The following is a 111,637-nucleotide window of genomic DNA, read 5'->3' as shown; positions in this document are numbered from 1 at the left end:
GGACTCGAATCGTAAATAAACACTGGTTACGAATTGTAAAAGCAAACTCTCATGTTTATGGATATACAAAAGAAATTATTATTCAATGTAATCACGGATGCTCAGTGGGGGTGGGGGGGAGCTTTGGGGTGGGTGGCAGTTGGTGCGGGGAGGTGAAGGATAACTGTGCATTCAAATATATGGCTATGTGTAACTGTCTAATACAGGCATACCATCTGCTCACTAAAAGGACGTCTTCATCGGTCCGCATACAATAGGGTATCTCTTTAAGTGTTTCCCAAATTTACATCCCATGTCGGGTCGGGGGTTAATGGACACCAGCGAGAAAAGTCTCAAAGGTATTTGAGAGGTGTATAAATTCATTTAAAAATCTTGCACAGCGTAATTACAATTAATATGGTTATAAAATCCTGTCTGTCTGGTTTTTTTCGGACTTTACTAAAGATTGGATGTATTTTATGTTTTTAATATTTTCGGTAACTAAATAAAAATTAAAAAAAAAAGCAAAAACAATTTGGTTTTCACGTGTTATGGCGACATAAACAATGGCCGCCATAAATTCTATTGTACACATTGTAAGCTAAAAATAGAAAAAATAGGTCATGGTGTTTAAATTTGCATAGTTATTTAAAAACTTGATCTGCAAAGTTTTGTAAACAAAATAACTATGAAGTGGGGCTGTCAGAAATCGATCACGGAGTTCCTTTACAGCCAATCAATGTTTGTCTTACGAAAGTGAAACATCGGGTTATAACTTAGGCTTGATGAAAATAAATAGAAATGTAGCCTTAAACTCAACAAATTATTTTCAAGTTCTCTGGATCTGCAACTTGTATTGCATTGATTCTAAAAATATTAAATTTCTGAATTAATTTTAGGCTTAAGTTTTTAATAAAATTTTATCATTTATTATTTTTATGGTCCTAGATCTAAAACAGCACATTTTTATTCCATGTCAACAACATTACGGAAGGAATCTCGTCAACTCGCTGGTGTCCATTGGCATCCAACTATCTCCCGTCACCTCAGGTCAATGCGAGGCTGTTGTACCCAGCGAACAACAAGTTTGACACTGTTTGTGTATCGACACTTGAAATTTTCGGGGGGGGGGGGGGTAATTTTATTTTGCTATAAGAAAAAACCCACATCAATAAACACCCAAAATTTTACAATTCTCAACAATAAAAATCAGAATATTTAATTTATTTATTACAATTTTTTCGAAGTGACTATCTAGTATCTATTGAATCTATACTATTCTATGCATCTCGAGCCACCTAGGGTAAAGATTTTGCGAACCGCGCAAAATGCGGCCAAAACATATTCAGGTAATCTATCGTTTTGGGTACGTAAAATCGCCTGCGGCTATTAATGTACGAAAACGTTACCTCATTGTCAAGGCTGTAAAAGAAGTATATTGTGATATGTTTGTGTCAAATATTATAGATAAATGAATAATAAACCTAAATCAATGGCTAAATATATCAATATAGGCCAGAAATTAACTTTAAACAGCAGTTTCTGCAAGCAAGATTTGCTATATAAACAGCAGCCATTTGTAAAATAGAGTGACTTTCGCCTGAATCTCGCGCTATCAGTCTATAAAAATAAAACTTTAACAAGATAGCTGCTATAGTAAATGAGCATGGTTGCATCTGTTGGAAACATCGCTGGTGTTCATTTATTACTGAAAAGTTTTAATTCACTTGTTTAAAAACAGGTACATAAATGAAACAAGGAAACATTTTTGTATTTTTCAAAACATAAATCCTCCTCAAAATGTGAAATAATTATTAAAATGTAAGGAGTCACCTGTTTTTCACATTACTAGTCGCGGGCGATTTTACGTACCCAAAACGATAGGGTAAAATCTTAGTTTAGCGTCGTAAATTCGGCCAAAACTAGTAATGTGGGAGAGAGTGAATTAATGAATATGTCATTAAATATGAGTATATTTTCGTATATTTTGATAAAATATTATAGATAATTGAATAATAGATCACCATTTATGACTAAATCAATTTAAATATCCTAAAATTAATTTGTATCAACCCTGTTCGAGATAGTAAATTTGCTATTAAAAACAGCAGTCATCTTAAGAAAATGTTATTTAGAGTAGCTTCCCTTTCATTTCTATTCGTATGAAAATGTATTTAAATATAATTGTCTTGTTGTATAGTTGTCTTGTTGTATACTCCGTATTACAAAGCAATTTTTTTTTTAATTCTGCCCTTTAAAAACTGAATTTCCTAACAAACAACTTTATTAATTCTAGAAGCATTGTGAGATGCAACTTGTATCCATGTATTAAATCACGTTTTTTTTTTTACTAATGTTTATTTGATCTTACTATTACTATATAGTTTGAGTTTTTTCTTATTGTTTGAATGTTCACTATTTTCATTTCAGGTTTTTCTTTTCATCAATTAGTTATTCTATCGTAACTTATGACATTTTTTTTACTTCTCTTTACCTTAATTAAACCCCAACCTCCGTCATATTTTTGTTGTCAATGTCACAACAAGTCATAATGTAAAAAATTACGCTTCACTCTGCCTTATCTAAGATCTCTAACCATAATTTTGACAACATTAAATGTTTGTCATAATTTATATATACAGAGAGACAAAATGTATTTTCCACCAGCTTCCCTCGTAAAACATCATCTAAAACAATGAGCCAGTCCACCCCTTAAGTGCGTGTTGTCATTATGGTCGATCGCAAGTCTCCACCTGTCAAACACATTTTGGTTATCCTTTGTTGTCAAATTGTCAATATCAAGTACCCAAGTGAGTGATATGGGGTTGTCCATAAATGATGTCACATATGATTTGCTACGGGAGTGAGTGGAGATTTGTGACGTCAATTCAGGCGGCTCTGCAAATTATGACGTGTCGGTATCATGAAAATTTAGTAATGTTCCATCGTTTGAGGAAATTTATTTTCTTGGACTTAAATTGAAATATCATGTTGACTGTCTGGCTCTTAATTTCCGAATATCACTTTTAATGCATCAAGATTCAGAGACGTAGCGAACCTTCTCGGCGCCGGGGACAAACTTTCGATTTGCACCCCCCTCAACCTTTTGATTTGCACCCCCCTTCAAACTTTCGATTTGCACCCCCCCCCCCCTCAAACTTTCGATTACTTTTTCCAACCCATTTTGGGTGCCCCCTAAGGTCGGCGCCCGGGGACATATGTCCCTCCCCCCATCGCTACGCCTCTGCGTCACACCTCAGCCTACAACCCCCCCTCATCACACAACGTCACAAAATTACGGACCCCCCTCCGCCCTACGAGTGTGACGTCATTTATGGACGACCCCCAGGCATATATTAAATCAATACAAAACAATCATATTAAACCACAAAATCAACACAAAAGACATGCGAATAGACAATTTATGGTTTTTGAAACGTGGCCGCTGCTTGTATTTACTCATTGTTGTCTCGAACGGGGTAGTTTAAAGTTTATTCCAGGATATTTATGACTCGTTTGGTCTTGGATTGTGATTTGTTATTCAATTATCTGTTATATTATGTAAAATATGACATAAATATGGCCACATGAAAGAAATATTCATTAGTTACCTTCATCGCACATTACTAGCTACGTTGGAATTTACGACGCTAAACTAAGATTTTACCAACGATAGATTACCCATATTATTCAATTAGTGTCAATTACGATTATGACTTGTTTTGTGACTTTATTTCTGTGAATTTTTTTCCGATTAAAATTTTCATTTGTGACTTTTTTTTGTGACTTTTTCTCCTAGCAAAAACTGCCTTTTTTCTGTGGTTTTTTTTTTTTTTTGTGACTTTTTCCGTTCGCCGACTAGCCTTGTCCTTAGCCATACAAAATACAAAGCTTATTTATTTGTATAATGTTTGGTTGTAGCCTAAAAGCACGCAGTTTAAAACTTATTTATTTTCAAATAGGCCTAGTAGGCCTACTGTAGAATTTGATAAAACAGATTTAAAAAAAAAAAAAAAGCAGCAGTTGAATGTAAAAGTTGTTTTTAAAGACGGCCTAAATTTTTAAAAAATCTGAATGAATGCTTTAGCACGTGTTAAAATGGTTTGTTCATTGTTGAGTCATAATTATAAATCTTAATCAGATTTGTGAGTTTTTTTCCTGTAGCTTTATCAGATTCTGAGCTTATCAGTCTCATCAGTGAATTTAAAATTCTAGAATTAGATCTAGATCTAAATCTAGATCTAGATCTAGATCTAGATCTATCTATTTTATCTGGGTGTGGGGAAATTGCGAGACGCGAAAAGCGAAATGGCGAGGCGGGAAAATGCGAGAAGGGCGCGAAAACGGTCGGTCACGTGACTTTTTTGTCTCGCATTTTACCACAAGCCGATACTTACGCTGGGTGGTGTTGAAATGCAAAGATTTCTGCGAAAAATTTACCGCACCCGATTTTCAGTGGTATTTGGTCAAGACTTCAAAGACGTTTCGTTTACATTGTTAAAACTTCCGATTTTTCCGTCGCTAGGCATACTGATGATTTGTCAACTCCCCCCATCTTTTGTGTCGACTTAGAATACCACCTTGTTCGAAACCGACGGAAATACCGCCGACGATAGATCAACTTCTGTCTTTTGTGTGGAACGCCGAGGCCGCCTGATTTACCGTCTTTGAAGATCGCCGTGCCTGGATCCGCTGCCGCCGCAAACATATTTTCTATTGTTGCATAGAAATTTTGTGTTATAGCTGCCGCCTACGATTTTTTCTAGCTTATTTTACCATATAAATCTAAGCACAAGGAAATGCCTACATCATTTGGATACAACAAAATAAAGTGACGTCACCGATATTATCAGTTGCTCGTGCTATATAGTAAGCTATGGGCCTACTTCAAATATTTTTAAAACCAAGTTGAACTTATCTGAATTTTTTGGTTTTGGTGGTGGTGTTATTTGGGGTCTTCCATAAATGACGTCACACTCGTAGGGGGGGGGGGGCTGTAATTTTATGACGATGTGTGATGAGGGAGAGGAGGGGGGGGGGGTAGATGTGAAGTCACACTATAAAAAAGCAATGTTAGAAAAAGAATTTTAGACGTTTTTTCGCGTTTTAGAAAACTGTTTTAATACATTGTAATAGGAATTGATTAAAATACTCTATTTTTACCGAAATTAGACAAGATTTTGGGAAATTATAAAAAACGGAAAACAGATGTTGAGCGTGCGGATGATGATGATGAGAACATGGGTGTCAGTGTTGTGTGTGGGATGAACGAGGAGGTCAACTGTGATGAGAATGTGAAATGCTGTGAATGTGGATTGGAAGAAGTAGCACAAGAAAAATGTATAAATGGGAGTCTAATGAACTGGGTTGGGTGTACTATGTGTGAAAGATGGTGTCACGAGGTGTGTTTGAGGACTGTTTCAGAAGATTTTGTTTGTAAATTTTGTTTGTAATTAAAATTACTTAATAAAAAATAAATTGCACTTTTTAGAATTGTTTATACTTTTACACTTTTTGCAAGTACAAAAATCCATAAATAGATGTTGCAAAATATCTCTCCTGCTGACAAGACTATACCAATTCACAATGACACAGCTCACGTTTGTATAAACATGAGCGGGCTAGATTTTTAAATTAATGCCGACTGAGACGGGATTTTCCTCTCGCTAACAAGAGCGGGCGATGACAGTAGCACAGCAACGATGTTAGGATTTTTAAATAGATAGATCTAGATATAGATCTATCTTCTTAGTATCTAGATAAAAAATAACAACATACAACACTCGTGTTAAAGGGTATGGCTAAATGCTTGTTTATTTTAAAACAAAAAAAAATAATTTAAATAAATAAAGATGGAAAAAAAAAGGAAAAAACTTTTTTCGCAAAAAGTGTCTCGCTGTTTACCCTTAATTCCGCAGGTATGTCTCGCATTACCTTCTCGCATTTTCCCGCCTCGCCATTTCGCTTTTCGCATCTCGCAATTTCCCCACACCCATTTTATCTAGAGTCTAGTCTAGATCGTACAATCGCCCTGTGAGTGAAACTGAGTCAGTGAGTGTGAAGCGCATTTATTTTTTAATTGTAAGTAGATCTAGATCTAATAAGTATTAGATCTAGATCTAGTAATCCATCGTTTTAACTTATCTTTAGCCTTTAGGGCACTTTAGGCGTGCGTAAAATCGACAGAGGCTAGACTCTTCATCAAGATCTAGATGTCTAGATCAGTAGATCTGGTAGTAGATCTATCTAGATCTAACTCTCTCTAGTAGGCATTCCATTAAAAAAATTAAAATTGGCTAATTAAATGTATGAGCATTGCAAAAATATTGTGCTTGATGTAACTAGAATAACACTGAAAAAATTTTCTTTCTAGCTTCAGTAGTTTTTTTTTAATGAATTTTTTACGTAATGGGTGAATGTCCACTATATTTCTTTGTAAGTCATGAAAATCACTGTCCCCTAACTTTGAAATAGCACTGCTCAGTTATTTTTAAAGATACAATGTTAAAACTTTGCAGGATCTTACTTCAGCATGCTTGAATTACATATATTAATTGAAATCATTAAGTCATTCACTGGGAGCAGAATAATTAGCATTCCTTTAAGGGATACATTACGGCTATTATGGGCCCTAATTTCTAAGTTGCACTGCTCAGTTGTTTTTAAAACTACAATGTTTAAACTTTGCAGGATCTTACTTCAGCATGCTTGAATTACATATATTAATTGAAATCATTAATTCATTCACTGGGAGCAGAATAATTAGCATTCCTTTAAGGGATACATTTTGACTATTATGGGCCCTAATTTCTAAGTTGCACTGCTCAGTTGTTTTTATAGGTACAATGTTAAAACTCTGCATGATCTTACTTCAGCATGTTTGAATTACATTTATTAATTTAATTATTAATAGACTTGACAGTAGCAGAACTAATTGAATAAAAAGGTAGTAGGCACTAATTTTTTTTTAATAAATTAAACCGAACAATTTATCTTAGGCACACTGGCAAGCCAGTAGTTTTATTTACTGAATGGTTGTCTTTAAAAACTATTATTATTAGCAACACAACAAGTAGAATAACTTAAATAACATTTCAGGAAGCCTACACCAAATTAATAACATTGCAAGTAAAAAAAACAACTCATCTCTGACTATTATCTTATCAGGATAAATGTTTTATATTAAATGATTCTCAATAAATAATTAAATTTACACAATTAAACAAAAAGCAAAGTTAATATATACATCAAAACAATAAACTTTTAAGGTAGACATAGCTTACATCAATACAATAACAGGTGAGACTTATACCAAGTTAAGCTTTGTACAACATGGACTACAACTGTCATCCTAGCTCCTAAACACAAGGTCACCTGTCAGTAAATCAGTGACTAGAGATGTCATTGTCATGTCATAGTCAACACTGTCAGTTTCCAATTCATCAGGTCCCCAGTAAGTAATTGTACATTTCATTGTCTTAGTCTTCTGTTGCTTAAAATTTACCACTCTGCCAGAATACATTTTATCAACTCCTTCCTCTGTCCATAAATGCTTAAGTAGATGTCCTGTATAGGTTTCAGTCAGTTCAGACATAGGATTTTCTGAAGTAATATACATTGCAATGAGGCCCATAACTTCAGATGACGCAGATGAAAACACACTAGCATTCAGATCTTTAGCACTCAAAGCCATAGCAACCTCTTTTTCTAGAGCCTTACGGTTGGATTGTTCATGTTTCTGACCAGCTTCTAGCATTCGACGCATCATCACTGCTTCCATCATCTTCTTCCTTTGTGCTGCAAGTTCCCTTGCTCTGTACCCCTCTTTCATTGCAAAATAAACTAATCTATGTTGGGTCATTTTGTCCTGTTGCAGAAGCCATCCTACAGTATCATTTGTCCGTCCTCTCACCTTTCCGTCTACAAAACCAGCTGTCGCATTAGGGGCACGACGCCATAAATAGTCAGTCATTCCTAATATTCTCTCAGCTGCCATGTTGTGTGAAGGAGCAGTTGAAGCTTGTGTCAACTGCTCAACTGTAGGGCTAGAAAGGTCGCCACTGGTATATCGAACAAACTGGCGGTCAAAGACCTTAACAATTTCATGTAATATTTGCTTCAAAGTTTGCTTTACTTTATCCCTGTGGGATTCAATATTGTTGATGATTGCTGTCAGCACCATGTCTGAAGCTGCATCAATGGGTTCATTAAAAACATTCATAGTGGGACATAACAACTCTTCTGGCTCAGCAGCAAACCTGTCCAAAACATTTTTAGAGCTTTGTATCACAGGGACCATGTCTAAATTCATTGAATTTGCATAGAATTTAGTCACCCATGGCCCTGTGACTGTTTTCCCGATTAACCCGAGTGCAATTAATTGAGCAACAACCCTAGGGTCATCCAGCTCTTCCTTAATGCTTTTTTTAAGGTTGGTGCCTCAACAAATTTCTTCAGCTCTTTTAGATATAAAATTATAATTCCAGCTGAATGGAATAAAATGTGCAACCGGTTACCGACGTACCGAAGGAAAACTCCCACTGGAATATTTTTTTCTCTAAAATAGGTCTTGAACCCGCTAGGGTCTCCACTGGATTGCTTGTATCTGAGCTTGGAAATACTCAAAATACAGTGCAATGTCTTGTTGCCTATCTCAGTATCATTTTCCAATGCCCTTCTGGCACCAGCAGCAAAACTATCTAGCGGATGAACATTGCAATTCAATTCCAGCAGGTGTGTCTGTAACAAAGTATTCAGCTGGTTTACAACACTATGATTCACAGCTGCCCTATCTGTCACAGTGGATTTAATGGTGGACATAAGAGTTTTGTACAGCTGCTCTAAATTTGGATGATTTATGTATTTACAATATATGTTTACAATATCTTTTAACTTAACACTAATATGTTCTATGTAATCTACAGCTTTACCACCAGGTAAAGGTTTTACATCAACAGCAAGAGTTTTACCTGCAGCAGAAATATGGATTTCATTTACATGACTACCATCAATGGTGGTTGCATCCCATGACAGTGTAGCACCATCAAGGGATGCAAGTGCCTCGCCAACCTGCAGATCAGCTAAAATGCCTATTTCATAAGCCATTTGAGCCACTGTAGATTTGCGAGGCACGCAGTCAAGTTTCTTTCCAGCTTCCTGCTCCAGGAAAAACTGTAATAGCTGTCCAGCAGCTAACACAGAAACATTTTTCAACAAAGATTGGTACATACAAATTCTCATAGAAGTACCATAATGCTTTCCTTCTTTGGTTACAATAGTTTGTCCCTCTTCTTGGGGTTCTTGCATGTTGATGGCATTATCATACATTAATTCTAAATCATTGACCATTGATTTTAAATTTTTGATGGTTTTGTTTTTGATCTTGACCACATTTTCTAGTGCTTCAATTTTTCTTTCTCTTCTTGATAATTTTTTCTTTAAACTGGCAAGTTGATTCAGTTTCATTTTGTATTGGATGGAATCTGCAAACGGATTGCAGTTAAGTTTTTTTTTAATCTCTACTTTCTCTGCTTCCAACTGCCTATTCTTTTTCTCTTGTTTGAGGAGTCTGTCAGTGAGTCGTTTAATTTTTTTATTTAGATCTTTAATTTGAAAAACTTTATTTGATTGAAGTTCATTTTGATAGAATTTTAAACTAGTTTTCAATTTTTTATTTGATTTCAATAACTGTTCTGTAGACTTTCTTTTGTATGCACAACCTACACAGTCTTGTTTAAGTTTTAAAGGTGAGGCTTGTTTTGGGGGGATTAGTGTTGTTATTAATTCAGGTGCTAACTTAGAGACAATCCCCTTTTCTTTAGGTACAGGCTCTTGAAATGGCATTTCCATAAAATTTATAATTTTATCCCATTGTGCTTGTGGCTTAAGAGATCTAAATTTAACACATAATCTGTTGATTTTATTATAAAGTTGATGACTGTTACTTGACGCTGGTATTATTTCTTCCAAAACTTGCACTGCCTTTTTAATTTGTTTTTTATTTTCATACCATACATGAATTATATGGCCTTGCTTTATGCCAGCTGCTGTCCGAAAGTCAGAATACTGATTAATCAGAATTGGTAAATCTTTGGCAGAATGCTTATCAGGGCTCCCAGAGCCTGTAGATTTACCACCTGCTGAAGTATTCATTTCCTCATCCATACTCTTGATCATATATCTAGAGGAAAAGAAATCAACATTAATACTACTGTAAAAGTAGAATTTATTGTTTTAATACAGGCAAGTGTGTAGCATAATAAAGTAAGGGATAAGGAAATATATGCTTAAAATAATTTCTTTTCTTGAGTGGTAATTTATTATTGGTTATTAGCTTGATGTGCAAAAAAAACCCCACTGGCTTTCTTCAACAGCCTTTGACATATTTATACATCTTTTATTTTTAAAAGGCAATCATTCATTTGCAATAAACTCTACGATTAAGGAACAAGTGAACATTTATAAAGGCGACGCCGGCCCCCACGCCCCTATAGGTTTTCCGGTCTCGCCATATTTTTTTATTATAAAATGGCGTTATTGTGGTGAATCAAACACCCTTTTTTCGGTCAAAATACCACTAGAAAACGTGCCTCAAATTAGATGAAATCATTATTAACTTATAATATACATAATGTAATTTTTGAGAATACAAAGAGATAGCTTGATAAACTCACCTTTCTATCAAAAGTTGTCGTTGAAACACGCACAAAATTAGACCACGTTTCGCAATATTATAACTTGGAGAAGGAAGAGAGAAAAGTAATGCAGTTAGCAGTTTAAAATCACACATTATTTCATTAAATTGGTGAAAAGTTGGCCCGACTACGAAATTGAATCGATTACTTTAAAATCCCTATATTTTCTCACTATGTATTTCAATAAGGAAGATAATCGACGAAATTTTACAATAGCGAAATTCCCCGGTTGCCGTTCTTAAAGCAAGGTGGCGGCGATGCCGACATCGCTACTCTCTAGCTCAGGGAATGTGTGAAAAAGTTGCCTCATTGTGTTAAGGCTTATTTTATATTTTAATAGAACTAGATTAGGCCTAGACAGTGTTTCTTCCAGACTTTTTTCTCCGGGGGGGGCACTTGAAATCTTCGTGGGGGGCGGTAAACTTTCTTCGGGGGGGCGGACACTGTTAAAAGTATATATTTTCTATATAAATTATATAAATTTCATTTCGTTCGGGGGGGCGGTAAAAATTTTTGGGGGGGCAAAGCCCCCCCGAAGAGATGCCTGGAAGAAACTCTGGGCCTAGATCTATTGAATTGTTGGTAATCTATCGTTTTAGGTACGTAAAATCGCCCGCGATTAGTAATGTGAAAAACAGGCGACTCCTTAAATTTTAATAATTATTTCGCATTTTTAGGAGGATTTATGTTTTGAAAAATACAAAAATGTTTAGGCCCCTACCTACTTGTTTCATTTATGTACCTGTTTTTAAACAATTGATTAAAACTTTTCAGTAATAAATGAAGACTAGCGATGTTTCCAACAGATGCAACCATGCTCATTTATTATAACAGCCATCTTGTTTTTTTTTTGTTTTTTTTATTGTAAACTTATAGCGCAAGATTCAGGGGGAGCCACTCTAACTTACAGATGGCAGATTTTTGTATAGTAAATCATGCTCGCAAACACTGCTGTTTAAAGTTAATTTCTTACCTATATTGATATATTTAGCCACTGATTTAGGTTTATTATTCATTTATCTATACTATTTGACACAAATATAAATATATCACAATATACAATATACTTCTATTAAAGCCTTGACAATGAGGTAACATTTTCGTACAATACTAGCCGCGGCGATTTTACCTATCTAAAACGATAGATTACCGAATTGTTTTAGCCTAATCAGTAGTAAATCAGTAGTAATTTTAGGTAATTTAAAATTTGGCCGATGCTAGCCGGAAAAAGATTTGCATGCGCAATGGAGAGAATCTACGACTTGCCATCGCGGAGATGTTTTTGATGGTACTGCACATGCGTGTGTTTACAAACGCAGAACCCTAACACCAACCCTAATTCTAACCCTATCCCTAATCCTTACCCTAGCCAAAGGTCATGCGCAGAGCTATCTTTTGCCGATAAGTGGAGACGTTGAAAACATCACTAATCTTTATTTATTAGGCCTACTGAGAATAGTGAGAAGTTTTAATACAATTGCTTTAAAACAGGTTCATGAATGAAGGGTTGAAACATTTCTGTAACTTTTAGCACATAAATCTTTCTAAAAATGTGAAATAATTACAAAAATTTGATGAGTCACCCTTTTTTCACATTACTAGCCTCGGCCGATTTTACGCACCTAAAACGATAGATTACATAATTGTGATATATTTGTGTTAAATATTTTAGATAACTGAATAATTCAATAATAAACCAAATAAATGGCTAATACTACTGAATAGTAAATTTATCAATATTTTACTAGCCTCTGCCGATTTTACTTACCTATGGCTAAAACGATAGATTACCGCCCAGTAGCCTATACAGTAATCTATCATTTTTGGTTCGTAAATTTAAAACCGGCCGAGGCTAGTAATGTGAGATAAAATTGCTTAATTGTTTAGGCTTCGATAGAAGTATATAACTATATTACGATATATTAGTATCAAATATTAGCCTATTGATAATTAAATAATAAACCCAAATCAATGGCTAAATATATCAATATAAGCTAGAAGTTAACTTTAAACAGCAGTGTTTGTGAACAATATTCAATATTTGCTATATAGGCCTAAACAGCAGTCTTTTGTAAAATAGACTGGCTTTTTTTAATCTTCCGCTAAATCTGTAAGTTTACCAAAAATAAACTTAATTAAACAAGAAGGCTGCTGAAGTAAACGAGCTTTGTTGCATCTGATGAAATCATCACTAGTCTTTATTTATTACTAAAAAGTTCTAATCCAATTATTTAAATAAGGTACATGAATGAAACTTTAAAACATTTTTAGTAACTTTCAAAACTTAAATCTTCCTTAAAATGTTAAATAATTATTAATATTTAGGCCTAATAAAACTAATAAGTAATAAGAAATATTCTTTTTACATTACTTGCTTCGGCCGATTTTATGTACTTAAAACGATAGATTACCGCCTATAACTACTTTATTTACTTTTACCACTAATTTTAGTAATTTAGTCAATTTACTGCGATAAAGACTATTTGAGTCAATTTAAATTCTAGTGCTCATGCAGACCCAGAATTTATTTTAGAATCTAGACAATTTTAGTAATTTTAGAGAAAGCAGAAATACTTGAATGAAATAGATCTAGTGAAATACTTAGAAATATGCATTTGAAATTTGACACTCCATTATAAAAATCTGTATTTAGGCCTTTTTACTTTCTCATACGTAAAGTATAGAGGAACTAATGTAATTGTGCACAAATATCACATGGAATTTTGATAGTTTTCATCGTCTTACACCTCAGTACTTTATCATATTAGTCATATACGGAGTATAAGGGACTTATTTTAATCGGGCAAAAAAAATATGTAGACTTGAAATTTTTGGGGTTGTGGACTACAATTTTCGGGTGGCGGACACTGTTAAAAGTATATATTTTCTATATAAATTCCATTTCCATTGGGGGGGGGGGGGGTAAACATTCTTCGGGTGATAGACAATATTTTTTTTTAAAATTGGTCACATGTTGACACTTATTATTATTTACTAGGGTATCCATCATACAACCTAGTCCTGCACACCAGAGTGAACAAACATTTTAAAAGGGTTTCATCAACACATTGCCAATCATGTATTCTCAGATGTGTAACATTTTTTTTCTAGAATTGTGTTATTTAAGTGTAGTCAGCATGGCGTTATATTGCATCCTAGTTGTTGGGGCACGGGCTAGTCCAGATGCCGCTAGTGTAAACTAACCACCCTCTATAATTGTAAAGTAGAACATAACAAGCCAGGTGTCTGGCATTGACTGGTGTTCTCTGTAGCCACCAATTACCCCACAGCAACAATGCTGGGTGAGTCCTCTAGTTTAATTTAGTCATTGAATGTAGTGTCCTACTGTATCCCTAGTGTAGGGTGTTCTTTAAAACCAATTTACTACATTTAATGTAGGTTCCATAGTGCTCACAGTGGAGCCCTGGGTCACCAGATTGCCGGTGAGCCAGTTGACACATAGGGTTTTTATTAAGTCGTTCATTATAATAAGAGGGAGACCAGGGCACAAAATTGCACTCTGTCAGCACGCAGGAGGACACGCGTTATTCAATTTAGTTGCTAAGCCAATGCAAAAATTTAATTTTAGTTCAGCAATATTATAGCTAAAAATTTAGATAGAGGCTGTCAATCTGATTATAGATCAGTTTGAATTTTTTAAAAGCTGACCATAAATAAAAAAAGTTATGAATTTTTTAGTCATTAAAAAATAGCAGTTTTTTTTCAGACAACTGGGATAGACCCTGAAAGAGGAAAAATACTGGGTGTATGGACCAAAATTTTAAGTTTTTCACTAAAAGTAGTATCAAAGCAAGAAGACTTTATCAATTGATGTAATTTTAAGATATTTTATAGACTTGTATGCTGAATCCAATGATGCTATTTTAAAAGGTGTCCTTTAATTATACAACCGGCTAATCTCATAGATTATGTAATACCCTCCTTCAATTTTTTTTAAAACTTCTAATAATCCATGTGATAAGAAGTGATTTCTTTGAAATTTAAAACAATTTTAATGTATAATCTGACATTAACATAATATGCTGAAGCTAATGGTGGTATTAAAATGGATCACTATTGTTACATATCTATCAAATGTCAGGTTATGTAATCCGACCCTTTGCTCAAAATAGTGAACGATTTTAGTAGCCTATCGCATTCATAATGTGTCACATTCTTTGAAACCATTTACAGCTGTTTTGATTTTTATAGGCCTATTAAAATTAGCTCATTCATCGTAGCTTTCAAATGTTGTTTGTATGCTAAGTAAGTGATAGTGTTACTATTTTTTTTCAGTGAAATGCCACCTTCAAAAGCAAAAGCCCATTTAGCCAGAGCAAGAGCTGCCAAGCTTACAAAGAAACTCCAGAAACAGCATGATGGACCAGAATTTCCATCAACTGAAAATCCAGGAACTGACTGCCAGAACGCTGCATTACCAGTGGTTCCAGTTATAAGAGAATCTTCACCTGAGGGGAAGCAAAACCTTGCTGCCTCTTCAACACAGGAAACGCCTGATGTTGATGTGCCTGCAGATGAGGCAGTGTCATCATATGCACTGATTGACCTCAGCAGCTTAGACAAGATTGTCAGTGAGTTAAAATGTAACGCATGCTGTGAAAAGCTTGCATTGTCATGTGAGAGGAGAGCAGGTGCTGTGTTGATGTTGCAGGTTACTTGCAGTAAATGTAATTTGATACTCTCCAGCACCGCAACATCCAAAACTCTTAAAGACAGCAATCACTATGATGTTAATCGACGGCTGGTGACGGCTTTTGAGTACATAGGTCAAGGGCATGACGAGATGGAAGTTTTCTGTGAAGTGATGGGGATAGAGCCTATGCAAAACAAAACTTACGAATCCCACTTGAATGCTATTCGTAGAAAAAAGAAAAAAAGATGCTTCTACAAATAAATACTATTAAAACAACAAAAATTTGTATTAATTAATTTTCAGCATTGTATACATTATTAGCCAAATTTCTTATTACATACCTACATTTAAAAAAAAAAATTCCCTATTTTGTTCAACAAAAGGGAATTGCCATTATTTTATTTTTTAATATTTGTAGTAAATTTTAATTTTAAAAAATAATGAATGTAAAGAAGTAAATGTGTTCTTTAACTTTATTATAAAGTCATTTAGTCTATTAATTTCTATTTATGACTATTTAATTAATATTTCAAAAAACATTGTAAACTGCAATTGGAAATTGTCATTATAAATATTTCTGTTGAGACTTTTGTTTTTATATAGCAAAATATACCTTTAGATAATTGAGATAAAACAAACCCAAGATGTTTATGGTACCTGATAAATCTTAGTACTGTTACTATTACTCTCTATGACATGATTTCACATTACTTCTTTCTATAAATATTAGGAAAGGTGTTTTAGGTAGTCCAAATTAATTATGCATTTCACTAGAGCTTTTTTTTATTCCAAGATCTATGGTACCAATTTTGTCAAAATATCTTAACAAATAACAAACCAACATATACATATTCTCATGCATCTTCAAAAAGTGCCATTTTAAAGAACCAATTTTCATTTTTTACTGAAATTATTAACAGCATAGATGTCCAGGAATTTGTGTTTTCTCCAAAGTATGTAGTAGCTATGTCAAACTTTTTGTGGCATCCGATAAAAAAAAATAAATTAACGTGCACAAAGCAAATATTATTGGTCATTTATATTTTCAGCCCATAAATAGCATAGAATTACAAAAAATTTAAACATTAATAACAAATTTTGGCCTTGATAAACAATACAAAATATTACAATAACAGATATTACTTAAAGATAAATATAAGAACATGCTCTTGGTTAATTTGTCTTTATTGTACCTAGAAAAATTAGGAGATTACACAGGCACAAAAATGCCCATCATACAATATTTTTACAAAATAGGTTAAAAATTCATAATGAAGAGATAAATATTGCCACATAACTATTTTAAAAAAGTAAACCAATTTAGTCCTGTCAAAATATACACAAACAAAAATATCAAAATGAATTCTCAAGGTCTATACAACTAATTGGCAACTTTTCACAGAAGGGTGTACATTTTCACTATTAAAAAGGGTAAATATGACAAAAATTAAATAGACACTCATTTAATTATTATACATCAATACAAAGCAAAGTAATATAATAATAGAAACCTAAAGTAGATCCAATCAAAGGTCATTTTCTGATAAAATAACTTCTTTTAATATCATTGGGATCTATGTTCTATAATAGTGAAGTGGGAAATGAATGTACTGCAATTTAATATGCTATTGCAGCTGCACTTTTTAAACTGTTTGTAGATTGTTTTCAATTTCCAAAATGGTTTCCTTTTATAAATATTATTTTTCTAATGTAATGTGTTATCATATTGTCATCAAGTTTGTGTCTTATTTTGTTGAACAGCGTAACATGTAAAAAATGTACAGAGATGTTCTAAACCCATCACAATCTTAAGTTACAGATGACCTAAAAGGTTTTGATTTTAAAATGTAATTTATTGCTTTAAATTAAGGTAAATATAAAGTTCTTAAAAGGTTGTCAGTAATATAAAAACATTGTATGTAAACATAATTGATGACATGTTAACCATGGAATATAACAAAAATGAGCAGAAACCTTGCTTTTGGAGTTTGTTGTTAAAAAGGTCAATAAATGTGTTTTGTTAATAAAATATTTCATATTTTTGTATAATGTTTTTTTCAAACCTAACAGTTAAATTTCTCTATTGTTGATATTCATATAATAAGTAATGAATGTTTTAGTATTTTTACATTTTTTAGGAATAAAATTATATGAATATAAGTAAACAAAAATGTAAATTTTTTGTTTAACAATAACGAATCGATAAATAAAGTTATTTGTCATGTTATTTAAAGATTATTCTTTTAAAATCCATCACCTCATTTTTATAGAGTTAAAGGTATTTCAGGGTTAAATGTTGAAAGTAAAATTTAAATGATGGAAGATCACTGTAATTAATTATCAGATAATAGACATCCACATGTGACTAGATAGGGTTATGGGTAAAAAAAAAATAATCATTGTAATTAAAATACATTTTTAATTTATTTTAAATCAGTACGCTTGATTTGTAATAAATATGCATCATTTAACAATGTAAACATTATTTATAGACCTGCCTTAATTTTGACACTGCTTGTTGAACAAAACATCTAAAGCCACTTGGGTTGTATTTTTTTTAATAAACTGAACACTTGATGTGTCCCCCTCTATAATGAACGACTAGCAAGAACTTAAAAGCAGTGAATAAAATTTAAAAACAAAGATAGAAATTTTATACAATATGCCACAGTAAAAGTGTACATCGTGTAAGTATGTATTACATTATGGGTAGTACAAAATAGCATATAGAAGTAGTAATTATAAAACATTCAACTAGCATATAATACATTTTTTCTGTAAATAAATATGGTATTTTTTAATATAAAATACCTGCTACTTTAATAAATGACTAACTTTCTTATACCCCATAATTTTAGAGTACAGATAAGCTCAAATTATTGTATTATTTTTATGCACTTAAAATTGACAGTTTAAGTAAATGAAACTGACACTTTCAAATATAATAGAATCTGCTGGCAAAGAAAACTTTAAAAACAGTATTACAATAATTTATTTCTAGAGTAAATATAATCAAATAAATATAAAATGTATTGTACATAAAAATAGGCATGTTTATGTAAATAGTGGAATACTTAAGACAAAAATTTCAGGCATAATAGGCTAACATTGCACTTTTATACCTATCTACCATTAGATAGCTGGTTTTAAATTGTATTAAGAACACAGTAACAAGTATAAACAAGGCAAGCATTGGACTGCAACCCCCAGAGGAAAAGAAAAGTAGGCTGGCCCAAACAAACCTGTAGAAAAGGACTGTGAAAGAAGAAGCAACAGCTGCTGGGCTCATGAAGAGAGCTGCCCAATGAAGATGTGTAGATTCAGCCCTTTCTACCTCAATGGCTCAATTAAGTAACAAGTTTAAGCACCATAATTTGTAATTGTGTTAATTAATTACCCTTATGTTTTTTGACAACCAAAAAGTTAGTAGTGATGGTTAATGGTTATAGTTTTTTTTAAAGATAGCTTTTAGAGATAAACAGCCAAACTTCTAATTATTATATATATATATATCATATTATATATATATATGTAACTAGGGTAGTTACCATACTATGGTTAACAACGTATTACAGTCTGACGTAACAGTGCAGATGGTTTATTAATCGGATTGTATGACAGAAGCTGCGCAATTAATATTCTGATGCAACGATTAGAGTACGAATACGAGTATGAATATGAGTACGAATACGATTACGAATACGAAGGGATATATAGGAGGAACGAGGAAAATTATTCATACATACACGGTAGGAAAGGTCTTTTTTTTTTTACTCAAGCAATAAAAATTAGAATGTCTACTCTGGACGAGAAGCAGACCCATATTGTGGTCCTACCCAGAGAGTCCCACATTAACAAATTTTACGGGGACGGTGATCCAACTTTAACCAACAGGTTCAGTGAAGAGGTCAAAGCGGCCTGGGCCTCGAGATACATGTCACCAGAGGAAAGATTAAGACTGCTGATGGGCAGTATAGGAGAGACGGTTAGGGCAGAGGTCAAATGCCACGATAAAACCATCCAATCAGATCCAGATAAGGTGCTGGATCTAATTATGGAGACCTTTGGGGAGAGACGGTCGGGATCGCAACTGCTATCGGGGTTCGTAGGCTTAAAGCAGAGAATGGCGGATAGTGTGATGGAGTATTCACACCGAATGAACAGGGCCTTTGATTTGGTAAAGGGCAAAACACCTGACATTGATGTGCGCCTACTGAGGGACCATTTCATCGAGGGGCTAGCAACCCCGATCTTAAGGAGAGAGTTGAAAGAAGAGGTCTACAAAGACCCACAGTTGACCTTCCTTCAGGTCAGGAACTCAGCGATCCGCAGGTCCGAGGATGAGGACCAATCGAACTGTTCGGTAGACAAAGTCTCTGTGCCGGAACAGAAACAATCCCCACCCACAGGGACCGGCACGATGGAAACCATGATGGCTCAACTGTTGGCCCACCTGGATAAGGTTGACCAACGATTGGAGAGGTTAGAAAGCAGGTCAACAGCAGAGAATCAGGGCAAAAACGGGACAAAACATAGACAGGTTGGACAGCCGCGACCTGCTGGTCCATCACTCCGGTGGACAGCTGACGGTCGACCAATCTGCCTGTCCTGCTCACAACCCGGACATATGGCACGGTACTGTCCGGTGAAACGATCGCCCTCTGTAAGGCAGGTCAAGGCTACAGAGCGGCGAGGTTATGGCTTAAGAAACAAAATGGGACAAACAATGAAAGAGTCTCAAACAAGACTCGAAGAGAAATTATCAGATATTGAAAAAATGAACTGTGAAATGAACTTGGATGTTAAAAAGTTTCAAGTGAACAATTTGTTGGCTAAGAAAAATGATGATAAGGAAGAAATTGGTAGACTTAATAATGGGATCTCAAGGTTAACCATGAAACTGGATAGGGAAAGTTCATGCAAATTAAAAGCACAGGAGAAATGTTCATCTTTAGAGTGTCTGTTATCTGAAGAAGAAAATAGAAAATTTGTACCTGGTTTTGCAAAAATTGCCGCACCGTTGCATGACTTGGTAAACAAAATGACAAAGAAACACAGTAAGGAGAAAAAGAAAGGTAAAACACAACTGATAGGTGAATTATGGACTGAGGAATGCCTGAACTCGTTTAAGCTACTGAAAAAGGCTTTGACAGAGGCGCCGATATTAGGATACGCAGACTTTGACAAACCATTTCGGCTAGAAATTGACGCCAGCTCTAAAGGTCTGGGAGCTGTGCTATCACAACAACAGGAGCAAGGTTTCAGGGTTATTGCGTATGCCAGTCGAGCTCTGAAGGAATCAGAGAAGAACATGACAAATTACAGCGCCATGAAACTAGAACTTTTGACATTAAAATGGGCTGTGACTGAAAAATTCAGGGACTATCTATTAGGTGCTAAATGTGTGGTATACACTGACAATAACCCCCTGAGTCACCTACAGACAGCACAGTTGGGATCCATCGAACAGCGATGGGCAGCAGAATTGGCACTCTTTGACCTAGAAATAAAATATCGCCCGGGGCGGTCCAATGGCAATGCGGACGCTTTATCAAGGAATCCTTACGAGAGACCGGGTGATGAGGAAGAAACGCTGACAGGAATATGTGAGGTCAACAGAGCGTCAACAGATATCCCTCACGGGGTGCAAGTGAAGCAAAACGGGCAGACTGTGGTGGAGCACACATCCACAGAGCCCCGACATATGGACATCAGTGATTTTAATTGCCTTAATAATAAAGAGATAAGAGATGCCCAGAGAACGGATAGTGGCTTACAGCCGCTGTTGAAATACGTCCAGGAACAAAAATTCCCAGGAAAAAGGGAAAGAGAACAGTTTGGTCGGGAAACAAAGAAACTACTGAGTCAGTGGGACCGTCTCAGCATAAAGATGGTGTTCTCATGCGGAGAATTCATGACCAAATAGACGGGACAATACACCAGGTGGTGGTGCCTGGACAGTTACGAGAAGAAGTGCTAAGGTTGGCACATGACAGGGCAGGACACCAGGGTCAGGACAGGACGCACAAAATATTACGACGGCGGTGTTACTGGCCCAATATGGAGATGGAGGTCAAACGCCATTGTGAGGCTTGTGTGAGGTGTCAGCATGCGAAAATGCCAGTTGTTAAAATAAGACAGCCACCAGGACACTTACTGGCGACAAAACCACTAGAGATTGTGGCTATGGACTTTACGTCGTTGGAGCAATCATCGGATGGGACGGAACATGTGTTGGTAATGACTGATGTATTCACCAAATGGACTGTTGCGGTGCCCACACGAGATCAGACGGCCAAAACAGTGGCAAAGGTCTTAATAGAACATTGGTTCATCAAATATGGCATACCAAGACAATTACACTCTGACCAGGGAAGGGCCTTCGAGTCAGAAGTAATTAACCAACTGTGCAGCCACTACGGGATCAACAAATCTAGAACAACCACATATAATCCTAAAGGAAACGGACAGTGCGAGCGGTTCAACCGCAGCATGCATGATTTGCTGCGTACTCTAGAACCTGAACAGAAAAAACGTTGGCCTGATTTTCTCCCAGAGTTGGTATATCTTAACAACTGCACCCCCCATGCCACAACCGGCCTTTCGCCACACATGTTACTGTTCGGACGGGAGGCTCGACTCCCTCTTGACTTGTTCCTAGGACAAAAGGAAAGTATGACTGGCTCATACACCGCACTAGAATATGTGAATGAACATATGAGACGAATTAGAGAAATGTACAGGGTGGTACAGGAAAGACTAGAACATGAAGCACGGCGAAGGGAACCGCCGGTACAGACAAAGGACCCGCCACTCAAACTGAACGACAGGGTATTACTGCGTAGCCACCCGTTAGGCAGAAACAAAATCCACGACCTCTGGGGACAGGAGATACGGCAAGTCGTGGAGATGCCTAAAGTAGCAGGTGGCCCCTTTAAGATAAGACCCACCAATCACATCAAACCGGATCGGTGGGCGAATATTGCTCAATTAAAGAAATATTGGCATAGTCAAGAAGAGCATTTACATACAAAGAAACCTAAGACAATTAGTGAACCGGAAACTACAACGGAAATTCTCATACCCATCCCGGAAATATGTCACCATCAACAGCACAACAGCGATACACAAGTGGACAATAACTGCAACAATGAGGATCCCGGTCCTCCCAGAAGCAGAGACACAGTAGAACAGCAGATAAGTGGTCCGCGGAGAAGTTTGAGAAACAGAAAGAATACGAAATTTTTCGTCAGCAACCATCAATTCTTTCATGGTCGCGCTGGTATGAGAACAGACTGTTCAAAAAGTTATAAAAGTGAACTGGTGAAGGCACCAAACGAAAAAAGGTGGATGTGAATTCTAGAACTGCGTTGTGTCTGAGGAATATGATGAAGACACATTTGACATGTTGAAATAGGGATAACTGTCAATCTTATACGAATGTGACGACATTGACAATGAGTTGAACAGTTAAATTTTTTTTACGGTGTTGCGTTTGACATTGAAGGAGTGCACCTGCCAAGCGTTGTTTGTGGTTGAAAACACACAAAAAAAGGCGGGGGTGGATGTAACTAGGGTAGTTACCATACTATTGTAAGAACGCATTACAGTCTGATGCAACGATGTGGATTGATGGCGATCGCAAAGCCGCGGCGCAGTATGACAGGCTGATGCAACTAGTGGAAACTATTGCATATACGAGGGGATATAATGAGACGGTGAACTGTAGATACGGACAGTTGAGAAGGGAAAGCCGAACTGTAGAGACGTGTTGAGTAGGAGTGGCAGTATCAAGTTGGTTACTGAACGTTGTAGACGTATTGTGTTAATAGGGACGATAGACATGTGCATTCGGTTATGTGAAGACTAGTGAGGACGGTTGGGGGTCAGTTGATTCATTCTATTATTGTGAAGCATTTCTTTTGATTCATGTAATAAAAGGATCAATGGTAAACCTGCATCTTCGAGTATCTATATTGTGGTCGATGTTGTGTAGAATGAGTAAATACACTCGTTAACATTTGGCACTACAAGCAAATAGACTCGTTACATTTATATATATATATATATTATATATATATATATCATATTATATATATATATTTATATCATATATATATTTATATCATATTATATATACATATATATGTATATATATATACATAAAGATAAATGTATACATATACATGTGTGTGTGCGTGCATGCATGTGTGCACACATGCATGCGTGTAAAACTATTGCCTCTGTTTGATTTAACCTTTGTACCCATCACCCTGCCTGTGACTTAAGCTACTGATAAGAGCTTTCATATTATCTCTATTTTAGGCTAATCTCTCTGTCTGCAGATGTATCCTATTTTTCTAATGTTGTCTTCTTTCAGAGCAATTTGGTATGAGAGTTAGTTTAATGTTAAGTTTGTTTCTAACGTGGTAGACATCAGTAAAAATATACAAAGAGAGACTTCTAAGGTTTTAGTTTGAAAAACACAGAACATTATATTTTACAATAGATTTGATTGATTAAAATAAAAAAAAAACTCACACTAGTTTTATAAATAATATAGTAACAAATAATATATAAAATATTGTGTCTGATATGTAATTGAAATGTTCAAAATGTAATGTTTGAGTGTAAGGACAACACATGTTTCTGATTTATTTCAGTAGACTTCATACTTAATAGTCACAATAGTAAAAAGGAGAATTACACTTAATTAACAAAACACTAAATTTTAATAGCTGCAATAGTAATCTGAAATATGATACATGCATGTTATATTATTAATACTATTGCTGGGAATGTTAAGTAGAGTTCACATAATGAGATGCTCGGACTGTTTGTTAAAATTCATTTCAAAACATGTCTATAGAAATCTTCATTTTAATACTAATATATAACAGTTATTTTAAAATGCTTTAGGAATAAAAGTACATAAATAGATACTTTTCAAAATATGTATGTGAAAATATGATTAAATAAAATGGTGCCCTTTCTCATGCTTTACACAAATCTCTTTAAAGAATATGCCCTGTTATAATCTCTTTTATTTATGTGTAAATGTAACAAGGTTAATTCTTGAAAGTAAAATATATTCAAGGGAAAATTACTGACTGCATTAATGAGTAGAAAAAAAGCCATTTTCTTATGGTATTTTACTAGATGGGGATACATGTAAAAAAAATAGAATCTATAGCTTTTTAAAGAATTATATTTTTTAATTAAAACATGTTTAGCCCATTTTATTATCTTTGTTGTGACATGCCAGGCACTTGAGCTAACCCCCTCCACAGAGGCATAGCGAGGGGGGGGGGCGGGGACATAAGTCTCCGGGCTCCGATCATAGGGGCGCTAAAATGGGTTGGAAAAATAAATTGAAAGGTTAAGGGGGTGGGGGGTGCATATCAACAGTTTGAGGGGTGCAAATCGAAATCTTGAGGGGTGGGGGGTGCAAATCGAAAGTTTGTCTCTGGGCGCCGGGAAGGGTCGCTACGCCTCTGCCCCTCCACTCACCCCCCAGGACAGAGGTCCCCAAAAGACACCTGGAGGTTGAGTCTTCTTAAAGAACTGTAAACTGTATGCATGAGTTGCTAGACTGCTATATCAACAGCAGGGGACCAGACACATTGTACTGCCATGGTTGAGTCTCTAAGCTCCACAAGGAGTAAAGAGGATTTAGCCAAGCAAGCAAATTATATTTGTAATTTATCATCATCATCTTTTCACTTTTGTGTCGAGGACATCCTGGGCCACCACAGAAAGCTCTTATAATTTTAATTAACATGCATTACTCAACCTTTTGAACGTGATTTTAAGAATGGCAATTATTTTTAAAAGTGCCTTTTGAACCTAAGCCACGATGGCTAAAATTAAATTAAATTCTTTTTTTTTTAAATGAACTCTTAAATAACGGAGAGTCATTATTTAAAATACATGACTGAAGCAGTAAATAAAATAAAAACAACAATACAATTAAGTAATACAATAATTTAAATAATACAATATGCAACAATCAAACATTTTGTTTTTGAAGAATCACAAAATAACATCAGGTAAGTTTTAAGTATATGGAGCATACAACATGAAAGCAAATGTAATTGTTCTGTAAAGGAATAAGTCATCCTCAATCTTTTTAGAGTTCAAATTTTAAATATAGGTTCGTTTTAAGTACTTGTAATGGAATAATCAAGTAATTTAAAAAAAAACACACATTAGCTCAAGAAAATGCTTGCAAAAAAGACTTGTTTAGATTTATTTCTACTGTTTCTAGATTAAATGTAACATAATTAATATAAAATGTGCACAAATAATGCAATATTAAAGTGAATAGAAGAACAGTAAATCACAAAAGTTATTTTAAATTAACTAATTATCTTCTTTATTAGCACTACACACTTAGAACAATGATAATTAGTAATAAGGGTATTCATTAGATATAGCTTTTGGGAGTATAAAGTCACACTTTGACAAATACTAAAACGGCTGGTAGCAAAATAATATTGATAGTATTTACACATGATAAATCATAATTCTATCTAAAGTTAACTTTAAACAGACCACAGGAATTAGATCAAATAGGCCTACATCAATTGTGGGCTACAAGAAAAAAATCTGATGAAACACAAAATATAAGGCAATAATAAATTTTACTTGCTACAGGTCCTACTTAAAATGCTGGTAGCAAAATATGTTGTTGATAATATTGATAGTATTTATACGTAATAAATCATAATTCTATCTAAAGCTAGCTTTAAACAGTTAACGGTAATTAGATAAAGTACATGAATTGTAGGCTACATGAAAAAAATCAGATGAAACACGATATATAGGGGAATAATAAATGTTACTTGTTATGGGCTGTACTTGATAACTTCATCTAATACAGAGAAAAAAAAATACAGTTTCTGATAATGCAGATGTTTAATTTGCTGTAAAAAAAATCTCATTTGTTGTAATTAAAATTTCATGTAGGTTTATCAACTAGAGATAGTTGGGTCCAAAATACATTTTACTCTCTTAAATAATTAAAAGAGTTGATGTGGTCAAATGTCAGAGCACTAGACTGCTATCCTGAAAGTCTCAGGCTGGGAACTCAGACTCGAGTCTGTAAAACACACACTGATAGGCTCCTGCCTCTTATTTTGGAAGTAAAGGTGGCTGGACACAGTGCTGACCACACTATTCTTACATGTACTGAGGTCATAGAAAAAGGTGAACTACATCATTTTCCCCATTGACCACCCAGTTCAAACTTTGATTTACACTATCTCCGTGTCATTGAAACAGGCAAACTCTATTTCATCTCCCCTGTGTGTCTTAAACAAAAATGGGAAAGGATGATGATAATAATTAAACTATATAGAATTTAAGGCAGCTATTAAATTTTAAATTATTTTTTTACCAAAATTGTTAAAAGTCAATTTCAAGCCGTCTTCCACACTAGAGCCCACATGACCATTGCCAGGTACAAGACACAATAAGAAGACATCAGCTTGCAGACATTGTTGGTGGAATCTACAAGAGGCATTCAAGAAATTTTTGTTTTAATAAATACCAAGATACTACAGTGGGTTAATTTTCATTTGAGTGTACTATTTATTATATAAGCTGGGAAATCCAAACCCGTTACCTCACAATGCTAGTAACATTATATTCTATAATAAACATACTTTATTTTTATGCAATATAAACTTATTATTCCTATAATCTGATCATAAAAGGCTGTAAAAAATAAATAGTAAGTGATTATTAATAGAAGTCCAACACATTTCAACAATTTTGTGATAGTGTCTATTAACCGTTGAGTATTCATGTTAAAACAGATTACAGCTATCAAGTTGTGAACTAAGCAATTAGTTTAGCAACTTTTTATCTAAAGTAATTTAATCCCTCCAAGAAATAATATAATAATAATAATAATAATAATTATAATAATAATCATAATAATCGTAATAATCATAATAATCATAATAATCATAGTAATCATAATAATCATAATAACCATAATGTGCAATTAATTTTATTACCAGCAGTTTGATACACCAGTTAAAAAAACCTACTTGTATTAAATTTTTTATAAGTTTTACGCAACATAACTCAAGATATAAAACATTACATACTTGCCAAAAGAGGGGAATATGGTATAAATTTTTTTACTTCATAATAAGTCTCCGGTCCACAAAAAAATACTTTATGTTTTTCTGTAGAGTGAAAAATATAAAGTTCTATAATATGTTAAAATATAAATATTTTTATTTGATAAGGCTTAATTATACCCTCGTCGAGTTTATGTAATAATTAGAATATAATTAGATTACAAAAAGCACAACATTGAAATGAGTAAATAAAAAGTGCATCTTACAACTGTAATTTTTTAAATGCAGAAAAGTGTATTGATGGAATTCGGATCTTGTAATTGCTTTTTTAAAATGATACGTTTTACTATACCAAGAATAAAAAGAACAATGTCAAGAGTAAAGATGTTTCATCATACTCTGTATAGAGATGTGTAAGAATGTATTGACTTAAGCAAACTTTTTTTTTTGTCTAGAAGACTGCTACAGCACTCTCAAAAATACATCTGAGAAGACACTCAGGTCATATTAGATTGTAATACATCTATTCATTTTTAACGGCTATACAATATTTTCAACTAGTCTAGTTCAACTAACCAACATCTTTGTATGAAACAACCAGCCTGCTATCTTGTGTTCCAGGAACAGCTTTTGTCAAATTTGTGATGACTTCCTTAAGTCCATTGAAGTACCAGTTAGCATAGCCTCCGATTCCATAAAATTGGCAGGTACAGGTCCTAGTTTCTCCAGGATACATGGGTTCAGAGCTCTGAGATTCACAGGTCGGGTCCAATTCTGTGTGGTCAATTACTGGAAGAAAAAGATAAATTCAATAATGTTCGTGTTGTATCCATATCTGTCTTTGTCGTGGAGAAGGACGAATTAGATACAGTAAATGCATTCAAGCATACGCTAAACGAAAGGGACATTATGGTCGGATGTTAGAGCAATCCAATGTCACGAGTTCAGATCGCTGGCACCATTCTGTTACATCCCTGAGCCATACAGGCTGTGATGGGTACCTAGCTCACGTAAAGTTAATAATGGCAACCGACAGAAGTGCTGACCATACTATCCGTTCCCATGTCAAGATCACAGAAACATTACTTTATGCATTTAACAAGGGCATGCTTTATAAATGTAAAATACCAGATACAAAGTGACAGTCTATTAATTATAAGGAATTGTGAATTTTAAAGGGGTAGGCTCCAGAAAAAAAAACAACTTAATTTATGTAATCCCTGCTAGGGGGGGGGGGGGGGGTTACACTATCTACCTTCCCTAGGCTTATCTAACTAATCTGTCCGGCCAGTGCAACCGTGGTAGAACCCACGGTGGTTAAACCCTAACTTTAATCTAGATGAACACACACAACTTTAAAAATTTAATAAAATTTAATACATTTAAAAATGGAACCAGCAATAAAAACGTAAAAAAAAGAATACATGAAAATAACTACATATACAAAACAAAAATTAACAAAACACAACTAATTTAAACAGATTTTAACGTAACAAAACACTCAAATTCGGACTACCGTCAAGAATTTGATTCACTTATTTAAACATTTAGATTAAGTTTCTTTGACTTATGACGTATCGGATGGTCCAGGATCTGACTCACAGACTTCCACCCTTCATCACGACATCCAAAAGCAGACACTTAGACACCCCTGCCGGAAACTGACTTTCACGCACCTAGCACACTACACGTAAACAAATAGTCCCTAATTCACAGATAACAAACAACACGCCACGAAATACGACAGAATTATAGAAAAAGACACTTAAAATAAGCATTGACAACAATCTATATACATAATTCACTTCAGGGAGACGCTAGAAAACAAGCTGTAAATGCGCTCCCTACCATCCCCACCCCAACATGGTCTTAGTGAGCTGTGGTTCACGCTATGTTTACCTTCGTGGAGTCGGGTTTAGTGACGGCCATTAGGGGCAGATAATTTAGTTTGAAACGATTTTAAACGTTGGGGGAGGGGGGGGGGGGAAAGGGGGGGGGGGGTTATGTTCCTTAATGAGCTACTTATAGTGTTTTAAAGAAATATTTTCAGTGTCAGCGTTGGTACTGTCGAATTCACAAATTATGAATTACTGAAAAGTAGAAAAAACAATAACTAAATAGCTGCGTTTGTTATCCCGCGGGCCGGCTCGTAAAAACAAAATAGCTGTAAACAGGGACATAAACAGTTACACAACATGAAACGAAACGATACATTCGCCTTTTAAGTTACATATAAATAATAATGACAACACTCTAGCCGCTCACATTCACTTAATTGTGTATATGTAATTTAGGGCACTAAAAGGAACATATTTGCAAGAATCAGAGACTCTTTTGAAAATATGGTTGCCTTGGCAACGGCAATCATTTTGAAAAAAAATCTTTTAACGAGTTCTAAAATTTCATAAATTAATATATTTATCGGCCTTATGATCATTGATTCTTCTTTTACTAACGCTAATACAATTGGAAAACACTCTAGAAATTTTTTTTTGCAATTTTCAAAATTCGTTATGGTGAAAAAAATCTTTAAAATCAATACAAAATTAAATAGTAGAATAAGTTCCACTTCCGTTTACCGGAAATGGCTGAAAAGTTCATACAGAACTACAAAATTAATGTTATACTTATAACGGTATATACTGTAACGGTACTCAAGTTATCTTGTTCACAGACATACACATACACAGACCTACTGACAAAATTGCAAAACTATGTTTTTCCGACTCAGGAGGTGTAAAACGTCGAGACGTGAAAATCTCGATTTCGATTTTTTGCACGATTATAATACTTCCTCTATACTTCGTATTCGAGAAAGGCTTACTATTTAAAACGATTTTTTCCCGTTTTTTCCGGAGCCTACGCCCTAAAATTTTACTTTTAAACCTATTTAGTAAAATATTAATGCACACTCAATCGACTGCTGTGTGTGGAGTGAGAGATATGATTTATATGTATGCTTACTTGTTATGTGGACAAAAATATCAATCTGTACCTGCTATCTACTCTTCTGCAACTTGATATTTATCCAATAGAACTCAACTATCTCTATACTTAATATTCTCCAACACTGCTTTACTAACAACTATTCAGCTATATGAACAGCAACTAACACGATATGCTGACCAACTTTCAACCCCTAAACTAAATTTCTGATGCTATCTATCGCCAGCCAAACAGCCTGTGGCTGATGAACTCCCTTCACCCATTGAACGTGCTATAGGCCTTTCTATTGGCTCCTAGCTACTGAACACTGGCTTCTAATGCCGATTCTAAAATAACTACGATAATTGATCCATTTCTAATTTTTGCTTAAACTTTCATCACCACATTGTGCATATCGAAATGATCCAGCATAAATAATTAGCTTGGAATATTTTTGATATCTAACACAAACGCTCATAAAATTAAGTAAACACCTACCATATTGAGATAAACCAGACGAGCTTCTTTTAACTTGAATAACCTGAGAGCCGTTCATGAGAGACATGTTTACAGAGTAGTAGTGGAGTTCTAAATAAATAATTTCCATTGGAACAGTCAACATGCACCAGTCCTTGCATAACCCACTGTCGTATTCAGTCGTGTGATTGTTGTAGGACACATTTCCTATGGGATATTCCGGTGCACCCTGCAAAAATTTTTGGGTGCCATTACATTTTAATAATAGCTACAGAAAGAAAAAAAATTACGTCCTTGAGTCCACCTAGCTGATGGGTACTTGACTCACGTGAGGAAAGTGAAAGTGATGGGACACTGTGCTGACCACAGTATCCCTTTCTATACCGAGGTCATTGAAACAGATGAACTCTTATTCACCTTCCTTTTGGCCCATTAAGTTTGGAAAGGTAACTTCACAACAATAAATATTTTAAAATCATAAACTAAAAAGGCGAGGGAGACAAATAAAATAAAATGCATGGAAGAAATGAAGGAATGAGCAGCATTTTGTGTGTTAAAGCATTACGAAAAGGTCAACACTGGTGCCCCAATCAGTAGCGGAGCAAGGTCGGGTGTCACCCTGTGTGGCACCCGTTTCACTTGCAAAAAACTTTTCATTTTGTCGTAAATTACAAACTTATGTTTCCCCTCGACTCAGAAGTGGATTTACAATAAGTTATTACACTTTTCAACAAAATATTTTTCCTCAGGCAAATTTTGCAACATTTACTTGATGTAACTCTCCCCTCCTCCATTCCCCACCCTCACGCTAATACCTTTAAAATGTGCTCAGATAATACTCAAGTTTGTATCTAAAGTCTGTTATTAATAATACAGTTGGATGTAGCAGCCCCTACCCTTGATGTAACTCCCCCCCCCCCTCTCCCCACCCCCAGGCCCCAATGACCTATAACGGTTAATAAGCGCTAGGTAAAAGAAAAAAAATAACATACCGACATATAGAGCTTAAAATCACAGCTGATATTATATATCATCAATTCAGTGCAGCATTTAACTGTCTCGACTTTGCGATCCTCACTTGATGAATAACAATAAATATAATCTAGTGAAGCTGGATACAAAACAAAAAATCTATTATGCATTTTTATGAATCACTGAATTGGTATTTTAAAAAATCAAAATCACAGAATAACTTATTAGAGCTCATTATTCCCAAACTAAGTACCCCACAGTTTGATTCAAAATTAAAACAAACTACACATTTGATCCATATTCTGCAGATTATCGAAATAAAATAATGCACAATTACTTTTAAAATTGCGTTTAATGTAGAAATTGTATTTAGTAAAATATTAAAAGAAAATATATTGCTTGAACAAAGACTACATTACACACCATTATGTCTCAAAATTTAACTTTAAACTACAGACTGTGAATCTCAAAACAGTTGCAATTAAAACTGTGTTCTGCTGATTAAGAATTCCTTACAGGGTGAGTTACAGTTTATAAATAGTCATAGTTATTATTTTAGAAGGATAATAGTGCACTACATGGTGAAGAGATTAAAAGAACAAATTTCATAGAGTAAACATTTGATAGACGGAAACATTTGCGAATACAATTCATGTCAGATTTCCTAACAGAAATAATTGTGTTCAAAAGCAGAAGTTTTTTTAGTATAGGAAAATGTGGAGATGTTTGATGCTGACATATTTTTTTTTTCTGATAGTTATATTTGAGTTTTTGCTGAAAACAACAATGAAGCAAACACCTTGTGTAAGGTCTTTCTCTTATTGTATGTGTCCACTCACATTTTATTTCTATCGTAACTAAACCACTGATGTTCATTTTTCCTCCATCTTCTGTACCCAGGGTCATTATGGCTGAAATTTTGTGGTCACCAGGGCCTAGTGTCAAAAGTGGAATTTGAAGGCTACAGTTGTTCTGGAACGATCCATTCACAAGTGTCGAGTGGATTTCAGTAGCATTCTCAATAGCAGTAAGGTTATATAAGAAGGTATCATTTGATGACTGTATAGATAAATAGATCAGTTCAACGTTCTAACAAAAAGTTCATCGCTATTTTAAAATTACATAAATACCCTAGGCGAATGCAATACCAAGCTTAACTACAAATAAATTATTTTTAAATGATGAAAACTTTTTTTTTAAAACTTATCCATTTTGACAACTTACAAAATATCCATTTTCAATATAAAATTCGCAGTCCTCCATTTTGTACACAGACTCTGATGAACAATTTATGAAGGCTATTTTGTTGTAGATGTCATATTTACAGTCGAGACGCATCACTGCAGCTGAAAGATAAGTTTGTTAAATATTTGTTTTCATTTAAACTGTAGATTGAGTGAAGGTAAAATAAAAGGGTATTCGTAAGTGAAAAATAGTGTTGCCACACTTTCTAATATTACTGGGCTAACGCCTCTTCTCCTCACACAAGTCCTACCATCAACCTTTGATTGTGATGGTTTTTATGGAAGACCTCCATTTTTATTTTAAAATATATTGATACATTTGTTAATATTAAATGTATGCGAGCCTGATAATAATACTGAAAAACTATTGTAATCCTTCAATATCAACTTAGTAGAATTTAGATAGATGTACATGTAGACCTTCAGGCTAGTCTTAGTCTCTGGAACTTACCTGCAGTGTTAATGAATAGGCACATACAAGTCAGAAATGCTGTAATTTTGTTTAGACTTGGCATTGTTGAACTTGTAAGTCTTGAAATTTTAAAACAGATCAATAGTATAGATTAGTCTAAATGTTAGTATTTATTAAAACTTTTAATAAAAGTATTTGATCTAATCTACACCTAATCCTATAAAATTAATATTTGATAAAACATAGTAGAACAATGAACTCACGAGCTAGATGTACTTCTTACTAGATTTAGATGTAGTGAAAAGCTAAATAGCTAATAACATATATTTAATAAAACATAGTTTTTTGTACGCTATTTATCATGAATAAACCAAACGCCAAAATATGGGTTCATATTTGAAGGCCTCAGATATCTGTTATCTTTTAAAATTAAGTGATAAGCTCGTACGTCATAGTACATTGTGTAATGTGTCAGACATAAAATCTAGTCCAAAGTTTAAATCGATGTAGTCTAATGAAATTTTAATTGTAGAGATTAACAACAACACGGGAGCATTATCAGATATGTATTCATTATGGGAGAGCTGTAAGGTGTTACTGCAGATTAATGCTACGCAAAAGTAAAAGTAAACATTGGGACGGGGGGGGGGGGATTTTTTTTCTGCAGTTACCAATACTTGTTGCAGACCAGGCTATGATCTTGCAGTCTTGTTGCCTAGTCGCCGGCCGAATACGTGGCTGACACTGGCTCGGGCACTAGCCAATAAGGCCGTCGTTGTCTAGGGGTATTTAATTATTCCACCCGAGTCAGCTACAGTAAAGTAATCAACGGAACAGGAGACCTTAGTTTGTGCTGTTTATTAATTCGCTGAATCATTGTTCCGCTGAGCGAGGCTTCCCCTAACCGTTAAAGTCTGGAAGGCTTGTTCGAGAAAGAAAGAGAGAGACTAACTAACCTGCCTGTATTTATAACCCTGTCTTAATCCCCTAGCTGTTCCCACGGGACAATGCGCTCAAAACTTGTGAACCAACACATTATCCCCCCTGGTGCTAACAACCCTGGCTACTGGTCAGTATAAATACTACTATTGTCCTGCCAGAGCGGTCAATCTCTTTGAACGTGTCACCTACTGTCCATCCCTACTGTGTACCCTGTAATCTTGTGAATAGATGCTTGTGGAATTATGACCCAACAATAGTGTTATAGTATACAACTACATTTAGTTAATGAATTACAAGAGTAAAATTGTTTGAGTGAGGACTAAGGAATTTAGTTCCACATAAGCTTCAACTACTAAATGTATTATAAAGAATGCATCTGCCAAACTTTGTCAAGTAATATACAAAGACAGGCAGTAAACCTATATTCTTTTGTGGTGATGTTAAATTGTCAACACAGGATATAATTTTGCGATCAGTTTTTTCCTAATGACTCAAGTTATTAAAATGTTTCCATGGGTATAAATAAAATGCCTAGGATACGGAAACAATTGAACTATACTTCAATTGTTCCATAGACTGTCAGGTTTGAATGGGAACTTTACTTCACTATGGGAATATAAAATTATGGGTATATAAATATATGGGTATATATATACACTCACACACTCACACACACACACACACACATATATATATATATATATATATATATATATATATATATATATATATATATATATATATATATATATATATATATATATATATATATATGTAGCCTATACTATATGTAGAAAATAGGGCCTATATAAAATCATATATATATATATATATATATATATATATATATATATATATATATATATATATATATATATATATATCCCTAGCACTAACCATAAACCAAGTCCAACCATAAAACCCTAAAATGAAATTCTGACTGACCATAACACTATATCTGTGTAGGCATATGGCAATTACAGGCCGTGAATACACTGAAAATGTTAAAGCGAGCCTTAAACTTCCAATTGCAAGTTGACACACGTACATTCCAACCCCCATCTTGTCTCAAAGTTAGAATTTGAAAGCATTGCTCATTGCATGACAGTATAGACTTACTTATTACTTTGATCAAATACTTAACGAATTGAGTTGTGAATTGAAGCTACTAAAAAATGCTGTTCTACAGAAACATTAAAGCAAGTCGAATACGACTTTACCACCGACTTTTCAAAGTTGATTTTGAAGCTTTGGAATTTAGGTGAGTAAAACATATTTTATGAAAATTTTGTTTCTATTTTTGTCTAGTGTAAATCTCTAGTAAAGGACTACACACCAGTAACATTGCTTTCCATCAGCTACTTTTTAATACAAAATTATGAAAAAAATCTGGGGCAAGTTGATACACTGGGTTAGCTTACAAATTACATTGGTTTGCTAGGCAACATAACATGTTTTCTTTTTTCTATGTTTTAATTATTTGAAATGTTGTAATTAAACAATTAGTCTTATCTGTACCATAATGACCATAATCTGCTGAGTTTAAAAAAAATGATTGTTTGCTCAATTCATGAGAAATCATATTTGTACTAATGGCCTCATTAGATCGGTTGTCACCAATGTGGAGCTTTAAAGTGTATTTCTCTATAACTTGTTACTACTATTACAAATGTGAAGAGCTTTATTTTCTATATATATATTTTCAAAAGGGTGTCTCCACGTACGTTTCTCTTTCTCTCCCACCCACCCCCCCCCCCCCCACTGGACAAAATTACTCGTGCATCAAACTCATGGAATCTTATCAAGAAAAATGTGTAAATACGGGTTGATAAACTAAGGCAACACGATTATTAAGTTTAGTTTAATTAAAGTTTTGTGACTTGATCATGCTGTCGTATCTTTGTGACTTTTTACTTGGTGCCAACTTGCCACAGCAGGGGGGGGGGCACGAAGCATTAAACTTGACCGTAGCACATTTTTCAATAAGTAATATAGGCCTACATTTTAAAAAGAAGATTGAATTCATCATACTTAGTTTTTTTACTTCGTCAATTTGTTGTTTAAATGTAGGCTTGTAAGTCTAATCCTGTTCATTATTATTTTTATTAAATCTAAAAAGGTCACATATAAAAATTAGACGAAATTGTAACATTTAACCCCACCATGCCCTTTTAACAATCTAACATGTTTATTTTCGTGAGTCTATTATCAGACATTATTACTATAATATAGATCCCATAAATGGGAAAGAGATAACTAGATTTAGGTCAAGATCTACAGCTTCTAGTCTGTAACGTTATGAGGAATTGCATTCTATTACAACGTAGTTTACTGATGTCATAGGTTTTATCAGTTTGCGTACAAAATCTAAATTTAGTAACAGATTATCAACAAATAAAAAGGGATAGCCTAATATATTTCTTTATCTGAATTCAGATATGGAATGTTGGTACGCTCTAAAATATTTGGAAACGTGAAGTTATCAACTGGTCTATTTGAGAACTTTAGTAGATTATATTATAGCGCTGACAATATATATATATATATATATATATATATATATATATATATATATATATATATATATATATATATATATATATATATATATATATATATATATATAAGAATTGTAAGAACCTAATTCAGTTATGAGATATATAAAAGAAATGTCTATTAATTTTGCAAGGGTGTCGCCTAGGGGGGTGCGATTTTTCTCTATTTACGGTATACAAAAAATAAATAAAAGTGGATTGCGGTTGACACTGTTTATCTGGTCGCCAAGAAAATTTGGGAAATTGTTGAGAATACTCCTGGAGAGGTTTCTGCGCAATAAAATTTTGAAATTTGCAGGGGTGGCGCTCCTGCAGGGCGCGATTTGTTTTTTCTCAATGTACGATATAAAAAAATAAATGTCGATTGCGGTTTGACACTCTTAATCCGATCGCCATCAAACTATGGGGAGTTGATTAGAACACGCCAGGGGAAGTTTCTGTAAAAAGTATTTTTTTTAAATTACGCAAAGGCGACGCCCTTGGATGGTACGATACTTCTCTATATACAATATATTTAAAACAATTGAAAGTCGGATTCGTTTCGACACCGTTTATCCGAGTGCTATAAAACTTTGGGGAGTTGATGAGAATACTCCCGAAAAGGTGTCTGATGGGGGGGGGGGGGAGTGGAATTTAATTTCGCACGGGCAGCTTCAGACAGGATGCGATTTTGCGCTCCGGTCTTTACCGTGAGCACTATGGCGCTTACGTTCGTTTTAAACAGTGAGACAGACTATAGATAAGATGAAGCGTTATAGTCATTCACTAAACATAATCAGGCGCGTCCATTGGCGTCCTTGTAGCGGTATGACGCATACGTTTGCTTTAAGGATTGTGATAGAATATGGATAAGAAGTAGTCTTAAAGACGTTCACTAAACTGAATCAGACGCGCTTGATAGTGCCCCATGAGGGTACGATTAGCCCGGCTGTCCTGGGACTTTTTAATCCCGCGGCAACGCACGGGGACGGTCGCGCTTGATTAAAATATATACGTGTTTCGTAACATTATTAAAATAATTCTATTGCTTCCCTTCACACTTATCTGATTTTAATTAAAAAAGTAATAATTTTTAAAAATAATATTAGTTTAATCATACTATCTACTTCTAAGTTTACTAGAAAAAAAAGAATTCAACTGCAAACATTTCGGCGTCTGATTTCAAGACTTTCAATTCGACAGTCATGTACTCTACCATCCAACTAAGCTCCATATAAAAATATATACTTGCTAGAGATAAAATGCAATTTAATACTTAATTGCATGTTTTATTTAACGTATGTTTACATAGTTCTAGCTTCAACATTCTTTACCTTATATAATATCACCTTTTACATGAATAATTGACCTTTTACATTATTAATATCACCTTTTTAATGTGTCATGTTTGGGTTAGGTTAGCCCGTCATCCTTCCTGTAACATAGGCCACGATAAGAGCTTTCGTCATCTATATTCTGGGTTAGTGTTTTCTCTCCAGCTGTACACTGGTGTATCAAATCTTCTTGGTGTTTTCCTGAAGGTCAATGTGGCATACAGGTCAGCATATCGTTATCAAGTTGTGTCGGTTTTGATGGACACCAGTACTAATGTACATTGAAAGACGTTTTAAAGCCTGACACAGTATAGGTTTTAATGTAAAGAACACTGCACTTTATATTTTCAAATATATTTTTATTGCTTAGGGTATATAAAAGATTATCAGCAGGTTTATATTTATAAATAATATTTAAAAAATTAAATGTGATAATGTAAGCAACACATTTTGTATAATATATTATTCATATTTTATCAGTGGAATGTTTGAATAAAATGAAGAAAACATATATTTCAGATTTATTTTGGTATTATAACATATTAGGCTATGTAATTTATACACACATTAAATTATTAGACAAAATAACCCTTTTGTGTGTAGAATTACATTTAACATATTACTATATTTTAATAGCTGCAATAATAATCTAGAATTATTTCTAAGTGAACAGAAATAGAACACGCTGTGACCAGGTTGATAAATAATATAATCTTTTAGGGCAAGTTAAGTAGAGTTGACATATTCTGATGGTTTTAGCAAAGAAAAACACTTTTTGTTAAAATATTTTTTTTTCAAATTATATCTATCTTTAGTTTAAAATGATTAAATATTGTAACTTTAAAATATTTTTTTAAAAATATATAAAAGGTACACATTTTAAAATATGAATATTAAAAAATTATTTTATAAGCAGTTGTCTGTTGTCATGGTTTACACTATTCATAATGAAACCAATACCCTGTTACAATTGTATTGCTATAGACATTTAGATTTGTCTTAAGTAAAGCTTCACATTAAAATATTTACAATAGAATAGTATTGACAACAAAAAGTAAAATTAAAGAATAGAAAAAAGTCACAGACTTTTGCTATGTGACTAGGTAGGCTACAGGTACATATTTAAAAAATCTATTCCTTTTTTCAGAATAAAAAAAAATTATATTTATTATTAAAATGCATTTTAAAAATGTCTTTGCCTGATATTTATATTTTCAGTTAACATGTATTAATCAAAATGTTAAGCATGAATTTTTGACTGGCCATCAATTTTTACAATTTGTTATAACTGTTTAACTAAAGAAAGGCTGGCTAAAACAACATTTTTATTGCATTATTTTATAAAATGAACACTTGATGTTAAAGAAGGTACTGCTGTATTGCACATTAGGATAGGCATCATAACAACATATTTTTAAAGTCAATGTAATATAAATTATGACTTATACTGTTTAGCAAAGTATGCTGTAAACAAATATTGATATTTAAAAATAACAAATCATAACTTTATTTCATGCATAAATACAAATAAACAATAAAGGTTGACAGCAAGCAATGTATAAGGAACTGTATGTTTGTTCAAGAACAAACTATTGATTTTGCAATTATGTGTAATAATTTCAAAGATATAATTCTGTATAAAAAAAACTACTTTGTATAAAAAATGTTTTTATAAAACACAAAAGTCTTTTAGTTAATTCAACCACATTAAATTCAGTATTACACAGAGCTTTCAAATAATTTTGTTGAAATTGAAATTGTTTATAGATTTAGCCTTTCAAAAATTGTTGTAAGAAAATGATAACTTAAGATTTATTTGTAAAGTAGTTATCTGCTAGCTTAAAAATATATGTCATTAATTGTATGAAGTACATATTTGTAGGTTACATTTTTTTTTCAAAATACCAAACAAAAAAACAAGATGAGGAATAATCACTGTGGCTTGCTTCATATCTTTCTTGACAATTACATCTTCTAAAGAGAGAAAAAAATCCAGAAGTTGAAAGTGCTGTGAAAATAGATGAATTTATTGTGATAAAATGTCTTGGACATTAGTCATCTAGAGCGAATTGGTTTAAAAACACGTTATGTTTTCTATAATAAGTAAAGACTGATTAAATTAGCAAGAAATTATGGCTTTTATAAAAAATTTAAATATTTTTTTTACCAAAATAGATAAAAGTCAATTTCAATCCAACTTCCACAGCAGAGCCCACATGACCATTGCCAGGTACAAGACACCATAAGAAGACATCAGCTTGCAGACATTGTTGGTGGACTTCGGCTTCGGCGGAACTAGAAAAAGGGCCACCCCGCAAAAAAACAAACAACCATCAAGTAAAATTGAAAGAACTTATATTTTTTTAAATATAAAAAAAGTTGATTATGGTCTACTGGGGCCGCTAAATGGACTGCCCTTCCCCCCCCCCCCCCGTCCCAATTGCGGGGTCTGGCGGCACTGTAGTTCCGCCCCTGGTAGAAACTACTAGATGAATTCATACACAATTTTGTTTTAATAAATATTGAGAGCCTACAGAGTGTTTATTTCTAATTAGAGCGCACTAGCAAATATATAAGGTGATATCCACAACCGCACTCCCTTCCCCCCCCCCCCCCCCCGCAAAAAATATTTAGTCTACGTTTAAAAGTTTAATGCTATCTCCTGACCAATCTGCCTGTGAATGTTGAACTCACTTCGGCCATTGATCGTGCTATATGCATTTCTATTGGCTCCTACTGCAAAATGACTTCTAATGCCAATTCTAAACTGACAATTTTCATTGATCTATTTTCTAAAGTTGCATCACCACATTGTGTGTATCCAAATGCACTAAAATAATGTAACAGTGTGGAATACTTTGATATCTAAAACAAATGGATATATTATGTCAGAGTACTTAAAATAACTAAATACTTACCATAATATCCAACACCTTGAGATACGCTGCTTTTAACCTCAATAATTTCAGAGCCGTTCATGAGCGACATGTTAAAACGGTAGGCGTGTAGTTCTGCCTTTACGATTTCAAATGGAACAGTATATGTACACTTCTCCTTGCATGTCCAACTGCCGAATGCGTCCGCGTAATTGATGTAGGAAATATTTCCTGCGGCAAATTTCGGTCCATCCTAAAGAATTTTGCGGTTGACTTTAATATTTAATAATATCTAAAGAAAAAAACAACATATTTGTACGTCAATGAGTCCACATACCTCTGATGGGTACTTGACTCAAGTTAGGAAAGTTAAGGAGACTGAGCATTGTGCTGACCACACTATCCCTTCACATACCAAGGTTATAGAAACAGATGCACTCTAATTCATCTTCCCTGTGGCCCGTTAGATTTGGAAGAGTAACTTTACAGAACAATATTTTTAAAAGCATGAACTAAAAAGGCTTTGAAGAAATGAAGGAATGAGCTGCATTCTTTAGTAGTCGACTTATTTTAAAATAAGCAGATGATGGGGAAACTTGCTAAAGCATTATGAAAAGGTAAACATTTGTGCCCCAATCAGTGGCGTAGCAAGGTCGGGTGTTACCTGGTGCGGCATTTAATAATGTCCCCCTACTCGCCCACGAGAAAAAAAATATACACACACACACACACACACACATATATATATATATATATATATATATATATATATATATATATATATATATATATATATATATATATATATATATATATATATATATATATATATATACATATGTTTGTTTGTTTGTTTGTTTATTTGTTAGTTATTTATGCCATGAAATTTTGTGAAGTTGTTGAGAATACTCCAGTTTTATGGCATAGATTCATGTCTCATATATACGTATATAGAGAAAAAAAATCGCTCCCCTCCCTCTTTTGCAGAAACCTCCACCTCCACCCTCAAAGGTGTAACCCTGTGCATTCCGCACCACCGCATCTCCCCCAACGTAACGCCTTTGGCCCCCAATGACCCTTCAGGTTTACGCGATATGTAAAAGAAGAAAATGACATACCCTAAATAAGAGAGTAAAATCACAGCTGAAATTCAAATACATCAATGCAGCGCAGCATGTAACTGTCTCGAATTGTTCATCATGAGTTATATAATGACAATGAACTTCTTCTAGTGAAGCTGGACGCAAAACAAAACAAAATTATCATGCATTTTGTAATGATTGAATTGGTAACAAAATTTAAAAAAAAAACAGAATATCATGCTAGAGCCCATTATTCCCAAAGTAAGTACCTACAGATTGATTCAATATTAAAATAAACAACCATATTCAGTAGATTATTTATAATAATCGAAGCATGTACAATTAATTTTAACATTGGGTTTAATGTAAAAATTGTATTTAGTAAAAGATAAAAAGAAAATATGTTGCCTGAAAAAAGAGTATATAATACACCATTATGTCCCAATGTGAATCTTAAAATAGTTGCCATTAAAACTGTGTTCTGCTGATTAAGCAATCCTTACAGGGTGGGTTACAGTTTATAAATAGTGATACTTATTATTTTTGCACAAAAATAGTTCTCTACATGAAGAGATTGAAAAAAACAAATTTCATGGAGTAAATATTTCATAGAGGGAAACGTTTCCGAATACAATTCATTATCTGAGATTTAAACAGAAATAACAGTAGAGAATGTTACTACAGTTATCAAAAGCTGAAATTTAAAATAAAGACCTATATGATAAAAAAAATGCGGAGATGTTTGAGGCCGAATTAAATCGTTGCTTTAGTTAGCAATGTTTTTATTTTTCTGGTAATTATATTTGAGTTTTTTGCTAAAAACAACAATGAAGCAAACCCAATGTGTAAGGTCTTTCTCTTATTGTATGTGTCCACTCACATTTTATATCTATCGAGGCTAGACCACTGATGTTAATTTTTCCTCCATCTTCTGTACCCAGGGTCATTCTGGCTGAAATCAAGTGATCACCAGGGCCTAGTTTCAAAAGTGGAATTTGGAGACTACAGTTGTTCTGGAAATATCCATTTACAGGTGTCGAGAGGATTTCAGTAGCATTCTCGCTAACTGTAAGGTTCTATAAGATATTATAAATTGATTACTGTTTAGATAAATAGATCAGTTTGGCATTCTAAAATAAGTTAATAGCACTTTCCAGATAACATATAAAACGTAGGCGATGGCAATACAAAGTTTAAATACCAACACATTTTATTTATAAACGTTAAAAAATATTTCTAAAAACTCATCCACACAACTTACAGAAAATCTAGTTTCAATATAAAATTTGCAATCCTCCACTTTGTCGTCAGCTACTGATGAACAATTTATGAAGGCTATTCTGTTGTAAATGTAATATTTGCAGTCGAGATAGCCCCATGCAGCTAAAAGTTAAGTATTTTAAATATAAATATTCGTTTTCATTTAAACTGAAGATTGAGTGAAGTTTAAACAAAAGGGTATTCTTATATGATAAGAAAATGTGGAGATGTTTGATACTGACTTAGAAGAAAAATTAGTTTTATTTTTTCTAATAGTTATATTTGAGTTTTTTTTTTTTTTCTAAAAAACAACAATAAAGCAAACATATTGTGTAAGGTCTTTCTCTTATTGTATGTGTCCACTCACATGTTATATTTATCGAAACTGAACTACTCATGTTCATTTTTCCTCCATCTTCGGTACCCAGGATCATTATGGCTGAAATGTCGTGAAAACCAGGGCCTAGTGTCAAAAGTGGAATTTGAAGATTACAGTTGTTCTGGTATAATCCATTCTCACGTGTCGAGTGGATTTCAGTAGCATTCTTAATAACAGTGTGATTCTATAAGATATTATAAATCAATGACTGTTTAGATAAATAGATCAGTTCGGCAATCTTTCCAGATTACATGTAAAACGTAGGCGATGGCAATACCAAGTTTAATTACCAACAATGTTATTTATAAATGTTAAAAACAATATGTTTAAAAACTCATCCACACAACTTACAGAAAATTTAGTGTCAATATAAAATTTGCAATCCTCCACTTTGTAGTCAGCCACTGATGAACATTTTATGATGGTTATGCTATTGAAGTCATATGTGCAGTCGAGACGCATCACTACAGCTGAAAGTTAAGTTTGTTAAATATTTGTTTTCATTTAAACTGTAGATTGAGTGTAGGTTAAATAAAAGGGATTCTTAAGTGCCGAAGAGTGTTGCCACACTTTCTAAACACTACTGGGCCAACGCCTCTGCTCTCATCACTTAAGTCTTACGATCAACCTTTGAGTGTGAAAGTTTATATGTAAGACCCCTTTTTTATTTATCTAACACGTAAGAGTATAAAATATAATTATACATTTAACAATATTAAACGAATTCGAGCCATGTAATCATAAAGAAAAATTATTGTCATCTTTAAATAACAACTTAGGGGTCGTCCATAAATGATGTCACACTCGTAGGGGGAGGGTCTGTAATTTTGCAACGGTGTGTGATGAGGGGAAGGGTGGGGGATGTTCAGATAACACTTTTGCATTATAAAAAAACAATGTTAGAAAACGAATTTTTAGACGTTATTTCGCGTTTTAGTAAACTGTTTAATCGGAATATATTAAAATACTCTATTTTGACAGAGTTCAAACAAGAAATTGGTAAAAATATCGTCGTTTTAAGAAAAATTAAACTGCATATTTGAGGGGGCTTGTAGACAGAGGTTTGACGTCATTTTATGGGGGTCTGGCTTTTTGTGACGATGTGTGACTGGGGGGAGGGGGAGGTAAAAATCGTCAAAAAAGCGTGACGTCATTTATGGATGATCCCTTAGTAGAATCTAGATCTAGATAGATGTAGATCTATATCTCTTGACGGTCGTAGTCTGGGGAATTACTCACCTGCCAAATTAGGAAACAGGCACATACATGTCAAAAATATTGTAAATGTGTTTAGTATTGACATTGTTGAACTTGTAAAACCTTGAAATTTTAAAACAGATTAAGAGTATAGATTAGTCTGTATTTAAATATTTATTACATTGTTTACAAAAGTGTAACAATTAAGCTACACCTAAGCCTATAAAATTAATATTAGATAAAACAGAGTATAATTAGTTTTAATAATTAAGAATACAGAACTTTTAATTTTAAAAAAGATCATGGGTGTTGATTAGTCTAAATTTTAATATCTATTAAGAATGAAATAAAAGAATTAGATCTAATCTACAGCTAAGCCTTTAACATTAAAATTAGATAAAACATAGTAGAACTCTGAACTCACGAACTAGATGTACTTCTTACCAGATCCAGGTGTAGTGAAATGCTTAAAAAAAAACTGACACATTTTGTAGGCCCTGATATCTTTTATCGTTAAAAATTATGAGATAAGCTCTTACGTCATGAAACAACATTGTGTAATGTTTCAGACATAAAATCAGTGGCATAGCGAGGTCGGGTGTCACCTGGCGAGGCACTTAATGGTGTCGTCCCCTCCCCAGATGCACCCCCCCTCAAATTTTTCTCTACATATTTGCTATTTTTACCTTGGTGTCACCGCCCTAAATGTTGTCACCCGGTGCTATTCGCACCCCCCCCCCCCCCCTCTTTCTCTACGCCTCTGCATAAAATCTAGCCCAAGGTTTAAATCGCTAGTTGACACACTGGGTGTGCTATTAGTAACTTTGTTTTGCAAGGCAACAGACTAATTTTGTTTTTCTATGTTTTAATGTTTAATTATATAAAATGTTTTTCTATTAAATTAATAGTCTGTATGTTCACTAAATTTCGGCGTCTGATTTCAAGACTTTCAATTCGACAGTCATGTACTCTACCATCCAACTAAGCTCCATATAAAAACATATACTTGCTAGAGATAAAATACAATTTAATACTTAATTGTATGTTTTATTTAAACTATGTTTACCTATAGTTCTAGCTTCAACATTCTTTACCTTATATAATATCACCTTTTACATGATTAATTGACCCTTTTACATTATTAATATAACCTTTCTAATGTAGTATGTTTAGGTTAGGATAGCCTGTCATCCTTCCTGTAACATACGCTACGATAAGAGTTTTTAAGTCATCTATATTCTGGGTTAGTGTTTTCTCTCCAACTGTACACTGGTGTATAAAATCTTTTTGGTGTTTTCCTGAAGAACAATCATGGTTTACACTATTCATAATGAAACCAATACACTTTTATAATGTTATTGTTATAGACATTTAGATTTGTCTCAAGTAAATCTTTGCATTAAAATATTTAATGTGGACGTCCACAGTCAACTGACCCCCCCCCTTTCCCTAGTCTACACGCGTCCACAAAAGTCAATTTATTCCCCCCCCCCCCCCCCCCGTTTGGACATCATAAATGGATGACCCCAAAATGTTTATCAATGTTTCATTTAGTTGAATGTACCAAAAAAATCGTTTTCTGGTGAGAAACTTGTCGATAAAATTTTTAAAAATAATAATATAAATGCCACAGTCAAATGTGTGAATAGTATAAGGATTTAATACATTTTGAAAATAAAATACAATAAAGTAAATTCAAATTATATTAAACGTACAACATAAAACCACAGAAAACGTTTTGGTAAAAGAATCAATGTACTTTATAAAAAAAACTTTTATTTCATGCATAAATACAAATAAACAATAAATGTTGACAACAAGCAATGTATAATGAATTGTGTGTTTGTTCAAGAACTAGCTATTTATTTTGAATTATGTGTAATAATTTCAAAGATATAATTCTGTATAAAAAAACTACTTTCTATAAAAATGTTTTTATAAAACACAAAAGTCTTTTAGTTAATTCAACCACATTAAATTCAGTATTACACAGAGCTTTCAAATAATTTTGTTGAAATTGAAATTGTTTGTAGACTTAGCCTTTTCAAAAATTGTTGTAAGAAAATGATAACTAAAGATTGGTTCGTAAAAAAGTTATCTGCTAGCTTAAAAATATATGTCATTAATTGTATGAAGTACATAATTGTAGGTTACATATTTTTTTTCAAAATACCAAACAAAAAAACAACATGAGGAATAATCACTGTGGCTTGTTTCATATCTTGCTTGACAACTACATCGACAGAGAAAAAAATCCAGAAGTTGAAAGTGCTGTGAAAATAGATGAATTTGTTGTGATAAAATGTCTTGGACATTAATCATCTAGAGCGAGTTGGTTTAAAAACACGTTATGTTTTCTATAATAAGTAAAGACTGATTAAATTAGCAAGAAATTATGGCTTTTATAAAATTTTAAATAATTTTTTTACCAAATTAGATGAAAGTCAATTTCAAGCCAACTTCCACAGCAGAGCCCACATGACCATTGCCAGGTACAAGACACCATAAGAAGACATCAGCTTGCAGACATTGTTGGTGTACTTTGGCGGAACTAGAAAAAAGGGCCACCCCGCAAAAAAAAACAACAACCATCAAGTAAATAGTTGCAAAAACATTTTTTTTTAATATAAAAAAAAGTTAATTATGGTCTGCTGTGGCCCCTAAATGGAGTGCCCCCCCCCCCCAATCGCGGGGTCTGGCGGCACTGTAGTTCCGCCCCTGGTGGAATCTACTAGAGGAAATCATACACAATTTTGTTTTAATAAATATTGAGAGCCTACACATGGTTAATTTTCAAAGTGCACTAGTTAATATATATGTGGGGATATCAGCAACCGCAGCCCCCCCCCCCCCGCAAAAACAAATGCCCTCTTTCTGTTATAATTTCCACAAGTTTTGTTTAGAGAAGTTGGATTCATTAAGGTGAAGCTTTTGAAAATTACTAAAATGGCTACATTTAAAATTCTAACGCTATTTCCTGACCAATTGTCTGTGAATGTTGAACTCACTTCGGCCATTGATCGTGCTATATGCCTTTCTATTGACTCTACTGCACAATGGCTTCCAATGCCAATTATAAACTGACTATTTTCCAAATGCACTAAAATAATGTAACAGTGTGGAATACTTTGATATCTAAAACAAATGGATATATGTCAGAGTACTTAAAATAACTAAATACTTACCATAATATTTAACAGCGTCAGATGCGCTTCTTTTAACCTCAATAATGTCAGAGCCATTCATGAGCGACATGTTAAAAAGGTAGGAGTGAAATTCTGCCTGAACGATTTCAAATGGAACAGTATATGTACACTTCTCACTGCATATCCAACTGTCGAATGCGTCTGCGTAATTGACGTAGGACACATTTCCTACGGGGTATTTCGGTGCATCCTAAAGAATGTTGTGGTTGACTTTAATATTTAATAATAGCTAAAGGAAAAAAAAATAATAAAACATATTTGAACGTCCATGAGTCCACCTACTTCTGATGGGTACTTGACTCAAGTTAGGAAAGTTAATTAAGGAGACCTACCACACTATCCCTTCACATACCAAGGTTATAGAAACAGATACACTCTAATTCATCTTCCCTGTGGCCCGTTAGATTTGGAAGAGTAACTTTACAGAACAATATTTTTAAAAATCTTGAACTAAAAAGGCATTGAAGAAATGAAGGAATGAGCTGCATTCTTTAGTAGTAGACTTATTAAAATCTGCAGATGATGTGGAAGCTTGACAAAGCATTATGAAAAGGTCAACATTTGTGCCCCAATCAGTGGCGTAGCAAGGCCGGGTGTTAACTGGTGCGTCATGGTTTCCCCCACTCCCCACCCAGCGAAAGAAAAAAATATTATATATATAAAAATATTATATATTAAATATTATATATATATATATATATATATATATATATATATATATATATATATATATAGCAATGTATGTCTGTCTGTGTGTGTATGTGTGTCTTTTATGCATTACTATACATCTCATCACCATGAAACTTTGGACAGTTGTTGTGAATATTTCTGGGGAGGTTTCTGCAGAAAACAAAATTCAAATTCGCAGGCGTGACGCCCCGGCAGGGCACAATTTGTTTTTTCTCTATATACTATATATAACAATAAAAGTTGATTTTGGTTTGACTCCGTTTATCCCATAGCCATGAGACTTTGAGGGAGTTGATTAGGACACTCTGTGGAAGGGTTCTGTAAAAAAAATCATTTTTAATTTCGCAAGGGCGGCGCCACGGGAGTGTGCGATTTTTCTCGATATACGGTACACAGAAATAATAAAAGTAAATTGCCGTGACACCGTTCTCACGATCACCATGAAACTTTGGGAAGATGTTGAGAATATTCATGGGAAGGCTTTTGCTCTAAAACATTTTCAAATTTGCAGAGGGCTCGATTTGTTTTTTCTCTATATATGGTATATAAAAATAAAAGTCGATTGCGATCTCACAACGTTCATCCGATAGCCATCAAACTTCAGGGACTTGATTAGAACACTCCAGGGAAGGGTTCTGTAAAAAATCATTTTTTATTATCGCATGGGCTGCGCCACAGGAGGGTGCAATTTTCACTATATAAGGTAAATAAAAATAAACGTCGATTGCGGTTTCACGACATTATTCCGATCGCCGTCAAACGTTGGGGAGTTGATTAGAACACTCCAGGAAAGTTTCTGTAAAAAAATCTTTTTTTATTTTAATTTCGCAACTGCGGCGCCACGGAATGGTGGGATTTTTCTCTATATACGGTATATAAAAATAAAAGACGATTGCGGTTCGACACAGTTTATCCAGGTGCCGTAAAACTTTAGGGAGTTGATGAATACTCCCGAGGTTTCTGTGGTGGGAGTGGGGAATAGGGGTGGGTGGGTAGTGGGGAAGGGGGGATTTAATTTTGCATGGGCGGCCCCCCTGCAGGATATGATTTAGCGCCCTGGTCTTTCCGGTGAGCGCTATGGCGACTACGTTCAGTTTAAACAGTGTGATAGACATTGGATAGGATGGGGCATTACAAACGCTCACTAAATTGAATCAGGCGTGCGATTTGGCTGCAAACAAAAATTTCAGTTTCATCCCAAATGGCTCTCATGGGCCTCTGGTGCCATGTAATACGTTTTATTTTAATAATGAAAAAAATTAACCAAGGTTAGATTATTAACTGGGATGTTTCTTTTTGTCCGTAAAAAAATCCAAACAGTTTCGTCACTTAGCGAATGATGCAATTAGCATCTATTTTTAGACCATCCAATCAAAAATTGACATCGAGCATCTAATAATAGACCATGAGTGACGCTAACATATTGCATCAGTAACACTGATGTTTAATACAAGTCAAAAAAAATTTTTTACGTGTTAACATTGTTACCAGGATGCTATTTGCCACGATGGCTCCTGTTAGTTTTAAGGAGCAAGGGGTCGTGGGCTGCGCTTATGCGGTAGTGTAATCGGGGGGGGGGGGGGGGGGGGAGGGCTCCTAAGAGTTTTTGGCCCATAACTCGGCAACCAGACCACTTAGCGACTTGAAACATTTACCAATCGATTCCTGCCATAATTTAGAACAATATTGCCGAAGAAAGTTTTCAAAAATATCCTTTCGTTCGGTCACAACAATTTTTTTGAATTAATTAAAATTTGGACCGAATTAGTAGGCATATTTATCCAACCACACCACACGCGTCATCACGTTCAATAGCTGCGCCATCACGTTCAATGGCTGCGCCATCACGTTCGGTAGCTAGGCGCGCAATGGTTTTTAGTCATGTAACTCTATAGTAAATAAAACATGTAAAATACTGAAAATTGTTTTAATAAAAAAACGTTTTAATAACTAACCAATGGTTTTACTAACCCTGCTCTTGTTTTACGCTACGACAGAGCTATTTTAGATAACATAAGGAAATTGAGCTAAAATTGTCACTAGACTTTTTAATTACCTTGTTTCTAGATGTATTTAATTTGTTTAAGCTGCGCACTTTTCATTTAACTGCGTGCGTCCTTCAAATTTTAATGTATAAGAAAATGAGTAGCGTAGCAACTAATTACTTTTTTTTAAAAATTAATTAATCTGCTAGAAGTTCTTTCCTTTAATGGATATACTATATTTGGAATCAAATTATAATAATTTAACATAATCCATAGAATATATATATACAAAATTTAAAATATATTCAAAATTTAAACATCAATCTTACTTCAGGCGTGAATTATATGTTTTATAATGTTTGGCAACTTTTTCAATATCACAAGCCAACCAGTTCTATTAATCTGTTGCTCGCATTTTATTGCTTATGGTGTCCATTATTCAATTTCGTTTCTTAAGTTTAATTATAATTTATTTACAATGGATTAATACTTTTCAAAAGAGGTGTATGTTTGTAACACACACTTTTAAATAGTATTTAAAAAACAAAATGTTTTCATTTAACTTATTACATATTGAAAAATATTTATGACAAAGACGCATATCCATGAAAAATATAAACATTGATTTTAGTCAAGTATCTCACAACTTTTAATAGAAAACAAAACAAGTCATAAATCATGGATAACAAATCGTAAAAAAGAAAGGAAAAATAAGAACATCGATTTTAAAGTGTGCAACTATTGGTGTCACACACTTACACATTTACACACATGTAAATACACACACTTACACACTTGTAGGCTGTAATATAATAGTTTGCTTGATCAAATGATATGCAGATTTGTAAATATCATATGTGGTTTCACCCCAACCAACTTTGGTGGATGTTATATTTGATGTCGACCCCCTTCCTAACTTGTTGTCGACAGTTTTGTAAACATTATATTTCTCCACCCAGAAAAAAGTATTTAGTTCTAACTCTAACAGTTATTAATTCAATTGCAAAAATCATCGTTTTTGTAGTAAATTATAAAATGTGTTGTCATCCCCCCCCCCTCATCCCAGACTTCATTAACATATTAACAATTGACAACAAAATCTTTTTCTTCAGGTAAATTTTGCAACTGTTAGTTGATGAAACTTCCCTGCATCCCCCCCCCCCTCCTATGTTAATAGCTTTAAACTGTGCTCAGAAAATACTAGCGATGTTTATCTATAGTCAGTTATTAATAACATCATTTTTATATTATTAGCAGGTTTACGTTATGATGTCATCCCCGCTACCTGTGTCGTGATTTTTCAACTTTACTCTAAAATTCTATTTTACTCTAATTAATTATTTACTTAACTGAAATGATCATTTGTATATACTTTGATATTATTTACCTTGGTGTCACCCTCTTCATAGGTGTAATCCGGTGCGCTCCGCACCACCGTATCTCCCCCAACGTAACGCCTTTGGCCCCTATGAGCCTTCAGGTTTAAACGATAGGTAAAAGAAGAAAATGACATACCTTCATTAAGAGAGTAAAATCACAGCTGAAATTCAAATACACCAATCTAGCGCAGCATGTAACTGTCTCGAATCTTCCATCATGAGTTATAGCTTTACAATGAACTTCTTCTAGTGAAGCTGGACAAAAAAATATCATGCATTTTTTAATGGATGAATTAGTAATAAAAAAAACAAAATCACAGAATAACACCCTAGAGCCCATTATTCACTAAGTACCCACAGTTTTATTCAATATTAAAACAAACTAGAAATTTGACCCATATTCAGCAGGTTATTTATAGTAATAAAAGCATGCACAATAAATTTAAAAAATGCGTTTAATGTAGAAATTGTATTTCGTAAAAGCTAAAAAGAAAATATGTTGCCTGCAAACAGCGTATATAATACACCATTATGTCCAAAAAGTTAACTTTAAACTACGGACTGTGAATTTAACTATCTCGAATTAGTCTCTGTTAAAACTGAGTTCAGCTATTTAAGCATTCCTTACAGGTTGAGTTTCAGTTTATAAATTGTGATACTTATATTTTTTGTACAAAAAATAGTTCACTACATGAAGAGATTGAAAAAACAAGAGTAAATATTTGATAAAGGGAAACATTTCCGAATACAATTTATGTCTGAGATCCAAACAGAAATAACAGTAGAGAATGTTGCCACAGTTGTCAAAAGCCGAAATCCCTTTATTTACGGAATTAGTTTCTGAATGAATTTTTTTCTTAAACAATGTGTTATCCAATTGCTTTTGGCACATTTAAAGCTTATGTCGAAGGAAATTTCGTTTCATAAATTTTTAATGGCCAAACAGATATTGTTACTTATAAGTACCGTCAGGAATGTAGGACATTTTTTCCAAAAACATTTTTTTTTTACAAAACAGGAACAAACGATACAATTTATTAACTAGTAACATGGCAATCATTATAACAGTCATTTTTTTGTAATTTTTACACATAAATACAGCACAAAAGTATATTTTGAGTACGATTTTTATTGGATTTTCTGTCGGAACACATCTTAGGCCTCAAACACAGCAAAAGTTGCCGACATTTCATGCTCCCTCATTGTTGTCTGAGGTCTTTCTGGTGTAGCAACGGTTGCCGGACTGAACATGTTTTTGATGGAAGCTTCCAATAGCTATTACTTACAATGAGCCGCATAAACAAACAAAAGCCTAGTCATTCAGTACCCTACACAACTACTAGCAATACTAGTATAATTGTAGCCTACTATAATGTTATGACAAGTCTAAACTTTAGTGTAAAGTTCATAAATAGAAGTGAGCTCAATGTGTTTAGGATAGCCGAAGTGGCCTACTGTTTCCTGTTTACGGATTAAAATTTACCATATAGATCTATGCTATATGCAGAAGTATGGACTATTACTAGTCTACAGATATACATTACGTAAATACTAGTTATTGTAGGGAAGACAGTTTATTGCAGTAAATATAACTAACAAATTAAATCTTACTTCTAGAACTAGGCTTTGGTATACAAATGAAGTATGCTAAACCTAGTAAACGAGCCTGCAACTGCTACCTTCATTCTTGTTATTCTTTTACTACTAGAAATCAACATGTAATTATAATATTTCTTAGGTTAACCATATGATAACCTTCTTATAAATGTGTCAATATCATTTTTTGAGTACAATTTGATAATTAATTATCAAAATAATATTTATGTCACTCCACATCGAAAATCTGCCATTTCCTAAAAATCTTTAAAAAAATGACCGTGTGCCCTGAAGGTACTTATAAGTCCACTTGTAAACATCGATATAATACATAGACATTTTGAGTAAAATTGTATAACTAGAAGTTAAACGCGTTTGCTTGACTATTGGAGATGCCAATAAAAAATATTTGGGGATGAAAACTTCAAAAATAAGGTAAAACAAAGGGTAATCAGGAACGTGTGTTAGAACTTTGCAAAACAATTGTGAATTACCGATACAGCAAGACATTGAAATTGGCGCCACGCCAAAATTTTTCAAAAATCATCGATCCATCCAACTACCGACGACTCAGGGGAGATAATACTATTAATTACATCAATAATTTTTAAAATTCGTATTAAATTAAAATTTTTACAGGCACTTAATTAAAGTGGTACTTATAAGTACCGTCAGTAGATAAAGGGTTAAAATATAGACATATTTGATAAAAAAATGCGGAGATGTTTGAGGCCGAATTAAATCTTTGCTTTAGTTAGCAATGTTTTTATTTTTCTGGTAATTATATTTGAGTTTTTTGCTAAAAACAACAATGAAGCAAACCCAATGTTTAATATCTTACTCTTATTGTATGTATCCACTCACATGCTATATCTATCTCAACAAAATCACTGATGTTCATTTTTCCTCCATCTTCTGTACCCAGGGTCATTACGGCTGAAATCGTGTGGTCACCAGGGCCCAGTTTCAAAAGTGGAATTTGAAGGCTACAGTTGTTCTGGAAATATCCATTCACAGGTGTCGAGAGGATTTCAGTAGCATTCTCAATAGCAGTAAGGTTCTATAAGATATTATAAATTGATGACTGTTTAGATAAATAGATCAGTTCGGTATTCTAAAATAAGTTAATAGCACTTTCCAGATAACATAAAACGTAGGCGATGGCAATACAAAGTTTAAATACCAACACATTTTTTTTATAAACGTTTAAAAATATTTCTAAAAACTCATCCACACAACTTACAGAAAATCTAGTTTCAATATAAAATTTGCAATCCTCTACTTTGTCGTCAGCCACTGATGAACAATTTATGAAGGCTTTTCTGTTGTAAATGTAATATGCGCAGTCGAGATAGCCCCATGCAGCTAAAAGTTAAGTATGTTAAATATTCGTTTTCATTTAAACTGAAGATTGAGTGAAGTTTAAACAAAAGGGTATTCTTATATGATAAGAAAATGTGGAGATGTTTGATGCTGACTTAGAAGAAAAATTATTTTTATTTTTTCTGATAGTTATATTTGAGTTTTTTTTCTAAAAAACAAGAATGAAGCAAACATATTGTGTAAGGTCTTTCTCTTATTGTATGTGTCCACTCACAAGTTATATTTATCGAAACTGAACTACTCATGTTCATTTTTCCTCCATCTTCGGTACCCAGGGTCATTATGGCTGAAATGTCGTGAAAACCAGGGCCTAGTGTCAAAAGTGGAATTTGAAGGCTACAGTTGTTGTGGTATAATCCATTCCCAAGTGTCGAGTGGATTTCAGTAGCATTCTTAATAACAGTGTGGTTCTATAAGATATTAGAAATCAATGACTGTTTATATAAATAGATCAGTTCGGCAATCTTTCCAGATTACATGTAAAACGTAGGCGATGGCATTACCAAGTTTAATTACCAACAATGTTATTTATAAATGTTAAAAAATATGTTTAAAAACTCATCCACACAACTTACAGAATGTTTAGTGTCAATATAAAATTTGCAATCCGCCACTTTGTCGTAAGCCACTGATAAACATTTTATGTAGGTTATTCTGTGGAAGTCATATGTGCAGTCGATACGCATCACTACAGCTGAAAGTTAAGTATGTTAAATATTTATTTTCCTTTAAGTTGTAGATTGAGTGAAGGTTAAATAAAAGGGTATTCTTAAGTGCCAAAGAGTGTTGCCACACTTTCTAAACACTACTAGGCCAACGCCTCTGCTCTCATCGCTTAAGTCCTACAATCAACCTTTTGAGTGTGATAGTTTTTATGGAATACCCCCTTTTTTATTTAACACGTAGAGTATAAAATATAATTATACATTTAAAAATATTACACGAATGCGAGCCACGTAATTATAATGAAAAATTATTGTCATCTTTAAATCTTTAGGGGTCGTCCTAAAATGATGTCACACTCGTAGTGGAAGGAGAGGGTCCGTAATTTTGCGACGGTGTGTGATGAGGGGGAGGGGGAGGTGGTGTTTAGATAACACTTTTGCATTATAAAAAAGCAATGTTAGAAAACGATTTTTAAGCGTTATTTCGCGTTATATTAAACTGTTTAATAGGAATTGATTGAAATACTTTATTTTGACAGAGTTCAAACAAGAAATTTGTAAAAATATCGATGTTTTAAGAAACATTCAACTGCAATTTTAAGTGGGGTTGTAGACAGAGTTGTGACGTTATTTTATGGGGGAGGGTGTCTGGTTTTTTGTGACGATGTGTTACGGACGGGAGGGGGGAGGTAAAAATCGTCAAAAAAAGCGTGACGTCATTTATGGATGATCCCTTAGTAGAATCTAGATCTAGATAGATGTAGATCTATATCTCTTGACGGTCGTAGTCTGGGGAATTACTCACCTACCAAGTTAGGAAACAGGCACATACATGTCAAAAATATTGTAAATGTGTTTAGTATTGGCATTGTTGAACTTGTAAATCTTGAAATTTTAAAACAGATTAAGAGTATAGATTAGTCTGTGTTTAAATATTTATTAATTTTTTTACAAAAGTATAACAGTTAAGCTACCACTAAGCTTATAAAATTAATATTAGATAAAATAGAGTATAATTATTATTAATAATTAAGAATACAGAACTTTTAATTTTGAAACAGATCATGGATGTTGATTAGTCTAAATTTTAATATTTATTAAGAATGAAATAAAAGAATTAGATTTAATCTACAGTTAAGCCTGTATAATCAAAATTAGATAAAACATAGTAGAACTCTGAACTCACGAACTAGATTTACTTCTAACCAGATCCAGATATAGTGAAATGCTAAAAAACTACTGAGACATTTTGTAGGCCCTGATATCTTTTATCGTTAAACATTATGAGATAAGCTCTTACGTCATAAAACAACATTGTGTAATGTTTCAGACATAAAATCTAGTCCAAGGTTTAAATCGATAGTTGACACACTGGGTTGGATATTAGTAACTTTGTTTTGCTAGGCAACAGACTAATTTTGTTTTTCTATGTTTTAATGTTTAATTATATAAAATGTTTTTTTTAATTAAATTAATAGCCTGCATGTTCACTAAATTTCGGCGTCTGATTTCACGACTTTCAATTCGACAGTCATGTACTCTACCATCCAACTAAGCTCCATATTAAAACATATACTTGCTAGAGATAAAATTCAATTTAATACTTAATTGCATGTTTTATTTAACCTATGTTTACATAGTTCTAGCTTCAACATTCTTTACCTTATATAATATCACCCTTTACATGATTAATTGACCCTTTTTCATTATTAATATCACCCTTTAAATGTGTTATGTTTGGGTAAAGTTAGCCTGTCATCAGAGGCGTATCCAGGTTTTCGTTGTAGGGGGAGCGAAAAGAGCAAAAAAGGCGCCGAATTTTTAACACGTTCTATATACGTGTATTATATATAGATACATGTTCTATATACGTGTATTATATATATATATATATATATATATATATATATATATATATATATATATATATATATATATATATATATATATATATATATATATATATATATATATATATATATATATATATATACATATACTAGCTGTATGTTATTACTTCGCTATGATGTAAAATATATTGAAAGTAGCACTCTGAAGAAATAAGAAAAAACACACAATGTAGGCCGACAAAACAAAAATTGTATCAATCTAAACAAAATATATATATATACACACACACTACAGCCAAAAACAATGAACGTAACACGATCTGTTTTGTAATTCTTCTAAAAAATTCTTACATAATAATTGCTGGGAAATTATTTAAAACAAGTTAAATAGGGGAAATAATCACTATCTTAATATAAATATGTATATATCTACACATTTAATTATACATGTCAAAACAAATAAATAATTACTTTAGAATATAATGAAATTATTCAACACTATTCGTGTTTACAAAATGTTTCTGTCTATAATCAGAATTTAATATATCGTTATCATAAATGCTAAAGTATTACAGCATAATGAAAGTTTTTAAAATCAGAGTTGGTATAAAACCTTGCTATTCGTTATTGCAGAAAAATATTCGGATTAACAGCCCACATTTAACTAAATATTGGTCTTTTAGTTCAGATCATATCTTTTTAACTACTGCTTCTTTGTGTTCTTTAAAGATCATTTTTTACTTTCTCGTATATACGAAGTATAGAGAAAGTCTTGTAATCGTGCAAAATAAAAAATCGAGATTTTTACAAACCTCGACGTTTTACACCTCACTGATACGGAAAAACATAATTTTGCAATCTTGTCCGTATGTCTGTGTGTCTGTCAGTGTGTCTGTCTGTCTGTGTGTAAACACGATAACTTTTGAGTACCGTTACAGCTAGGTTGATGAAATGTCATATCTAAGTATTTTACCAAAATCGTAGATCCTGATCAACTTTTGAGCGATTTCCGATAACCGGAAGTGGTACTTTTTCTACTTTGAATTTTTCAAAAGCCTATAATTTGAGTACTATTTCAGAGTTTTTCTACATGTACTTAACAGATCAGTTCGGGTGGGTGGGGGGGGGGGGGGGGGTTCAACTTCTTTCATTCACCACTGTCCGTTCACTTTAGGTCAATTATCCAACCCAGTGTATACCTAGGTGTGATATTAATGTCGCTCTACACATTTGTGGTGGTGATGTGTGTGTGTGTGTGGCGGGGTGATGACCAACTCAGAGTGAACATAGCGTCAGTTATTAGATGACTGTTCTAAACATACATATATATTACACAAATATATATTACACAAATATATATTACAGAAATAGATCCTTAAATAAATAGCAGTGGTATTATGACTATAATTTTTTTACAGAAGGGTCCATGTGGGAGGGGGGTTGTAACTGTTTCATATAATTTGTAATCGTTATCACTATCGCCCAAACTGTAAGAATACTACTACTTCATCGTGATGACGTGGTTGACCTTGTCAAAATGTCCCCACCACTACCAAGTTTGCTCATAAGTAAATTTAAATAGAGGTGCCACATCAGTTGTATATGTTTCTCTATTGTAATTTTAAAAAATTAATCACATGATTCAAACTGTAGGCTATATATAAAGTAATTATGTGTGAAGTTTTATGTATAATATTTTCTAATTCTATTATTCGTAAGCAAATACATTATACAGTTGCCCAAAACCAAACACCCCTCTTGCCAAGTGGTACTACCGTAGACGTTTTTTAAACATTGCAATGCATTGTAATGGTTATTTTTAGAATGGCAAACTGGTGCAGCTGTTAATACGTGTTGTAAACGTAGACACTACTAGACTAGTACAATAATGCTGAATTGCTGCATGAAAAAAAATCTTGTGATTTACATAGATGTGCCGACCAAAAATATTTTTTTAACAAATATCATTGTTTAAAACTTTGAGTTTAAAAAGTTTCAAAAAGGCGCCACTTTGATGAAAATGGCCAGAGGGGGAGCGGCCGCTCCCCCTGCTCCCCCCCTGCGTACGCTACTGCCTGTCATCCTTTCTGTAGCATATGCCACGATAAGTTTTTAAGTCATCTATATTCTGGGTTAGTGTTTTCTCTCCAACTGTACACTGGTGTATCAAATGTTCTTGGTGTTTTCCTGAAGGTCAATGTGGCATACTAGTCAGCATATTGTTATCAAGTTGTGTCGGTTTTGATGGACACCAGTACTAATGTACATTGAAAGAAGTTTTAAAGCATGACACAATATAGGTTTTAATTAAAAGAACACTGAACTTTATATTTTGAAATATATTTTATTGCTTAGGATATATAAAAAATATTCAGCAGGTTTATATTTATAAATACTATTAAAAAAATGAAATGTGATAATGTAAGCAACACATTTTGTTTAATATATTATTTAAATTTTATCAGTGGAATTTTTGAATAAAACGAAGAAAACATATATTTCTGATTTATTTTGGTATTATAACTTATTAGGCTATGTAATTTATAAATACATTAAATTATTAGGTGTTAGTATAAAATTTGCTGTCTTTCATTTTGTCCGCCGGCTCTGATGAACAGTCTATGGAGGCTATTCTGTTGTTACTTATGATGGGATGTGTGCAGTTGAAAGCCTTCACTGCAGCTGAAGTTCAACTTAGAAGCTTTTAGTTTTATTAAATTTTTTAATTGAATAAAGTTTAAATTAAATTATATACTATAGTGCTCATGAATTTTGTCACACTTTCTAACCCTACCGGTTCTCTCTTCTTATCAAACAAGATCTACCGACACCTCTGTTTAGTTCGATGGTTTTATCGGAAGACCACTTTTTGTCTAGCAGGCAAGACAATAAAATAATCTTCCATATTCTTACAATACATTTAAGAATATTAATTGTACACGAGCCTGGAAATAATTATAAAAAGTGTACGTCATCCTTAAATAACAACGGAGTATAATCTAGTTGGGACGGAGTAGCCTAACGATAGAGAGCTGGACTGCTAGCCTGTAGGTCTCGAGTTCGAATCCGGGTTCAAGTCAGTAGACCTTACCTGAGTCCACCCAGCTCTGATGGGTACTTAACTCACAATAGGGAAAGTAAAGGCGGCTGGGTATAGTGCTGACCACACTATCTCTTCATATGCCGAGGTCACAGAAACAAGTGAACTTGCCCCATAAACCGTCATATTTAAAAGGGAACTTTACTACTTATTACTATAATCTAAATAGATGTAGGTATAGATGTCTAGATGTCAGTCATTATCCAGTGACCTACTCACCTTTTGTGGTAATGAATTGGCACATACATGCCAGAAATGTTAAAATTGTGTATAGTTTGGGGTCGTCCATAAATGACGTCACACTCGTAGGGGGGAGGGGGGATCTTGAAATTTTAACACAGATTAAGAGTATAGATTAGTTTGCTTTTTTAATGTATTAAAATCTTTAACAAAAAGTATTAGTTCTAAGCTACACCTCACATCTTTCTGTTAATATTCTTTAAAACAGAATAGAATATAGAATTCATGAACTAGATGTACTTCTTACTTAATATAGCGAAATCTTAAAAGCTGCTGACAAATTTAAAAAAAAAAATAGACGTTTATGCTATTTATCTGAAATAAACCAATTCGTTTATGATTGTAGGCCTAGATGTTTTCCTTTAAAACTGAAGTGATAAGCTCGTACGTCATACAACATTGTGAAATGATTCAAATCGCTTTCTTAATAGGTCGGAGCGATTGTGATGCTGGGGCTAGGGGTGGAGGGTATCACCTCTCCCATGGTCCATTCATAATTTTAAAATGTTGATATTGTAATACTGTTGTGAATTATATCCTAGGGTCTGCAGCAGTGTTTCTTCCAGACTTTTTTCTCCGGGGGGGCACTTGAAATTTTCGGGGGGGCGGTAAACTTTCTTCGGGGGGGGCGGACACTGTTAAAAGTATATATTTTCTATATAAATTATATAAATTTCATTTCGTTCGGGGGGGGGGGGGGGGGCGGTTAAAAATTTTCGGGGGGCTTTGCCCCCCCGAAGAGATGCCTGGAAGAAACTCTGGTCTGCAGGGGTATGAGAGTGCATATGGTGTGGAATTATTTATATAATTTATACTAATAAAAGTTTGTTACTGTGTGCCGAGGTAAGAAGGGATGCCACGTTTGAGAGGAGAATCTGGTTGCTATGAGAAATAGGTTAGAACGGTTTCCCTCGTGTTGTGCTACTGTGTGGAGGTATTTGTCCGTCGCCGTGTATTGGGTCAAGTCAGTGGCGTAGCGAGGTCGTGACACCCGGTACGGCACTTAATGGCGTCACCACCCAGAGACGTAGCGACGCTTCCCGGGGACAAACTTTCAATAATCGATTTGCACCCCCCTCCCCCATCACTTTCGATTTGCACCCCATTCTCTCACAGTTTCGATTTCCAAACTTTCGCTGTTCACCTCTTAAAAGACTATTTAACACTCGAATTAATCACTTAATTAAGTGGAATTATCATTTCTCTATATATTTTGCTATTTTTTACCTTGGTGTCACCCCCCTAAATGGTGTCACCCGGTGCGGTCCGCCCCCCCCCCCTTCACCCCCTCGCTACGCCACTGGGTCAAGTCTTTGTATTAGTTGTGTATGTTGTCTATCCGATCCTGTTGAGTCATTTGAATAAAATCGCCATTGTTGATAAATCCACTAACAACCTAACACACCTATTTTTGGAAGAGTCTATTATCCGACATCGGTAGCACAAATATAGCCTCTATAGATAGAAAAGAAATACCTTGATCTAGGCCAAGATCTAGTGCTTCTGGTCTAGTATGTTGTGTGGAAATAAATTCTATTACTAATGTCAGAAGTTTTATCAGTTTTATCAGTTTTGTGCAGAATCTAAATTTAGTAGCAGATTAGCAAACACATAGACAGGCACACACAGTAGGCTACTGCGTCCCACATACATAACTTTAATACATTTCACATCACCACAACTATAATACTACATCACTATTTGATACACATAGAGAAAAGCGTGTATTAAGTACATTACTAAAATTTATGAGCGAGCCTCCATGCTTTTATACCAAGCCATGGGTACTCATGATCACCTGCATTGGTTCCATGACAAATGATCTCAGGACAAATGATCTCAGACAAAATATCTCAGACAAAATATCTCACGGACAAATGATCTCAAGACAAATGATCTCAGGACAAATGATCTCAAGGACAAATGATCTCACGGACAAAAGATACCAGGACAAAATTTATCAGGACAAATGATACCATGGACAATTGATCTCAGACAAAATATCTCAGACAAAATACCTCACAGCAAAATTTTAATAGTGTATTGGATGATTTTAGTTGATTAGAACTTTTTTTTAATTGACTGTCAATATGGTTTTGTTTACTTTTTTACGCATTAAAATTGTGAATAAAATGAATTTGTTAAACTTAACAAAGCATCAAAAGATTTATCAAACCTAATCTTTGTAATAGCTTTTGATTTGAAAAAGTAAAAATGAAAACAAACGTACCCCTTTAGCTTGAAAGGTATAATAAATGATAATGTATAAAAAAACATAAAGTAACATTAATGTTCAAAACTCTCTAATTATTTTTGAAAAATGTGAAAGGGTCATCAGGTCCGTAACATAATACAATTGTTTTTATTGCAGCATCAACTCAAACATAACGCTTACGTTTGTTTTTTTTTTTGCTGGAAGGTGCATGGTTATGATCACACCTCTCCAATACTATTTGATAATGCATTGTTTGAACTCTTGCTCGACATGTTCTAACTTCACATTTCCAAATCTCTTTGCCTGCTACACCACTTATGGCTTTAATAAACATAAATTCACCAGAAACTAATATCCTAAAACCTTTCTGTTAGGTAACTACTGAGGCCATAGCTGAGTAATCACCACCAATACTACTTTGTTTGCATGCACACTACGACAAACTTAGCTCCGCAATGACCACTGTCGTTTAAATAAGCATTAGTCACCTGATCACTAAGGTGTGAGCGACGCATAACAATGGACTTTAGATGCTAGTTGTATCGTCCATGGAGGTCGGATGTCTTTCCCTTAAGGCATGTCTCTACCATCAAAGCCACCTTGATACGAATGTGTGTCTATATTGTTATTTCATCCGCTTTTATCTAGTTTAATCCACCTGACTTGGTAGGATTGTCTCATGTTTGTCAAGCCCACCGACTCTGTCTATCGAAAAAAATTCTTTAATCTTTGCATACTATATTAGTAATGTTAATTTTTAAATGTTTAGTGCAATATTACAAATTTATAAGGTAAACATTCTAACAATTATTATATAGGCCTATAAACAATCTTAAACATAGTAAACAAATAAAATATGACAGTCAATAAAAACATATTCAGGTCAACTAAAATCATCCAATACACTATTAAAATTTTGCTGTGAGATATTTTGTCTGAGATATTTTGTCTGAGATCAATTGTCCATGGTATCATTTGTCCTGATATATTTTGTCCTGGTATCTTTTGTCCGTGAGATCATTTGTCCTTGAGATCATTTGTCCTGAGATCATTTGTCTTGAGATCATTTGTCCGTGAGATATTTTGTCTGAGATATTTTGTCTGAGATCATTTGTCCTGAGATCATTTGTCCTGTCACCCCTGCATTATAGGCCTATATATTTTTAATGTTAGAATTATTTTTTAAAAAATCTATAAAGTAGTTATTTCAAAACGCAGAGGCGTAGCGACCCCTCATGGCGTTTCGTGTCGTTTCGTTAGTTTTTGTTGTATTAAGGACTATCTTCTTGTGTAGAATGCGGTGTGTGGGTGTACTTTGACTTGGAGCAAAATTTTAAATTTCTTTTTATTGTTCGTGGGCGTCGTATGACACACGGACATAGGCGTAGCGTGGGGAGGGCGGGGGCGGGATATATGTCCCCCGGCGCCTACAAAAGGGGGCGTAAAAATGTGTTGGAAAAACAAATCAAAATCTCATTTTAGCTGCAGTTTTGCATTGTCAATATAAAAAATATATGGGGGGGGGTGAAAATGGAAAGTTTGAGAGGAAGGGTGCAAATGGAAAGTTTAAGGGGAGGTGCACATTGAAAATTGAATGAACATTCTTGAAGGACGTGCTCCGTATTCTCCGGGGCCTTGCCACAAGGGCATATTTCGCCAAACCCAATTTTTAGTTTTTATGCATGTACTGTTTTAGTCTGTTGTGGCCTGTTCTGAGTCTAAAGAATCTAAAAGATTATTATACCTTTTTAAATAATTATATTTCTAATTAAAACATGTTTATCCCATTTTATTATCTTTGTTGTGACATGCCATGCACTTGAGTGAACCCACCCCAGGAAAGGTAAGAAAGAGGTCCCACAAAAGAGACCTTGAGGTTGAGTCTTCTTAAAGAACTGCAAACCGTATGCATGATTTGCTAGACTGCTATATCAACAGCAGGGGACCAGACACATTGTACTGCCATGGTTGAGTCTCTATGCTCCACAAGGAGTAAAGAGGATAAAGCCAAGCAAGCATATTATATTTGTAATTTATCATCATCATCTTTTCCCTTTTGTGTTGAGGACATAGTGCAATTATTTTTAAAAGTGCCTTTTGAACTAAAGCAAAGATGTTTAAAATCATTTTTATTTCTTTTTTTAATGAACAATTACAAAATGGACACTCCTCCTCTATAATACATGACTGAAGCAGTAAATAAAATAAAGACAACAATAGTATAAAGTAATACAAAATGCCACAATCAAACATGTGAATTGTTAAGGGGGATATTGCTTTTGGAGAATAACAAAATAACATCAAGTAATTTTTAAGTATATGGAACATACAACATGAAAATGAAGGTAATTATTCTGTAAAAGAATAGACATCCTCAATCTTTTTAGAGTACATATTATAAAATAAACATAATATAGGCTTGTTTTAAGTACCTGTAATGGAATGAAGTAATTAAAACATTGAGAACAGGCAAACTCTATTTCATCTCCCCTGTGTGTCTTAAACACAAATGGGAAAGGATAATGATAATAATTAAATTATGTAGAATTTAAGGCAGCTATTAAATTTTAAAAAAATATTTTTCACCAAAATTGTTGAAAGTCAATTTCAAGCTAACTTCCACACCAGAGCCCACATGACCATTGCCAGGTACAAGACACCATAAGAAGACATCAGCTTGCAGACATTGTTGGTGGAATCTACAAGAGGCATTCAAGAACTTTTTGTTTTGATAAATATTAAGATACTACAGTGGGTTAATGTTGCACTAGATATTATATGAGCCCCGACCTCAAAATGCAATTTTATTCTCAATAATAAATATACTTTATGTTATGCAATATAAACTTATGCTTGAAATCTGATTTTAAAAGGCTGTAAAAAAATAAATCATAAGTGATTATTGATAGAAGTCCAACAAATTCCATCAATTTTCTGATAGTGTATAATAATAATAAGAATGATAATAATAAAAATAATAATATGCACAATTGATTTTATAACAAGCAGTTGTATACACCAGTACAAAAAGCTTCTTGTATTAAAATATTTATAAATGTTATGCAACATAACTCAAGATATAAAACATTGCATACTTGCCAAAAGAGGTGAATATGGTATAAAATTTTTTATTTTATCAATAGTCTCAGGTCCACAAAAAAATACTTTATGTTTTTCTGTAGATAGAAAAATATAATGTTCTATAATATGTTAAAATATAAATAACTATTTTTATTATATAAAGCTTTAACTAAATCCTCATCGAGTTTATGTAATAATTACAATACGATAAGATCACAAAAAGCACACAAATTGAAATGAGTAAACGGAAAGTGCATCTTACAACAGTACTTTTTTAAATGCAGAAAAGTGTATGGATGGGGAATTAGGATCTCGTTTTTGCTTTTTAAAAATGGTACGTTTTACAATACCAGCAATAAACAGAACAATAACAAGAGCATAGGGGTTTCATCAAACTCTGTATAGCGATGTGTAGAATGTATTGACTTTAGCAAACTACTTTTTTGCTAAGAAGCCTGTTTGCTACAGCACTCTCAAAAACACATCTGAGAAGACACGCAGGTCATATTTGATAGTAATAGGCCTATGTCTATTCGGCTTTTAAATCAGCTATACACGATTTTCAACTAGTCTAGTTCAACTAACCAACATCTTTGTATGATACAACCAGCTTTCTATCATGCGTTCCTGGAACAGGTTCTGTCAAATTTGAAATTACTTCCTTAAGTCCATTGAAGTACCAGTTACCATAGCCTGCGATACCGTAAAATGTACAAGTACAGGTCCTAGTTTCTCCAGGATATATGGGTTTAGAACTCAGGAATTCACAGGTCGGGTCCAATTCTGTGTGGTCAGATCCTGGATGAAATAAATTGAATATTTTTCATGTTGTATTCATGTCTGTCATGGGCGTGAAGAAGGACGAAATAGATACAGTAAATGCATTCAAATATACGCTTAACAAAGGGGACATCGTGGTCGGATGTTAGAGCAATTAAATGTCACGAGTTCAGATCGCTGGCAGAGTTCTGTGACATCCCTGAGTCCAACAGGCTGTGATGGGTACCTAGCTCAGGTAAAGTTAATAATTTCAGCCGAGAGAAGTGCTGACCATACTATCCGTTCCCATGTCAAGATCATAGAAACATTACTTTATGCATTTAACAAGGGCATTTAACAAGGGCATGCTTTTTAAATGTAATATACCATGTACAAAGTAGCAGTCTATAAATTATAAGGAATTGTGAAACTTTTAAGGGGGTAGGCTTCAGAAAATAACTTAATTTATTTGTGTATATGTAATTTAGGGTGCTAAAAGCAACATATTTTCAAGAATCAAGCATCAGGGACTCTTTCGAAAATATTGGTTGCCATGGCAACGGCGATTATTTTGAAAAACAAATCTTTTACCGAGTTTTAAAATTTCATAAATTAACATAGTTATTGGCCATAGGATCATTGATTCTTCTTTTACTAACGTAATGTAATTTTTAAAAAAAACACTCTAGAAATATTTTTTTGCAATTTTTAAATTTCGATATGGTGAAAATTCTTTTAAATCAATTTTTAAAACTAAATAGTAGAGTAAGTTCCACTTCCGTTTACCGGAAATGACTGAAAAGTTATTACAGAACTACAAATTTCATGTTATACTAATATACGAAATTTCATCAACCTAGCTGTAACGGTACTCAAGTTATCTTGTTCACAGACATACACATACACAGACATACTGAAAAAATTGCAAAACTATGTTTTTCCAACTTCCTCTATACTTCGTATTCAAGAAAGTCTTACTATTTAAGAAGTATTTACTTATAAACCTATTGAATAAAATATTAATGCACGCTCAATCGACTGCTGTGTGTGGAGTGAGAGATATGATTTATATAACACGATATGATGACCAACTTTCAACTCCTAAACTAAAATTCTGATGCTATCGCCTGCCTAACTGTCTGTAGCTAATGAAATCCCTTCGCCCATTGAACGTACTATATGCCTTTCTATTGGCTCCTAGCTTCTGAAAAATGGCTTCTAATGCCAATTATAAATTAGCTACTATCATTGATCCATTTCTAATTTTTACATAACCTTTCAACATCACATTGTGCATATCGAAATTCTCCAGCATAAATAATTAGTTTGGAATATTTTTGATATCTAAAACAAACGGTCATATGTCAGAGTAGTTATTTTAAAAATAAGTAAACACCTACCATACTTAGAGAAACCAGACGAGCTATTTTTAACTTCAATAACCTCAGAGCCGTTCATGAGAGACATGTTTACAGAGTAGGAGTGTAGTTCTATATATATCATTTCCATTGGAACAGTCACCATGCACCAGTCCTTGCATAAACTACTGTCGCGTCCAGTCGTGCCATTGTTGTAGGACACATTTTCTATGGCATATTCCGGTGCATCCTACAGACATTTTTGGTTGCCATTAATTTATAACAGGGGTCTCTAAACTTTTCAGCCCGAGGGCCGCATTAACTATCAAATATAAGTTCGGGGCCAAAGTTTCTTCCAGATATATCATTGGGTTGGCATTTTTCCCCAGCCACCTACAACAAACATTTATTTCCGTGGACAAAAAGATCACCGAGGGCCGCATTAGAGGACCTCGCGGGCCCGCGGGCCGTAGTTTGGAGACCCCTGATTTATAACAATAGCTACAGGAAGAAAAAATGTACGTCCTTGAGTCCACCTAGCTGATGGGTACTTGACTCACGTGAGGAAAGGGAGAGTGATTGGATACTGTGCTGACCACACTATCCCATTCTATACCGAGGTCATAGAAACACATGAACACTAAATCACCTTCCATGTAACCCATTAGATTTGGGGTCATCCATAAATGACGTCACGCTTTTTTGACGATTTTTACCAATCCCTCCCCTCCGTCACACGTCGTCACAAAAAGCCAGACCCCCCTAAAAATGACGTCACACCTCAGTCTATAACCCCCTTTAAAAGTGCTTTTGAATTTTTCTTAAAACATCAAAATCCAAAATCTTCCAAAATCTTGTCAGAAGTCGGTAAACATGAGTATTTTGATCAATTGCTATTACAATTTATGAAAAACGTTTTCTAAAACGCAAAATAACGGCTAAAACTTGTTTTCTAACATTGCTTTTTCATAACGCAAAAACGTGACGTCACACAATCTGCCCCCCCCCCCCCTTCATCACACACTGTCACAAAATTACGGACCCAGTCTCCCCCCTACGAGTGTGACGTCATTTATGGACACCACCTTTGGAAAAGTTAACTTCACAACAACAATAATTTTAAAATCATCAACTAAAAAGGCGAGGAAGACAAATAAAATAAAACGCATGGAAGAAATCAAGGAATGAGCTGCATTTTGTGTGTTAAAGCATTACGAAAAGGTCAACATTGGTGCCCCAATCAGTGGCGGAGCAAGGTCGGGTGTCACCCGGTGTGGCACCTAATGGTTTCACTTGCAGAAATCTTTTCATTTTGTCGTAAATTATAAACTTAGGTTCCCCTCGACTCAGAAGTGGATTTACAATAAGGTATTACGCTTTTCAACTAAATATTTTTCCTCAGGCAAATTTTGCAAAATTTACTTGATGTAACTCTCCCCTCCTCCATTCCCCACCCTCATATAATACTGTGATCATATAATACTCAAGTTTTTATCTAAAGTCTGTTATTAATAATACAGTTGGATGTAGCAGCCCCTACCCTTGTCGTGACGAGTCAATTTAGCTCTAAACAGTCTATTTAACTCTAATTAATCATTAATTTAACTGAAACGATCAGGTTTTCCGGTATATATTTTGCTATTTTTTGGCCTTGGTTTTACACCCCCCCCCCCCCGCTAAAAGTCGCTACCCTGTGGGTATGACCCCCCCCACCTCCCCCCCCCCCCACCCCCAGGCCCCAATGACCTATAACGGTTAATAAGCGCTAGGTAAAAGAAAAATAAAACATACCCAGATATAGAGCTTAAAATCACAGCTGATATTAAATAACATCAATTCAGTGCAGCATTGAACTGTCTCAACTTTGAGATCCTTACTTGATGAATAACAATGAACATAATCTAGTGAAGCTGGATACAAAACAAAAAATCTATTATGCATTTTTATTAATGACTGAATTGGTATTAAGAAACCCAAAATCACAGAATAACACATTACAGCCCAATATTCCCAAACTAAGTGGCCACAGTTTGATTCAAAATAAAACAAACTATAAATTTGATCCATACTCAGCAGATTAGTTATAGTAATAAAAGGATGCACACTTTTGAAAATTGTGTTTATTAATGTAAAATCTAAATTGTATTTAGTAAAATATAAAATGAAAATAGGTTGCTTAAAAAAGGCTATATATATATTCCATTATGTCCCAAAGTCAACTCTAAACTAGAGACTATCAATGTTTCTCAAAAAATTGCCATATCAAATCTATTTAGCTGATTAAGCATTCCTTACAGGGTGAGTTACAGTTTATCAGTAGCAATGTTTCTTCCAGACTTTTTTCTCTGGGGGGGGGGGGGGCACTTAAAATTTTCGGGGGGGGGGGGGCGGTAGACATTCTTTGGGGGGGGGGCGGAAACTGTTAAAAGTATATATTTTCTGTATAAATTATATAAATTTCAATTCGTTAGGGGGTGGGGGGTGGGGGCGGTAAAAAAAATTTGGGGAGATGCCTGGAAGAAACTCTGATCAATTGTGATAGTTATTATTTTTACAAGGACAATAGTGCACTACATTGAGAGACTGAAATAACAAATTTCATAGAGTAAAAATTTGATGGAGAGAAACATTTCCGAATACAATACATGTCAGAGTTTCTAACATAAATAATAGTAGAGAATGTTACTATAGTTGTCAAAAGCTGAAATTTTTATATGATAAAAAAATGTGGAAATGTGTGATGCTGACTTAAAAGAAGAAATTAATTTTTATTTTTTCTCATGGTTATATTTGAGGTTTTTTGTGTGCTAAAAACAGCACTGAAGCAAACTTATAGTGTAAGGTCTTTCTCTTATTGTATGTGTCCACTCACATTTTATTTCTATCTCAACAAAACCACTGATGTTCTTTTTTCGTTCATCTTCTGTACCCAGGATCATACGGGCTGAAATTTCGTGAAAACCAGGGCCTAGTGTCAAAAGTGGAATTTGAAGGTTACATTTGTTCTGGAAATATCCATTCTCAGGTGTCGAGTGGATTTCAGTAGCATTCTCAATAGCAGTGAGGTTCTATAAGATATTATAAATTGATGACTGTTTAGATAAATAGATCAGTTCGGTATTCTAAATAAGCTAAAAGCACTTTCCAGAGAAAATATAAAACGTAGGCGATGGCAATACCAAGTTTAATTACCAACACATTTTTTTTTATAAACGTTAAAAAAACATTTCTAAAAACTCATCCACACAACTTACAGAAAATCTAGTGTCAATATAAAATTTGCAATCCTCCACTTTGTAGTCAGCCACTGATGAACAATTTATGAAGGCTATTCTGTTGTAAATGTTATATGTGCAGTCGAGTTTGATCCATTCAGCTAAAAGTTAAGTATGTTAAATAGCCTTTTTTATTTTAACTGTATATTGAGTGAAGTTTACACAAAAGGGTATTCCGATATGATAAGAAAATGTGGAGATGTTTGATGCTGACTTAGAAGGAAAATTAGTTGTATTTTTTCTGATAGTTATATTTGAGTTTTTTTAAATGAAGCAAACATATTGTGTAAGGTCTTTCTCTTATTGTATGTGTCCACTCACGTCTTATTTTTATCTCAACAAAACCGCTGATGTTCTTTTTTCCTCCATCTTCTGTACCCAGCGTCATTAAGGCTGAAATCGTATGGTCACCAGGGCCTAGTGTCAAAAGTGAAATTTGAAGGCTACAGTTGTTCTGGAACGATCCATTCACAAGTATCGAGTGGATTTCAGTAGCATTCTCAATAGCAGTAAGATTCTATAAAATGTTATAAATTAATGACTGTTTAGAGTTTAGATAAATAGATCAGTTCGGCATTCTAAAATAAGTTAATAGCACTTTCAAGATTACATGTAATACGTAGGCGATGGCAATACCAAATTTAATTACCAACAATGTTATTTATAAATGTTAAAAAATATGTTTAAAAACTCATCCACACAACTTACAGAATATTTAGTGTTAATATAAAATTTGCAATCCTCCACTTTGTTGGCAGCCACTGATAAACATTTTATGTTGGTTATTCTATTTAATTCATATGTGCAGTCGAGACGCGTCACTACAGCTAAAATTTAAGTATGTTAAATATTTATTTTCATTTAAGTTGTAGATTGAGTGAAGGTTAAATAAAAGGGTATTCTTATGTGCCAAAGAGTGTTGCCATACTTTCTAACACTACTGGGCCAACGCCTCCGTTCTCATCATTTAAGTCCTACAATCAACCTTTTGAGTGTGATAGTTTTTATGGAAGACCCCTTTTTAATTTATCTAACACGTAAGAGTATAAAATATAATTATACATGCAACAATATTAAACGAATGCGAGCAACGTAATTCTAATGAAAAATTATTGTCATCTTTAAATCTTTAGGGGTCGTCCTAAATTGATGTCACACTCGTAGGGGGAGGAGAGGGTCCGTAATTTTGCGACGGTGTGTGATGAGAGGGAGTGGGAGAAGTAGTTTATATAAAAAAAGCAATGTTAGAAAACGATTTTAGACGTTATTTCGCGTTATAGTAAAATGTTTAATAGGAATTGATTAAAATACTTTATTTTGACAGAGTTCAAACAAGAAATTGGTAAAAATATCGATGTTTTAAGAAAAATTCAACTGCAATTTTGATGGGGGGGGGGGGGGGTTTGTAGACAGAGGTGTGACGTCATTTTAGGGGGAGGTCTTTTTGGGTGAGGTAAAAATCGTCAAAAAAAAGCGTGACGTCATTTATCGATGATCCCTTAGTAGAATCTAGATCTAGATAGATGTAGATCTATATCTCTTGACGGTCGTAGTCTGGGGAATTACTCACCTGCCAAATTAGGAAACAGGGTCATACATATCAGAAATATTGTAAATGTGTTTAGTATTGGCATTGTTGAACTTGTAAATCTTGAAATTTTAAAACAGATTAAGAGTATAGATTAGTCTGTATTTAAATATTCATTAACGTTTTTACAAAAGTATAACAATTAAGCTACACCTAAGCCAATAAAATTAATATTAGATAAAACAGAGTATAATCATTATTAATAATTAAGAATACAGAACTTTTAATTTTAAAACATATCATGGGTGTTGATTAGTCTAAATTTTAAAATTTATTAAGAATGAAATAAAACAATTAGATCTAATCTACAGCTAAGCCTATAAAATTAATATTAGATAAAACATAGTAGAACTCTGAACTCACGAACTAGATGTACTTCTTACCAGATCCAGATGTAGCGAAATTCTTAAAAGACTACTGACACATTTTGTATTCCCTGATATCTTTTATCGTTAAAAATTATGAGATAAGCTCTTACGTCATGAAACAACAGTGTGTAATGTTTCAGACATAAAATCTAGTCCAAGGTTTAAATCGCTAGTTGACACTCTGTGTGTGCTATTAGTAACTTTGTTTTGCTAGGCAAAAGAATAATTTTGTTTTTCTATGTTTTAATGTTTAATCATATAAAATGTTTCTTATTAAGTTAAGAGTCTGTATGTTCACTAAAATAATAGGATTGTTTTTCTCATTAAACATAAATTATATTTGCATTTAAGTGGCGTCACGAGGTCGGTTGTCACCCGGATATCTTTAAGTGTGGTGCTTCAGAGTGTATTTATCTATTCTTTGTTACTAAATAAATGTCACGATAAGTGCAATTGCATTAAGTCCTAGCAATGTTGAACGTGTAAATCTTGAAATGTTAAAACTGATAAAGCTACTGATAAACTTATAGCTACAATTTATGTTATATAAGACATAATAGAACTCACGAACTAGATGTGTTTCTTACTGGATGAAGTGAAGTGCCAAAAAGCTAGTAATGGAAGTGACGAATCTATGATAAAATCTTCATTTTAAACTATTTATCTGAAACCAGTGGCGTAGCCAGGATCGTCTCAAGGGGGGTTCCAATTTTTACCCGGGGACAAACTTCGATTTGCACCCCCCCCCCCTCAAACTTTCGATTTGCACCCCCCTCTCATACTTTTTCTATCTACCGAGGGGCCTACGGGGGGGGGGGTTATGACCCCCCCCCCCTAACCCCCCCCCCCGTGCCTACGCCACTGTCTGAAACAAACCTAACGCGAACAGTATATTCGTAGGCATATTTGTAGGATAATATCTTCTCTTTAAAAAAAAATTAAGTGATACAAGCTCAAGCGTCATATAACATAGTGAAATGTTTTAAACAGAGAATCTAGTCTAAGGTTTAAACCGCAATCTTATCACCCTGATAATCGAAAATTGAGAAAAATATTTCACACCAAAAAAAAATTATTATACATACACACATACTTTTTTTGCCATAGTGGTTAGAACCAAAGAGCTATATAAACGTATATAAATAAGGGCCTTCGTACAATGCAAAAAAAACTAGTTTTGCCAGAATAAAAACAATTAGAAAGGAAGGCCTTCAGTTTTCCAAAATGTTAACATATCTGCTGAAAAATTAGCGATTTTTTGTTTTGTTTTGGCAAATGTTTTTGTTTCTTTCCCTTTGTCTGGATAACACTCCCCTTTTAATTCATCTAATCTAATCACTATGGGTAGCCTAGTGGGTTTTAGGGGGTTTTATCATCTCCCATCGACCCTAACTCCTTTCCTTAAGAAGATGTTGATATATTACTACTTTTACTTTCTTCATCTTTTCCATGGTATCAGATCCGTACACTTTTTACGATGGGAAATGCTATTTCTTGTAAAACTCATTAATTGGTTGGATTACACCCGTAGACTCTCATGGTTAACAGTTTCATTTTAATTGTAGTGGGCAACAACATTATAAGGTACTTAGATCATGATGGCAAGAGAACCCCCAACCGATGTTATTTATTATAGCAGAACTGTTCAGGTGATTTTACAGGTTAATGCTACGGTCAAGTAAAGTAAACATTGGGGGGGGGGGGGGCTCTTTTTTCTGGATCTTTGACATGCAGTTACCAATAGTGCTATAGTATACAACTACATTGGATTAATGCAATACAAGAGTAAAATTGTTCGAGTGTCGACTAATATGCATTTTAACTATTAATTATAAAGAATGAATCTGTTTACACTTTTTCAAGTAATTTACAAACAGTGACTATAAATATTCCTGTGAATTATTTTTTTCGTTCACCGATCTCTCCCCCCCCCCCCATCCCCTCCCCTTGATAAAAATATTCGTATAACCATTTCAATGAGTCTTATCAAGGAAAATGTGTCAATATGTGTTAATAAACCAAGGCAACATATATACATATATTTTCAAAATATATCTATGAAAATCATCAGTTTAATTTTAGTTAATAATCTTATTTTGAAATATTTTAGCAATATTACTATGTAAAAAGATAAACATTTTAAAAATATGAATGTCAAAAAAGATTTGATAGACAGTTGCCTTTTGTCATAGATTAATCAATGTTTATTAATGCAAATAATAACCTGTTATAATCTCATTATTAAAGACTATTAGATATGTAATAGTTAAAACTTTTATTATTGCATCATTTTGTAAAATGAATACTTGATGTTAAGGAGAGCACCACTGTATCGATATCTTAGGATAGGTATCGTACAAAAAGAGAATTGTCTTTCTTTATGAATATAGGACTAATATTTTACAAAATAACTACACACATAAAAATAGGTAAAAAATATAGTTTTAAATTCTCATTACCTTGAAAAAATCCTAATGGATAATGTTATTATATTTATATGGAAAGCTATATGGGGCACCCGCTGATCTGGAGACCACAGTCCAGTTCATAACTAAGTTGGGCTTGTTTAAATTCTTCATCATATATTTAATTAAGAACGAAGAAGAAAATTATTTTTGTATTTAGTAGCATATTTATAAAAAAAAAAGTATTTAAAGAACTGGAAATTAGCAAACTTATTACAAACAAATAATATACATTAAAATTTGTTTCTACTTCTGTTTAATTCTGATGAAAAATAAGTAATTTATTATTTTTAAAGAAATAAGGATTCAACGAAATATTAACATCAGTATACATAAAATCTTTCAAGGAACTGAATATTAATAGACCAATTACAAAATAGTATATAAACATATATACTAAATGTCAGCCACATAGCTTTATAAATTTTTAAAAGACAGTGTATGACGTAAATGTTCATGAAAGATTTATTTAGTTGAATGTAAAAAAGAAATTTTAAAAATGTTCCCTGGGCTGATACCTGTAAATAAAATAAAAATAAAACAATATACCACAGTAAATTTAGTGCACAGTTTAAAGGTATAATGCTTGTTTGATAATAAAATACAACCATGTTATTAAAAATTATATTATATATACAAAATGAAAATAAAGGAAATGTTATGGTAAAAGAATCATGAAATTTCTCTAAAAATTAAAAAAAAGCAACTTATGCTATAATAAATATTAATAAAATTTATAAATAATAAATTATAATTTTATTTTAAGTATGAATAAAACTAAACAAAAATGTTTCTAGTAGAGCATTTTTTAATCTACTGTAAAACCTTTTCTAGTTTGTTAAAAGAACTAATTATTGATTTTAAATTGTGTAATGATTTTAAAAACATAATAGTGGATTAAAATACTACTTTCTATAAAACATATTTTAAAAAACACAAAAGCATTTTAGTTACATCAACAACAATAAATAATATCAAGAATACAAAGAACTTTCAAATATTTTTTTAATTGAAATAATTTGAATAGGTAGTCTTTAAAAAATAGTTGTAAGAAAATTATATGTGAAGACTTTCTTTTTAACAAAATTATCATCTAGCTTAAAACAAATGACATTAATTAGATGAAGTTCATAATTATAGGCTACATGAACTTTTTTTACGAAATAAATGCTACTTTTTACCTTGGTGTCACCCCCCCCCCCCTAAAATGGTGTCACCCGGTGCACCCCCGCCACACCCCCACCCCACTGGGTCAAGTCTTTGTATTAGTTGTGTATGTTGTCTATCCGATCCTGTTGAGTCATTTGAATAAAATCGCCATTGTTGATAAATCCAAGTTATAAATAGTGTATATTTGTCCCCGTCGTATACTGGCTTTGCAACACTAACAACCTAACAAACCTATTTTTGAAAGAGTCTATTATCCGACATCGGTAGCACAAATATAGCCTCTATAAATAGAAAAGAGATACCTTAATCTAGGCTAAGATCTAGTGCTTCTGATGTAGCATGTTGTGTGGAAATAAATTCTATTACTAATGTTAGAAGTTTTATCAGTTTTATCAGTTTTACGCAGAAGATCTAAATTTAGTAACAGATTGGCAAACACATACACAGGCACACACAGTAGGCAACTGCGTCCCACATACATAACTTTAATACATTTCACATCACCACAACTATAATACTATATCACTATTTGATACACATAGAGAAAAGCGTGTATTAAATACCTTACTAAAATGTATGAGCGATCCTCCATGCTTTTATACCAAGTCATGGGTACTCATGATCACCTGCATTATAGGCCTATATATTTTTAATGTTAGAATTATTTGGACAAAAATCTATAAAGTAGTTATTTCAAAACGCAGAGGCGTAGCGACCCTCATAGCGTTTCATGTCGTTTCGTTAGATTTTGTTGTATTAAGGACTATCTTCTTGTGTAGTATGCGGTGTGTGGGTGTACTTTCACTTGGAGCAAAATTTTTAATTTCTTTTTATTGTTAGTGGGCGTCGTATGACACACGAACAGAGGCGTAGCGTGGGAAGGGCGGGGGCGGGATATATGTTCCCCGGCGCCTAACATAGGGGGCGCCAAAATGTGTTGGAAAAACAAATCAAAATCTCATTTTAGCTGCAGTTTTGCATTATCAATATAAAAAAAAATATATGGGGGGGGGGGGTGAAAATGGAAAGATTGAGAGGAAGGGTGCAAATGGAAAGTTTAAGGGGAGGCGCACATTGAAAATTGAATGAACATTCTTGAAGGACTTGCTCCGTATTCTCCGGGGCCTTGCCACAAGGGCATATTTCGCCAAACCCAATTTTTAGTTTTTTATGCATGTGCTGTTTTAGTCGGTTGTGGCCTGTTCTGAGTCTTAAGAGTCTAAAAGATTATTATACCTTTTTTAAAGAATTATATTTCTAATTAAAACAAGTTTATCCCATTTTATTATCTTTGTTGTGACATGCCATGCACTTGAGTGAACCCACCCCAGGAAAGGTAAGAAAGAGGTCCCACATAAGAGACCTGGAGGTTGAGTCTTCTTAAAGAACTGCAAACCGTATGCATGAGTTGCTAGACTGCTATATCAACAGCAGAGGACCAGACACGTTGTACTGCCATGGTTGAGTCTCTATGCTCCACAAGAAGTAAAGAGGATTTAGCCAAGCAAGTATATTATATTTGTAATTTATCATCAACTTTTCCCTTTTGTGTTGAGGACATAGTGCAATTATTTTTAAAAGTGCCTTTTGAACTAAAGCCAAGATGGCTAAAATCATTTTTACTTTATTTTTTTAATGAACAATTAAAAAATGGACACTCCTCCTCTATAATACATGACTGAAGCAGTAAATAAAATAAAGACAACAATATTATAAAGTAAAACAATATGCCACAATCAAACATGTGAATTGTTAGGGGGGATATTGCTTTTGGAGTATAACAAAATAACATCAAGTAATTTTTAAGTATATGGAACTTATAACATGATAATGAAGGTAATTGTTCTGTAAAAGAATAGACATCCTCAATCTTTTTAGAGTACATATTATAAAATTAACATAATATAGGCTTGTTTTAAGTACCTGTAATGGAATGAAGTAATTAAAAACAGGACACTTATTATAAAAAGCTTGCAAAAAAGAACTTGTTTAGATTTATTTCTACTTTTGTTTCTAGATTAAATGTAATTAAACAATATAATATTTGCGCAAAAAATGCAATATTAAAGTGAATATAGGAACACTAAATCACAAAACAGTTATTTTAAATTAATTTATTATCTACATCTTTATTAGCACTACATACACAGAACAATGATAGTTAGTCATAAGGGTATCCAGTAGACATAGCTTTTGGAAGTAAAAAGCAATGTAAACAGAAAGTGTTATTTCAACGCCAAGGGCGTTGAAATAACACTTTCTGTTTACATTGCTATTTCAGTCACAACGCCAGCTTCCACCCCTCACCATGGAAGTAAAAAGTCACACTTCGACAATTACTAAAACTGCTGGAAACAAAATAGGTTGTTGATAATATTGATAGTATTTATATATGATAAATCATAATTCTATCTAAAGCTAGATTTAAACCGTTAACAGTAATTAGACATGGATTGTAGGCTATATGAAAAAAATCAGATGAAAGACGAAATATAGGGAAATAATAAATGTTATTTTTTACGGGTCCTACTTGATAACGTCATCTAATACAGAGAGAAAAAATAAAGTTTCTGATAATCCAGATGTTTAATCTGCTGTAAAAAAAATCTCATTTGTTGTAATTAAAATTTCATGTATGTTTATCAACTAGAGATAGTTGGGTACAAAATACATTTTACTCTCTTAAATAATCAAAGGGGATGGTGTGGTCAAATGATAGAGTACTAGACTGCTATCCTGAAAGTCTCAGGCTGGGAACTCAGACTCGAGTCTGTAAGACACACACTGATAGGTACCTGCCTCTTATTATGGAATTAAAAATGGCTGGACACAGTGCTGACCACACTATTCTTACATGTACTGAGGTCATAGAAAAAGGTGAACTACATCATTTTCCCCATTGACCACCCACTTCAAACTTTGAGTTACACTATCTCCCTGTCATTGAAACAGGAAAACTCTATTTCATCTCCCTTGTGTGTCTTAAACACAAATGGAAAAGGATAATGATAACAATTAAACTATATAGAATTTAAGGCACCTATTAAATTAAAAAAAATTTTTTTTACCAAAATTGTTAAAAGTCAATTTCAAGCTGCCTTCCGCACAAGAGCCCCCATGACCGTTGCCAGGTACAAGACACCATAAGAAGACATCAGCTTGCAGACATTGTTGGCAGAACCTACATGAGGAATTCACGAAAATTTTGTTTTAATAAATATCATGAGACTACAATGGGTTAATGTTGCACTAGATAATATAAGCTGGAAAATCCAACCCCCGACCGCAAAATGCTAGTAATTGTATGCTCGATAATAAATATATTTATGTTATGCAATATAAACTTATGCTTGAAATCTGATTTTTAAAGGCTGTAAAAAATAAATCATAAGTGATTATTAATAGATGTCCAACAAATTCCATCAATTTTCTGATAGTGTATAATAATAATAAGAATGATAATAATAAAAATAATAATATGCACAATTGGTTTTATAACAAGCAGTTATATACACCAGTACAAAAACTACTTGTATTAAAATCTTTATAAATGTTATGCAACATAACTCAAGATATAAAACATTGCATACTTGCCAAAAGAGGTGAATATGGTATAAAATGTTTTATTTTATCAATAGTCTCAGGTCCACAAAAAAACACTTTATGTTTTTCTGTAGAGAGAAAAATATATTGTTGTATAATATGTTAAAATATAAATACCTATTTTTATTATATAAAGCTTAACTAAATCCTCATCGAGTTTATGTAATAATTATAATACAATAAGATTACAAAAATCACACAAATTGCAATGAGTAAACGGAAAGTGCATCTTACAACTGTACTTTTTTAAATGCAAAGTGTATGGATGGAATTAGGATCTCGTTTTTGCTTTTTAAAAAGGTACGTTTTACAATACCAGCAATAAACAGAACAATAACAAGGGTTTCATCAAACTCTGTATAGACATGTGCAGAATCTATTGACTTTAGCAAACTACTTTTTAGCGCAATTTCCATACGGACAATTGCGATTATTAACTCGTCATTTCTGGATGGATGGATGAACAGATGTGTGTCCGCAGCTTTACCGCAGCTTTAAGTCGTATCTCCTCCTCAACGAAGCAATATCGAGGACTAGTTCCAAAGCAAATATGTTAAGCAAGTTCCGAGGATGATTGTGGGCCAAAAAAGTTCTCGGAATTCCTTAATGATTTCCCGAAAAAGCCAAAAAACATCGAAAAAATGAAGTTTTTGGCCCATATCTCGGCAACCAGACAACTGAGCGACTTGAAACATTTACCAATCGATTCCTGCCATAATTTAGAACAATATTGCCGAAGAAAGTTTTCAAAAATATCCTTTCGTTCGGTCACAAAAATGTTTTTAAAATTACATAAACACCTACAAACCGATCGTTCTCCTAGCTTGAATGCACCCCAGCATTATACGTCTTTGTTATCACTATCTATTTTTAGATAACATAAGGAAATTGCGCTTAAATTGTCACTAGACTTTATATTAACTTGTTTGCTAAGAAAACTGTTTACTACAGCACTCTCAAAAAGACATCTGAAAAGACAAGCAGGTTATATTTGATAGTAATAGGCCTATATCTATTCGGCTTTTAAATCAGCTATACACGATTTTCAACTAGTCTAGTTCAACTAACCAACATCTTTGTATGAAACAACCAGCTTTCTATCGTGCGTTCCTGGAACAGGTTCTGTCAAATTTGAAATGACTTCCTTAAGACCATTGAAGTACCAGTTAGCATAGCCTGCGATACCGTAAAATGTACAGGTGCAGGTCCTAGTTTCTCCAGGATACATGAGTTTAGAACTCTGAAATTCACAGGCCGGGTTCAATTCTGTGTGATCAGATCCTGGATAAAATAAATTGAATATTTTTCATGTTGTATCAATGCCTGTCATTCGCGTGAAGAAGGACGAAATAGATACAGTAAATGCATTCAAATATACGCTTAACAAAGGGGACATCGTGTTCGGATGTTAGAGCAATCAAATGTCACGAGTTCAGATCGCTGGCACCATTCTGTGACATCCCTGAGTCCAACAGGCTGTGATGGGTACCTAGCTCAGGTAAAGTTATTAATGTCAACCGAGAGAAGTGCTGACCATACTATCCGTTCCCATGTCAAGATCATGGAAACATTACTTTATGCATTAAACAAGGGCATGCTTTTTAAATGTAATATACCCTGTACAAAGTAGCAGTCCATTAATTATAAGGAACTGTGAAACTTTTAAAGGGGTAGGCTCCAGAAAAAAAAACTTAATTTATTTGTGTATATGTAATTTAGGGCACTAAAAGGAACATATTTTCAAAAATCAAAAATCAGGGACTGTTTTGAAAATATGGTTGCCATGGCGATTATTTTGAAAAACAAATCTTTTACCGAGTTTTAAAATTTCATAAATTAACATATTTATTGGCCATAGGATCATTGATTCTTCTTTTACTAACGCTAATGTAATTAAAAAAACACTCTCGAAATATTTTTTTGCAATTTTCAAAATTCGATATGGTGAAAATTCTTTAAAATCAATTTTTAAAACAAAATAGTAGAGTAAGTTCCACTTCCGTTTACCGGAAATGACTGAAAAGTTAATACAGAACTACAAATTTAATGTTATACTTATATACGAAATTTCATCAACCTAGCTGTAACGGTACTCAAGTTATCTTGTTCACAGACATACACATACACAGACATACTGAAAAAATTGCAAAACTATGTTTTTCCAACTTCCTCTATACTTCGTATTCAAGTAAGTCTTACTATTTAAGAAGTATTTACTTATAAACCTATTGAATAAAATATTAATGCACACGCTCAATCGACTGTTGTGTGTGGAGTGAGAGATATGATTTATATAACACGATATGCTGACCAACTTTCAACTCCTAAACTAAATTTCTAAATGAACTCCCTTCGCCCATTTAACGTACTTTATGCCTTTCTATTGGCTCATAGCTTCTGAACAATGGCTTCTAATGCCAATTATAAATTAGCTACTACTATTGATCCATTTCTAATTTTTACATAACCTTTCAACATCACATTGTGCATATCGAAATTCTCCAACATAAATAATTAGTTTGGAATATTTTTGATATCTAAAACAAACGGTCATATGTCAGAGTAGTTATTTTAAAAATAAGTAAACACCTACCATACTTAGAGAAACCAGACGAGCTATTTTTAACTTCAATAACCTCAGAGCCGTTCATGAGAGACATGTTTACAGAGTAGGAGTGTAGTTCTATATAAATCATTTCCATTGGAACAGTCACCATGCACCAGTCCTTGCATAAACTACTGTCGCGTCCAGTCGTGCCATTGTTGTAGGACACATTTTCTATGGCATATTCCGGTGCACCCTACAGACATTTTTGGTTGCCATTAATTTATATTTATAACAATAGCTACAGGAAGAAAAAAATGTACGTCCTTGAGTCCACCTAGCTGATGGGTACTTGACTCACGTGAAGAAAGTGAAAGTGATTGGACACTGTGCTGACCACACTATCCCATTCTATACCGAGGTCATAAAACACATGAACACTAATTCACCTTCCCTGTGACCAATTAGGTTTGGGGTCAACCATAAATGACGTCACGCTTTTTCTGACGATTTTTACCTCCTCCCCTCCGTCACACGTCGTCACAAAAAGCCAGACCTCCCCTAAAAATGACGTCACACCTCAGTCTATAACCCCCTTTAAAAGTGCTTTTGAATTTTTCTTAAAACATCAAAATCCAAAATCTTCCAAAATCTTGTCAGAAGTCGGTAAACATGAGTGTTTTGATCAATTCCTATTACAATTTATGAACAACGTTTTCTAAAACGCAAAATAACGGCTAAAACTCGTTTTCTAACATTGCTTTTTTATAACGCAAAAACGTGACGTCACACAATCTGCCCCCCCCCCTTCATCACACACTGTCACAAAATTACGGAACCAGTCTCCCCCCTACGAGTGTGACGTCATTTATGGACGCCCCCTTTGGAAAAGTTAACTTCACAACAACAATAATTTTAATATCATAAACTAAAAAGGCGAGGGAGACAAATAAAATAAAATGCATGGAAGAAATCAAGGAATGAGCTGCATTTTGTGTGTTGAAGCATTACGAAAAGGTCAACATCGGTGCCCCAATCAGTGGCGGAGCAAGGTCGGGTGTCACCCGGTGTGGCACCTAATGGTTTCACTTGCAAAAATCTTTCATTTTGTCGTAAATTATAAACTTAGGTTCCCCTCGACTCAGAAGTGGATTTACAATAAGGTATTACGCTTTTCAACTAAATATTTTTCCTCAGGCAAATTTTGCAAAATTTACTTGATGTAACTCTCCCCTCCTCCATTCCCCACCCTCACGCTAATACCTTTAAACTGTGCTCAGATAATACTCAAGTTTTTGTCTAAAGTCTGTTATTAAAAATACAGTTGGATGTAGCAGCCCCTACCCTTGTCGTGACGAGTCAATTTAGCTCTAAACTGTCTATTTAACTAATTAATAATTTATTTAACTGAAACGATCAGGTTTTCTGGTATATATTTTGCTATTTTTTGGTCTTGGTTTTACTCACCCCCCCCCCCCGCTAAAAGTCGCTACCTTGTGGGTATGACCCCCCACCTCCCCCCCCCCACCCCCAGGTACCAATGACCCATAACGGTTAATAAGCGCTAGGTAAAAGGAAAAAAATAACATACCCAGATATAGAGCTTAAAATCACAGCTGATATTAAATAACATCAATTCAGTGCAGCATTGAACTGTCTCGACTTTGAGATCCTTACTTGATGAAAAACAATGAACATAATCTAGTGAAGCTGGATACAAAACAAAAAATCTATTATGCATTTTTATTAATGACTGAATAGGTATTAAGAAACCTAAAATCACAGAATAACACATTACAGCCCAATATTCCCAAACTAAGTGGCCACAGTTTGATTCAAAATAAAACAAACTATAAATTTGATCCATACTCAGCAGATTAGTTATAGTAATAAAAGGATGCACACTTTTGAAAATTGTGTTTATTAATGTAAAATCTAAATTGTATTTAGTAAAATATAAAATGAAAATAGGTTGCTTAAAAAAGGCTATATATATATTCCATTATGTCCCAAATTCAACTCTAAACTAGAAAATATACGCATTCCTTACAGGGTGAGTTACAGTTTATCAATAGCAATGTTTCTTCCAAACTTTTTTCTCCGAGGGGGGGGGGGGGGGGCACTTAAAATTTTCGGGGGGGGGGGGCGGTAGACATTCTTTGGGGGGGGGGCGGAAATTGTTAAAAGTATATATTTTCTGTATAAACTATATAAATTTCAATTCGTTCGGGGGGGGGGGGGCGGTAAAAAACATTCGGGGGGTAAAAAACATTGCCCCCCCCCCCCCACCCCCCCCCCCCCCCGAGGAGATGCCTGGAAGAAACTCTGATCAATTGTGATAGTTATTATTGTGATAGTTATTATTTTTACAAGGACAATAGTGCACTACATTGAGAGACTGAAATAACAAATTTCATAGAGTAAAAATTTGATGGAGAGAAACATTTCCGAATACAATACATGTCAAGTTCCTAACATAAATAATAGTAGAGAATGTTACTATAGTTGTCAAAAGCTGAAATTTTTATATGATAAAAAATATGTGAAAATGTGTGATGCTGACTTAAAAGAAGAAAATATTTTTATTTTTTCTCATGGTTATATTTGAGGTTTTTTGTGTGCTAAAAACAGCACTGAAGCAAACTTATTGTGTAAGGTGTTTCTCTTATTGTATGTGTCCACTCACATTTTATTTCTATCTCAACAAAACCACTGATGTTCTTTTTTCGTTCATCTTCTGTACCCAGGATCATTTGGGCTGAAATTTCGTGAAAACCAGGGCCTAGTGTCAAAAGTGGAATTTGAAGGTTACATTTGTTCTGGAAATATCCATTCTCAGGTGTCGAGTGGATTTCAGTAGCATTCTCAATAACTGTAAGGTTCTATAAGATATTATAAATTGATGACTGTTTAGATAAATAGATCAGTTCGGCATTCTAAATAAGTTAATAGCACTTTCCAGAGAAAATATAAAACGTAGGCGATGGCAATACCAAGTTTAATTACCAACACATTTTTTTTTATAAACGTTAAAAAAAACATTTCTAAAAACTCATCCACACAACTTACGGAAAATCTAGTGTCAATATAAAATTTGCAATCCTCTACTTTGTAGTCAGCCACTGATGAACAATTTATGAAGGCTATTCTGTTGTAAATGTAATATGTGCAGTCGAGTTTGATCCATTCAGCTAAAAGTTAAGTATGTTAAAAAGCCTTTTTTTTTATTTTAACTGTATATTGAGTGAAGTTTAAACAAAAGGGTATTCTTATATGATAAGAAAATGTGGAGATGTTTGATGCTGACTTAGAAGGAAAATTAGTTGTATTTTTTCTGATAGTTATATTTGAGTTTTTTTAAATGAAGCAAACATATTGTGTAAGGTCTTTATCTTATGCTATGTGTCCACTCACGTCTTATTTTTATCTCAACAAAACCCTTGATGTTCTTTTTTCCTCCATCTTCTGTACCCAGCGTCATTACGGCTGAAATCGTATGGTCACCAGGGCCTAGTTTCAAAAGTGAAATTTGAAGGCTACAGTTGTTCTGGAACGATCCATTCACAAGTGTCGAGTGGAGTTCAGTAGCATTCTCAATAGCAGTAAGGTTCTATAAAATATTATAAATTAATGACTGTTTAGAGTTTAGAAAAATAGATCAGTTCGGCATTCTAAAATAAGTTAATAGCACTTTCAAGATTACATGTAATACGTAGGCGATGGCAATACCAAATTTAATTACCAACAATGTTATTTATAAATGTTAAAAAATATGTTTAAAAACTCATCCACACAACTTACAGAATATTTAGTGTTAATATAAAATTTGCAATCCTCCACTTTGTTGGCAGCCACTGATGAACATTTTATGTTGGTTATTCTATTTAATTCATATGTGCAGTCGAGACGCGTCACTACAGCTAAAATTTAAGTATATTAAATATTTATTTTCATTTATGTTGTAGATTGAGTGAAGGTTAAATAAAAGGGTATTCTTATGTGCCAAAGAGTGTTGCCATACTTTCTAATACTACTGGGCCAACGCCTCTGCTCTCATCGCTTAAGTCCTACAATCAACCTTTTGAGTGTGATAGTTTTTATGGAATACCCCCTTTTTTATTTAACACGTAGAGTATAAAATATAATTATACATTTAAAAATATTAAACGAATGCGAGCAACGTAATTCTAATGAAAAATTATTGTCATCTTTAAATAACAACTTAGGGGTCGTCCTAAATTGATGTCACACTCGTAGGGGGAGGAGAAGGTCCGTAATTTTGCGACGGTGTGTGATGAGAGGGAGTGGGAGGGGTAGTTTAGATAAAACTTTTGCATTATAAAAAAAGCAATGTTAGAACACGAATTTTAGACGTTATTTCGCGTTATAGTAAAATAGTAAACTGTTTAATATGAATTGATTAAAATACTTTATTTTGACAGAGTTCAAACAAGAAATTGGTAAAAATATCGATGTTTTAAGAAAAATTCAACTGCAATTTTGAGGGGGGGGGGTTGTAGACAGAGGTGTGACGTCATTTTAGGGGGGAGGTCTTTTTGGGTGAGGTAAAAATCGTCAAAAATAAAGCGTGACGTCATTTATGGATGATCCCTTAGTAGAATCTAGATCTAGATAGATGTAGATCTATATCTCTTGACGGTCGTAGTCTGGGGAATTACTCACCTGCCAAATTAGGAAACAGGGTCATACATATCAGAAATATTGTAAATGTGTTTAGTATTGGCATTGTTGAACTTGTAAATCTTGAAATTTTAAAACAGATTAAGAGTATAGATTAGTCTGTATTTAAATATTTATTAACTTTTTTTGCAAAAGTATAACAATTAAGCTACACCTAAGCCAATAAAATTAATATTAGATAAAACAGAGTTTAATCATTATTAATAATTAAGAATACAGAACTTTTAATTTTAAAACATATCATGGGTGTTGATTAGTCTAAATTTTAATATTTAATAAGAATGAAATAAAACAATTAGATCTAATCTACAGCTAAGCCTATAAAATTAATATTAGATAAAACATAATAGAACTCTGAACTCACGAACTAGATGTACTTCTTACCAGATCCAGATATAGCGAAATGCTTAAAAGACTACTGACACATTTTGTAGGCCTTGATATCTTTTATCGTTAAAAAATATGAGATAAGCTCTTATGTCATGAAACAACATTGTGTAATGTTTCAGACATAAAATCTAGTCCAAGGTTTAAATCGCTAGTTGACACACTGCGTGTGCTATTAGTAACTTTGTTTTGCTAGGCAAAAGAATAATTTTGTTTTTCTATGATTTAATGTTTAATCATATAAAATGTTTTTTATTAAATTAAGAGTCTGTATGTTCACTAAAATAATAGGATTGTTTTTCTCATTAAACATAAATTATATTTGCATTTAAGTGGCGTCACGAGGTCTGTTGTCATCCGAATATCTTTAAGTGTGGTGCTTCAGAGTGTATTTATCTATTCTTTGTTACTAAATAAATGTCACGATAAGTGCAATTGCATTAAGTCCTAGCAATGTTGAACGTGTAAATCTTGAAATGTTAAGACTGATCAAGAGTATGGTTTTATCTAAGTTTTAATATTTATTAAAACTGTTAACAATCATTAGATCTAAGCTACAACTTATAGCTACAATTTATGTTATATAAGACAGAATAGAACTCACGAACTAGATGTGTTTCTTACTGGATGAAGTGAAGTGCCAAAAAGCTAGTAATGGTAGTGACGAATTTAGGATAAAATCTTTATTTTAAACTATTTATCTGAAACCAGTGGCGTAGGGTCGTCTCAATGGGGGGTTCCAATTTTTACCCGGGGACGAACTTTCGATTTGCACCCCCCCCTCCTATCATACTTTTTCTATATACCGAGGGGCCTATGGGGGGGGGGGGGTTATGACCCCCCTAACCCCCCCCCCCCGTGCCTACGCCACTGTCTGAAACAAACCTAACGCGAACAGTATATTCGTAGGCATATTTGTAGGATAATATCTTCTCTTTAAAAAAAATTAAGTGATACAAGATCAAGCGTCATACAACATAGTGAAATGTTTTAAACAGAGAATCTAGTCTAAGGTTTAAACCGCAATCTTATCACCCTGATAATCGAAAATTGAGAAAAATATTTCACACCAAAAAAAAATTATTATACATACACACATACTTTTTTTGTCATAGTGGTTAGAACCAAAGAGCTATATAAACGTATATAAATAAGGGCCTTCGTACAATGCAAAAAAAAAAACTAGTTTTGCCAGAATAAAAACAATTAGAAAGGAAGGCCTTCAATTTTCCAAAATGTTAACATATCGGCTGAAAATTAGCGTTTGTTTTTGTTTGTTTTTGGGCAAATGTTTTTGTTTCTTTACCTTAGTCTGGGTAATACTCCCCTTTTAATTCATCTAATCTAATCACTATGGGTAGCCTGGTGGGTTTAAGGGGGTTTTATCATCTCCCATGGACACTAACCACTTAAGAAGATGTTGATATAATACTACTTTTACTTTCTTCACCTTTTCCATGGTAACATATCCGTACACTTTTTATGATGGGAAATGCTATTTCTTGTAAAACCCATTAATTGGGTGGATTACACCCGTAGACTCTCATGGTTTCATTTTAATTGTAGTGGGCAACAACATTATAAGGTACTTAGATCATGATGGCAAGAGAACCCCCAACCGATGTTATTTATTATGGCAGAACTGTTCAGGTGATTTTACAGGTTAATGCTACGCTCATGTAAAGTAAACATTGGGGGAAGGGGGGGGGGCTCTTTTTTTCTGGATGTTTGACATGCAGTTACCAATAGTGCTATAGTATACAACTACATTGGATTAATGCAATACAAGAGTAAAATTGCTCGAGGGTCGACTAATGTGCATTTAACTACTAATTTTAAAGAATGCATCTGTCGAAACTTTTTCAAGTAATTTACAAAAAGGGACGATAAATATTCCTGTGAACTTTTTTTCGTTCACCGATCTCACCCCCCCCCTGCCCTCATCCCCTCCCCTTGATAAAACTATACGTATAACCATTTCACTGAGTCTTATCAAGGAAAATGTGTCAATATGTGTTAATAAACCAAGGCAACACTTTTATTAATTTAAGTTCAATTAACTGTTGTGACTTGATTATGCTATAGCACCTTTTTACTTTTTACCTCGTGCCTTGTGTCAACTTGCCTCGGCACGGAGAAAGAAGCAAAACCTTAACCGTAACACACTTTTTTAGTTAGAAATATATATTGAAAAAATAAAAAGATTGAATTCATTTTTTTCCTTGTTCAATTTGTTGTAGTCTGTTATGTTATCTATCTATATATCTATAAAGCAAATTTGGCCAGGTGCCCGATCTGACACTTCCCGGCACCGCAGGCGCTTCAAATTTAGCAGGCTTCTGCCTCGGGCCAACAGAATACAAGTGCCGGTGCCTGTCGACCGCAAAAGTCTACGATGAGGGGGTCAAAACCGCGATAGACCGGCGCCTTATATGAGCTATATATAGAATAAAACTTTAGCCAAACGATTTCCGTATATATTTAGTGAGGTCGTACAAAAATGCTAAGGGGTGTCATAAAAAACTCGCATTATTGGGAAAACTCCGTAAAGTGGTCAACAATATTTCTAAATATAATCTTTGTAATTTATGTAAAAAAAACAGAGGGTAATTTTAACAAAGATTTTATGGTAGTTAACATCAGGCTAAGTTTTTGCAAGCACCTAGGGAAATTGACTAGTTCGAATGGAAAAATTGTCGGTTCTACACTAAGCCCTCGATGAGGGCCAATAAATGACCGCGAGTGAAATTCTCCTAATACGATATATATATATATATATATATATATATATATATATATATATATATATATATATATATATATATATATATATATATAAAATTACCCAACGATCTCCCTAATTGTTTACTAAATTTGTATAAAAACAAAGAAAAAAGGATAGATGCCTGAAAAGAACTGAATGTATGCTGAATTTAGGAGGGAGGGGTCTGGCGTTTTGTGACAAGGGGAAAGATAAAGAAAAATGTAAAATTTGTCCAGAAATATCGAAAGATTATATGCATGATTCCATTGTAAATTAGTGTAACGGCTCGTTTACGTATATTTTTGTATATATAATCTATTGATAATTTGTTGTTATTAGCGCAAAATGTGACACATTTTACAAACCATCGAGAATCATTTCTAAAAAAAAACATTCACCCCAGATCATGCGAACAAACAAGTAGGGTAGTTACTTTTCTTTTTAAAGAACAAGGAAACAAATCGTCTTGAAGAAACGAAAGCAACTTTCTTCTTCTTAGTGGTGGCTTTTTTTTTTGGGGGGGGGGGGGGGGGTTCGTACATAAACGATATCAAACTTCTATTGTGCAAAGGGGGTGGGGCGGAATTTTGTGAGGATGTGATAATTATGAACAGATGTATTGGGGTTTGAAAACTGTGTGGCGACTCACTTTTTCACTTAAAATAGTAGTGTTACAAAATGAGCTGTAACTGTTTTACGTATATATATATATATATATATATATATATATATATATATATATATATATATATATATATATATATATATATATATATATATATATATATATATATATATAAGTGAGGACGTTATTTATGTTCTCGGCAGGATTAGTTACCAGTAGACGAAAGGATTACTGTAAGGATTTCATATTTACTTCATAAGTGACCCGACAGTACAACACCTCTTCCTTATACCAAGCACAACCCGTCACTCCTTTCCCACATCCTCTTTCCTTCAGCTCACAATACATCCGCTGTCACTCGACCAGTAGGTTTTTGTGTTAACAAAATTCACGTCAACAAATACGGACTCTTCTCTGATGGGTGGTGTGAGTAGACTACTACAAAAAAAAATCTACAAACCGCAATTGAATGCTATTCATACAAATATGAACTGTAAAAAAATGTACAAAAAACGTTGGATTAACAATCAATTATGTAATATTGCACGAAAAAAAACTAAATTTTTTTTCTTTAAATATATAATAATACACTACAATCTAGATAGCTAAAAAGAAAAGCTTCACTATGTTATCTATTGCATAACATTACTTAATTAAGGAAACAACACACGCTTTTCTTTATAGTTATTTTAATACTAGTGTACTATTATAGGCCTACATATATTTTTAGAATGTATTTATTTTCTCCTTTTTAGTGCAATATGTCATAATAGTTTATTACTAGATCTAAAATGTTTTTTTATATTGTTTTCAGTACTTTAAAATTGTTAATACAAAAGAGTTTTATGACTAAACACTATTGCGCACCTACTGATCATGCACATGTACGTATAATAGTATGGAGTAATATTAAGCCCCCTCTTTATTTGAGAAATTTTAATTAATTCATAAAAATATGTAGCCACCCCATTAAGTCAAATTTGATGCCAAACTGCAGGAACATCGGGTACTAAACCATTTTAAAATTTTGAATCGAATCTGTCAGTGCTCGAAATTTAGCTCGGCAGTTTCGATTTATGACCATAGAAAAAAAGAGGAAGCAAGTTAAATACAAGTTAATAAAAAGTCTAGTGACAATTTAAGCGCAATTTCCTTATGTTATCCATAACAATTTTTAATTTTTTGTGACCGAACTAAAGGATATTTTTTTGCGCTAAAAACCTACACGATGCTCAGTTTAAGCATCATCCTAGGCCTACAAGATGCTCAGTTTAAAATATATTTAAAAAAATTTTGTAACCGAACGAAAGGATATTTTTGAAAACTTTCTTCGGCAATATTGGTCTAAATTATGGCAGGAATCGATTGGAAAATGTTTCAAGCCGCTAAGTGGTCTGATTGCCGAGATATGGAGCAAAAACTACATTTGTTTGATGTTTTTTGGCTTTTCCGGGAAATCCAGGAAGGAATTCCGGGAATTTTTTGGCCCACAATCATCCTTGGAACTTGCTTAACATATTTGCTTTTGGAACTAGACCTCGATATTGCTTCGTTGAGGAGGAGATAAGACTTAAAGCTGCGGACACACATCCATCCATTTATTCATCATTCATACATCCAGAAATGACGAGTTAATATTCGCAATTGTCCGTATGGAAATTGCGCTAAAAAGCTTATATTATGCCCTCTTTATATAAATAATGCAGTAGGCCAACCTATTTTTAGTATTCAGTTATAACATCTATTCTTTAGAGTGTAACACAATAAAGCATATCAAATTTTATCATTGTGTGCACTGCTACTATAATTAGGCTAATGTTCTATTTCATTGATTTGAGAAGGGAAATTCTATAAAGTTATTTAACATATTTTTTTTTGCCAAATTGAAAGGGAAATAAGCATAATTTTTTAACAATAATATTTACTTTTAGTTCCCTTCAAACACATCTGATTTTGATTGAAAATCTAATAATTTCCTAAATAAATTTAGTCATTTAAAATACTATTAATTTGTAAGTTTACTTGAAAAAAGAAATCAATAGCAGAAATTCGGTGTCCCATCTTAAGACTTTCAAATAGGCAGTCATGTACTCAACCATCCATATATGTGCCACACATACACATGTATTTGCATGGGTGATAAAACACAATTTAATACTATATAGCATGTTTTATTTAACCTATGTGCACATAGTTCTAACTTCAACATTATTTCCCTTATATAATATCACATTTTACATTTAATTCACTGTTTTACATTATTAATTGACCCATTTACTTTATTAGTATCACTTTCTAAAGTTGTATGTGTGGGTTAGGTGAGCTTGTTATCATAGGCTATCGATAAGAGCTTTCAAGTCATCTATATTCTAGGCTAGTCCCAGTATTGTGTAATCTCCAACTGTGCTCTGGTGTATCAAATCTTCTTGGTGTTTTCCTGCAGGTAAATGTGGCATGCTAGTCAGCATATTGTTACCAAGTTTTGTCTGTTTTGATGGACACCAGTACAAAAGTACAGAAAAAGCATTTTAAAGCCTGACACAAAATAGGTTTTAATATAAACAATAATGCACTTTATGTTTTTAGTTATGTTTTATTGTGTAGGGTTCATAAAAAAAATCTCAAAGGGTTTTAAAATACTAAAAAATAAGAAAATGTGATAATGTAAGCAAAAAAAATGTCTAATATATAATTTACATGTTATCAATGGAATGTTTGAATATAATGAACACCTATATTTCTGATTTATTTTAGTATTATAACATAGTAGGTTGTATAATTTATCAACACAGAAAATTAAAAGAGAAAATAGCAAATCTATAAGAAGAATTACACCCCCCCCCCTCGAACTTTTCATTTGCACCACCCCCCTCAAACTTTCGATTTGCACCCCCCTTGAATTTTCATTTGCACCCCCCGCTCAAACTTTCAATTTGGTGCCCCCCCTAAGGTCGGCGCCGGGGTACATATGTCCCGTCCCCCCCACTCTCGCTACGGCTCTGAATTACACTTAACAAAACACTAAATTTTAATAGCTTTAATAGTAATCAGGAATTAATTGTAAGTGAACAGAAATAGAACAAACTCCAACCAAGTTAATAAATATTATAAATATTTTAGGGCAAGTTAAGTAGAGTGGACATATTCTGATGGTTTTAAGAAAGGAAGGTACTGTTTGCTAAAATATATTTTCAAAATATATCTATGAAAATCTTCAGTTTATTATGAGTTAATATTGTTATTTTGAAATATTTTAGCAATAAAACTATATAAAAAGATAAACATTTTAAAATAAGTATGATAAAAACGATTTGATAAAGAGTTGTCTCTTGTCACAGTTAAAGCAATGTTTATTAATGCCAATAATACCATGTTAAAATCTCATTATTAAAGACAAGAAGATGTGTAGTAGTTCAAACATGGAATTAAAATATATACAGTGGAAGATTATTGACAAAAATAGATTGAAATTAAAGAATAGAAAAAAAACAATAACACCAAAAATAGCCAATAATACCCTGTTAAAATCTCATTATTAAAGACAAGTAGATGTATAATAGTTAAAACATTGAATTAAAATATATACAGTGGAAGAATATTGACAAAAATAGATTGAAATTAAAGAATAAAAAAAAACTTGACTAACTTTTTCTATGTGACTAGGTAAAGATATAGGTACAATGTTTAAAAAAAATCTATACCTTTTTACAGAATTAAAAAATTATATTCATTATTAAAATGCAATGTTAAACTGTTTTAGTCTGATAACTATATCTGTAGTTAACATGCACTAATTAATATTTTAAACAATAGACTAGCCATTTATTTTTACAATTTGTTATAACTGTTAAACCAAAGCAAGGCTGGGTACTACTACTTTTATTATTGCATCATTTTGTAAAATGAACACTTGATGTTAAGGAGAGCACGACTGCATCGATATCTTAGGATAAATATCATACAAAAAGAGAATTATCTTTCTTCAAGAATACAGGGGGGGCTAATATTTTACACAATAACTATACACATGAAAATATGTAAAAAAAATATAGTTTCAAATTCTTGTTACCTTGAAAAAAATCTTAATGGATAATGTTATTATATTTATAGGAAAAACTATATGGGGCACCCACTGATCTGGAGACCACAGTCCAGTTCATAACTAAGTTGGGCTTGTTTAAATTCTTCATCAAATATTTAATTAAGAACGAAGAAGAAAATTATTTTTGTATTTAGTAGCATATTTATAAAAAAAAAGTATTTAAAGAACTGGAAATTAGCAAACATATGACAAACAAATAATATACATTAAAATTTGTTTCTACTTCTGTTTAATTCTGATGAAAAATAAGTAATTTATTATTTTTTTAAAAATAAGGGTTCGACGAAATATTAACATCAGTATCCATAAAATCTTTCAAGGAACTGAATATTAATAGACCAATTACAAAATATTGGATTATGAAAATATATACTAAATTTCAGCTACATAGCTTTTTAAATGTTTGAAGGACATTGCATGGCATGTCCAAAAAGTGTTTTAGACAAAAACACAAAATAAAAACTGCTCTCTGATTGGTTAAAAGTGTGTAATCTCATTGTTGATTTTCTTTAAAAATGCAGTTTTTAGTTGAAAATTATATTAATTTAAGATAAAATCAATTTTCTTTTGAATTAAAACTGGATAACCCATACATTAATTAAATTAATTTATCATTTTTATAAAATAATGTGTAACCATGAATATTTGAAAAATAATTTACCACAAGTAATTAATATAAAAAAATTGCTTGACATAAAATGTTCATGAAAGATTTATTTAGTTGTATAAAAAGGAAATTCAAAAATTGTTCTCTGGGCTTATACCTGTAAATAAAATAAAATGTAATAAATATACCACAGTCAAATTAGTGCACAGTATAAGGGTATAATGATTGTTTGATAATAAATACTATCATGTAATTTAAAATCATATAATATATACAAGATAAAAATAAAGAAAATGTTATGGTAAAAGAATCATGACACTTCTTTAAAACAAAACAAAAATTATGCTGTAAGAAATATTGATAATCTTTATAAATAATAAATCATAATTTTATTGTATGTTTAAATACAACTAAACAAAAATGTTTATAGCAGATCAATTTTTAATCTACTGTAACACCTTTTCAAGTTTGTTAAAAGAACTAATTATTGATTTTAAATTGTGTAATGATTTTAAAAATATAATCTTTGATTAAACATATTTAAAAAAAAACACAAAAGCATTTTGTTTACATCAACAACAATAAATAGTATCAGTCATACAAAGAACTTTCAAATATTTTTTTTTTAATTGAAATAATTTGAAGAGGTAGCCTTTCAAAAATTGTTGTAAGAAAATGATATTTGAAGACTTTCTTTTTAACAAAGTTATCATCTAGTTAAAAAAAACAAATTACATTAATTAGATGAAGTTCATAAGTATAAGCTACATGAATTTTGTTTTACAAAATAAAAACATGTGGATAACCATGTTAAATGTCAAACTTGATAACTACATCTAATAGAAAGAGCAAAAATCGAGTTTCATTTAATCAAGATGATAAATGTGCTGGGGAAAAAAATTTGTTGTGATCAAAATGTCCAGTCAAATAGTGAGAGGGGTGTAAAAACACATAATACTTTCTATACCAAGTAAAGACTATTTTCATTATTAAAAAATGAAATTATAAAATTTAAAACTTATTTTCTTACCACCGTTGATGAAAGTCAATTTCAAGCCAATTTCCAGACTAGAGCCCACAGGAACATTGCCAGATACAAGACACCATAAGAAGACATCAGCTTGTTGGTTGAATCTACCAGAGGAATTCAAGAATTTTTTGTTTTAATAAATATTGAGAGAATAAAATGGTTTAATATTCATTTATCTGTTGTATCTGAATTTGTCTTTAGCATGAAGAAGTACAAAATAGATGTAGCTAGTACATTAAAAAAAATGCACTTATTGAAAGAGACGTCATGGTCAGATGTTAGAACATTCAAATGTTAACCGTAAATTCATGAGTGTTTCTGTGACATCCCTGAGTCTACCCAGCTGTGCTGGGTACCTGACTCAAAATAAATAAAGGAAGCTGAGAGAAGTTCTGACCATTCTATCCCTTCACATACCATGGTGAATGAAACATGAGTTTTATTTCTTCTACACCATGGACTGTAAAGTTAGAAAGGGTACATTACTTTTTTATATAGTAATTTAACAAGGGCATGCTTTTTAAAAAGTAAAATATTATCCGATACTACTGTACTGAAATTTATTCAACTGTAACAACAATCAATAACCTTGATTCTCGACTAACTTTTACTTAAGTGCACTATAACCTTTTCCCTATCATCTTCATTATTTTTGTCCATTAATGTCCCAAGAATCTTGTGACAGAAGTAGAGTTCATCTATTTCAATGAAACCTCGACAATTAAGGAAATAATGTGATCAGCACTATGCTCAGCCACCTTTGATTCCTAATGTGAGTTAGCTACCCTTTGGAGCTTGGTAGACAGGGAAATTCTACTGATATGAACCAGGATTCGAACTTGGTACTTTTGGGTAAGCGGTCACGCTTTCTACCACTAGGCCTCACTGCCCCATATTTTTTACTTTTTAGTTTTTATAAAACTATTATAGTCAATTTAAATTTTAGTTTCACAACAAATAGTATTCTAGTTACTATTTCCAAGCAAATTGTTCATAAGTTGACAACTCTGCTCACTAAAAAATGTTTCCTGATCAGTTCTTTGTTAAAAGTCATGTCACTAATATTCCCTTTAAAGCACATGTTATTCATGGATTATCTACCTGTCTGCTCTCAAGTTGAACTATCTCTGCTACTAATTTAGCTCCCCTTTTGTTAATGAATAACAGTAATTAATTTGATCAGTTTTCGATCACCAATGTAATTTCCACCAGCAACTTTTGTTTCACCATAACATTGTTTTGTATACAGCTAACAGTGAAAAGTTTTTATTTTCCCTAAATCTAAAGTATTTAATATCTTGAGAATAACTCACAAACAATATATTTTGCATAATTGATTTTAGCACTTTGTAAGATAAAATAAAATAAAAACTGACCTTTGAAAACACGGAAATCATAGCTGAAGTCTGTACCAATTCCATTTCCAACAGTCAGTTTGTACACTCCCATGTGTTTCTCCTCTACTACTGTGAATATAACAGTGACATTCCCCGTGAGCATAGAAGTGTCTTTGTATACCACTGAAAAGTCTGTCATGTTGGCATCATGTTGTTTTTCCAGCTTTAGCTTGGTGGGTGCTGGGTAGCCAAATAGTGGGACGCTGACCCGACCCTGAGTGCCCATAATCAGACCGTACCAGGTTTTTGTCTGGGTGTCATAGAGCTCTTGGGGGCCTGGAAATAAAATCACATATTTAGCTTAACTAATTTGAACTCGAGACTTTTCAGTTTAGCAGCCATGAGCTTTACCGACTAGACGCCGACCCCTAATTGACCTTTATTTTCTTATACCACTAGAGTACCCGTCACCGCGCGTTGCCGCGGGGATAGAAGAAAGTCTTACGAAATATATAAGAAGGGTTTCGTGAATGGCTTACCAATCTTATGTTCTTAAACGCGTGACCTTGTTTTCTGAAACGGAGTTATATAAATATAAACAATGCCTGCGCTTGGATCATACATATCAGGACACGGGTTTACCTACACTACCGCATGAAAACCTTGAGTGTACATTAATCACTCACCAAAATAATATGGCAGAACACACTTCTGTGACCGCCCATGTGTCATGGAGGTAGAGGGGCGCTCTCGGGAGCCCCCCATTACCGCAGAGGTGCCATAGTACTCGAAGGGGAACCGGGCACTTCGGAGGCCGGCAGTTGCGCATGTTGAAGTTTTAACGCTGAATATAGTAGTACTCCTTTCACACTATGCAGGACGCACGATTAACGGATGAAAAGTGCTAACATAGCCGCTCTGGAACTCTGGGCGCCAAATTATGTATTGACGAAAAGAGCACCTTCCCGGTCGCCGCTCATATCAAATTTTAAAACCTTCCCTGGCGCATTCTCACCAACTCCTTGAACTGTTGCAGCACTCGGATGAAAGGTAACGAAATGCTTCTGACTTTTTTTTGTTATATACCGTATATAAAGAAAAATCTCACTCTCCCGTTGCGACGCCCGTGCGAAATTGAAAAAGATTTTTCTGCAAAATCTTTCCTACAGTGTTCTAATCAACTCCCCAAAGTTTCATGGCGATCGGATGAACGGTGTCAAACCGCAATCGACTTTTATTTTTTGTATACCTTTTATAGATAAAAAACAAATCGCGCCCTACGTATTTGAATTTTCGACTCGCAGACACTTCCCCAGGAGTATTCTCAACAACTTCGCAAAGTTTCTTGGAGATCGGATAGTAATGCATAAAAGACAGACCAACACACACACACACACATACATTGCTTTATATATATTTATAGATATATAGAAAAAAATCGCGCCCTGCAGTAGCGCAAGTAGCGACCCATTCCGGCACCCGATGACAAATTTTCAATTTGGCGACCCCTCCCCCCCCCCCACCTCCATATATATTTTTTTTATCCTTATAATTCAAAACTACAGCTAAAATGAGCTTTCCATTTTTTAAAACCGTTTTGGCGTATGGTCGGCGCCCGGCTGAAAGTTTTTTGTTAACCCTTTCCCTCTCTTAAATTCAAACTGAGAAGTTTAACTTAAGAAAACAACTAACAAAAAACAATAAGCATGTATTTTGTAACGACGAATCAAAACTCACATCGTATGTATACGTTAATGGATTTGGTGGCAGTCGTTTTAAAAAAATCCGTGTTGGTTTCACATGAATATTGTCCAGCTTCTCTGCAGTCTGTCATTTTCTTGACATATGATATTTGATCACTGGATTTTAAAGTACGCTTTTTACCATAATAATCATTCTGTATCAGTTCAAGGTCAGGTGGTGGAATTCCTGTAGCAGAGCAGGTAAATAAAACGTTTGAGTACAGGTCTACCACCAGATCAGTGTTTCCGCCATCTCCTGCCATATCATTGTTTTGGTTAAATGCATGGAAGTATGTTATTTTTGGTGGCTCTACGGAGATAAAAAAAATATTTATAGGTGGCATATAAATATGATATGATTATTAAGGACACTGTGCTGGCACTGTTAATTCTGGTGAAATGTTTAGTGGCAGTTAGGACGGAATAAATTGTTATAGCTGGTATTAATAGATGGTGGTGGTGCACTGAGAAGGTTGTATATAAATATATATATATATATATATATATATATATATATATATATATATATCGCTGGTAATAACAGATTGTATTCGTAACAGTGTCAAGGTAAGAAACCTATTTATACTTGGTATTGAAAAATGATAATGTTAAATGTTTTATATATTAGTTGTAAACGATATATTTATTAAATGTTTGAAACTTTATACATTTGCACAGCTGGACTCAATTTTGTTATACATTACTTACCACGAAGAGCAGGGTAATATGCTACAAATATTTTTGACCTGCCCGTGCGAGTCACTGGACCACAGAATAAAGTTTTATGGTTTTCTGTAAAAAGAAATTGTAATGTTCTTTTATCAGTAAAAATATAAATAGCTTTGTCTCCCGTTTAACGTAAAGTAAATTTACTTAAGGGATTTTGCTCATATGAAAGCTTAATTATATCTTTATTGAGTTTATGGAAATGGTAATAAGAATCTACGATACACACACACACACACACACACACACATATATATATATATATATATATATATATATATATATATATATATATATATATATATATATAATATTTAAATATATAAATATATATTTATTTAATAGCAAAGAATAGGACTGCATAGTCAATTCAATTAATAGATGATTTTGGCTATTAGCTCGAATGTCTCTAGTTCAGATTATGATCAGGACTTAGGGCGTAGCTTTTCCCCGGGCCATCGACTCGTGTTGAAGGTAAGTAAAGGTGCCTGGGCATAATTCTGACCACACCATTCCTTCATATGCCTAGGTCAAGAAACATCTTTATTATTTTTTAAATATTTTGGTCTAAATAAAGTTGGGAAAATCTATTTATCAAATAATTACAGTATATTTTAAATTTTGTATTTTTCAACTTACTAATATCTTCTAACGAAATACTTAGTGCTGTATCTGGGTTCCCTGGAACATAATCTATCAAATTTGTGATGAGTTCCTCCAAACTAAACTCATCTAAACCTTTGCCAAGTACACTGAAGTTACATTTGCAGGTTCTAGTGTCACCAGGATATATGGACTTGGACATCTCAGACTCACAGACAGGATCAAAGGCTTTCCACGAAGGAGAGAGGCAAAATAGATTTACATGTTTGTCCAAGTCTAACATTTGTTAGAAGAAAGACAAAATATGTAAATTTAATACATTAAAATATGCATTTTAATGATAACATATTTTTTTAATGCAAGAATCTGGTATGATGGAAAAATAACTTACTGCCAGTCCTACGCAATAAACTGTAAAGGATGAGTTCTAAAAACATTATACCTAAAGCTAAATGACTAGACAAGCAATCACCATTTTTTTACTTGGCATGCAATATTTTTTAATATACACAACATAATATGTCGTTATAATATATATAAAAAGTAAAATATTTTAACTTAATTACAGACACCCAGAAAGCAGCCAATAAGCCAAATTCTCAAATATCACAATGTTAAATTTCGATTTTTTAACAGATTTCAAACAAAATAATACACACTGTTTTAGTTATTTCATTTCCTCTCGTTGTGTACACAACAGCACCTTACTAATTATCTAAACAACAATCTACCCTATCGAACGAGACAAACAAGCATACTAAAACAAGCACCAATTCAAATACCACAGGGCGCCAAATTTCACCTGCTGGGAGCGCCGGCAAACGCGTTTTAAAACTAACTTAGGCGTCATGGTGCTCTTTCCTTTCAGGATTCGGTTGTAACATAGCTTGAGGTGGTTGTTTCATTTTGTTCGTTATTTGGTGCTTGTTTTAGTATGATTATTTGTCTCTTTCCATTTGTTGCTTAGTTATTTTCGACTAGTAAAAATCTAGCTACTTGTGAATTTATTTGAGATTTTTAAGAAATATGAAGTTGTTCATTTTTTGAAATAAAATGTATGTTTTATTGATTACTTTTTTTCCTTTCTGAATCTAGATTAAGATTAGGATTTAACCACATTGGGTTTAGTCACGTATGCACTGACGACCGATAGTTGATTAGCCATGGGTTAGAATTAGGGTTTTAGAAACAGTCAGGATTTACATATATTTACCTATTTCATTGGTGCTAAATGAGCTGTTTTTAATCTCAATAATGTCAGAGCCATTCATGATTTCCATGTTTACAGAGTAGGATTGCCAAAGAAAATACAGCGTGCACCTGTCCTTGTAGACCTGAGTGTTATCTTCTATATATATGTCACTGGAGTAGGACACACTGCCTGGGTTATGATACTTTGCACCCTGCAAAAATATTTGGTTAACCTAAGACTTAAAATTTTAGCAACAGGAATAATATTTAAAAATTTAAAGTTAGAATATTGAATTAAATTAGTAAATGTATTGTTGTTGTGAAATGTGTAGTTCTACAAAGATAATTTAGAAGAAGAAAGAAGTAAGATATTTTATATGACATGGTCAGGTGGAACATTGCTTGACGGATAACTCAAAAGTCTCAAGTTCAGATCTCAGACTCAAGTATGTAGGACATCCCTGAGTCCACGAAACTCGTGTTAAGGAAAGTGAAAGGTGTTGGGCTAAACTGTCCCTTGAGATGTGGAGGTCTCATAACTCACCTTCATCTGCGCCGTATGGTTCACTAGGTTTATATTGGTAATATTACTTTACAGGGACAGTACATAAAAAATTCTAAACTAAAACTAAGGATTTTAAATTGTGAGAATGATAGAGTGTATTATTTTTTGGAAATTGTACAGTTCAACTATAATAACTTACAAAATAGAAAAAAAATAGATATAGACTAAGAACTTTAAAAAAAGAATTACAATATACTAAATGTACTAAATTAGAAAATTAAGTCTACCAATAGACACATATCTCAATAAACTTAGCATTGCACACAATCTAAAAAGGCCTATCAAATACAATCATGCCAATCACAGTGCCGGGAGGGAGAAGGTGAGGGAGATAACAAAGAAAATGGTTGAAGGGCATCAAGGAATACTGGAATAGACTGGGTTTTAGTACACATTACTAAAATCATCTGGCACGGGAAAGGTGACAAAGCTTTATTAAAAGTCACGTCTAGCCCTAATAATTATCACACAATTAAGGGATAGATAAAGTAAGCTGCAGCAGTAATCAAACTTTATCTCATGATAGGGTATCAACCTACCCGCATTGTGATATTAAATTCACAGTTGATATCTAAATACACCATATCAGCGCTGCACACAACTATGTGTCCATATAACGTGTAATAAAAGATTATGTCACAAACTACATTTTCCAGTGTAGCTGAAAAACAAAGAAAAAAAATATGCTATAACCGTTGTTTTTTTTTTTTTTTGGAAGACTTCTTCCACTACTTTATTCTTAATTGTAATATTGGAAGAAATCTCCTCCAACACAATGGAGCTTTTAACGATTTTTTCCAAGTTATGCAATCAAGGTTAGCATTTCTGCAACCATGTGTGAATTAGTTATGCGCCATATTTGCTTTTCTATCTTTTCTATCTGGATTTGAATCCATAGCTTTTGATCATTTAGGAATAAACTGCTAGGCAACAATTGTTTAATTGTGAAGTTTTCCCCCTAGGTGTGTTATTTCTACCTTTCAAGCCTCATCTGCCCGGGGGTTCAAATTTAGGATTTTTTGTTTTGCAAAAAATACTAACACTCATTGAAAGATTGAATTGATATGATAAACCCACAAAACTTCAGGATAGCACATTAGAGCCCAATATTACCTAACTAGTAGCCACATTTAGGTTTAACATAAAATTTCAAATTTGAATCATGATATTGTTAAAATCATGCACAATTATTTTAAAACTGTAGTAGATATAATGTTGAGAGAATGTTGGTTCCTTTGTTGATGATATTTTTTAAATTATTATCTCAACTCATAATGTTCAAGATGAAAATTCAGAGTTAATTTAAATATTTAGTTTTAAAAAAAGTATTAGAAATATATATATATATATATATATATATATATATATATATATATATATATAGCTTGTACGAGAACTATACATCATTCTTTCCCAAAAGTGAATTCAAAACCACATACATGAAATCACTACCTCTAAATAGTTGCAATTACAATCGTGCTTTGCTGATGAAGAAGGCCTATATGATTTCTAACAGGATGAGTTACAATTTATAAAAAGTGACAAATATTAATTTTAAAAAGTAAAAAAGCACTTTAATGATAAACTGAAGAAAAAACTTCAGAGGGTAAATATTTGATAAGGTAAACATTTATGAATGTAATTAATTTTACCGATACAAACACAGAAATAGTAGGGAACGTTAATATTAATGTTTTCAAAGGCTGTAATTTTAAACACAAATAATAAGAAAATGGGAAGATGGTTGGAAGCATATTTAAAAGGAAAACTTGTGTTTGTTTTTCCTGTTAATTGGGTTTAAGTTTTTGCTGAAAATTAAAAAAAAAACATACTTTGGACAATTTCTTAAAAAATAAGCATATATAATGCAGAGGCTTATCCGGGTTTTTAGTGTAAGCGGAGCTAAAAGAGAAAAAATGGCGCCGAATTTTTAAAACATTCTATTTACGTGTCTTTCTCTCTCTCTCTCTCTCTTTATATATATATATATATATATATATATATATATATATATATATATATATATATATATATATATATATATGTGTGTGTGTGTGTGTGTGTGTAAAAAATAATGTATATGTGTATATATATATTTATATATATATATATATATATATATATATATATATATATATATATATATATAATGAGTTGTCAGTTTTTGGCATCCACGTACAGTTTACAATAGCGTTATGTCTATTCTAAAGATTTGAATGCATAAGACGCTTAAAAGAATATATTGTTTTTGCTTACTCAGTTGTTCAAAACGGACTTAATTTTAAATTAAATTTAAAAAAAAAAACCTAATAGTTACTGTGTCCTATTTAAACATATTTTATAACAATTTTGTTGCAAGCTATATAGTTTTTTAAACATAGCAATGCATCGTATTTTTTAGAATGGCTAACCGTTACAGCTGTTATGAATACGTGTTGTAAAGATATATGCTTCATAAATATTATCGTGATTTAACACTAGTCTAGTACTACATGCTTTATTGCTGCTTGAAAATAAATATTGTAAAAGATTTACATCGATGTGCCGACCAAAAATAAATCTCTGACGAATATCATTGTTTAAAATTTTGAGTTAAAAAAGTTTTCAAAAAAGGCGCCACTTTGCTGAAAATGACTAGTGATCTAATGGTGTGTCCGCTCACATTTTAGATCTATTTCTACAGCAGGGCTGATGTCCACCATTTCTCCACCTGCTGTATCAAACGTCATTCTGGCTGAAATCTGGTGCTGACCAGGGCCTAGATTCAAAAGTGGAATTTGGAGGCTACAGTTGTTCTGGAACAATCCATCCAGCAGTGTAGTGTTGATTTCAGTAGCATTCTCAATTACTGTAAGATTCTATAAGATATTAAAAATTAATGACTGTTTAGATAAATATATCAGTTCAACGTTCTATCAATAAGTTCAGTCCATTTTCTGTACTAGATAAAAACACTACCACGCTGAATTTTCATTACATTATTTCTAAAAATGAAAAAAAAAATGTTTTTTTTTAAATTTCATTCACAGTGTTATCTTACATGAGTGTTGATGTAAAATTTGCAGTCCTTCATTTTGTCTGCAGCCTCTGATGAACATTCAATCGAGGCTGTTCTGTTGTAGATGGTGGGCGGTGTGCAGTTAAAGGCCTTTACCGAAGCTTAAGTTTAAATAAGAATGTATTCCTTTTTATGTAAACAGTAAAGGTATAAAATATGATTCCGGTATTATAAAGTGCTAAACAGTGTTGTCACACTTACTACCCCCCCCCCCCCCCTTCTACTCATCTCATAAGTCCTGCCGACCCCCTTTAGGAGTGTGGCGGCTTTTGTCGAGGTTCTCCCTCTTATTTGTCTAACAGTTGATAATGCTAAATTATCATTATTATTAAAGAAATAAGTTTAATAATATTAAATGTATGCGAGCTTGATAGTAATTGTAAGAAATGTACATCATCTGTAAGTAACAACTTAGTAGAACCTAGATAGATATAGACCTAGATCTGATCTCTTCGTCTTTTTCTTTCTTAATTTTAGTGTTGGAAGGGATCTCCTCCATCACAACTAAGTATACGTGTCAACTGATTATGCGCCATTGAGGCCTTTGACTCAGATTTCAGCTACAAGGCAGCAGTTGTTTGATTTTGGAGTTGTCTCTCCTTGAAGAGCGGCTGTCCCCAGCTAACAAGCCTCATCTCTAGATACCAGTCTTAATCTAGTCGCCTACTCACCTGCCATAGTATTGAGCAAACACATAAATGTCACTATTATTGTAATTGCATTTAGTCCTGTCATTGTTGAACTTGTAAACCTTGAAATTTCAAATAGAACTCACGATCTAGATGTGTTTCTTACTAGATTAGTAAAATGTTATAAAGCTTGTGATGAATTTAGGATAAAATATTTGTTTTTAAGCCTATTTATCTGAAAGAAACCAAACGCCAACAGTTCGTTCGTATGTCTACTTGTAGGCCAATATCTTTTATTTTAAACACAAAATAGTGATAAGCTCATGCGTCATACAACATTGTGAAATGATACTAGTCCAAAGTTTAAATCGCAATCTTATCACCCTGAAAATAAAATATTGACAAAAATATTTTACAAAAACGGCTATTTAATATAGGCCTACACACACATTTTTTCCATAATTGGTAGTATCAAACAGCTGTCTCACAGCATATAAATGAGGATCTATGTATCATGCACAAAATATGAATAATTTTGACGCTTTTCGTTATAGTTATTTAAATAGTAGTGTATTTTAAAATCATTTATTTGCTCCTTTTATTGCATTATTCATTAGAGCTTTTTATTGCAACGTTTTCTATGCAATTTTTTACTTGTTCAAATTGTTGTTTAGTGTAGGACATGTTTTGTATAGTTTTCAGTAATATTTTAAGTAGATAGAAAATTATCAAATATAGCAAATAGACAAAATTGTAACTCCACATTCCACTAATATTAACAACCTAACACGTCTATTTTCGGGAGTATTATCTTTCATCAGTAAAACAAATATAGGTCCACTAAATAGGAAAGAGATAACTAGATTTAGGCCAAGATCTAGAGCTTTTAGTCTAGTCCGTTACATTATGAGGAAATACATTCTATAACAATATAGTCTACTGATGTCATAACTTTTATCAGTTTGCGTAGCAGATCTAAATTTAGTAATAGGTTATCAACAAATAAAATGAGATAGCCTGATATAATTCTTTATTTGAATTTAGATCTGGACTCTTGGTACGCTTTAAAATATTTGGAAACGTGAAGTTATCAACTGGTCTATTTGAGAACATATATACCGATTTGTTGAATGAGTAAATAGGGTTATAGTGGTTCTTTAAAAAGGGAAATGGCCTTATTAACATTATTAACACATATTTGCAATGACTTCCATTAAACACATCTGATTTCGATTGAAATAATAATTTAATAATAATTTTTAATAATTTATTACTATCTATTTTTAACATTATTTGAAAAAAAAGTATTCAACTGCAAACATTTCGGCAGTCATGTACTGAATTGCCCAACCATGCGCCATATAAACACATATAAAACGTAATACTTTAATGTATGTTTTATTTATTAAATAATAATGTGCATTTAGTTCTAACCTGAAAATTCTTTTCCTTATATAATATCACCTTTTACATATTAATTCACCCTTTTGCATTATTATCATCATCTTTTAACGTGGGATGTTTGGGTTAGGTTAGCCTGTTATCCCTTCTGTAAAATAGGCCATCGTCAAGAGCTTTCAGGTCATCTAAATTCTGGGCTAGTCCCAAAATTGTGTTCTCTCCAAATATGCCCTGGTGTATCCAGTCTTCTTGGTGTTTTTCTGCAGGTCAATGTGGCATGCTAGTCAGCATATCGGTATCAAGTTGTGTCTGTCTTGATGGACACCAGTACTAATGTACATTGAAAGATTATAAAGCCTGACACAGTATAAGTTTTAATTTAAATAACACTGCACTTTATATTTTCAAATATATCTTATTGCTTAGGGTATATAAAAATGTTCAAAAGGTTTATATTTATAAATACTATTTGATAAATGTGATAATGAAAGCAACAAATTTTGTTTAAAATATAACCCACATTTTATCAATGGAATGTTTGAAAAAAATGAACAACACATATATTTCAAATTTATTTTGGTATTATAACATATTAGGATGTGTAATTTATAAACTCATTAAATTAGTAGAAAAAATAACCATTTTATAGGTAAAACGGAACACTAAATTTTAATAGCTGCATTAGTAATCAGGTATTATTTCTAAGTAAACAGAAATATAACAAACTCTAAAAAAGCTAATAAATACTATAAATCTTTTAGGGCAAGTTTAGTAGAGTTGACATATTCTTCAGGTTTTAACAAAAAAAAGAACTTTTTGTTAAAATATATTTCCAAATTATATCTATGAAAATCGTTAGTTTAAAAGGAGTTAATGTTGTAATTTTGAAATATTTTAACAATATAACAATTTTAAAAAATTCACATTTTAAAATATGAATGTCAAAAAAATATTTGATATGCAGTTGTCTGTTGTCATGGTTTACCGCAATTCTTAACAAAACCAATATCCTGTTACAATTTTATTGTTATAGACATTTAGATTTGTCATAAGTAAAGCATTGCATTAAAGTATTTACAATAGAAGATTACTGAACACATACATTAAAATCAAAGAATAGAAAAAGTCACTGAATTTTGCCATGTGACTAAAGGTACACATTTGTAAAGAAATCTATACGTTTTTCAAAATTAAAAAAAAATTATTATTAAAGAGCATTGTAATTTTTTTTATCAAGATATGATTATATTTGTAGTTAACATACATTAATCAAATATTTGAACATTATTTTTAGACTGGACATTATTTTTATAATAATTATACAGAATTATAAAATTATATTTATTATTAAAAGGCAATGTAAAACTGTTTTAATCTGATAACTATATCTGTAGTTAACAGACACTAATTAACATTTTAAACATTAGACTGTCCATTAATTTTTACAATTTGTTATAACTGGTAAACCAAACTAAAAGCTGGCTAATACTACTTTTAATATTGCATTCGTTTGTAAAATGAACACTTGATGTTAAGGAAACTTCAATTGTATAACATATAAGTGAGGATAGGTATCACCCCAAAAGTTAATTTTCTTAATTTATGAGCACATGGGGTCAATATTTTACAAAATTACCTTATATAGGAATAAAGGTATAAAAAATTATATATTTTAGAATTTTATTATATTGAAAAGATCTTATTGGCTAATGTTATTATTTTTTATAACAAATAGCAAATGTATGTGCAAGATTATGAAATAAGTATTTACATTTAAGAACTGAAAATTTGCAAACATATCATTAGCAAACTATATGCATTTTTTCCACTTTAAATTAAGCCACACATAATTAACAAGTTAAAAAAAATATTTTTGGCAGAAAATGTTAATCAAATGGTCATTTAGTAGAATAGTTTTTAAAATTGCTTTCGGGGGGGGGGGGGGGGGGGAGGGTGATATCTGTAAATTAATAAATAAAAATTAATAATATAAATATGCAACACTCAAATGTGTCAAAAGTATAAGGTTTTTATGATTTTTAAAAATAAAATACTATCAAGTAGTTTTAAATTATATTAAATGCACAACATGAAAACATATTAAATGTTTTGGTATAGGAATCAAAATACTTCTGAAAAAAAACCTTTAAAATGCTAAAAGCAAAGTATGCTATAAATAAATATTGATGGTATTTATAATCAGTAAATCGTAGTTCTATTTTATGTATAAATACAAATAAACAAAAAATGTTGACAGCAGAGCAATCTTTGTTGTACTGTAAAACCTTTTAAAGTTTGATAAAATACCTAAATATGATTTTAATGTAAACTAAAGATATAAACCTGGATTAAAATACTGCTTCATATGAAAAATATAGTAATCAAACACATAAGACTTTTAGTTACATCAACAACATTAAACAGTATCAGTATTACAAATAGCTTTTAAATAATGTTTTTTATGTTAAGATACTTTGTAGATTTAGTCATTCAAAAAGTGCTTTTAGAAAATGATATGTGAAGATTTGTGTAACAGAAGTAAATGCGAGCTAAAAACAGATGATGTTAATTAGATGAAGTACCCACTTGTATGTT

General features: G+C 33.1%; 7 protein-coding genes and 1 long non-coding RNA gene across 15 annotated transcripts; 1 reads left to right on the top strand and 7 right to left on the bottom strand.

The window, feature by feature from the left end:
• Positions 1-3,976: 3,976 nt before the first annotated feature.
• Positions 3,977-17,997, top strand: LOC131950131 (uncharacterized). 4 transcript variants are annotated; one of them, XM_059312174.1, is made up of 3 exons: positions 5,998-6,030; positions 14,970-15,265; positions 15,381-17,997. In XM_059312174.1, exons 2-3 carry the CDS (start codon positions 14,974-14,976, stop codon positions 15,440-15,442), a joined length of 354 nt encoding a protein of 117 aa, XP_059168157.1. In that variant the 5' UTR covers positions 5,998-6,030; positions 14,970-14,973; the 3' UTR covers positions 15,443-17,997. The 4 variants fall into 4 exon arrangements, with proteins under 4 accessions (XP_059168153.1, XP_059168157.1, XP_059168156.1 ...); XM_059312170.1 differs by lacking the exon at positions 5,998-6,030 and adding an exon at positions 3,977-4,080 and having other exon boundaries at positions 14,970-17,997; XM_059312173.1 differs by having other exon boundaries at positions 6,009-6,030; positions 14,970-17,997.
• Positions 17,998-23,532: 5,535 nt separating this feature from the next.
• On the bottom strand, positions 23,533-33,832 carry LOC131950126 (uncharacterized). 2 transcript variants are annotated; one of them, XM_059312167.1, is made up of 10 exons: positions 33,713-33,832; positions 33,489-33,568; positions 33,018-33,139; positions 32,633-32,852; positions 31,814-31,932; positions 30,843-31,050; positions 27,996-28,208; positions 27,444-27,524; positions 26,726-26,838; positions 23,533-26,200 (listed from the first exon to the last, which is right to left on the bottom strand). In XM_059312167.1, exons 2-9 carry the CDS (start codon positions 33,550-33,552, stop codon positions 26,747-26,749), a joined length of 1,119 nt encoding a protein of 372 aa, XP_059168150.1. In that variant the 5' UTR covers positions 33,553-33,568; positions 33,713-33,832; the 3' UTR covers positions 23,533-26,200; positions 26,726-26,746. The 2 variants fall into 2 exon arrangements, with proteins under 2 accessions (XP_059168150.1, XP_059168149.1); XM_059312166.1 differs by having other exon boundaries at positions 33,489-33,559; positions 33,713-33,825.
• Positions 33,833-40,199: 6,367 nt separating this feature from the next.
• Positions 40,200-57,207, bottom strand: LOC131950125 (uncharacterized). 2 transcript variants are annotated; one of them, XM_059312165.1, is made up of 10 exons: positions 57,144-57,207; positions 56,763-56,842; positions 55,868-55,986; positions 55,507-55,702; positions 55,153-55,274; positions 54,774-54,969; positions 52,450-52,568; positions 48,239-48,449; positions 47,483-47,604; positions 40,200-40,267 (listed from the first exon to the last, which is right to left on the bottom strand). In XM_059312165.1, the coding sequence occupies exons 2-9, from the start codon at positions 56,824-56,826 to the stop codon at positions 47,504-47,506; spliced, it is 1,128 nt and encodes a 375-aa protein (XP_059168148.1). In that variant the 5' UTR covers positions 56,827-56,842; positions 57,144-57,207; the 3' UTR covers positions 40,200-40,267; positions 47,483-47,503. The 2 variants fall into 2 exon arrangements, with proteins under 2 accessions (XP_059168148.1, XP_059168147.1); XM_059312164.1 differs by lacking the exon at positions 40,200-40,267 and adding an exon at positions 46,878-47,324.
• LOC131950148 (uncharacterized) lies at positions 42,458-45,159 on the bottom strand. Its single transcript, XM_059312196.1, has 6 exons — positions 45,096-45,159; positions 44,208-44,326; positions 43,845-44,040; positions 43,479-43,600; positions 43,098-43,293; positions 42,458-42,486 (listed from the first exon to the last, which is right to left on the bottom strand). The coding sequence occupies exons 1-6, from the start codon at positions 45,157-45,159 to the stop codon at positions 42,458-42,460; spliced, it is 726 nt and encodes a 241-aa protein (XP_059168179.1).
• Positions 57,208-65,513: 8,306 nt separating the features above from the next.
• Positions 65,514-73,856, bottom strand: LOC131950147 (uncharacterized). Its single transcript, XM_059312195.1, has 11 exons — positions 73,787-73,856; positions 73,406-73,485; positions 72,544-72,662; positions 72,157-72,352; positions 71,815-71,936; positions 71,433-71,628; positions 70,352-70,470; positions 68,603-68,810; positions 67,029-67,241; positions 66,458-66,538; positions 65,514-66,061 (listed from the first exon to the last, which is right to left on the bottom strand). The coding sequence occupies exons 2-11, from the start codon at positions 73,467-73,469 to the stop codon at positions 65,970-65,972; spliced, it is 1,410 nt and encodes a 469-aa protein (XP_059168178.1). The 5' UTR covers positions 73,470-73,485; positions 73,787-73,856; the 3' UTR covers positions 65,514-65,969.
• A 5,848-nt stretch (positions 73,857-79,704) lies between these two features.
• LOC131950135 (uncharacterized) lies at positions 79,705-88,759 on the bottom strand. Of its 3 annotated transcripts, none has more exons than XM_059312181.1 (12): positions 88,640-88,759; positions 88,258-88,337; positions 87,376-87,494; positions 86,989-87,184; positions 86,644-86,765; positions 86,261-86,456; positions 85,166-85,284; positions 83,623-83,830; positions 82,098-82,310; positions 81,017-81,097; positions 80,495-80,607; positions 79,705-79,774 (listed from the first exon to the last, which is right to left on the bottom strand). In XM_059312181.1, the coding sequence occupies exons 2-11, from the start codon at positions 88,319-88,321 to the stop codon at positions 80,516-80,518; spliced, it is 1,410 nt and encodes a 469-aa protein (XP_059168164.1). In that variant the 5' UTR covers positions 88,322-88,337; positions 88,640-88,759; the 3' UTR covers positions 79,705-79,774; positions 80,495-80,515. The 3 variants fall into 3 exon arrangements, with proteins under 3 accessions (XP_059168164.1, XP_059168162.1, XP_059168165.1); XM_059312179.1 differs by having other exon boundaries at positions 79,742-79,969; XM_059312182.1 differs by having other exon boundaries at positions 79,742-79,969; positions 88,660-88,733.
• Positions 88,760-94,998: 6,239 nt separating this feature from the next.
• Positions 94,999-99,457, bottom strand: LOC131950123 (uncharacterized). The gene is made up of 3 exons (XR_009388289.1): positions 99,167-99,457; positions 97,791-97,894; positions 94,999-96,917 (listed from the first exon to the last, which is right to left on the bottom strand). It is a non-coding gene; the product is annotated as an uncharacterized LOC131950123 (long non-coding RNA).
• Positions 99,458-100,853: 1,396 nt separating this feature from the next.
• Positions 100,854-107,909, bottom strand: LOC131950146 (uncharacterized). The gene is made up of 8 exons (XM_059312194.1): positions 107,684-107,909; positions 106,995-107,113; positions 106,617-106,812; positions 104,494-104,615; positions 103,412-103,601; positions 102,235-102,426; positions 101,578-101,661; positions 100,854-101,179 (listed from the first exon to the last, which is right to left on the bottom strand). Exons 1-8 carry the CDS (start codon positions 107,745-107,747, stop codon positions 100,854-100,856), a joined length of 1,293 nt encoding a protein of 430 aa, XP_059168177.1. The 5' UTR covers positions 107,748-107,909.
• Between the last annotated feature and the right edge of the window lie 3,728 nt (positions 107,910-111,637).

Source organism: Physella acuta, unplaced genomic scaffold (genome assembly GCF_028476545.2).
Source record: "Physella acuta isolate Inbredline_101_S28 unplaced genomic scaffold, ASM2847654v3 ptg000738l, whole genome shotgun sequence".
Classification (NCBI taxonomy): Eukaryota; Metazoa; Mollusca; class Gastropoda; family Physidae; genus Physella; species Physella acuta.
Note: the sequence above shows the minus strand (reverse complement) of the source record. Positions and strands in the feature narration are given on the sequence as shown.

Bases quoted from the DNA above. Each gene is read 5' to 3' on its own strand.
- LOC131950146 (XM_059312194.1), bottom strand. From the start codon at position 107,747: ATGACAGGACTAAATGCAATTACAATAATAGTGACATTTATGTGTTTG. The intron at 106,813-106,994 runs GTAAGATAACAC...AATATCTTATAG, and splicing joins AATTTTACATCAACACTCAT to AATCTTACAGTAATTGAGAA. The intron at 102,427-103,411 runs GTAAATATATGT...CTTCGTGGAAAG, and splicing joins ATTTAGCACCAATGAAATAG to CCTTTGATCCTGTCTGTGAG.
- LOC131950147 (XM_059312195.1), bottom strand. From the start codon at position 73,469: ATGCCAATACTAAACACATTTACAATATTTCTGATATGTATGACCCTG. The intron at 70,471-71,432 runs GTGAGTGGACAC...TTTTGTATCCAG, and splicing joins TGTTGAGATAGAAATAAAAT to CTTCACTAGATTATGTTCAT. The intron at 66,539-67,028 runs GTTAGTTGAACT...TTCTATCTACAG, and splicing joins TGTATCATACAAAGATGTTG to AAAAACATAAAGTATTTTTT.
- LOC131950126 (XM_059312167.1), bottom strand. From the start codon at position 33,552: ATGCCAAGTCTAAACAAAATTACAGCATTTCTGACTTGTATGTGCCTA. The intron at 33,140-33,488 runs GTAAGTTCCAGA...CTTATCTTTCAG, and splicing joins CCTATTCATTAACACTGCAG to CTGCAGTGATGCGTCTCGAC. The intron at 31,933-32,632 runs GTGAGTGGACAC...TTTTGTATCCAG, and splicing joins AGTTACGATAGAAATAAAAT to CTTCACTAGATTATATTTAT.
- LOC131950148 (XM_059312196.1), bottom strand. From the start codon at position 45,159: ATGTCAATACTAAACACATTTACAATATTTTTGACATGTATGTGCCTG. The intron at 43,601-43,844 runs GTGAGTGGACAC...CTTAACTTTTAG, and splicing joins AGTTTCGATAAATATAACAT to CTGCATGGGGCTATCTCGAC. The intron at 42,487-43,097 runs GTGAGTGGACAC...ATCAATCTGTAG, and splicing joins AGCCTCGATAGATATAAAAT to GTACTTACTTTGGGAATAAT.
- LOC131950135 (XM_059312181.1), bottom strand. From the start codon at position 88,321: ATGCCAATACTAAACACATTTACAATATTTCTGATATGTATGACCCTG. The intron at 85,285-86,260 runs GTGAGTGGACAC...TTTTGTATCCAG, and splicing joins TGTTGAGATAGAAATAAAAT to CTTCACTAGATTATGTTCAT. The intron at 83,831-85,165 runs GTATGTTATTTT...AAATGTCTGTAG, and splicing joins ATTTTAAGCTCTATATCTGG to GGTGCACCGGAATATGCCAT.
- LOC131950131 (XM_059312170.1), top strand. From the start codon at position 14,974: ATGCCACCTTCAAAAGCAAAAGCCCATTTAGCCAGAGCAAGAGCTGCC.
- LOC131950125 (XM_059312165.1), bottom strand. From the start codon at position 56,826: ATGCCAATACTAAACACATTTACAATATTTTTGACATGTATGTGCCTG. The intron at 55,703-55,867 runs GTAAGTTGTGTG...AATATCTTATAG, and splicing joins ATATTGACACTAAACATTCT to AACCACACTGTTATTAAGAA. The intron at 52,569-54,773 runs GTGAGTGGATAC...TTTTTTGTCCAG, and splicing joins TGTTGAGATAGATATAGCAT to CTTCACTAGAAGAAGTTCAT.